Source organism: Cuculus canorus, chromosome 16 (assembly GCF_017976375.1).
Source record: "Cuculus canorus isolate bCucCan1 chromosome 16, bCucCan1.pri, whole genome shotgun sequence".
NCBI lineage: Eukaryota > Metazoa > Chordata > Aves > Cuculiformes > Cuculidae > Cuculus > Cuculus canorus.
In genome coordinates this window covers 4,006,377-4,147,136 of record NC_071416.1, presented here as the reverse complement: position 1 = coordinate 4,147,136, position 140,760 = coordinate 4,006,377, and the positions used below count along the sequence as shown (strand labels likewise).

Sequence of the window (140,760 nt, the reverse complement as noted above, 5' to 3'; positions counted from 1 at the left end):
CTCTGCAGGGCTGTTCTCAATCACATCATCCCCCATCATGTACTGAAATCGGGGATGATGTCTGGTCCTGTGAGGAGATGTTGAGCCCAGCCTGTTGTCACCACCAACCCTGGGCTGCTCCCAGCCAGTGCCACAGGCATTTCCTTGCTCAGCGCCTGCCAAGCCTTGGTTATCAGCTGTTGGAGGCCCCCGCAGGGGCTGCTCCCAGCTTGTCCTTCCAGCAGCGGCTCCCAGTCCGGGCTGTCTGCGCTGGAGCCCCTTGCCAGGGCCAGGAGGCTCCACCAGCTCAGTTCCCCCCTGCCCTACCAGCCAGGGACAGGCAAGCCCCGCAGCCCGGGTGCCCGTCCCACCACAGGACAACTCACCCGCAGCCCAGTTTGCGGTGAAGCATCCCCGGTGAAACGTGGCTGGCACAATTTCCAACAGGGAAGGGCGAGCAGCCCAGGTGAGGATGAGCATTGCCCTCCCTAACAGCCTCTAGCTCCCTGTTTGGATGGCAATTACTTGGTTTCTACATATATCACCAACAAAATAAAGTTTTAACCAAACCGACTGATGTTTCATCTTTCCTGGGAGAGCCACAGAGCTAGCAATAACTTGGCAGCCAAAGTTAGTATGAAGGAAGCTTTATGCTTCCCAAAAAGAAGGGCTGGCAGGCTTGGGCACCCCACAGACAGACAGCAGCACCATTTCGATTCAGTCCCAGCATCAAGACACCCGCATGGCCAAATCTCCCTGCTTCCAGAGGGAGCTGGAGGCTGTGGCTGCGGCCGCGGCCACGTCCACTCCAAGCTGGGAGGAGAAGCCACGTCAGGAGGCGAAAGCCCCTGCTGTCAGGGCTGCTGAGCCTGCCCTTTCTCCACTGCGAGCCCTCTCACCCACGCGACAGCCCTTTGCCTGCCCGTTTAATCCTCCCGTCGTGGAGTTTCCAATACGCTGGGAGCAGCATGAAAAGTAAAGGCAGGCAGAAACGCCATCCCTGCCCCAAGAAGTTTCCAGCCTGAAGTTCAGGCGAGTTGCCAAGGAGCGGGGCAGCTCGGGAGGGAAAATAGGGATTACAACACGCAAGCGTCCTGCTGCTCAGCTCTCCAGGAGCTGACATCTCCAAGCCTGAGAGCCTTGGTTTAACACACCAACTCTCCGTGCCTGGAGATTTCCAAGGGCTTTCCAACTGCTTCCTTCACTTTGTTGGCAGTTCCGAAGGGGCATTTCTCAGCATGGAGGGGACAAGGTCACAGTGGCCAACCCCTCCCTTTGGCTGCAAAAGGGCAGCTTTTGCATAACGGGGTACCCTGCGCGTCCCACCTGCCTCACCTCTGCATTCTTGGGGTGGTGGGAGCCCCTCCAGCTCCCAAGCACGGGGACCCCTGCTCCAGCTGGGGCACAGCAGGCAGGGAGAGGGGGATCGGGGGACCCCAAAGTGCCCCTCTGCCCCAGCACTGGGGATGTTTCAGGTCCTGTTATTGCCACGCATTCCCCCTCCTCATCCTGTACAAGGGGCAAAGACCCCAACCCCGACCCCAGTGCTGCTCCCCCGCTAGGTTTTATCCCAAGCATCGGAGAAAGAGGTTGGAAAGGAGGCAACAGGTCCGGCTGCCTCTCCCTTTCCCTGGGATCCCCTCTCCTGCCCCGGGACCCTCCTCCTCTGCCCTGGAGAACCCCTTTCTGAGCCCCAGGACCCCCTTCCCCTGCCCCAGGACTCCCCTCCTCTGCCCCAGGGAACCCCTTCCCCAGCCCCAGGACCCCCACCCCAGCTCCAGGGTCCCCTCCCCCGTCCAGGGACCCTCTTCTCCCACCTAGGGACCCCTCCTCTGCCCAGGGGACCCCTTCCCCTGCACAGGGACCCTCTTTCCCTGCATAGGGACCCCCCTCCTCTGCCCGGGGACCCCCTTTCCCTGCACAGGGACCCCCCCTCCTCCACCCAGGGACCCCCTCCCTCCTCTGCCCCTGGGATCCCGTGCCCGGGGATCCCTTCCTCTGCCACGGGAACCCCTCCTCAGCCCGGGGATCCCTTCCTCTGCCACGGGAACCCCTCCTCAGCCCGGGAATCCCCCTCCCCTGTCCTGGGACTCCCTCCTCAGCCCAGGAATCCCCCTCCCCTACTACAGGACCCCCTTCCCCTGCCCCGAGACTCCCTTCCCCTGCCCCGAGACTCCCTTCCCCTGCCCGGGGACCCCCTCCCCTGCCCCGAGACAACCCTTATCCCCCCCGGGACCCCCCTCCCCTGCCCCGGGATGACCCCTTCCCCGCCCCTCTCACCTTTGATGCTGATGCCGAGCCCCCCCACGTCCTGCTTGACCACTCGCACCGTACGCCTGACGTTGGCGAGCGCCTCGGGCACGGCGGAGCCCGGCTCGCCGCCGTTGATGTGCGGGGCCGGGGCCTCTCCGGGGCCGGGGCTGTCGGCAGGGCTCACCCCCAGCGCCTCCTCGGCCAGGCTGAGCAGCACCCGCAGCCACTGCCCGCCCGCCCCGCGCAGCTCCAGCAGCCCCGTGCGCGGGGCGCGCCGGCCCGCAGCCATCTCCGGGACCGAGTCCCGAGCACAGCCCCGAGCGCAGCCCCGAGCCTCGAGCACCGGCACTGAGCCCCGCCCCGAGCCCCGGGACCGAGTCCCGAGCCCCGAGCGCCGAGCACCTCCCCACCCCCGAGCAGCGAACCGAGCACCGACCACAGCCTCGAGCCCTGAGTACAGCCCTGAGCCCACAGCACCGGGACGGAGCCCCGCCCCGAGCCCCGAGCACCGCCCCGAGCCCCGAGCACCGCCCCGAGCCCAGCCCTGAGCCCCGAGCACCGGGACTGAATCCCGCCCCGAGCCCCGTGCACCGCCCTGCGCCCCGAACCCCGGGACTGAGCACCGGGACTGAGCACCGCCCCGAGCACCGCCCCGAGCCCCGTGCACAGCCCTGAGCCCCGAACCCCGGGACTGAGTCCCGTCCCGAACCCCGAGCCCCGAACCCCGCCTGGAGCCCCGAGCCCCGTCCTGAGCCCCGAGCACCGGGACTGAATCCCGCCCCGAGCCCCGAGCCTCGTCCTGAGCCCCGAGCACCACCCCGAGCCCCGAGCACCACCCCGAGCACAGCCCCGAGCCCCGGGACTGAGCCCCGCACCGAGCACCGTCCCCCCGAGCACTGGGATCGAACACTGCCCTGGGCACCTCCCCGAGCCCCGAGTACAGCCCTGAGCCCCCGTTCCCCCTATTCCTCCCCTCCGCCTCGAGCAACGAACAGAGCCCCGAGCACAGCCCCGAGCACCGGGACGGAGCACCGGCACGGGAGTCACACCCCGAGCACCGCCTGAGCACCGCCCCGTGCACCTCCCTGAGCACCGAACCGAGCCCCGAGCACCGCGACTGAGCACCCCCCCGAGCACCGGGACTGAGCACCCCCGGGGCACCGGGACTGAGCCCCCCCCGAGCACCGGGACTGAGCACCCCCTGAGCACCGGGACTGAGCACCGGGACTGACCGCCCGCCCAGGGCACCGTGACTGAGCACCCCCCGAGCACCGGCACTGAGCACCCCCGGGGCACCGGGACTGAGCACTCCCCGAGCACCGGGACAGAGCCCCCCGCCCCCCGGGGCACCGGGACGGAGCACCCCCAGAGCACTGGGACTGAGCACCCCCCGCACCCCTCAAACCAGTCCCGGCGCAGCTTGGCAACACAGGCTGGGGGCAGACCCGGGACACCAGGGCTCCGTGTTCCCTCAAGGGATGGGACATGGACCTGGAGAGGGACACAGACCTCGAGCGCTCCCCGCTCCAGCACGGGATGGGGCACGGGGAGAGAGGGGTGTGGAGCTGTTGGAAAGGGTCCATAGGAGGGTATAGAGATGATCCAAAGGCTGGAGCACCTCCCGTATCAGGACAGGCTGAGAGAGTTGGTGTTGTTCAGCCTGGAGAGGAAAAGGCTGTGAGGAGATCTTATAGTGACCTTCCAGTACCTGAAGAGGCTACAAGAAAGCTGGGGAGGGACTGTTCACAAAAGTCTGTAGTGACAGGATGAGGGGTGATGGGTATAAACTGGAGAGGGGCAGATTTAGACCGGACATTAGGAGAAATTTCATCACCATGAGAGTGAAGAGGCCCTGGCCCAGGTTGCCCAGGGAAGCTGTGGCTGCCCCATCCCTGGAGGTGTTCCAGGCCAGGTTGGATGGGCCTTGGGCAGCCTGAGCCAGGGGGATGTATCCCTGCCCATGGCAGGGGGGTGGAACTGGATGATCCTTAAAGTCCTTTCCAACCCCAAATATTCTCTGATTCTATGACTCAGATCCCCGCTCCAGCACAGGATGGGGCACGGCGGTGCAGACACAGACCCCTGGTGGTCCCTTCTGTGGCAGGGGATGGGGCACAGGAGGTGGGGGGGTCTGGATGTCCAGTGCTCCATTGCTTGTGGTGGGCCTGGCCCTGGACACGCTGGGGTCCCTGTACTGGGCTGCGTGCTGGGAGGAGCAGTGGGAGCGAGGCTGGGACAGCTGGCTCAGCCCCTGCCCCCCACCAGCACTCACAGAGCCTCAGCAGCCCCCCTGCCCGCAGCCCACACTGCCACGGGGTGCCCAGAAGCAGCAGGACTGGATGGGGCTCTGAGCAACTGGATCCTGTGGGAGGTGTCCCTGCCCATGGCAGGAACTGGATAGGCTTTGAGGTCCCTTCCAACCCAAACCGTTCTATGATTCTATGATCTGGCCACTCGGCAAGACGGCTGCGCTGGTATGGATCTGTAGATCTGGGTGGGAATGCTCAAGGAGCCCAGGAAGGACCCTGCTTCCACACCCCTGCCCAGCCAGACCCTGTGGGGTGCCTCCGTGTGGGCGCTGTGTTACAGGATTCCCATGCCATATACCAGCTTCCCAAACCACTTTTGGCTCCTTTATAGGGGCCATCAGCAGCAGAGGGACAGGCGGTGGCTCTGGTAGCCCCACAGGACAGGACAGGGGCTGCCTACATCCAGCATTGGACCAAAGAGTTTCTGGGTAACTGCTTTCACCATAGGGACCTCAGGGCAGATGCCTCCTAACAGCCCCGGTGGGTGGAAAAGAGGAGCGAGGCAGAGGGAGATGATGTTCGCAAACATCCAGAACAGTCTGTGTCGCTTTTCCCTTGCTTGTCCTGGAGCTTGAAAACAGGAACGATATTTTGTTTCCTTTGTCAGAATAGCATTTTATTCTGCAGCCAAGAGGCAGTAACTGGGAGCAGAAAATGCCTTCAGGAGTGAAAATACATCTTGGTGCATCCCCCGTACTCTCCTAGTGCTTTCAGCTGCTCCAGAGGCCTCTGGAATGGGTTTACAGAGGTCTCCGAACCTCTGCAAAACACAAGGAAGATGATCTGAGGGCTGCAGCACCTCCCGTACAAGGAAAGGCTGAGGGAGTTGGGGTTGTTCAGCCTGGAGAAGAGAAGGCTCCAGGGAGACCCTAGAGCAGCTTCCAGTACTGAAAGGGGCTCCAGGAAAGCTGGGGAGGTGCTCTGGATCAGGGAGTGCAGGGATAGGATGAGGGAGAATGGTTTTAAACTGTAAGAGAGGAGATTGAGATGAGAGCTTAGGGGTAACTGTTTTGCTGTGAGGGTGGGGAGGCCCTGGCCCAGGTTGCCCAGAGCAGTGGGGGCTGCCCCATCCCTGGAGGGGTTCCGGGCCAGGTTGGATGGGGCTTGGAGCAACTGGATCCAGTGGGAGGTGTCCCTGCCCATGGCAGGGGGTGGAACTGGATGATCTTTAAGGTCCCTTCTGACCCAAACCATTCCATGATTCTAGGATTCTATGACTTGTAAGAATTCACTAACATTTACTGCAGGCTCGGGGGGGACACAGCACGGGGCTCTGGCCGCACAGGGCAGGGAGCTGTGCCGTGTGCTGCTCAGCGCAGTCCTTCCCCAGTGACAGAGCACAGCCAGCCCCAAGCATCAACCACGCACAGAGGGGAAAAATGCTCCCCGGGCTCCCTCCTACACATCAACAGCTGTGGAATTTCTTGAGGTTGCAGCAGAGGAAACCCTGAAGGTTATTTTTTTTTCTTTTTTTTTTTTTTTTACAGAACAGATGCTTCACATATTCCTGATTTTCTTTTTGCTGAAAAGTCTAGGGTTTGGCTTAAATGACTCCTCGCCTTTGTGGGACAGAGCTGCTCGCTGTAGCCAGCACTTCTACCACCCAATCACCCAGCCAAAGGTATTTCCCTATGATCCTGTCCTCTCCACACCCCACAGAGCCGTCCAGGCCTCGTTTTGGCTGCCCAGGCTGCTCGGTTCTTGTACAGCAGAGGGGAGTTTTCTCCTTTCATCCTCAAGTGGAGATAGGGCTCATTTTCCTCATGCCACCCACTCCGGGAGCACTCACTTCACTTGCCAGCCACGCAGCTGCAATCAGCCGTTCGATGGGGTCTTTTTCCTTCCCAGTTCTGCTTTTGGTATTTCCAGCCTTTAAAGTTACATTCCCATCTAAGGTGGCAGTGGGAACTGTAAACAGTGCTTTTAGTGCTGCAGAACAGCATCATTTGAGTTGTTTTTTCTCATTTCTCAGCTCTTGTGCCTGGCAGCAGGGATGCTGAGAAGCACAGCCTGGATCCATGGAAGCCACCCGGATGGCGTCAATGCCAGGCAGAAGGAGAGGCTCTGCCTTTCCCTGTCCCACTGAGGGGGGTGGAGAAAACCCCATGGTCTCTGGAGCCAGGGTACCACGTGCCAACTTCACCTCCCTCAGAGAAACAGCCTTACCCACCCACCCAATGAGGCTGATGTGTGCTGCTTCTGTTCCAGCAGCGGATTCGCCTCAATGAGAGCATCATTTATTTCCCCTGGGTCACCCCAGTCCCTGCCCAAGGGCTGAGGGAGCTCTGAGTTTGCAAAGACATTTGCCTTGCATCCCCACAAGATCTTCCCCCATCCCCCTGTAGACCAGCTTCATTAGCAGACAGGCAGAAGGGCTTTGTTAGCATAAAGGCAATGAGCCTGGAGAAAGTAGGATGCAGGACACAAGGAATTGCCCTCCTGGAGCTACGGGAGCTGCAGATGCAACAGACCTGTTGGCCCAGCCATGCTCGGAAGATACTAAAGCCATTGGGGTCACATTAGAAAGCTCATCCCATGGCCACTGCTTCCATACAGCTGCAGAACTGCCTGCTCTCCCCTTCTTCTGCAATTAATATTCCTTCAGCAACTGCATCAATTATTTGTGTGGGATGGAGACCCAATGCAAAGTATTGCAGGTGTCGGTTTCTTCCCATGCAAATCAGGAATCCAAAGGGCCCTTAAGACCTTGGTCCCAAATTGGGAAGCTCAGCATGAGCAGGGGCCACGTCATCCGGGGAGCAATGGGACTCAGCAGACTGTCAGAGCATTGGAGTCTTGGCTCCAGGCTTCAATCCAAGATAAAAACCATCTGCTGGCTCCTCTGTGCAGCTGGGTCAGGCAAGAGCAGCATTCTGGAGAGTTCAGGCACCCCAGGATCTTACTGGGGGCCCTGATGTCTCCCAGGCAGAGGTGTTGCTGCTCTGCAGACTTTCCTGCAGGATTGGCTCCCCAGCCAGGCTCTCGGACGTGCTTTTGCCCCAGCTCCTGCACTTAACGGATTGCTCAGAGAGATTGGGGATGCCCCATCTCTGGAAACATTCAAGGTCAGGTTGGACGGGGCTCTGAGCAACCTGATGGAGTTGAAGGTGTCCCTGTTTGCTGCAAGGATGTTAGATTGGATGAGCTTCATAGTCCCTTCCAACCCAAACCATTCTATGTTTCTTAGGAGCCCCTTCGTGCCCCGGGGCACACAGTGAGCACCGGGAGACAAGCACATGAGGTGGTTCTGGCTCAATTTGAACCTCTGCAAGGTATCATGAGTGTAATTCCTGTGCTGCGGTGTTCCTGGACAGACTGCAGGATGGGAGGGTGGAAGATGAAGGCTCTGGCCAGGGCTAGCACGCAGGAGCAAGTTGCAGCTTCCAGGCATGCCAGCAGCCTTCGTCAGGGCTCCTGCTGAAGAGAAGCAGGCGAGGGGGGTGTTGCTTGAAAAATCGCTATTCATAGAAATAGAAACTTCCCCCAGAAACACGTGTGTGTTGGTGACAAAAGCCCAGCTGGGAATTTCTCCCTGGCAGCAGGAGCAGTGGGAGTGAAAGGGGCCGAGGAGCGCAGGAGGCTGCGGTGCAGAGCTGGGGGTGCTGCCAGCACCCTGACCCCAGCCCTGGGGGTCATTGCTGCTTTTCAGCTGGAAGGAGCATCACTTGCCTCCAGCTGCCATCCCAACCGTCCCCAGGAGGTGGATGGGGTGGGGTGGGCGGTGGTGGGCTCCATGCCCCCTGCCCAGGGGCTGTGCTGAGCTGTTCCATTCAGTGATGCTTCCTCAGTGACCCGTGCAGATGCTGCTTCCCCAGCTGAGTTCCATTGTGGGGCTCAGCCCATCCTGGCATCTTCTCTCCACAGTCTCTCCAACCCCCTGAACTTCGTCATTAAGCAGCTATTATTAGATTCATTTCTTGGCACACCCAGGAGCTGTGTCAGAGCCCACCAGCCTATTTATAGAGTGCCATGAGATGTTTTGTTACTCAGAGTCATAGAACCATAGAATCATAGAGTGGTTTGCGTTGGAAGGGACCTCAAAGCCCATCCAGTTCCACCCCGTGCCATGGGCAGGGACACCTCCCACTGGATCCAGTTGCTCCAAGCCCCATCCAACCTGGCCTGGAACACCTCTAGGGATGGGGCAGCCACCACTGCTCTGGGCAACCTGAGCCAGGGCCTCCCCACCCTCATCGTGAAGAATTTCTTCTTAATGCCTAATCTAAATCTTCCCCACTCCAATTTAAAGCTGTTTAAAAAGCTACTTAAAGCCATTACTTGAGTTAATTTAATGAATTCCTTATAAAATAATAAAAAAAAAGACCTTAAGAGCTCACACGTAGTCCCTGTAAGAACATTCCCAAACCACAGGGATGCAGATAACAACATCTCAGGCTGCCGATGCTCTGACAGTCCTTAGCCCTCAGCACCTGAGGTGATGCTCTGCTCGGTGTCCCCTGGGACTCAGGCAGGGTTTGGAGGGGACATAGCACCAACCCTGCCCTGGAGGACTGAGCCCTGTGAAAACCCTGCAAGGGATAGAAAGGGAAACAAAATAGATTTATTATGTAGATAGATATTCATATAGATAGATTTTAATACAGATAGATTCTAATATAGTTATTAATAGACATGCAATATGCATTTAACTGATAGGTTCATTCTCTTTTAGGCAGGAAATGTAGCAAAATGGCATTGTCTGACCTTGAAAGCATGGACATCTCTGAGTCCTTTAGCTTCAGAGCTCTCGTTGCTTTGGGACGCATTTCTGCAGTTCCTTCTGTCTCATTCCTGACTCTTCTCTTCCCAGATTCCTGTGAGAAAGTCATGGTCAGCTGGGCTCTCATGGTGTGAAGATACTTTTGCTACCACATGGGCAGTTCTTATGTTATCAGGGCAGGTTCATTTGTATCAAAGAACAAGAAACTGGATGGGAAAAAGCAGCACCCAGGAGCTAAAATAGCTTTGGGAAAGGCTATAGTTGTCTCACATTAAAGCCCAATATTCACTGCCTGTTGTAGATTCTGGCTCTCAGAAGCTCTAAGACCAAGTGGCAACAGTGGCAGAAACTGCAATTAGCCCTTAGGGTAATTTAATGGATATAAATTATTCATAAAATTCAGCACATGAACTGCAGATTGTAAAATATTTGCAGTTCTGAGTGGGCTGATTCAGCTCACTGGCCTCTTCCACAGGGACTGGGGCAAATATCTCGTGTTTTGGCAAATTTGCACCTTGCAAATGCAGATGTTGTTTCCTCCCTGCTGGGCACTGGGAAAAAGGCATCCCTCAAGACTGCAGAGTTGGTGGCACACACCGCTGGAGACACCACCTCTGGTTCTGCATGTCCTCTGGCAGTATTAACAGCAGCAGAGCCAGAGCTCAAGGGGAAACTGAGTCACGGAGTGAAAGTAGGCAGGTCCAAACTCAAACCAAGGAGTGCTGTGTGTGCATCACTGCTATGTTTTCTGGTTGTACGGGTGATGCACGTGGACTCAGAGATGTTATCTGCTGGCCAACACTGGTGATGTGGCCTCACTGATAGGCATGGATAGCGTCTTCCCTCCAGGTAGCACATGCCCAGGCACCACTGCCTGCCAGGGCGTTCAACGCCTAAGTGCTTTATTTAGCGATATCAAACCTTTCCCTGCTCCTCCGCTGTTCCAGCTCCACTCTAATTGCATCTCACATGTTTCTGGGGAGGCTGCTAAAATCCTGGGGCAGGCTGCAAGTTCAGGGGGGGCAACAGACAGATGGACAAACACATTTGCAGGCAACACCCTGCTCCCTGGTAAATAATGTCCCATGCACAGGGACAGCTTCTGGATGCGACCATGCAGACAGGGAGCTCTGCACACCCCTCCCAGTGCCTCTGTGCCCATGCAAACACCGATGTGCCTCGGTAAAGCATGGGCAGAAGACTCCATCCTCTCCTGGCAGCTCCACCACACCAGGATGCTCTTGGAAAATGCCAGGTTCCCTGCTGCAGGGACCTGCCAGCATCCCATAACTTGCAGCTCCCCTGGGCTTTTATAGCTCAGCAAGTAGAGTTTCAATAAATGTCACTTCTTTCCGCTGTCATCATTTCTCTCTGATGGCCCATCAGCACGACAACGCTGAGGTTGTCTGGAGCAGAACTTGATGAATGTTATTCCGTTCTCTGGCTCAAGGAATGCTGCAGAAGAGCCTTCTGTCAAAAGAACAGCGCAGGGGGGCAATAGGTGTGGGAAGAGCTTTGTGTCCTGGGAAAAGGCTGTTTACGAGCCCAGAGGGATGTTCCTCCAGCTCTGGCTGGAAAGCCACCTTCAGCATCAGATTTTTGAGTTCAGCACATCCTTCCACCTTCCTTGCAAGGGCCGCATCCCTCCTGGGCATTTCTCATCTGTGGATGTTGCAGGTGGATGATGGGCCATTCCCAGGGACCATTCCTCCTTCCCAGGACATTGAAGTCCTGGGGCGCATCCAGAGAAAAGCAACGAAGCTGATGAAGGGGCTGGAGAATAAGTCTTACAAGGAACTGCTGAGAGAATTGGGGTTGTTTAGCCTGGAGAAGAGGAGGCTGAGGGGAGACCTTATCACTGTCTACAACTGCCTGAAAGGAGGTTATAGCGAGGTGGGTGTTCATCTCTTCTGCCAAGTGACAGGTGATAGGACGAGAGGGAATGGCCTCAAGCTGCACCAGGGCAGGTTCAGATTGGCCATCAGGAAAAGTTTCTTCACCAAAAGGGTTCTCAGGCACTGGCAGAGGCTGCCCAGAGAGGTGGTTGAGTCCCCATATCTGGAGGGGTTTAAAAGACGGGCAGATGAGGTGCTCAGGGATGTGATTTAGTAGTGGACAGGTATGGTTGGAGTTGATGATCTCAGAGGTCTTTTCCAACCTAGTGATTCTATGTTTCTATGATTCCCACCAATGGGCTGAGGAACAGCTCGTGGCCAGGTTTCTGTATTGCTCCGTGGAAAAAGGCAACTGCAGGATCCCAAACTGACAGCAGATGCCAGCAAAGAGCCGCTTTGCACCCAGCCGGAGCCTGTTGTGGGCTGGGGGGGTCGGAGTCCCTCATCCTGGGCACTGGGGAACCTGCAGCTCAAACCAACCCGGCTGGCTGGGTGCTGCCTGCCGGAGGGCAAACCCCTCCAGGAGAACAGGGGGTCCTTTGTAGGCAGCTGAGAACCATGAAGCTCCTGTCACCCACTGTAGCATCCATCCTGACACCCCTCCCATCCTCGGGGAGCAAGTGGGGACGTGGCTGCTGCTGGACTGGTGGCACCAACAAGAGAAACTGCGGGCGTTGCTGCCTCCGGCTCATCTCAGCAGTCACAGCTTTGTACCTCAGAGCCCCAGAGCAGCACCCAGAAATGCTGTGTCTACAGCCTGTTGGTTATCATAGACTCACGGAGTGATTTAGGTTGGAAGAGACCTCAAAGCCCATCCTGTTCCACCTCCTGCCATGGGCAGGGACACCTCCCACTGGATCAGGGGCTCCAAGTCCCATCCAACCTGACCTGGAACACCTCAAGGGATGGGGCTACGGCTTCTCTGGGCAACATGGTCCAGGGCCTTCCCATCCTCATTGCTATAAAATTCCTTCCTTATCCAGGCTAAGAGGGCACTGGAGAGGGATTCCCACCTCTTCCACTGTCCCGTTAGGCTCTTGACTGCCCCAGCCTGGGTTTTTTTGGGGTGGTGTCCCCTTGCATGCCCTGGCCTTCTGCTCACCATCATGTCCCCACAATCCACCCTCCCCTTCCTCACCAAATTCCTTTCATAAGGACCTAGGGGGCACTTCATGCCCTCTCTTTGCTTGGCAGGCGTCCGTGACACTCCTGTTCTGCAACAAGAGCTATTTTTACCCCTAGCTGTCCGCATGCTCCCCCAGCTTAGCCTCCTGCCCTCCCTGTGCCCCGCACCATCCCCAGTTCCTGGCTGGAAGCCCACTGCAGCTGGGACCAGGCCCTGCTTGCACCCCCCAAGCACCCCACAGACAGTGGGGCCATGCAGGAGGAGCCCCTTCCCTTTGTTTGCAGGCATCTTTTCTGCAGGCCCCGTCCATTGACACGTGCAAAGCTCTTTTCAGCCTGACTGGTAGCTGGAGCTTGTTTATACAAGGACACATAACTCTACACGTATATAAGTATATATATACACACACATATGCATATTTATACGTGGCTATGTGGCCCTTGCTATTTCCTCCTTCCCAATGGTCTCTTCAGGTCCCTGGTCCCTCAAGTGAGCTCAGAGGTCTCCAGGTCCTCAGTGTTGAGAGATTTGCCAGGTCTTTTTGACAGTCAGGGAAGGGGTTTGGACCTGGAAAAGCCTCAGCTGCTCGAGTTCAAGGGCCAGGCAGGGGCTGTGAGCACTCCCCATCCTTCCTGAGGCTGCTGGACCCCAGCTGCCTTTAGAGATCCATCATAGCCCCACACCCCCAGCTGGTGCCAACAGTAGGATGGATGCTGCCCGTCTCAGTGCCACTTTTAATGTCTCACTAAACCTATATGGCTCAGGGAAGGCTAGGCAGTGAGATCCATCTGCATTCTAAGGTGAACGAGTCCTGAGGGGGCTGGAGAGGCATCACAAGGGGATGGGGGCATCACTCATGCTGTAGACCTCATGGCATCTCCAAAGGAGCCCCACAACATAAGAGAGGACTAAGGGAGGGCAGTAGTGGCCTCCAGGAAAGAACTTTCTGAATATCACCCACTGCCCTGGGCTGGCCCCTGCTCACCCCTGATACACCCCTTGCTCCTTTCCAAAGAGAGGTTTTAATTTACACTCTTGGCTGGTGAAATCCTATCCCAAGAAATTCCCTGGCAGTTCCTCCAAATCATAGTAATTATCTCATAATTTTGATATTAATAGGACTTATACAGACTGGAGAGGAGGATGGAAATCAGCCCTGGCCTCTGGTGAGGGGGAGCAGAGTGGGTAGTGGGTCCTGATCCATGTGAGGGGTGCAGGGCTATGCCCTGGCCGGATCCTGGCACTCAGAGCAGGACCTGGGCCCAGCGTTGCCTGATACATCTCCATCTTCTATGATACCGAACTATCATAGAATCAAAGAACCTCCTGGGTCAGAAGGGACCCACAAGGGTCACCGTGTCCAGCTCCTGGAGTTTGCCCGGTGGCACCAGAAATGAGTAGGCAGGATGGATGCTCATCCTGGTCCCCATCCTCATCCGTCTAGGAGGATGCTTGGCTGGTCCCTGCTCCTGCTCTTGCCTTGCTCGCCCCTGTCATTGTCCCTCACCTTGTCCTCTGCTCTGGGCTGGCCATGGGGCTATTCCCAGAAAAAGGAAAAAAAAGATTCATTATCTGGATGAGCAACAAAGGCAGTGCGGTGCTGAACAGCTCTGGCAGGCGATGCCGGGCCTCGCAGCCGGCCACTGCCCAGCACAACCGTGATGGAGCCATCCCACTGCCCCTCCGGCCGTCGTCCCGGGTGGCTCCAACCCCACCTGCTCCCCGTCAGATGGGAGCTGACCCCAACAAAGGCCAGGGCTGCGTCTGCCACCCTTGGGCTTTGCCCTGACACGTGTCTCCTTAACCTCTTCCTTGGGACCAGCTGCTGCCAGGGGACCCTCCTTTGTGGCAGACGAGGCTCCCCATCTGGCCGGCGAGGCCTCGGCTGTTGGAGAACCCCTGCCCCAGCTTATAATGGCATTAACCCTCCCTGCTGTGCTCTGCCCCACTCCCACCTCCCCATCAGCCGTCGCTGAGAGCCCCAGGCCCCTGTGGAGCCATCGGGCTGGGGACAGCCTGTACCCTGTGTTCATCACCCAGCCAGACCCTCGCAGGGGCAAGCATCCCTGCCTGCACCACAAACACCGCCTGCCTGCAGGCTAATCTCATCTCTTCTCTTCTCTTCTCTTCTCTTCTCTTCTCTTCTCTTCTCTTCTCTTCTCTTCTCTTCTCTTCTCTTCTCTTCTCTTCTCTTCTCTTCTCTTCCCTTCTCTTCTCTTCTCTTCTCTTCTCTTCTCTTCTCTTCTCTTCTCTTCTCTTCCCTTCTCTTCTCTTCTCTTCCCTTCTCTTCCCTTCTCTTCCCTTCTCTTCCCTTCTCTTCCCTTCCCTTCTCTTCTCTTCTCTTCCCTTCTCCTCTCTTCTCTTCTCTTCTCTTCTCTTCTCTTCTCTTCTCTTCTCTTCTCTTCTCTTCTCTTCTCTTCTCTTCTCTTCTCTTCTCTTCTCTCCTCTCCTCTCCTCTCCTCTCCTCTCCTCTCCTCTCCTCTCCTCTCCTCTCCTCTCCCCTTCTCTTCCCTTCCCTTCCCTTCCCTTCCCTTCCCTTCCCTTCCCTTCCCTTCCCTTCCCTTCCCTTCCCTTCCCTTCCCTTCCCTTCCCTTCCCTTCCCTTCCCTTCCCTTCCCTTCCCTTCCCTTCCCTTCCCTTCCCTTCCCTTCCCTTCCCTGCAAAGGAGCCAAGGTCGAGGTTGCATCCCCTGCCTGGCAGAGTCCCCGCGGGCTCCTCTGCTCCGTCGGCGGTGTCCCCAAGCTAGGGACAAGAGGCAAGACTCTGCCACCGCCACCTCCCTTGCCAGCCAGCCATCCCCAAGGAAGCCTTATCTGCCACTAATGCTTCACAGCAGCCTCCCCAAAGCTTGCGGGCTTGGCAAGACGCTCTGAGACTGCATTTGCTCCAAATGGATTGTATCAGGGGGAGAACAAAGCACTGGAGAGTTTTCAAAGCAAAGTCATGATCGCAGCCTGCAGGAATGGCAGCAGATCCCCTCTGGCACCTCCTCACTGGGGGCTCGGTGGGGTGCTGGCCCCAAACCTGCTGGGCAGCGAGCTGGTACCTCCTGGCTCTGCCATCCCATGGTGGTGGCCGGGCAGGAGCCATTCAAGCAGGTGCTGGCCAGAAGACAACAACTCCATTTTCACGGAAAAATGTCCTCCTGCAAAATCTGGCCTCTGTCCAGCTGCAAATGAAAAAATAAGGTTGGGGGGGAGGTTTTATCCTCCTCCAAAGTTTCTTGGAAAGCTGGTATGAGCCAGGCTCTGGAGCAAACGCTGACTTTGACATTGTGCCACAGGGCTAGGGGTGTTGCAGCAGTGTTTGCCCACTTCATTCCCCATCTCTGGAGCAGGCGGTGCCAGGCTGCCATCCCAGGGCAGAGCAGCTGGCAGAGTGGACTTTTTTCTCCCAACATCCTCTAGGGGTTTGGAAAAAAAAAGAGAAATATGGTCTCCTCCATCAATCTTAGCATAAATTGTAGTTGTGATGTCAGGAAGGGTGCTAATGTGGAGGCTTTCCCTGCCCAGCTTGTGCTCTGAGGGCTGGGACCATTGGCAGAGACACCAGCAGGTGATGCCAGGGCTCACCCAGAGCGTGAAGGACACATGTTGCATGAAGATGTGCACCACACTCATGGCAAGGTGGTCTCTGAGGAGGCAATGGCACACTCATCAGGAAGTATTGAAGGAGAAAGAGGAATCATTTAGGCAGAGGAAGGAATAAGACCAGAAAGTCAAGTTGGCTCTGCTCCCCGTCCGATATTCAGAGAAGATGGTGTCACCAGTGAGTCAGCTCCGGGAGGTATGTGAATTCATAATTGAAGAATGCTGAAAAAACAGCAAAATCCCACAAAAAAAAAAAAATCATGGGGGAGAAAAAAAAACCAACAACCCGCAAGCAAAAGCAGCAGTGATGGCACAGATCCCAGAGCCTCGGCACTGGGCAGAGATTAAAGAGGATGGGTTTAGCAACTGGTAGATCTTCAGGGGGCGATGGGATAGTGGCAAAATTGCATCAGGGCTGGGGAAAAAGGAGAACAAACCCAAGGGCAGCAGCTTTCTGCTGCTGAACAGTCAAAGGGCATCACATCTGGCCTGGGCTGGAAGGACCCACATGAGATCCCAGAGACTCTCCAGTGCATTCCCAACCCATAAGGATTGCAGTGTTGCAACCGCGAGGTCTCCTTTGAACAACTGTCCTTGAGAATCTGGGGAAACAATAGAGCTGCACAACGCCAGGCTCTGCGAAACGCCTGACTCATGGCACTATCGCCTCCTGAACGACAAACTCATTTGTGCCAGATGAGCACGAGGGAGAGGCGCAGGCACTGCTCCATGGAGCACAGACGTCCCCATGGCCATGGCCAAAGAGATGCAGAGTAACCCAGCAGCCTTCTGCAGACAGTGAGGGGTGGGTCACTGAGAGCCGTTGAGGGAAAGACATGGGAAAATCAATCAAATTGTCACAAATTATGGCCTCAAGTTGTGCCAGGGGAGGTTTAGATTGGATATTAGAAAAAAATTCTTTACTGAAAGAGTGGTGACGCACTGGAACCAGCTGCCCAGGGCAGTGGTGGAGTCTCCACCCCTGGAGAGGTTCATAAAACATATAGAAGTGGCACTTGGGGACATGGCTTATTAGGCACGTTGGGGTTGGGCTGACAATCAGACTGGATGAGCTTAGAGGTCTTTTCCAACCTTTAATGATTTTGTGATTGTGTGAAATCCAGAAACTCCAAGACAAGGGTGTAACCAGTGGGCAAAGCGAGGTCTGTGTGCCTTGCAGGGAGATGTTGTGAGGGGAAGAGCATTGCGGGGGGCTGGGAGCTGCACAGGGGGGCAGTGCTGGAGAAGGTCAGGTCCTGCTCACCACTGCTGCGGACTGCACTCAACCCCAGCCCTCCTGGAAAGTCCCAGACACCCAGCCGAGAAGGAGAGCAGGGGCTGGAAGGACAGGGCACTGCACAGTCCTGGTGTGAACGCAACACAAAGCAGGGAAAATACCAGTGCTAAACTCAGAGCCGCAGCAAAGTGGCAGCCAAGTGAGCTTCAGCTGGGTGTCCATGCCAAACAGGGCTGCGAAACCTTCTCCATCTGCACGCTGGAGATGGCCAGAGGGGTAGGGGAAAGCCAGATTCAGCAGTGCCACAAACGCAGACCCCATAGGATCGCAGAATCACTTAAGCTGGAGGAAGACCCTTAATATCATTGAGTCCAACTGTTGCCACAGGTGCCAGGGAGGGCTTCCGGCTGCTGTCCCAACATCACAACACTGCCACGATGAGTTATAGTGGATGAGATCAGGTCACACATGGCACTCAACCCAGGACAGGAACTCATCCATGGGGGCACAAGCCACCCCTACCCACTGGGAGAGCATCCGTGCCCTGCAGCGTCCCCAGGGATGTGTGAGCTGGGCACCAAATGACAGCCACAGAGTCCCAAGTGGGGACCAGGGCTCAGTGCTGGAAGCCAAACAAGTACAAAACAGAAATGAAAGATGGTCTTTTGTTATGATAAATAAATCAAACGATCCACCCAGTTCAATGTACCCTTTAAAGTGTGTCCACTGGATAAGACAGAAATTATGGTGGCAAGGAATAATTGTGTGAAAGAAGTCCCAGCCCATGCTGAGGAGCAAGCGTACGTAGAAAGGAGCACCATAAACTGCACATTTCATGGGTATAAGCATCACAGCGCTGAATGTTGCACACAGCCATCATTGGAGAGATGCTCCTCGAGGTGACTGACACATTCCCAGTGCTTCCCTGCAGAGGTGGCCATTGGCCGCAGCGCTGGGTGAGCAAAACCGTTAGGCTGTAGCTTGGTGCTGGATCCTTGCTGGGCACCCCAAGCCTGGAATCTGCCTCCAAAGAGCTGAAAAACATATGTGAATTGCCCACAGGGACTGTGGGACAGGCAGGCAAGGGAAGTCCTCCTCTGATGGCTGGAGTCCTGGTGTCACCATCTGTGCGGCTGCAGATCCACCCCTCCAAACTGTCCCAGCCCCACGGAGCTCTTTGCCCTTGACGGGGAGGATGAACAAAGAGATTTTACATAATCCCATACGATCTGCATAACACACAGCCCCTGAAATGTGCCGCTCTGATCTGTCACATCGCACAGAGCTCCTGCATATTCCTCTCTCTCCTCAGCCTGCATCCCATTTCTCTGGCCGTGTATTACAGCCAGGACAGAAACAATGCACCGAGCAGCTCTGTCAGCCCTTTGGGCACGGGTACCCCCAGCCTGGCAATTTCGGGGCCGCTGCTGGAGGCACCCATAGCCCAACAGGCAGTTTTTGCTCTGAGATGTAAACACCACACAGTCAACCTGGAGACTGACCCTGAAAGCACGCCAAGTCATTTTCACAGGGACACTTTGAGGGTGGAATGCTGCCTGTGGTTCATCCAGAAAAGTCCCCTTCTCCACTCCCTGCCATCACCTCCATCCCAACCTTGGGGAAAGGAGCTCTTGCTGGAGCTCAGGTGCTGGCTTTCAGTGGGAGCTGAGCATTCCAGAACCACAAAATCCAGCCCCCTTGAGCTGAGAAAAGAAACTGCCTCTTGGTGATGGCTGGTTTTGCTTCAAGATGCAGAAGCAAAGCAAAAAGTGTGCCTCGCTGAACCCTGCAGCTGACCCCTGTGAACACAGAAGATGCAATGCCCGGTCACTGCGACCTGATTTGTTTGCAGGGCTGGGAGCGGCTGGATCCAGCACCCACACTGGGGCTTGGCACAGCCCTTCCCCTCACTGCTAGGCGTGACAATGCGATAACAGATACACAAGGCAGCCGGCTACAACGGTGCCATGAGGAAGCAGCCCAGCAAAAAAAGTGGTTCTTTCCCCATAAATCACCCCAAAAGGAGGTTCCACCCAACGCTAGCAGCACAGACCCAGTCAGGCAGCACCTGAGGATGCACCTGGACACCCGGTCTCTGCAGGACAAGCATGGGAAGAGCCAGCAGCATCTCAGCATCTGCAACCATCTCCAATAATACTACTTGGAGACTCCAAAATGTTAGGGAAAAAATAAATATAGCTCAAAGGAGACTAAGAGATCGAAGGAAATGGCCATTAGCAACCCTCCATCTGCAGTAAAAAAAGCCAGCCATGTCCGGCACTCTGGATCTAATGGGTTTTTAATATTCTCGTGGCACGCACTGTGGTATATATGGTAAGAGATACTTGGAGGTCTTGCATGTGCACCATTACTCGGGGGGCTGCTCGTGGAGTTCAGGCTCTTCCTTTCCCTGCCAGCTGCCTTGTAGATGTTTCAATTATTCTGTCAAGCTGCATATTCCAAATTAAGGCCAGAGAAGTGTCTCTGTCTTATATAGAAAAGGGGGAAAAAATATATCCCTAAAAGGAAAAGAAATTAACTCAGAAATTAATAAGGCTGATTGACAATGCTGCTTTGGAAACTCTGGTACCATATGGCATCCTTGAATGGCTGCAGTGCTGTTAGGATGGAGCTGACCAGCTGGAGAGTTACTGTGGGTTGTTTGTAATTGTAATAATGGATATCAGATGGCTGGTGTGGAGCAGTTTATAAATGAGAACAGACAATGAGCCGCACTGTTTGTCAGGAAATCATTGGTGATATGGGCTTTGCGCTACCCACTGCTCCTCGTTTGAGCTGGCTGCTCCCAGGGCACCCTGTGCCACCGGCTGGTCCAGCTCCGGCCGGGAGAGGAGCAATCCCAGGGAAGGAACGCATTGATGACCAGGGCAGGTGGGCCAGCCATGAGTAAAGCTGCCAAAAAAAAAACCCCTTTGCCCTCCTGGTACTTTGGGCCAAGTCCCAGATGCTGCTTGGAGATGCCAGCAAGGCGGATGCCCTCATGTGAAAACTGTGATGTGCAGCCGGGTGCCTCTCTAAGGAAGCCAAAGCAAATGAGGTCCATTTGGGGATCCACCAAGGCCTTGGGAGGTGTCCAGGCTCACAAGGCTGAGGGGTGCTAGCATGCTGACACTTCTAGACTGCTTTTTGTGCTGAACACCCAGAGAAATCATAACATTTCAGAATCTGCCATTTAATGGACCTTTTTTTTAAAGTCAGTAACAGTGAAATTCATTATTTCCACTTCTGCTGATCTCCAGTTCTGTGGCTGATCAAATAAAACGAAGCCCGAGTTTGGAACAAAAATGTCATGTCTTTGGTCCCTCATCTTTTCCAAAATGAAATTCCATCCAAATTAAGGCAGGGCATTGCCCAGCTGAAATCTCCCCTCTGCTCCCACAGAAGCCACCATGTGCCGCATTGCCTGGCAGCCGAGGACATGGAGCCTCAGGCTGGTGAGACCAGAGCAGGAGACGGCTGAGACAGAAGGAGTACGTGTTTTGCCTGGTTTTAATTCCCTAGCACTCCTGGATTAGGTCTTAGAATGATAGAACATCTCAAGTTGGAAGGGACCCATAAGGATCATCAAGCCCAACTCCTTGCTCCTCATGGGACGCCTAAAACTAACCCATACTGAAGCACATTTGGGTTTCAATCTCAAGTCTAACGTATATGGCCACGTTGGCTACTGACCATCCAAGAGGTCAATAATCATCATCTTTAAAAATTTCCTTTTATAGAGAGAAAAAAATAAATCTCCCAGCCCAAACTGCTGTAAACCGCTCTATGGGGATCTTCCTGCAGTAAAGAAGGACTTTCCTGCATCTGTAGACATAAAACAACAGAGACAGCTGGAGGACGATCTACTTTTCCCAATAAGAATTGTCAAAGATGTACAAAGAGAGATTCTTAATTTGAAAAAAAGGGTCAGCCCTACATAGACATCTATGATATCAAATTCCTATGAAGAAGGGGGAATCTTCTTTCAGGCTCAGCAGCCCCAGCACAGGGATGGAAGGAGTCCTGGCACTGCTGGATGTTCTCCCTGATTGGCTTCAGGCTGATGGCATCTCCAGTGTGGGAGGCAGGGAGTGGTGGGCACTTCAGGACCAGCCAGTCAGGAGCAGGAAGAGCTTTCTAGGAAAGCAAGCTCTGTAGGAAGGTGGCCAAAACTGGAGCTGGAGCCACGGCACGTGCCGTGCACCAGGCAGAGCATCCACGTGCTGACATGCCCCTCTGAGCTCCTCTGTGTGGCATCTTCATGACCACAAAACACTCTTAACCTTGTGGTATATCATATAATTAAATATTTCTTATATTATATATTTCTGATATAAATATTTCCTATATATTATATATATAACTTATATACATATTCTTATATAAATAATTCTTTCAGATTATTCTTATATATTATGTTAGTATTTCTTAGAAACACCCAGGCATACAAATCCTCAGACCAAATCCTTTGTCAAGCTGGAAATGAGCAGAGCAGAACAATTAAAGTCCATGATCGAAGTCAGCAGGCAGGAAAACTTGTTCTAAACCACCACCCCTCACTAAGCTCAGCAGTTATTTTCCTAAAGAAAGGTTGACTCGTGCTCCCAGCTCTGAAAATGTGCCTGATCTCAGAGGGCATTGCTCTTCCTCAAAACTCCTGAATTTCTCCTTTTTTCCAGCTTGGAGAAGATTGTTTGAGTTTGCTTATTCAGAGCTTCAGTTTCTAGGCTTTCATATTAAATGCAAGTAACCCATTCACTTTAATAGCAGATATTCATTTGGGCTGCATGAAAATAGGTGTGGCCAGCAGTTCGAGGGAAGTAATTCTGCCCCTCTATTCCTCTCTTGTGAGTCCTCATCTGGAGTGTAGTGTCCAGTTCTGGAATCCTCAACATAAGAAGGAGATGGACTGTTGGAACAGGTCCAGAGGAGGCTACAAAGATAATCGAAGGGCTGGAGCGCCTCCCATACGAGGACAGGCTGAGAGAGTTGGGGTTGTTCAGCCTGGAGAAGAGAAGGCTCTGAGAAGATCTTATAGTGACCTTCCAGTACCTGAAGGGGCTACAGGAAAGCTGGAGAGGGTTATTCATAAAGGTTTGTGGTGACAGGATGACAGGGAACAGGTATAAACTGGAGAGGGGCAGATTTAGACTGGACATTACCAAGAAATTCTTCAGCATGCGAGTGGTCAAGTTGCCCAGGGAAGCTGTGGCTGCCCCATCCCTGGAGGTGTTCAAGGCCAGGTTAGATGGGCCTTGGGCAGCCTGATCCAATGCAAGATGTCCCTGCCCATGGCAGGGGGGTTGGATGATCTTTAAAGTCCCTTCCAAGCCAAACTATTCTATGATTCTATGATTCTATGATTCTATGATTCAGGGTTTGTCTTACTTGTATCAATCAAAAATTGGCATTTAATTGCCATGCACCAAACATCACAACCAATTGGCTGGAATTAGCAAGGGGATGCTGAGTTGCAGCACAGACAGGAGATGTGAGTACATTTCGGACACCAGTAGCGGTGTTGGACCTGGCCCAGGAAGTGTCAGGTCTGGCGGCATCCCCAGGACCAGGCTGTCACATCCCTGTCCCCATCCCTACAGACCTACGCGTGCCCCAGTTGTATCCTCTCAGCTTTAGAATGAAGTTGTCACTCCACAGGAAAACTCCCCCACGTTCTCCAGCTTAACTTTGGCTGACCTCATCAGCAAACTCAACTAATTAAAGGAAGGGAAGTCGGAAAATAGCCCAACGGCACTTCCTGACGAGGCAATTGCTGTCAAAGCTTGTTCTTCACATTGCCTCAGCCCTGGTCCTTCACAATGAGCTGGGGGTTCCCCATTTGACTTTGACATCGCAGATGCATTTCTTACCACTCGCTATCACATTTTAAATCACTGTAACTGCAAGCTCCATCGTATATTGTAAGCACTTTAAATACAAAGAGCTTTAGGTTTCAAAAGAAAGAGGTATTCGGCACAAATCCTTACTCAAATACACTGTTTCTCCCAACACAGTCACTCTGGAAACTGGACTCGATGATCCGAGAGGTTGTTTCCAACCTGGTGATTCTATGATTCTATGAAACACTGAGCGCCCCAGGCTGGGTGCAGCCCTTCGCTGGTGCCCTACGCATCCTGGAGCTCGTGTGGTTCGATGCACTCAGCTTGGCTCTGCAGGCAACACTTTTGGGCTGTCATCTGTTTAATCAGTCCCCATCACCTCCCCACTGCCCGCAGAGGGGCCCCACTCGCAGCCGTGACAGCGTCGTTGTTGGTTTTTATTTTACAGGGTAATAGATCCTACCCACATCCTCCCGGCCCCGGTTTGCCCCGGCTCCCACCCACGCACTGCCAGCATTAATGGGTTTACTTTACTGTGTCTGGCAGGTAACGGCCTCTGAAAGAGGGTGTCAGTTTGTCATCCCAAGGTGACAGCTGCTTGGCGGGCAAGAGGCAGGTGGCAGCCCCACATCCCCTCGTGCAGGGCGCGATGCTCTTGGATCAGTGTATCCTGGAGGGCTGGGTTCACAGAATCCCAGAATGCTGGGGTTGGAAGGTCCCTCTGGAGCTCATCCAGCCAAAGCCCAGGGTCACTTCCAGCAGGTTGCACAGGGATGTGTCCAAAGAAGGGTTTAAATCTCTCCAGAGAAGGAGAATCCCCACCCTCCCTGGGCAGCCTGTTCCATTGCTCCATTGCCCACACAGGAAAGAAGTTTTTCCTCATGTTCAGGTAGAACTTCCTATGCTCCAGTTTGTGCCCGTTGCCCCTTGTCCTGTCACTAGGCACCGCTGAAAAGAGTCTGAACCCATCCTCCTGACCCCCACGCTTTAGATACTGATGAGATCCCCTCTCAGTCTTCTCTTTTCCAGGCTAAACAGACTCAGGTCTCTCAGCCTCTCCTTATAACAGAGATGCTTCAGTCCACTCATCATCTCCTTGCCCCTCCATTGGACTCCCTCCAGTCATTCCTTGTATTTCTTGAGCTGAGGAGCACAGAACTGGCCACAGGACTCCAGATGGGGCCTCCCTAGGGCAGAGTAGACGGGCAGGAAAACCTCCCTCGCCCTGCTGGCCACACTCTTCTCCATGCACCCCATGATGCCATCAGCCTTCTTGGTCAGGAGAGAACATTTCTAGGTCATGGTCAGCTTGTTGTCCACCAGGACTCTCAGGTCCTTCTCTGCAGAGCTGCTTTACAGCAGGTCAGCCCCTCACCTGTACTGGTACAGGGTGGTTGTTCCTCCCCAGGTGCAGGACTCCACATTTGCCTTGGCTGAATTTCACGAAGTTCCTCTCCACCCAGCTCTCGAGCCAGTCCAGGTCTCGCTGAATGGCAGAACATCCTTCCAGTGGATCAGCTGCTCCACCCAGATTTGTGTTATCAGCAAACTTGTTGAGGGTACACTGTCATAGAATCATAGAATCACCAGGTTGGAAAGGACCTACTGGATCGTCGAGTCCAACCATTCATTCAGGTAATGGATGAAGATGCTGAACAAGTCTGGGTCCAGCACTGACTCCTGGGGAACACCACTAGCTACAAGCTTACAGCTAGACTTGAGAACCCCGCTTCTGCTGCGAGCCCTGCTGCATCCCCAGCCCTGTCAGCTCCCTGTGCCCCTTCTCTCCTCTTCCAAGGAAGACTGAAAAATGCCCCAAGAATCTGCTGGAGGGAGTTGAAAATCCAGGGTAGGAGCCAGCTGAGCAGTGGGCAGGCACATGGTGGCTGTGAGCATGATCCCCACTCAGCCACACCAGCACGAAACTCTCACTGAGCTGCTGGGTGGGACAAATGCACCACAGCCAGATGTGGGATGGACGAGAGGATGAGCACCATAGCCAACCAGGAAGAGCCATCTGCAGCTGTGAGATGAAAGCACAGTGCCGAGAAGATGCATTAGGAGCAGAGGGATGAAACAAAGTCAAGGACGGGGTGATGGCAGAAGCGGTCAGTTGCAAGATGCACCTAAAGCTCCTTCTGTTTCTTGCAAAAAAAAGATCCTATTGAAACTGAAATCAGCTCCTATCCCTGCATCCACCCACCCCCTATTTACTGAGATCCTGAACACCCCCAGGGCAGGAGCTGGCTTTTGCGTGATGCTTGCATCAGGCACACATGTCCCATTGCTGGAAAATTATAATAAATGATAAAAACACCGTAGCAGAGCCCAGAAGAGGGCTGGGTGCGCACAGGAGGATGGCAATGGCCATGAGAGCTCTGCGTGGAGGAGCAGCAGAAAGCAGAGGCACTCAGAGGGTGTGGAGTGTGCCCCCTCGCCGAGCCTGGCAGTGCTTTGATGGGGCCTTTGGTTGCGATTTGCAAAACGATCACCTCTTAGAAAAATTATGGGATTTACCCCACAGGTGCAGATCCAGCTCAAAACGAAGCACAGCAGCCAGGCTCGAGGCGATGCTGCCACCGAAGCAGTATTTCCCAGCACGGGACAGTCCTTCTGCCTCTCCAGAGCCCCTCAGGACAAGGATCTGCTCTGAGCATCTCCAAACCCTTCATTCTCCAGCCCATCTGTCACTCAAATCCCCGCTCCCCGGCTGCGACGTCAAGGAGGCTCCTGCTCCTCATTAGAGGTCACAGCCCCTGAGCAAAGATTAATCTGGTGCTTGTGTGAATTTATCTGCTTGAAAAGAGAGGGACGGGTTCTGACCCCACAGTCTGGAGACTGGTGGTTAGTTTACTGTCCCCTGAGCTGTCGAGCCAATTCCCTGCAGTACCAAGCTGTTGTTCTTGGCATCTGCTAGGCAGAAAGACTACGAAACACCCCAAATATCTGTTTGCTTTAAAAGGTAAATATTAATTTCAGGATGCTGTTTACATAACCAGACTCTTCGAGCTTGAAGTCATTGCCTTTTGCTACTTGTCACATGGTATTAGTGTGTGTTCAACATTTATTTAACTCTACTTGGTCCTGCTTATGCCAGATGGCAGGCAGCCTGCGCGGTTAGGCACAGGCTTAGCTGAGCACTGCTCTGAAGGGAGAAGAGAAGGTGATTTAAAACTGAAGAGGTAAAAGTTTGAGCCTTTTTGGGGCTGCAGGTCCCTGAATAGCAAGGATGCTACGGTGCTTCCAATTTCCCTGAGGCTGGGCGGTGTCCCTGACCCCAGAGCATGGCAGAAGCCAAAAACAAGGCAACCTGGGAAGCATCATCCTCTGACAAGTCCAAACCAGTGCAGGGGAAGGGCTGTCCTCAGTTCTTGCCGTACATCAGAGCCAGGGCAGGGTCTGACTACTTGCCTTTGACTTGTTGGTTTTGCAACACCTTGGCCTGATCCTGATCCTGAGCTGAAGGCCTGAGCTGCAGAAGTGTGGGTGTCCAGGCAGTCAGTGACCCGGAGGAGCAGATGACATGGGAGAGGACCTTCTTGCCGTCTCCTGAGATCCTCAGCAGTGAGTTTCTTCATCTCAGTGAAGAGCTGAGGGATCTCACAAAGTGATGCACATCCCTTATACACAGCCCTGACTACTGGATGCTCACATATCTCTTTTCCACCCCTCTGGTTATTTAGTCTCCCAAACCAGGGCATTGTGGATAATGCAGCACTGCCAGTGTCACTGCTTTCTCAAGCAATAAAGAAATGCAGCCAGATGGCCTTTGGAAAACAAATATGATATTCAAGACAGTATCACCACCTTTATGGCTGCAGCAGGCTTGAATATACAAGCAAGGAAGATCTGAGATGGTTTCGGGGAGAGGATTACAGTTTTCAAGTTGGGCTGGACACTCTCAGGTTCAAACACTCATGTTTGAAGAAAGGGGCTTGTGCGATAAACTATGTCCCCAGATTTTATAACAGAATTATTGCCTGTTTGGGCTCAAAAGCTGCTGTGCACTCTGCCTCCCACCTGGTGAACAGGTCTCATCCCAATCCTCCTCTCCTCCAGCAAGTTCTTGCTTGGTGAGATCCCATCCTTTTCCCACCAGACACACTTGCCTCTCTGGGTAATGCTTCCTTCATGCACTTGCATTGTGCCAGGAGAAACAGACCAGACACCAGGACTGACCTTGGGAAACTCCACCAAGTTCTAGACCTCCCCTTCCGGCACCATCTGTCCTGCTCTCCTTTCATTCAGTTCTCGCCCATGTTAATGCTGCTTGCACTAAACTTTCCATTTTGCCTTGTTTTGAAAACCAGTTCCCAGTGAAGGAAGCAGGCAGGTTACTTGGCCATGACCTGCCCCATGAGGCAAACCCTTTATCTCATTTCCTACTCATTTTTATGCCAGTAATTCCTCTTTTTTCAGCATTTTTAGAGCCACACATGCCTGAGAGATGAGAGATTTCCAAGTAACATTCCCTCTTGCTCTTGTGTTCGCTGTTCTTTGATCAGATTCATTAATCCTTGCTGTCAGTTTTGCTTCCCCAGCAGAGGGAATGTGAGGATGGAGCAGGTGTGGGACTCGGGAGGGGACAGCAAAGGGGTGAAGAAGAGGCAAGTCAGGGCTGAAGGAGCTGAGCTGTGGAGAGGAAGGGTGGGCATACATCTTTGCCAAAGAGGGCTGGTTCCAGCTCAAGGCCATGGTCACCAGCTGAGACCTCACCCCACCTGGAACCCATCCTGCTCCCTTCTTTTAACACAGCACTGCAGAGAGGAGAACAACTTTTGACTGCTACCTCACCAGCTGCACGGATAGAGTCTAGGAAGGATAGCTAAGTGTCTCAGACCTTTTGGTGATCCGCTTCAGTCTGTACCCTGCTGTACAGGGCCTCCCTTGGGATGAGGACTCACAGAGATCCAGACTTTGGAAGAACAGAAGTAAGGCTGTGAAGTCCCACTCCTGGAGACTGAGCTTCCCACTTGCAGCCACGCTTGTTGTGGTGGTAGACAGGCTTTACTCAGAGAGGGACCTAATGCCATGCAATGAAGGAGGTTTCCTTCAGTAGGACCTTTGGAGAAGCTGGAGCAGAAGCTGGAAGGAGCCCAATGAGTGACAGAAGGTCAAAGCCAGAAGGGTGCTTTACATTGGTGCTTGCATGTGGATGAGAATCATAGAATCATAGAATCATAGAATGGTTTGGGTTGGAAAGGACTTCAAAGCCCACCCGGTTCCACCCCCTGCCATGGGCAGGGACACCTCCCACTGGATCCAGTTGCTCCAAGCCTCATCCAACCTGGCCTGGAACACCTCCAGGGACGGGGCAGCCACCACTGCTCTGGGCAACCCATTCCAGGGCCTTCCCACTCCTCACAGCAAAGTATTTCTTCCAAATTTCATCTTTCAGCTTAAAACTGCTACCCCTCATCCTGTCACTGCACTCCCTGATAAAGAGTGAATAAAGAATGCGGCAGGACAGCAAATAGAAATGAAAAAAACCATCTTCAGGACACAGCTCACTCAGCAGGGCACAAGCCATGGTGCAGGATGCCAGCAAATAAGCAGAACAGACGCCAAGTACCTGCTCACACAGCAGGCACTGCTCCCCCATGCTCCAAATGGAGATGTACATCATGGAAAAACACAGGCCGTGGCTTAACTGTTCGTCTGATATACAATTAAACGTGTTAAAGGTGATGGGGGCATTTCTTGACTTGTGGAGTAGATGTATGGAATTTTTAGGGAGGAGGAGGGTTATTGGTCATATATACATAATGTATACAGTACCTTTTATTTATAGTCCCAAAAATGCTTTGCAGACCTGTGGATGCTCAGTCAGGTGTGATACATGCATAAATATTCAGACGTACATACATGCCTCTCTAGGATGTGTGTGCTCACATATTGCTCTGGGCTGAAAAGTCTTCTTTTTCTTGTCCCAAATACATCACCTTTAAATGACAAAAAGGGTTCCAAATAAAGTCCGTGTGCCTGCAGAGCTCCTTCTCTAATACACAAGCCTCTTTCAAGGACATGTTGAAACAGCAGTGAAGTGAACAGGTGTTGCTCGGTTGGACATAGAACATAAATCTATGCTCATAAAGGCTGGGGTTTTTTTCTCTCCAAGCAAATAAACCCTGCTCTGTGTAGCGATGTACCAACAGAGGAAAAATTGCAACTGACCCCTTTGTTTGATGGCTGTTGGTGTTTCCCAATGCATATTCCAGCTCTAGAGAATCATAGAATCATAGAATCATAGAATCATAGAATCACTTGGCTGGAAAAGACCTTTGAGATCATTGAGACCAACCACACCTGTCCACTGTTCAACCAGATCCCTGAGCACCCTGTCTACCCATGTTTTAAACACCTCCAGGGATGGAGAATCAACCACTGCCCTGGACAGCCGTTCCAGTGCCTGAGAACCCTTTCAGGGAAACAATTTTTCCTGATGTCTAATCTGAACCCGCCCTGACACACCTTGAAGCCATTTCCTCCCATTCTGTCACTTGTTGCTTAGGAGAAGTCATGCTCAGCTTACTGTATGTCTCGAAATCTGGAGGGCTGGCGGCAGGGAAGGGGCACTTCCACAATGCAGGCTAGAGCAGCGTGTGCCCCAGAGCAGTGCAGTCCTCTTGCTTGCAGATTGTCCCTTCTCAGCTCCACCCCAACAGAGCTCACCCTCTCTACAGGACCAAGCCCACGCCCAAGGTCTTGCCCACAACTCTGGCACCACTTGTCTCAGATCTCCTGAGAAAGAGGACAGAGAGCCTGTTCCCTGCTCACACCTCTCCATCCCTGTGGGTGATGCTGGAGGAGTGGCAGGATGGCCACATTTAAAACATGAGCTTGTTTCTGTATGGAAGCCACAGATAACTGTGGAAATTTCTCCAAAGCTGCTGTCCTGACCTCCTGTGTCTTTCATCGGGATTGAGGTCTGTCAGATCAGGCCCTGTACATAACCCTGTCCTGGTACTCTGTGAGTATTATGAGCATTATTTAGCACAATCCTCTCCTCTTTGGAGTTTCCCTCTGCAGCATGTTTCATCTTTAGCAACAAAGCAGCAATGCATGTAATGTGCAACATTACATGTTGGCCAAGACCAAAGCTGTTGAAAGGAAAGGAAGATGAAAATACATTAACTGCTCCTTCAAAGCTTTCCGTAGTACATCTCAGCATCCTGCTTTATGGTCCCATCCCTCCTCACCTCCTCCCCATCCCGAGCAGTGGCATTCGCACCAAGGCATGTCCCCCCAAGGCGGTGGTGCCCAGGATTGATGGGACATGGAATAGGGCAGCAAAAGCCCCACGACACTAGCACAGCAGTTCCCATCTCCTTCTCTGGTCTCAGGCACATGGATGGCTCCACTGTGAGTGAGCCTTGGGGAGAAGCCAGGTTGGAGCTGGGGAACACAACCAGGCAGCTTGAGGACCTGCTCCCATCATATTGGTGAAGCCTTTGAGTGCTGCTCCAAGGATGGAGCCCAGCCTGTGTTTTAACAGGCTTTGGAGACCAGCTAAATTAAAAAGAAGCCCTTATCAGCACACCACGCAACAGCTCTTTCTGCTTCACCAGTGTCGCTTTGGCCATAGCAAGGCTCTAGATGACACTGAAATGAAGCGGTGTTTAACACAGGCCAGAGCCAAGCTGCAGCCAGTGTGGCAGGAGATAAGAGCTGCACAAAGGATGCAGGATGTGGTGGATGGGCTGGTCCAGGGAAGCACTGATGCCTCATAAGGGGAGGAGGCAAAGCCACAAAGATAAAATGAGGACAATGGGACAAGACGGATTCTCCTGTCCTTTTAGCACAGATTTGGATCTGTTCCATCATGGAACATCTGGGTGCAAGAGATGTCTGTTCCTGGCCAGCAAACTCCAAAAGAGCCCGCGGGTCCCTGAGCACCTAGAGCTAACCACTGGCAAGCTGTGGTGTGCCACAGCTCAGCTGGGCTTTCAACAGCCTGGTGATCAGCAACCACCAGCCTAGAACAGGTGAAGTTCACACTCAGTTTGTTGGGAGCATGGTCCTACTGGGAAACAGCAGCCGAGACCTGTGTGCCCTTTTTCACCAAGAGCTAAGCAGGACTCGCAGCTCTCACTGCCTTGATTACACAGGCAGTGACTTGAGGGGATGGATAGTGCCCCAGGGCTGCCAGCTTGGATCTCCTGCTCTATACCAAGAGCTCTCCTTCACTTGAGCTCTGCCAAGGCTGAACCAAGAGACAGCAGGGGATCACTGGTACCAGCATGACTTATAAACTGGTGGTGAGGACATCTACCTAGGGTGGGAGATTGGGTCCTGGTCCTGCTTCCAGGATCACATACATCTTTTATTGCTGGGAACAGAAACCCTGAATTTGCAGACAAATTATCTCCCTCTCACAGCTATTTTCAAGCCTTTGGGGAAATCCCTGACCCAGCTGGCCTACTTGCAGTTTCCCTAGGGAACACCTGAAGAACTGCATCTGGTTCTGGAACCCTCAGTACAGGAAGGACATGGATCTCTTAGAGTGAGGGAATTCACACACAACCCACTCGATGCCTGTCAGAATACGTTCTGGGTCTGGATGCTGCCTATCCCACTGGCCTGCTCCCAGCTTGCGATGAGGGATGCAGGCAGCAGCTCTGCCGCTTCTCACCCACCCTGCGCTGGGACATGAACCCCATCCAGCCTGGGGATCACGAATGAACCCAGTGGGGCCGCTCTGGGTGGGTTCCGCCCACAGCAGCCTTCCAGTTCTACAACAGGGCTACAGGAAGGCTGGGAAGGGACACAGACTTGCTGGAGTGAATCCAGAAGAGGCCATAGAGACGGTCTGAAGGCTGGAGAACCTCCCTTATGAGGATAGGCTGAGACAGTTGGGGTTGTTCAGCCTGGAGAAGAGAAGGCTGCCCAGGGAGGTGGTCGAGTCACCTTCCCTGGATGTGTTTAAGGAATGGGTTGATGAAGTGCTTAGGGACATGGTTTAAGGGACTGTTAGGAATGGTTGGGCTCAATGATCCAGTGGATCCTTTCCAACCTGGTGATTCTATGATTTTATGATTCTCAGGCTCTGGGGAGACCTTAGAGCAGCTTCCAGGACTGAAAGGGGCTCCAAGAAAGTGAGGAGGGATTTTTTATGAGGGCATGGAGTGATAGGACAAGGAGGAATGGCTTTAAAATGTAAGGGGAGAGATTTAGATTAGACATTAGGAAGAAACTCTTGACTATGAGGGTAGGGAGACCCTGGCATGGGTTGCCCAGAGAAATTGTGGAGGTGTTCCAGGCCAGGTTGGATGGGGCTTGGAGCAACCGGATCCAGTGGGAGGTGTCCCTGCCCATGGCAGGGGGGTAGATCTGGATGGGCTTTGAGGTCCCTTGCAAGCAAAACCATTCCATGATTCTAAGTTATCCAATACTTTTGTTACGATACTGGAGGACCGGGTGCTGGGATGCGGACATTGTCCGCATCCCAGCACCCGGTCCTCCAGTATCGTAACCCAAGTGTTACGATGGAGGCTTCAAGGCTGGGTGGGACAATGAGATGCTTTAGGTGCCCATAAACCCCAATTAAACTAAAACTCATACCCACACGGGCACAGAAAGCTCTGCCTCTATCCCCACCCCTCGGGGCGGTCCCCTCTGGCCTCTCCCCCGCTGTCGTCACGGCGCTGGGGCGGTGGGAGGAGGCTCCGAGGACCATGGTGGGGATCCCGAGCGGCTGCCAGGGTGAGAAACCCTCGGGGTGCGGTGAAGGGGGAGGAGATGAAGGGATGAAGGGGGGGACCCGTCTGGCGCCGCTCGCCCCGGAGCGAAGGGACTGGAGGGGGGGGGGGGGCGTTGCATCTCGCCGGGTTGGGACACCTCCCACTGGATCCAGTTGCTCCAAGCCCCATCCAACATGGCCTGGAACACCTCCAGGGATGGGGCAGCCACAACTCTCCCGGGTAACCCGTGCCAGCGTCTCGCCATCCTCACAGCAAAACATTTCTTCTTAAGATCTCACCTAAATCTCGCCTCGTTCAGCCTAAACCCGTTCCCCTCCAGCTATCCCTGCACCAGAGCCCCTTCTCGGCTTTCCTGGAGCCCCTTTCAGCCTCTAAGGTCTCCCCGCAGCCTTCTCCAGGCTGAACAACCCCAACTCTCTCAGCCTGTCCTCATACGGGAGTTTCTTCAGCCCTGGGATCATCTTTGTGGTCTCCTCCAGACTTGCTCCAACAAATCCACATCCCTTCCCAGCTTTCCTATAGCCCCCATTCAGTACTGGAAGGCTGCTTTCTTCAGAACCTGCACAGTTTGTTCCTAATGTCTATTCTAAATCTTCCCCTTTCCAATTTAAAGCCGTTCCCCCTCATCCTATCACTCCATACCCTTATAAAAAGCCCCTCCCCAGCTTTCCTGGAGCCCCTTTCCAATACTGGAAGCTGCTCTAAGGTCTCCCCAGAGCCTTCCCTTCTCCAGGCTGAACAACCCCAAGTTTCTCAGCCTGTCCTCATATGGGAGGTGCTCCAACCCTTGGATCATCTTTGTGGTCTCCTCTGGACTCGCTCCAACAGATCCATGTCCCCTCCCAGCTTTTCTGTAGCCCCCTTTAAATACTGGAAGGCTGCTGTCAGCAGAACCCACTGGGTTCATTCATGGTCCCCAGGCTTGATGGGGTTCATGTCCCAGTGCAGGGTGGGTGAGAAGCAGCAGAGCTGCTGCCTGCATCCCTCATCATTCCATCACAAGCTGGGAGCAGGCCAGTGGAATCAGCAGCATCCGAACTCAAAAGATATGCCCAGATAGGTAGCGAGTGTGCCGTACGTGAATTCTCTCTGTTGCAGCATCCTCTGCCACAGGGTGGTTGGGAAGGTGATTGACTGGGAGCTTTGTTTTCATTAATTTCTCAAAGCAGGAGATTTGTTTCTGGAAGAGTTGCGCTCTCTCTGAAAGCCATGAGGTCAGCTGGAGAGCAGGGAAGAACGTTGCAGCTGCCCAGGAGCAGGGTAGATGGTTGTTAGCCTGTGCCTCTCGCCATGTTAACGTCCTGGTCATTTTTCTCATCAGTGCTTCTCTGTTGGGCTGAGGAGCATGGTGCCTGAGGGCACTGTGATGGCCATGGATAATGGATATCCATGCTGAGAGAGCCACGATGTCCATGGGTAACGGATGTCCAGGCTGAGGGAGCCACAATGGCCGTGGGTAATTGATTTCCAGGCTGAGGGAAACACGATGGCCATGGGTAATGGATGTCCAGGCTGAGGGAAACATGATGGCTGTGGGTAATGGATGTCCATGCTGAGGGAGACACGATGGCCATGGGTAATGGATGTCCAGGCTGAGGGAGACACAATGGCCATGGGTAATGGATGTCCAGGCTGAGGGAGACACAATGGCCATGGGTAATGGATGTCCAGGCTGAGGGAGACACAATGGCCATGGGTAATGGATGTCCAGGCTGAGGGAGACACGGTGGCCGTGGGTAGTCGATGTCCAGGCTGAGGGAGACACAATGGCCATGGGTAATGGATGTCCAGGCTGAGGGAGACACAATGGCCATGGGTAGTCGATGTCCAGGCTGAGGGAGACATAATGGCCGTGGATAATGGATGTCCAGGCTGAGGGAACCACGATAGCCGTGGGTAATGGATGTCCAGGCTGACCGCCTGGATGGGCCATTTACACACAGGCTGGATCACAGTCCCAAGGCAACTCTTTTGATAACTCATAGTCCAGTGGATGGAAAAAAGTGATTCGGAGCACATCCCGAAGCTGAGGACATGAGGGAATTTTAAAATGTAGTGTGATTGCACATAGTGAAGCAGTGTAAAGATAGATGCCGATGCTAATGTGGAAACTATGGCTGGAGGAGGGCACAGCAGCAAGCAAGTTGTGTTAACATCAACGTGGGTGTGCAGAGCCTTGGTACCTGACTGATGGGCTGCTGGGGGGACTCTTTCTTTTGTCAGCTTTGGGGAAAAGACCCTGTGAAGCTGGAATGAGATATCTGCTTTAACCTCACTGTCCAGAAATCAGCCCTCTGTGCCTGAACTCCTCTCTCCAAGCTCCCTTTACAGTCACAGTAGAGGAACAGGCGCTTCTGAGAGTGATTCATCCCAGCAGTCTTGGACACCTCTCTCCGGATGAGATAAATTAGGCACTGGAGGTGCCTGGGCTTTTTCATTGACTGCAAGGGCAGTCTGGGATAGCTGGCTCAGGCTTTGGCAACAAGGAATTAGATGAAACAAATCCCACTCAGTGTGTCTGCTCATGGTGCAGCTCAACAATTTATGCAGAGACTGGTCAAATTCCCTGTTTGCCTTAGACTGTGCGCTGGGAGGAGAGACAGGCCTTTGAAATCCTGCTCAGAAATAATTGGAGCTAAAGGAGAAGCCATAGCTTTTGGGTAGATATATGAAACCAGCTCCCATCTCAGCTGTGGCACTTTCTGCAATCTTGGGCAAGTTGTTTGAATGTTTTCCTGGATTGGGACTGGGATGTGCATAAATGTGCCTGTAGCTACTCAGCTTTGCATTATTAAGCCGTTTCTGAGAGTAGGGCTGCTCATCTGGGTCCTGCGGACAGGACCGGGGTCAGGAAGTGACTGCACCGAACTTATTCCATCAGGTACATCAGGGCCATAGCCCTTATCAAAGGAGGGTGACAAGCACCTGGGGTGCTTTGAGGGGCTCAGTGGCAGCGAAAGCATCGTTTCTTACAAAGCTTTAATATGCACGTGGCTCCGCATCCATTGGTGAATAATCAATTCTCACTGGTGAGAAGGGGAATAATCAACTGTAGACTCATAATTTTTATAAGCACAAATGATATGCATTGCCTTGATTATCAGCTCGGTGATTTATGCTGTATTAAAAATGCAGTTACTGGCGATGCCAGGAGGTTGCTTGATTTCTTTGGGTGTGTATTACAGAGAAGTGGTTCACTGTGAACACAATGATCCAGAAAGAAAGGAGAAATTTGGGACTGCTTTGGAACTCTGGGATGTTCTATATGAATTTAAGGCACATGCTGGGTCTCATGAACATGCCTTTCTTACTTTGATGTTTCCCATGGGAGGAACCTTTCAGGGACTTCGACTTGATTTTCATATGCTGTAAAGTAAATGGTTTAAGGTGTTAGTCTTCCCGTGCACCAGTGTTCAGGAGAGTGAAATACACTGACTTTTTAGAGCAGTCAGAGAAAAGAGCGAGCTTTTTTTTGCAGCTTCTTGGAGGACAGCAAAGAGCTTGTGCTTCAGGTAGGGCTCATGTAGTTAACTCTTAAAAGCAGGACTGGACTAGTGAGCTGAGTATGGTTTCCATGGGCTGAGCTACCAAGACTTTGCAGCTACCTTGAGACGCTGCCATCAGGCACTGGAGTGGGGAGAAGGACTGCTCAGGTTTCCCTTTTGCTGGCAGGAATCAGAGGTAAACTGCTTGACTGGAGGAGGAGGAGGTGGCTGTAAAATTCATAGCGGTGAGAAGTGAATCCATCTCTTCCACTCTGATGTAGAAAGTCCCATAAGGAGGGCTTCCACCCAGGCAGGAATTTTCCTTGCAGCTCTTCCAGCCTGAAAGCCAACTTCCTAAAGGTGCTTGTCCAGCCAGTGGCTGGGGCAGAAAGCTTTTCCTGTGTCCCTCTCACCTTCCCATCCGTCCTTGGCATCCCACCTGAGTGCACACCCATGTTTGATTCAGCTATGAAGGTGCCACTGGACATTGTTTTGGCTGTGTTTGTGCAGTCCAGATTCTTCAACCCTGACCTTAGGGCTCAGCTGAAACATTCTTCACTCCATTTCATGTTCTTCTAAAGAGAAAAGTGCTAGCTTCTACAGGCAGTAACTTATCTGGTGATTGGACTTTGAGGTCGAAATCTGCACATTTTCCTCAAAGATGTGCCTTGTAGTCTTAGTATAATTCAAAGCATCAGACTCTTCAGGCAGGGATTTTCTCCAGCGTAGATTTATGTTGGTATTTAAGATAGTAGTTGATAACGATCCTCATCCTTGGGCTGCAGGGGTATTTTCAGAAGATAAATGGTGTGCTGAAGTCTTGATTTCGTGTCTATAGGTGAAGCTTTTTGCACTATTATGGAATTCTCACATTACAGGTGTGGTTTTGAATGGAAAGGGTAGTTTGAGCCATTTTTTTCCTATGGATGCCTTAAAATAATTGGGCAAATACTTTGTGAACACATGCAGAATTACTGCTGCCTTTCTCTAGGAGACACGATAGACACATCAGTTTGCTAGCATCAATACTAGCTTCTCCCTGAACTCAATAAATCCATATTTTTTTCATCCTTGTGATCTCTTGGGAGTTGGTCTGTCACTTCCTAATAGCGCACCTAGTTGCTGTGGCAGCACGTTCCTCCAAAGATATCACCTGGGACGCTCCGCACGGCTTTTGTCTGCATTTTATCACGCCCTTTCAGACAGGAAGCAAGAGGAGGAGGAAAAGAAGATATAAAACTGCTGAAGGAAAGAGAGCAGGGAGGCTGGGTGTGGTTGGTGTAGGTGGCAGTAGGTTGGTCTGGCGAGGGTCGAGCAGTTGCTGGCACTGGTGGGACTGGGCTGGTGGCAGATAGAGCTGGAGAGCTGATCCAGAGAGGCGCCTTATCAGCAGTGGTGAGCACACAAGCTTAGCCTAATAACTCACTACATCCCGACTGTCTTTTGTGTGTAAGCCAACAAATATTTGCTTTATTCTTCTCAATTGTTGTGCATCCTGCCTGCGGAGTCTCCTTGCATCTGGCTGGAGGGGCTTGACCAAATGCAGATGGAATTGGGGCTGGAGTGTGGGCTACATCTGTTTGGTCCTCCTGGTTGTCTGCTTGGAGCACGGTCAGCTTTCTTTTCTTACATGAGCATTGTGGGATGCGATATTTCGTGGCTGTATTCTTGGGAGCAAACATTTCCCTGGGTCCTGGGTAAGCAGAAACTTAATTCAACATCTTTTTAAAGGGGGGGATATTTTAGCCTGGGGCATTTCCAGGTGTAGATGAGATTAGTTTGCTTATCTTAGGTGGTGGTAGGTAATTGCATCTGGAGGGGAGGTACTGTAGTCAGGATGTTCAAACAAAGAAGTCAAAGGGCTCCCATCTTCCTCCTCCTGCTGTGCAAGCTCTTTTGCATTAAAACACCCTATCTAGAAGATCTGTGGCAGGAGCCTTCCCTCCTCCCGGATTAGATTTGGTGAGGCCCGAGAAGCCAGTGATGAATTGTGACCGTAAAGTGCTGAACTTTGAGGAGAGATTAAAAAAAAACCCTTTGAAACATTCGTGTATGTGGGTCCATGATGGGGTTTATCTTCTGACATCATCAGCATCTCTGACATTTCTAGCTTAGAAACAATAACTCGCCTTATCCGTTGTCATGTTTTTCTAATTAAAGACAAAGCTTGGTAAATATTTTTTAAATGATTGAATTTCCCAAGTATGGAAAACATATGTCAGGAGTCAGGCTGGCTGCGTCCAATGCGCCTTTTCCCACAGCGTCCCTCGGAGCACGCAAGTGCAAATACAGATTTAGGGCTGTGGGTGACAGGTTTATCTGGGATGATTGGCAAGGATTATAAACCAGGAGGGGATTTACATCGTTCCCCCTCCTTCCTCTCCCCGCTTCTCTCCCCTCTTCCCCAACCCCCGTCTCAGAAATAGGAAATTGGGATCACATTAAACCCTAATTGGTTTGGCTCCAGCACTGGGTCGGTGGCTGCCAAATAGTTAATTTATTGCGTGAGAGTTTGGCCATGTGTTGAGAGGCAAATTTGCTTCAAGCAAGAGATCTTTGTGAACTGTACATCCATTCCCGTGCCAGGTCCTGTTTACAGCAGCACCGGAGTGGGGTGCGGGATGTGCTATCCATACCCACCCCAGCAGGATGGTGAGGAGGGAGACCTTGTTATGGGGCTGTCCTTCTGCCTCCTTTTTGTGGAGAGGAGGGAGCTGGGCTCTTCTCCCAAGTGACAGGGGACAGGACAAGGGGGAATGGCCTGAAGCTCCACCAGGGGAGGTTCAGGTTGGATATCAGAAAAAAATTCTTCACAGTAAGAGTCATCGGGCACTGGCAGAGGCTGCCCAGGGAGGTGGTCGAGTTGCCTTCCCTGGAGGTGTTAAAGGAACGGGTGGATGAAGTGCTGAGGGACATGGTTTAGGGAGTGTTAGGAACGGTTGGACTCGATGATCCAATGGGTCCTTTCCAACCTGGTGATTCTGTGATTCCCTCACCAAGCAAAATGCTTTGGGGAATAGTGGCCTAAAAGAGCTTAAAGTGGTTTTAGCTGGACTTGACGATGGAGGTTTGGGAACTGCCAGCGAGATAAGACGTGGGAGGCTCTGAAGAGATTCAATGCATCTGTTTGGGAGACAGCAGCAGCCTGGGCTGTCACCACAGAGCGGGGCCAGGTGGGGAGTCCCCAGGGGTGGCAAGATGGCTTTTCCTGGATGATGTGAGGAGAGGCAAATGGGAAGCAGGCGGATCTGGCTGGCTTCCCATGGCCCTGTGGAAACTTTCCGTGTTTCTGCTCTTCTCCAGGAGGTTGGTGCTGTCAGATGTCCCGGATTTGTCATTGCTTGCGATTGGATCCCAGGCATCTGTCTGGGTTTGGCAGTTGTGAATGATAGAATCATGGAATGGTTTGGGTTGGAAGGGACCTTAAAGCCCATCCAGTTACAGCTGAGCAAGGACACCTCACACTGGATCAGGCTGCTCAAAGCCCCACCCAACCAGGTCTTGAACACCTCCAGGGGTGGAGCAGCCATGACTTTCCCAGATAACCTGTGCCAGTGCCTCACCACCCTCATCATGAAGAATTTCTTCTAATGTCTAATCTAAATCTTCCCACCTCCAACTGAAAGCCATTCCCCCACATCCTATCACTACCTCCCCTTGCTAAAAAGCCCCTCCACACCTTTCCTGGAGCCCTTTTCATTGCTGGAAGGTCGCTCTAAGGTCTTCCTGGAGCCTTCTCTTCTCCAGGCTGAACAACCCCAACTCTCAGCCTGTCCTCATAGTGAAGGTTTCTGGAGGTTAGGCTCCAGCAGAAGAGTTTAATGGGCATGAAGGACGACCAGCCCTTATTTAGGCTGTCACTGACACTGCGTTGAGGGACGCTTGACAAGGGAATTATTTGGAGTACAGAGGCTGCTGCAGCCACGCACTGCTAGCGTTGCTCCAGTTTTGGAGTATAACTTGAAAGAGGCTGTGTAAGGAATAAATCCATGGCTGTGGCGTTTTCTTTCATTTCTCGCTGAGTTAAATAACAAACTTTGTGTAAGGGAGTTGCTTCCAGCTCCGAGGCAACAGAATTATTACTGCCGTGCTCAGCAGTGCCCTTTCTGTGTCAGCTGCTATTTCCATTGTGAACTTGATACCTGAAGGCTCAATATTGTGACCCTTTAATTTTCAGCTGCTGAAACGTAGCATGCGAGTTGGCTGAAAGGGAAGAGCTCGGAGGGGAATTTGAAATAGCTATGCCATGGGAGCAGTGTGATTCTTTGGGTATTTCTTAAGTGCTGAGTGTTTAGGAGAAATTGATAGGTAGCAGCAATGCACTCTTAGCAATACTTTTCCTTCTGTAGCTCTTGCTTTCTGGGATGTAATAAAATCCATTAAGTTCTATTTATGATCTAAGGCCCAATATAGTAATAGTTTTATTTGGATAATTGTGGCTGTTTTACCGATAATCAGAATAGTTAGTGCTTCCAGGCGTACTGCAAAACTGTATATTTAGGGGGATGCGGGGTTGGCACAGCCAGATTTTTTTTCAGAGTCAGAGAGACATCAGTTCAACAGAAAAAAGCCGAGCATCTTTGTGGGAAGGCAGCTCCTGCTGTGCTGGGGCTGGGCTGCCCTGAATTTGCCAGCCATCGCGTGGAGGTGCTAGCAGCGTTCATAGAATGGAATTATAGAATGGTTTGGGTTGGAAGGGACTTTAAAGATCATCCAGTTCCATCCCCCTGCCACGGGCAGGGACACGTCTCACTGGATCCAGTTGATCAAAGCCCCATCCAACCTGGTCTGGAACACCTTCAGGGATGGGGCAGCCACCACTTCCCTGGGCAACGTGGGCCAGGGCCACACTAGCCTCATTGTGAAGAGTTTCTTCCTAATTTCTAGTCTAAATCTTCCCCCTTCCAATTTAAAGACATTGCCCCTCGTCCTATCACTCCATGCCCTTGTCAAAAGTCCCTCCCCAGCTTTCCTGGAGCCCCTTTCAGTGCTGGAAGCTGCTCTGAGGTCTCCCTGGAGCCTTCCCTTCTCCAGGCTGAACAATCCTAACTCTCTCAGCCTGTCCTCATATGGGAGGAGCTCCAACCCTCAGATCATCTCTGTGGCCTCCTCTGGTACCTGTTCCAACAGGTCCATCTCCTTCTTATGTTGGGGATTCCAGAAGTGGACAGAGGACTCCAGGTGTGGTCTCACAAGAGAGGATTAGATGGGGAGAATCACCTCCCTCGACCTGCTGGCCACAGCACGTTTAACAGGCAAGAGAGAGACGAAACGGGCAGGTATTGAGACCAAACTGCATGGTTTGTTTCGCAGAGCATCTTTTCATTCTGAGGTCTGGAGGCAGGTTAAACATTCATCCGGGAGCTGCTCCATGCTTGTGCATCTCCTGCTTCGTTTGAAACGCAGCCATTTCTGGGATGAGCGCCCATAATTACTTTAAAGTACATCGTACTTCCACCGCTGTTGGCAGGAAGGAAGGAGGAATACTGCGCTCCATCGCCAGACAAAATAGAAATCAACAATTGGGGTTTTTCTCAGCGAGCGGATCTATCTTCTCTGCCATTAAATCCTAGTTGGATGGAAGCCTTGTGCCCATTTTGCTTTTGCGCTGCGAGCCTGGCATTCTGCGGCCCACAGCCTGTGTTCACGCAAAGATCTGAAGCAGCAAATTCCAGCCAGAAATTCTTTCTAGCGCTTTGCTTTCCTTCTGCTGTTTCCTTCCCTCTTCGCACTGCAGATGCTAATGGATCACCTTCTCGTGGTGAGTAACGATACAGATTGTACTTTATGTTGTGCTGAGAAACTCTGTCGTCTTCAGGAACATTCCTTCAGAGATGCATTCCTGCTCCTAAACCATCGTAGGTCAGGCAGCACTGAAAAACCTTCAAGCACAGCTTGAGATCCTTCACATCAGCCTGGTTGAGCCTGGGCGCATACTTGAGAGGGTGTATCAGTGCTTGTGCCATGTTGGGTGCATGTACACGCTGGTGCATCCAGGTTTCTGTATATTCTCTACTCTCCTCTTCCTTCCCCCTCTTAGATGGAAGTTATATGAAACTTGATGCCCTCATCAAAGAGTCATCTGCTTCCCAGGACCAAATTTTTTTGCCAGGAAACCTGCTTAGAGGTGGAGAGAAAAGGCAACTATCTGGAGGATGGTTTCTAGGAGGAAAAAATATAGCAAATTTGTGGCGACTGCGAAGGGAACGAGTTTAGCAGATGTGAGAAAGCATTCCCGGGACCTTCATGGAGATGAAACCATTCAGGTCTGTGAGGTGGAGAAGTGTAGACGCAGGAACAGATCCTGTACCTGGTTTCTGCTGTCATCCATGCACCCATTTCCTCAGCCGAGCCACCCCTCCCCTGTAAAGATGCACGTGGAAAGGAGGGGTGGGAATTCAGAGATGCAGGCAGTGGTTTGTTCATGGCATCAGGGACTGCAGATCAACATCGCACGAAGCTGAAGTTGTGGTGGGTTGTCTGCATCCATTTACTACTGTTCCTTTACTCCTTTGCTCTGACATCCCTGGCTCCGCATGGTGGTACACTGGTCAGTGCCATTTTTCCCCCAAGAGGATGGTTTTCCCTGTGAAGGTGAGGTCTGCGCTCTGTAGTGAGATATGTTGAGCACCTTGAAGTTCATTTGATGGAATCTTCTAAAGGGAGAATCTTGGACTGCAGCAGGTACTCCTCTTTGGGAAAGCCTATGGATGAAGACCTTGCAAAAGGAGCGGCAGAGGCGACGTGCGCCCATTTTGATTTAGCATTGCCACCCCTGCCACTCGTATCTCACAGCACCCGCTTGGCCTTGCACTTGTTTTGCACACCTGAAGTGTTCACAGGCACTCGTCCATCCTTTTTCTGCTTGGATAGACTTGTCCCATTGAACAAACCTTGATTTTCCCTAGTGTGGTATTGATTTTAGCAAGAGGAAAAATAAAACCTCTTCGTGTACCTGAATGGGTAAACAACCACCAGAGCACACAAATGAGGCAGGTTTTTAGATGTTTCTTGATTTGCCTACTACCAGTTTTATTTAAATGTTAAGCCTTCAGTCACTGCAGCTGCTGTGTTCATCAGGTTTTATTTCTCATTTAATAATCACAGCGATTTCCCGTGAGCCCTGTACCTCTAATTAAGAACGCTAAGTTTGATATAAAGTTAATGGAATGAAATTTGTTATATTTTTATAGTAAAATATGCTTGCAAAAATAACATTTGTAGGCTTAGTCCCTACTCCTGAATATTGTTTACCACGTCTCCTTGATCCTCCATCAGCGCTGGTGACTTTTCTGAGGTATGGACAGGTGAACAAACCATCAGAGACCAGGAAGTCTTGCCTTCAGTCTCACAGGTACCACGCAAAATAGTTTGATTGCCATGGGATTGCCACCTTCCCTTCCTATGTGTCAGAAAGGATTGCCTTACTTCACACCAGCACTGCACCTTTGCCATCCTGCTGGTGCTCTTGATGGTGTCACATGGCCCAGGAAGTCGTGGAGAACCTGGTTTCACCACATGGAGCTGGTTCTTCTGTAGGTGGACTCTGGGCAGATGTGACTCAGCCACCATCCAGGCTCCGAGAGCCCCATTCGGTGCAATCCTGTTGTTACTTCAGGAATATTTTGTGTGCTCATTGATGTGAGCAAGCCCTGTTAGGAACAAGTGCTGGAGGAACACGTCCCTGTGCTGTGCCACTGGGTTCCAGCGGTGCCCCGGTGCCTCCTCGAATGTACCAACCACCCCACGTTGCCCTACACAAAGCCTCTCTCAGCAAGGTTTTGCAGGAACTTGCTTTTCCCACTCCTTTGTGCGGATTTCTACAGCGTTGATGGTCCTAGTCTGAAGGCTGGGACGATGACAGTTCTCCAAGAGAATTCCAAAGAAAAAGAAAAAATCTAGATGGGACCACAGCCTGACTCTGCTTCTCCAGCATAGGGTGAGTGTGTAGATCAGCAGGATCAACCAGAGTGAGGAGAAGCCAATTGAAATCCATCACCAATGGTATCATCCGAATGGCTGTGCTTGCCCGAACGGTGGCTCCATGAACGGAGTTGCACCTCTTCGCACCTGTTTTATAACACAGAAGCAAAATATTCGGGGCATCCAAAGAGTTTATACCCTGACAAACAATTTCTGGCAGTGGGAGCATGAGTTTCCGTCTCATTAAGCTGTTGGCAAAGCTCTGGTAATTCCAATCACTGATACAGTGCAGGAATTGTCCCTCAACACAACTGTTTGTGTCAGGTCAGTGCATCACTGTTTTTTCTCTGCAGTTGGGTGTTTATCTTTGAGGGTAAAAGAAGGTGTTGAAATGTCAGTTCTTTGGGTTCTGCTCTGGTGCCGGAGCAAGGTCTCATGAGGTCAGACAGCAAGTGCTGAAGATTTGAGCAGAAAGTGGATTTTTACGTCTAAGTTGTAGTGAGGAATTGTTTTCAAATCTGAAGATTCAGCTTGGGGCCACCAGCTCAACTGCAGCCCAGGTTGAAGTTCCTGCCGTCTCACAGCTGTTTGTCGCTCTGTATGAAATCAGCTGGTGGATTTGGTCCACTTCCATGGGGACATACCGGCTGTACCTCTGCTGGTCCCATTTTTGGCAGGCAGGAGGTGTGCCATGAGTTGGAGAGGTGGAGTTGGATGACCTGGAGACACTGGTGTCTTCTGGCTGCTCCAGCAGGCAGAGGATGAGGCGTTTTGTTGAAGGGGTGGCACGCAGATGTCGCATGGGAAAGTTCCCTCCAGCGCTGCTACAGATTTTACGGTGCCTTGCAAACAAGAAAGAGAAGTCTGCTCTCCCTCCTCGCGTTCTGTTACACTGCTTGAGACAGGCGCATGCAAAATTCATTTTAGAGGTCCATCAACCAGTCCTGAGACTGAGGAATGTTTTAGTAGGGCTTTTATAAAATTTATATGCTTTATCAAAGGTCCTATTGTTTCCTCATTAAAGTAGGATTATCCCTCTGGGATGAGCTGTTCTGCATGGGTCAAGAAGACAGCCACACTCCTTTTTCATGGTGAACTTCTGGCTGTGCTGTGAAGTCGCTGAGGCAAGTGGGAGGCTGAGCACCCAGGAGACACCGAGTATTTGGAAACAGAACCCAAGAGGAGCATTTACAAATGTTGGGTTGATTTGAGACAACTCTTGAACACATGGAAGAGTTTTAGTGGGCTGCACCTCCAGCGCTACTTCTTATCATCTGAACATCCTATCTCAGAGGGTCCTCCTGGTGTTAAACAGCCTCTGGCGTTGGTGCAGACCTTAGAGGGTGAACGTGGAGCTTTTCTATATGCCAAAATTAGGAAAGCTGTTTAGTTTGCACAAGGATCTTCTATAGTCAATACAAGTTGACCCTGCAGGCTTTCTTGAACTAATTCCTGCTAGTTTGTCCTCGCAAGATCTAATTTTTGCCCTCAAATTATCTCCTTTCTTCCAAAAGATTATTACTTCTCATGAATTTTTTCCCCAAATGACTACAATTCTGAATTAGGTTCAATTCATCTTAAAATCAGTGCTGAGTAACAGATAGCTTCTTTTACTGATGCTCTCATGTCCAGACATTTGGAGCCTGTTGGGAAGTGGTTTATTCTGGGGTTTCTTTAAGTGCAGTGGCTGTCTCTACAGTTTGTAGCTGCATAGTTGCATATTCTTGTGTTCCTAATATAAATATTATCATCACTGAACGAGGACTTGAAGGAAAATGGTGAAAAGATAAGCTGAAGAAGCGCTGCTAACCAGGTAGATGTATCACACTGCTGTTTAGTTATAAGAGGTCTCTAAGAAGAAGAATGAACTCTTAGACTGGAAACCTGCTCAGACTGCAATATTAACTCGAAGAGAGGTGTTATTTGAAATGACTGCTGTAAAAATTGCTCAGAAAATGGTTTTATTACTTCTCTTGCTCTGCTCATAATGACGTTCCCTAGAGGATATGAATTTGTCATCATTTGTCACTGCAGAGAAGTAAAATTCAAAGTACCCACGCTATAGCATGGCGCCTCAGGTCACAGATGAGCAACACGCATGGTCCGCCTTCGCCTGTGCCAAGAAGAGCATCCCACAAGCCTGGCTGCCAGGAACATGCCATGGTGGAAGACGTCAGCTGTGAGGATGCTGGAGGAGCTGCAGTGTGCTGTGCTCACAGCCATCTGGGCAGGGCGGACTCCCACCAACAGACCTGGGTTGGTGCAACCCAAAGGCGTTGTGTGAGGGGTATATCTGATCATAAGTATTTGATTGTTGGGGTGTCCATGGTGTCTACAACCATGAGTAGGAAAGGTGGTGTATCTGTGGCTTATACCTTTCACTCCACTGCAGGGTGGGTTTGATGGCTGGGGAAGGGAAAACTGGCCATGGTCGTTAAATGTACATAAATGAGTCGTGCTGTTTCATGTTATTAACCATAAGCACAGTAGGTGAGGTCTCCACTCTGGTGAGATCTCACCTGGAGTCCTGCATTCAGTTCTGGAGTCCTCAGCACAGGAAGGACATGGATCTGTTGGAGCGAGTCCAGAGGCCACGGAGATGATCCGAGGGTTGGAGCACGTCCCATATGAGAACTGGCTGAGAGAGTTGGGGTTGCTCAGCCTGGAAAAGAGAAGGCTCTGGGGAGACCTTAGAGCAGCTTCTAGTGCTGAAAGAAGCTCCAGGAAAGCTGGGGAGGGGCTCTGGATCAGGGAGTGCAGGGATAGGACAAAGGGGAAAGGTTTTCAGCTGAAAGAGGGGAGATTGAGACGAGATCTTGGGAAGAAATGTTTTCCTGTGATACCCTGGCTCAGGTTGCCCAGAGCAGTGGTGGCTGCCCCATCCCTGGAGATGTTCCGGGCCAGGCTTGATGGGGCTTGGAGCAACCAGGGATCCGGTGGGAGGTGTCCCTGCGCATGGCAGGGGGCAGAACTGGATAGGCTTTGAGGTCCCTTCCAACCCAAAGCATTTGGTGATTCTATGATTTCTTGTCCAAAAACAGATAGAGCCTTAAGTAGGGCAGGAGCTGCCGTAGCTCTCGTCCCTCTGCAAGGTGGGCAGGGCTGTGGCAGCCCTGGTGTTTGACACTCACTGCAGCTGCTCCATCTGCAGAAACAGGTGGAGGCGTTCCAGACCCTCAGCAAAACACAGCTGGGAGAAGTTAAGAGCATCCCCCCATCCTGGTATTTCAGCTGGGCAGAGTGCCCTGAAGCAGAATTGCCGGCATAAACACAGCTTCACCTGAGCAGCAGCTTTGGGTTGGATTAATGCAATGAAGAGGAACTAAAGGTATGCTGGAGCTGGGTTTTTTTGCTCTTTTCTCAGTAGCAACGCAGCCCTATCAAACCAGGTAATCCCAGAATGTTGCCTTTTAACACTCTGTGCCGTCAAATCCAACCCCCTTTTGAAGAAACTTTGCTGATGAAAATCTTTTTCTCATCTCCTGCTCCAGGTTTTTATTGTCATTTTGTTAAATTAAGGTGTTTCTTATTCTTTCACCCCAAGTGGTTTGGTTTTTTTTTTAATAACTCCTGGTTTAGAAAATCAAGGCTTTTGGCAGTTGTTGAAGTTTCAAGTTCAGTAAATTTGAGGTTTGGATTGAAGGTGGGATTTTGATCTCTTCCTTTTTCCCCCCGTGTGCATGTTCATTAACTCAGCATACAGGCGTTTGACTTCTTGCTCCTGACAGTTGTCTGTGTCCGGTGTGTGGAGCAGAAGACTTCTTTGATGTGATGCTCTTGCCAACCTACTGAAAAACCTTCTCTTTGTATGGTCTCAAGTGTTTTCCAGCATATTCCCTACCAGGATTGTGGGAGCAGGCAGAGCCTGGGGGTGCTGGGCATGCACCAAGCAGAGCGGGGTGCTGGGTGCTCCCTTTGCTCACCCTGTTGCTGCAGGGCTTTGTCAGGAGAGCACAAAGCACAAGCAGGTCCACCTTTCTCCTGCTTGGAAATGATAAGAGATCTAGTGTCTCCTGTCCCTTGTGTAGGGATGGTGTCACCTGGACATCAACTGCTCATATCAGGGGCTTCCTCCAGAGCACTTGGGGTGGAAAAATAAGTCTGGAGAACTTTGCATGACGATCTCCTCCCATCTCTCTGACTCCATTGGGAATTTTGTTGTTAGTGCTGCTGGGCTGACATGGAGACAGCTTGAATGTCCAGGTAATGAGATGCGCTCCTCGGAGCGAGGTGGGTCTCACTGGATCTGTGCTTTGGGCAGCCACAGCTGAAGGTAGTGGGTACAGATGTGATGGTGCCAGAGGAGCTGGGTCTCTGCTTTGGCTTTTGTGTGTTAAATACTGGGATTTTCTAAGGGTGGGTGGGTTGCGTGCTTTGTCAGCCTGGTTTCCTTCATCTGTTTCTTTTAGTTTTGAGATTTAATTTTCCATACCTGTTGGGTTTTGTTCCATGAGTTTGTTTCAGAAGAGACTTCTGATTGAGTCATTCTTCTGTTGGAAAGTGTCCATTTGTCAAGACAGAAGCTTTGCCTGGGACCAGTGTGTGATTAGGACACCAGAAACCACCCTAGACAATCCACAGTTGTGTTGACTGAACTGTACAATAGGGCCTAACTAAATATTTACCGATTTGAGTATGGCTCTGTGGCATCCTGGTAGAGCGCTGGTTGTCCTGTTGTCGCCTTGTTTTGTGTGAGTTTTGAAGAGGGTCGGGTTTTTTGTTTGGTTTGGGTTTGTTTGGTTTTTTTTTAATAACCATATGGAAGGAGAAGATTTTAAGCCCGGGTTTTGCAGGCTGGGGGTGTCTCTGCCCAGGCCTCCTCCTTGCTGAAGGCAGTGGTGTCCTTTTACCTGAGCCCTTCTGCTGGCATGGCCTTGCTTCATGCTTAAAGCAAGCCACCGCTGCCTTTGTATCTGGTTAGGAACTGTGGTTTCACAGCTTGAACCTCTCCGGTGGGAGGAGGGGGCTTGGTCTGAGGTCGAGCTTGGACAGGAGGATGGATGGATCCTGGCAGATTCTCATGGATTCAGCTGCACCACCAGAAACCGTCATGGTTCCATGGGAGGGAAGGGGACAACCTCGTGTGGCAGAGCAACGAAGTGGAAGAGTCTGGAGCCCAGTGGTTGTGGGGAGCAGCGGAGGGCCCTGGGGCTGTTTAACCTGGAGAAGAAGAGGCTGAGGGGAGACCTCATCGCTCTCTGCAGCTCCTGAAAGGAGGTTGTGGGGAGGTGGGTGCTGGGCTCTGCTCCCAAGTAAGAAGTGATAAGATGAGAGGAAATGGCCTCAAGTTTGCACCGGTGAGGTTTAGCTTGGATATCGGGAAAAATTTCTTTTCTGACAGAGTGGTGAAGCACTGGAACTGACTGCGCAGGGAAGTGGTGGAGTCTCCATCCCTGGCGGGGTTCAAAAACCGCCTGGACATGGCACTTTGGGACGTGATTTAGTAGGCACAGCGGGGTTGGGCTGACAGTTGGACTGGATAAGCTTAGAGGTCTTTTCCAACCTTAACAATTCTAACTGACTGTGGGTTGAGCTTGGCTGCTGACCCTGGGAGGGAGAGTGTGATGGGAATGACAAGGGGTTTGGATCAGAGGAAAAAAATTCATCTTAGTGCCTGAATATAGTTTTTCATTCTCTTAAAATTCTTCTGTTTCTTTGAAGTGTGAATCCCAGATGCTAAAAAAGTATTTTTCCAGACATGGCTATGCTGTCTTGCTGTGTATTTTCCACCAAACTGCTGAATTATGGTTTTCCTTCTGGCCTTCAATTTTTGTTTCATAGCTTTATCTTTTCTGTCTGGATATTTTACATGGCTAAACCTCATTCCTGCTCAGCATCCCGATCTGAGAACTCCCACGTGAGCCGGCGTCCCCTCTGAGTTATCACATAGGATAGGAATGCTGCCATTTTTTCCTGGAAACTTGTAAACATGAACTTCCTGTTGATGAGAGCTGTAAATCTGCAAATAGCTTCTCCTTCCCTCAAAAGATGAAGGTGATAAAAATCTCAGGTCCTCCTTCACTTTGCCTGGTCCTCCCCGAGCCCCAGAGGCAGTGGAAGCACAGAGGCGCAGGAGGGAACCTGCTGGTTGCTCCGCACCTCGGGAAATGAATCATTCCCTTTATTTTTCCCCCATTCCTGTAGGCACCCAAATATGAGTGCAATCCTAATAGAAGCCACTTGGAGAACCTCAAAGCCCTAAAGACTCTAAAATGAAGTTTCAGCGTTTGTTTTCACCTTTGCCTCTCTCACCACAGAATTAATCTGCAGTTTTGGGGAGTTAACTCTGCCCTGCATCCAAACCAGGCCTTTTTGGATAACGAAGTCTCCAAATTCTGGCAGCTGCTAGAAGGCTTTGCGTATGATCTTTAAGGTCCCTTCCAATCCAAACCATTCTGTGAGTCTATCAATAACTCAAAGCAGATGGTAGAGATGGATATTTAGAATAGAGCCGTAGCCTCTGCCATCCTAAACGGGGAATTATCTTAATGGAGAGAGATGTTTTCTTTGAGTTTTTGGGCAATCAATAGCAGATGTCGCTGTGCAAAACTTTTAGGGCTGTGCCAATGGCATAAAAATATCAGGATGGTTATAAGTTATAAATGAGACATTTCCTTGAACAACTAGAGATGATTTCCTAATGAGGTTCACATCTCTTGTTTTATTTTTTAATATATTTTAATAATCTCAAGATCCATGGTTGGACTCTAAGATCCAGGAGGTCTTTTCCAACCCGATGATTCTGTGATTACCACCCATGTCGCTTAATCTTGCTGTTATTTCTGCCTCTACGAGGAGGTCTGGTGGGACACAACCCACGCTAGGTTGGGTTTTCCTATTCTATGCTTTAACACTTTTCTTTCCTGTGGCAATGGTCGAGCCTTGTCCCACATGGGGCTGGGGTCCTAATCCAGGGCTCTGGCTTCTAATGTCAGTCCCACGTGGAGCTGGGGCCAGCAAGCCGTATGCTTTACCTTCCTTCTCCTGACACCAAGACGAACATGCCCACAGCTCGATGGAGAAGAGGCAGCACATGGAGAACAGCCACCTGGTTCCCTGTGCTGGCTGGTTTTTTGGAGGCTACCAAGAGCTTTGTTTCTGGGTAGAGCACAGGGACCTGGGTAGGTGGCTGAGCTCAGTGGGGCTTATGGTGGTTGGGGACTACCACACTGATCTTCAGGATCACCTGTTGGGGATGCTGGGGCTTCTCCGTGCCTTTGGGAATGGCATGAAGTCAGGCAAAGGGCTGGGAGGTGGTGGAAGCTGAGAGTGGAGCAGGGAAACAGAAATCACAGAATCACCAGGTTGGAAAGGACCCACTGGATCATTGAGTCCAACCATTCCTAACACTCCCTAAACCATGTCCCTAAGCACTTCATCCACCCGTTCCTTAAACACCTCCAGGGAAGGCGACTCGACCCCCTCCCTGGGCAGCTGTTCCAGTGCCCAATTCACTCTTTCTGTGAAGAATTTTTTTCTGATATCCAACCTGAACCTCCCCTGGCGGAGCTTCAGGCCATTCCCCCTTGTCCTGTCCCCTGTCACTTGGGAGAAGAGGCCAGCACCCTCCTCTCCACAACCTCCTTTCAGGTAGTTGTAGAGAGCAATAAGGTCTCCCCTCAGCCTCCTCTTCTCCAGGCTGAACAACCCCAGCTCTCTCAGTCACTCCTCATCAGACTTGTTCTCCAGCCCCTCACCAGCTTCGTTGCTCTTCTCTGGACACACTCCAGAGCCTCAACATCCTTCTTGTGGTGAGAGGCCCAGAACTGAACACAGTATTCGAGGTACGGTCTCACCAGTGCCGAGTACAGAGGGAGAATCACCTCCCTGGACCTGCTGGTGACCCCATTTCTGATACAAGCCAAGATGCCGTTGGCCTTCTTGGCCACCTGGGCACACTGCTGGCTCATATTCAGAAATAAGGCAAAAAAAAATGCATATTAAAAGGATGGGAGTGCAAAGGGAAAAAGGATATAGAAAGGAAGGAGGAGTGGTTACAGGACATGGAAATGAGGAGCAACACGTGAAACAGAAGGAAGAGCTGAGTGAAGGCTGAACTCTCTTAATAAGCATCCCATTAATTAATACTTTCTCATACAGCAGCACTGGGGTGTGGATGAAATCCAGCCCTTCCCAGCCTGACCTCTGCGCTCTCCTCGCTTGCAGCGTGCTGGTTTCTCTTTGGCTTCCCTCCCTAAGCGAAACCACAACCTTTCCGACTTCTTCGGGGCCGAATGAAAGGCACATGGCAGCGGTGTAAGAGGAGCCTCTCGCAGTCGGCTGTGCTTGGGTGGGCGTGCTGGTTCTTTCGTAAACTAATAGCTCCCAGCAGTGCTACTAAATCAGACTTGGTGGAGCCGGAGCAGAGAGTTGGAATGCCGGGCCAGGCGCAAAGGGCTATGCTGGGTTGTTCCTTTTATTTGCCCCCTGTGTTTCCCCAAATCCGCCGTTTGTTAGGTCCAAAGGGCCAACTGACTGCAGGGATGGAGTCAGCAAAAAAAAAAAGAGATGTTTAAAAAATAAAAATAACCCCCCAAAATAGAAATACCCCCCTATAAACCCTGTTTAAAACATAATTGTTGTTTGGCAAGGTAGAAAGAGAGGGAACCCCTCTCTTTCCTGCAAAGCCAACAAACTTGGATGATACTGCTTAAAAGCCTGAACTGGGGGTTTTACTCGGTAAAATGAAGAAAACAAGGGGGGATTGATTTCTTTTTTTCAGCCTCTTAAAGGCAGGCTGTGGTTTGGGTTGTTTGTTTGTTTGAAATTAAGGTTACCAGGTTAGTGATAACCAATTATCGGGGGGGGAAATGAACCTCCTTTGGTGCCTGTCTGATGGCTCCGCAATGCGATGGGGAGCAAGCATCTCCTCTGAAGGGCCAGGCAAGGACCAGAGCCCCAGCAACACCATCCCAGGGACTGGAGGGGAGGGAAACGCAGCAGGAAGGGGAGAAAGGATTCTGTTAAAGGAGCCCAAGATAGAGAAAAGCTGTTATCAGGAGGAAAAGCCACAGCCTGTGGGAAAGAAGTCGCCAGGGGAGGGAGGCGCAGGAAGCGATCTGTGGTGTGATGACCCTGTTGTAGGAAGGGGCTTGCAATCCATTACCTGCATTTTATTGTTCATATTTTTGGTTGTAAATGCCGCCCTTTCTAGCATGACACCAAGACCACAAGTCCTGTTAACAGCTCCTGCTTTCTTTCTTGTTAAATATCTTCCTTTGGGAAGGTAGTGGGGAGCACCCAGAGCCCAGACTTCAAAGTGACGCATCTACTCCAGGGGACAGCTCTCAAAGCCATCATCTTACCTACAAAAGGGAGGATTTCCACTTCCAAAGCTCATCTGCAATATAAACAAATGCTAAAGGGATTGTTCCTCTAAGGACTTGGGTGAAAATGTCAGCTCTTGGCAGGTAACTGGGTTTGCTGGGTGGTGCCGAGCTCGGCTGCAGCAGAGAGCTCTGTCAGCACAGGTTCTGAAATCAGAAATGCTCCTCATCCCCCACCTGGGGCTTTGGCCGATTGAAGGTGAAGGCCACCAGAATTACAATTGGAGAGGAGTGGATGTCTGTATTCTAACAAACCTCTGTAATCGAAGGGAGCTGCTATCGATCTGGAAAATATTGTGAAGCTGCAGAGCTGTTGGACTGGACTTAATCCTCTGCAGGCTGGGTTTTGCTCTCTCCAAATAGGATTACTCATTTTTTCCATATTTCTGTGTTTGGTTTAAATACCCATGACGGCTATAGAAGCTTGGATTTCTAATCAGAGCAAGGGCGTTAGGATTAGAAATTGGTGCGTTGGTTCTAGGGGGGATTTTTTGCATGGGACATCAGTTACTGGGTGTTTTTTCTTTACATGTGCCGTCGTATAGCAGGAACAAGGTCACTTGCTTAGGTGCCCACAGCCCTAAGTCAGTGGCCAGGAGGTAAGTTTTATTATTCTTTAGGTTGTGCTTAATTCCTTGTTGCATCATTGTTCCCACTGGGTTTTTGTTTTGGTTTGATTTTTTGCATCGTCTGATGTAAGTTCTGCCAAACTTTTACTGCATTCTTTTTTTTCCCTCTCTCTGGGCAGTATTGAAATGGCACAAAAGCCAAACACTGCTCGCGTTCCCTCCTGAAGGAGGCAATCTGATGAGATTTGCTTGACGAATTAAGCTTGTTAACGTTATCTGCCATGTGCTTATTTAAGTAATGGATGTATTGAAAAGAGGAGGTTTGTTAAAAGTGATAAATATGCTAGGAATGGAGAGGTCCAGCCCTGGATTGAGGGTGTGGGGGGTCCATGGCTCTGTCTGCAGAGCCTGAACTCAAGTCCATGAGCCTCCCATGCAGCCCCACCAGCAGTGCTTCAAGCAGTCCCTTCTTGGCTCCGCTGACTGGTAAGGCAGGCAGAAAGAAGGCAATAAAACGTTTGACTTTCCTGCCAGACCTGAGCCTGGAGGAGAAGGAGGAGGATCCCAATTGGTTTCCATCAGATTCCAGTTAGCATGAATTTACGGTTTCCACTTAGCCTGATAAATGGCTTTGGCTGCCGTGGTGCGTTTGGATTTATTATTGGATGGAAAGTGGTCAACTTAAAAAGGCAAAGGCTTTCCAGGGCTGCCATGAATACCAGAGAAACTTCTTTCCGAGGTAAGAACACAGCAGGCAAAAAAATAAAGCCACGGCACATCATGAAATATGGGTGGAATGGAAGAGAAATCAGATGTAGTTCAGGTCTCTGTGGCAATGGGCTGTGATAGGCATAAAAATTCCACTGGAAACTGGAAAAATTCTTTAGATTTCCTCGCTTTCCTCAGAAACCACACTTAGCAGCAGGTATCAATAGCTTCCAGTGTTCAAACTTTGTTTGCATCGTTCTTTCCGTGGAACATTCCCATGAGAAGAAAGCAGAAGCAGATTAATGCAGCAAGCCAGGGAAAGCAGCTTCCCCCGTCCTGCCTGCGCTCCTCCTTCCTTCCACTGGGATGGTGACGTCTGGGCTACAAAATCTACTTTAATGCCTATTTGAGGAGCAGGCTGGCCTCTTGGTCTCCTGCAGGTGCTGCTTGAAGGCAGTAGGTAATGTTTCTCCATGTCTTCTAGTAACGCATTGCCTCTGTTTCCCTGGCTCTGTTTGCAAAGATGATGGCTGAGCAGGGCATGGCTTGCTTTGCAGTAACAGAAGTTGTTGATGGAGAGACCAGCTGGTGGTGGCATGCTTGCCTGTGGCTCCACAGACCTGCCTCTGCTGGTGGTGAGCTTGGGGAGCGAGTCATGATGTGGGTGAGCTTAGGCACATGGGTCATATTTTGGATACAATCCATATGTCGTTCAAAGGAGGCTTTGCAACTGCTTCTACTGAGGGCACCCAGGTGTCCCCACCTTTAGGTTTTATGCTTTGAGACTTCAAAACGCTGTCTGCATCTTCCTTACTCCACGGCTGAGCCATGAGACCTGGCATATTCCTGCCCCAGCCAGGAGTGGGGACATCTGTCCTGAGGGTGCTGGGGTTTTGGTAGAAGTTGGCCTGTGGACACCGTGGAAAAGGTTCTACGTTTTTGTAGAGGTTCATGAAGTCAAATCATTGTAGCTGTACTTAAAATACTTGGACTAAGTTTTTGATGTTACAACCTGCTTTAGGTTGCAAAAATAACAATCAAACCTGTTTGGCTGTGAGGTCACAGATGGTCATCACAACCCTGTTGTCATAGTTGGGACTGCCTTTGTTTACGTCCAGTGAAATACATAATCTGTTCAGCTCCTTGAATTAAAGTGTGATTACAAGAGAAGGTGGGGGAACAACTAGTGTTAGTTAACCTTTTTCTACCCCAGGCCATCCCATGTGCATTCCAAGAGGGCTTTCTCAGATGGCTTTGACCCAGAGACCTTGCAACTCCCAGGCTGCATCTCTTGAGCATCTTCTTTGTCATACAGCATCCCCTGTCGCTTTTGTGCTCAGACCCAAGTCAGCTTTTGAATTTGCTGGCTGTTTTCAGGCTGGTTTGGTGAGGTCAGGGCAGGGAAGAGTGGTATCTGATGCTAAATGCTTAATGCCTTAGGCATGGATGGGCTGCATCCATCTGCCTGGTGCCTTCTCTGCTGGGGGCAAAGCTGCAGCACGGGCTCCTTATAAGACATCAGAGGATCCACATGAGAGCCACTGCTGTTGGGACAACCCCAGCTGGGAAGGGCTCCTGTTGGGGACCTCACAGTGCGAGGCGCCGGGGAGCAAATGTGAGATGCAAGTCCATCGGAAAAATAACTTTATAAATTCTGGTACTGCTTGGGTTTTGTCGCCCTTCATTGTCTGTATAATTTAGAGATGATTTTTCCATCTCAGCTTATGAAATATTGAGAGCGTCAGTATTTTACGCAACCTTCAACAAAAGTGTCAGAAGCCCCAGTGAGCTGAACTTTCTGAAATGAAATGTTTTCTTGACGTGCCTCGCCAGCAATGGGGACTGGGGCAGAAAGAAGAAGGTGCTGGTGGATCTGCCTGCACCTTCTGCTGGTTCCCATCTTGCTTTGCTGCCCGAGCATCACTTTGCAGGCTGCTCCAGGTGTCTCTGTACTGACACTGGATTGTGATTCCTTTTATTTTAATCCAAGCATGTGAAATCTCTGCTCTTTGCTGAGGTTTGGAGGTGGCAGGGTTGCTGTAAATCTGTGCTCCCTTTGCCTGCAGCCAGGCTGCCCTGCTCAGAGGGATGTGCTCCCTCCCCAGCCACAACTGCAGCAGCTTTGTGTGCTCCTACAACAGCCGAACATCTCTTTCCCAAATGCCTCCCCTCAGTTCTCGCCCAGCATCCTGCCTGTCCTCCCTCTGTAGGAGGAAAACATGCCCCATATCTTCATGAATGCAAACCATGCCTGCTCGCAGAGGACTTTTTAATATTTCCTTTAAAGCACTTTTTTTTTCCTCTCTTTATAGCCTTTTCCCCTCCCAAAGAGAAGCAGAGGTACCTTAAACTAATTAGGAGTAAGAGGTGGAGAAGCTGGGGGTGAAGGGTTAGATGGGATGCCGGGGGGCAGTACTTGTAGAAGGTTTACGGGCATGGTGTGGCAGTTAGCAGTAGCCTACCAAAGTGTTGGAAGTTCCATAAAAACGAGAATTTTGCTGTCTGTGAGTGAGTAAATATCCTGTCATGCTTACACCAACTATGGACAATTCTGCTGGTGGGATTTCTGGGCTTTTGGGAAACCAGTATCCCTCAGCTTGGGCGATGGCAGGCTTTTAGTTTGCTCTCCTGGCAAAGTGTGTAGGTCTCTGGTCCTCAAAAAAGGAGCTGGAGGGAGAGGTGGTGTTGCCTGGATAGATTTGGGAAGGATTGGATTGAGACCTGGACCCACTCAGCTCAGAGAAATATGGACTGGAGTGGTGAATCCTTCCTGAGATCTTAAACTGTGCCTGTGCGTGATCTGCTGGCAACCATCGCTTCTCCTCGTTGTTCTGTGGGAGCTGGGATGGAGGAGAATGGTTTGGGCAGTACCTGGGGGGGGTGGTTGCCTCTCCTCCGGGGTAGTGCCACAGGCAGCGAGGGACAGCCCGTCTGCGTGGCAAGGAATGCTGTGTGTAAATCCATGTTTCCCCAGCACCGGGTGAATGGTGCTGGGCTGATGGGATTAGTCAGGGGCCCCCAGTTAATATCTGTTGTTCACACCCGTGCGTTGGGAGCAGCTATTCAACAGGACCGGGGCGGTTTGTAGGTGTCATAGCTGCCTTGTCTGTGTATTAATGGGAGGGGGGGAAATGATCAAATATAGTTGTGTCCCATGGGTTTGTGCTTTGAGCCTCCTTTGCTGCTGTGAGATCCCGGGTTGACTTCTCTCCCCGATAAAACGTTTCGGATTTACATTTTCCTTTAACACTTCCTCTTCCATCTGAGTAATCTGTTACACATTTAATTGCTCGTCCTTTGAATTTCCCAGCCCTGCTTTGGTACCCTCGCAGCATCAGTATCTTGTTATCTTGTTGTTGCTTCTAATTGCTAACACATGCCAGCTTTCCAGCGCTGCAAACTCTGGCGCTGGGGCTTGGAAGGGGAGTTTACAGGGAAGATTGACGCGCATGGGGAAACCTTCAGAAAATTAATTTGCTGCTTTACCCAACAGCTTCTCCAGATTTCAAAATTGAGGGCTAAGATGAAGGCTGCCTTACACCCAGCGCTGCATCGGGGAAGGGACCCGCAGCGGCTGTGTTGGTGAAGCCCTCCTTTCCTCTCGCTGTTATCGCTGGCCATAAACAAATTCCATGTATTTATCAAGTGAGGGTCAGCCGGGCGGCGAGGCGCTGGTAGGTGTGTGCTTGGTGACATCAGCTGGCGAGCAGCCTGGCAGCAGCGCGGCGCAGGCAGGCAGCAGGCGGGGAGCCGAGGCGCTCTGCCTCTAAGCTGGGTATTCTGGCAAGGTGGAGAGCTGGTCTGTTTGGCAGGACCTTCCCATCTGGGATCCATCTGTGTTTCTCTGGAATCGGACAGGCGGCTCCAGGCAGTGAGAAATCGCAGATGTGCGGGACCTGACACATGTCCAGCTAATGAAAGGAGAAGGCAGGCTGGGCTCCGGCTGCGCTCGAAGATCACGAGTAGAGGAGGAGGAAGAGCGCTTTTATTTATATTTCAAAGAAACTAGGTGTTTTCAACAGCAGCTGGATCCTCGCAACCTTGCTGTTTAGGGTAAGCAATAGATGGGTCTACTTTTAAACAGGATTAGGTCAGACGCAGCATATCTGGGAGCGGTGGGAGATGCTGGGGGGGATGCTCATGGGGGGATGCTGGGTTTTTGTGCTGCCAAGCAGGTTTGAGGAGCAACGTGGGCTTTGCCGACGATCTGGGGAGAGCCTCAACCTTGAGCACAGGTAGAGGGAGAGGGTGGGAGCAGCAGCGGCCGCAGCGTTTCGCCACCCAGCCTGCTGCCGGTCGACTGCAGTGGCTCTGCCAGGGGAAAACTTCAATAGAGGAGCCGGCTGCGTGCGTGGATGCTGCAGCTGAAAAAATACTGAGCTCTCCCCGAGGAGAGCTGTGTTACAGCTTTCCCTATGTTGCTATGGAATGGTTTATTATTGTTTTTTGTATTTTTATTCCCCCCGCCACTACCCTGGTGAGCAGGAGGCTGGGATTTGGTGTTTTCTGGGGAAATGGAAAAGCAGGAAGGGTTTTGTGTGTTTTAGCAGACTGGTTTTTTTTGCTGGGCCAAGCCTTACTCTCATTTGTGCATGCTGATATTGGAGCTGGGGGGGGGATGAATCTGCAGAGGCTGATTTCTTCCATCGGCTCCCAGATTTCCTTAATTCCCCGTGTGTTTTCAGTGCTGCTCTGCATTGTGGCAGAGGCTGCTCCCTTTTTGTCTTTGCGCTTCTCGAGCAGCAACTGATGCTCCCAGCATCTCAATCTCTCAGATCAATTCTGTAAGACTGGAACAGACCTCTTTGCCCTGTATAATTTTGCTGTCAGGCTGCGGACTGCTGTATTTTCTTTTATGCCATTGTAGTGTCCCGATCCTGCATATGTATTTGAAACCTGCCCTTTCCCCCCTCTCCCTGTTTACTGGGAAGGTTCAGCTGTTGAAATTGCTCCTCCGACCCTCCAGAGTAGCTCGTTGTGAGGATCCTCTGTTGCACGTCTGCTGCGCCGCTGCCCCGGGTGTGTGCTCTGCAAAATATTCCCAGCTTTTTCTCTCCCTCCTGCAGCATTTGGCTTCTGAACAATGGTACTCACAGTCTTTTTTTCTGTGCTGAAGAAATCCTGCCCAGTACAGGAGATGCACCAGAATCAGCACTTAAAGTTTGAGGAGCTAAAATGTGGCTGAGGACCACTTGCTATGGAGCTGTAAAAAGAGCGAGGAATATTTGCCAGGCTATGTGGTGCAGGATGATTCCCTTTGAAGCACTTGGTTGTTGCTTTGTCCAGGTTAGATGTAAGCGTGCCAAATGGTGGGGTATCCCTGGGGAGGGTGCGGTGCAGCCTGGCGGGGCGCCCTGGCAGGGTGCTGCACTGCTGCATGGGCTGCAGCTCCACACTCGCCCGCTTCCGCCGCTGCGTGGGCCACTGTGAGGCTTTTCCTTTTCTTGCAGCGTGCAAGCATTTGGTTATAGCCTTTTAAATAGATATATATTGTAAGTCTGCTTCTCCAGACACACCAAACACCTCCTAAGTGTCCCTTGCTGTCCCCGGAGAGAAGGCAGGAGGAGTGCATGCTTCCTGATGCTCTGACTTCAATGCCTCTCACCCAGGCACAAAGGAGGAATGAAAACCAAAATATCTCCAGCAAAGAGTGTGGCAACACCCAAAAGCACAGAGCCATGTTCCTCTGCTGCGTCTTTCCCAAAGGCTTCCCAAATTAGTGAACGCAGCGCGTTGGAGCATCTGCTTCTGCGGTCTCCCTGCAGGTTGGGCTCTGATAAAGCAAACTGAAGTTTTGCAAGCATCGGGGCAGCATGATTTGGCCATTAAACAACCAATTTGCCAGTGTCTTACTCAAGCCCTGCCAGAAACTTCTTTTCTTCTCATGTTCCTCTATTTTTTTCTAAAGAATTTGGGGTTCCTGATGAGCTGAGGGCTTAGGTGAGAGAAGTGGTCGTGTTTTGGGGAAGGAGTTGGCTTGAAACTTGGTGGCCAGTCGTAATAATTTTATAGAAATCGGGTAACGCATCTGATTTTTTTCGGAATTGTCTGCCGGACAATGTGGTTTTCACTATTAATATGGAGAAGATGCTTAGTCTGATTTTTGGGAACTAACCAGGCTTCACCTTGGGTCCTCCCCAGCCAGGTACCCAGCACATCCACTGGTTAGAAAGACCGATAAATAATGCAAAGTGAGACACCCCGGTGCAAGAAACAAGGGAAAAAGGGATAAAGCAGAGGCAGTTTGAGCAAACATTGCCAACAGGGAAGTACAGTGAGCCAAGGGAGGGATTGAGAGGGTCTGAGGAAGAAGCAGAATTGCTAAAGGCAAGGAGAAGAAATCGTTAATCTGAGAAGTCTATTACACAGGGAATGCCCCGAGGAAAAGAGCAGAAACTCCATTTAATAGTGAAAAGGCCAAACCAGTGCTGCCAAGTCGGATTCTGCTCTGCCCAGGGACTGGAGCCACGGCCCCTGCTTCCTTCCAAGATGCTGCTATTTTTGCTGGTCGCATCTGCTGGTTTTCGCAGAGGCTTGTTCAAACCTGCTGACGCCAAAAGCAAAGGGAGCTTCTCACGAGGACCATGGGTCAGGCTCATGGGGTTTTTTTTTTCTTTCAGTTTTATTCCTCATAGTTGCACCAGAACAGCGTCCACGAGAGTGTGGGGTTTCACTTCCTAATGCCGCCTTGTCTGTCAGATCGAGTACGAGTCTCAGATTATTATAGTGTTGCGTTGCAGGGCTTTGTCACGCTTCGCTTGCGGTGAGTTTTGGTTTGTAGAGGTTATCACCGGGGGACGAGAGAGAAGAGAGCATGGTTTGCCTTCAGGAGCTGAGTTTTCAACGCAACCAGCATTTCGATCCCTAAACGGACCCATAGACGCAGTAGCCGTTGGCTGTGTTTTGCAGGAGGCAGTGCTCTCCCTCGGTTATGGGATGGGCGAGCCAGGTGGCCTCTTGTTTCTTCCAGCTCTGTTTTCTTAGGATTTGGACAAAAACCAGGATTTGTTTGACGTGCGTTTGCGATGTTTGTAGTATGGCTGGGTAGCTGAATAAAGTCATTTGAGGATTTGGGCATATGTGGCAGATTTAAGGCGACGTTGGCTGTTTCTGCAATCTGAACAGGAGAGGGGTGTAAGCTGTTGTCTGTTGGGTTTTTTGCCGTAATAAGAGCTGATTTATCAATACTTGTTCTGGGCTAGATTATAAACTTGCCTTTATCCTAGCATCAAGTGACTATTTCCATATCCGATTGCTTGTTAAAAGCTAGGTATGAAATGTGTTTCGACAGACACTCCAGAGTGGTCCCTGGGGGTAGCATCAATGCAGGTCACTGGGAGCCTATTCAACTTTTATTTTTATGATGGACATGGTCTTAATTCATGCAGCGTTCAGGGAACGGCTGGAAAAACCTTTGTTTAGAGCGAGAGCAGAAGCTGAGAAGAACTGCTGAATGATGGTCCTGCAGTTGAAGTGCAGCATGGAGAGGCCTAGGTTCAGTTCTTGGGTTTGCAAGCAATTTTCTGAGGCAAGACCTTGACCTTAAAACTGCTTGGTGTGTCAGCAGCTTATGTCCAAAAGGACAATAGCGATTTCAGAGGTTTCAAATCATTTTAAAGTGTAACTGTCATGCCTTTTATTGGACTGGGCAGTGGCATGCCTATAAGCCAAGCTTAAGATTTTAGAATAACATCTATTGAATTTCCTTGGTGCACTTCTGGCAGCAGGAATGTTAAAGGATGAGAGTCACAAGTGGGCAGAAGACCATGTAGAAGAACCAGGACGGTTGGTTACTCTCTGGTCCCATGGAAACTACAAAGCCAAGGGTCCGTTTTCCTTCCGGCAATGGAACACCACAGCCTGATGGTGGGATGCTGTATAGCCATCTTTTTCAACGGCATCTCCTTCACCAAAAAAACCAACAAGAAAGCCCCAGAAGTGTTGATAACCATCACTGAGCTCACCCCAAATGAGAAGAAGAGGAGGAGGAGCAGCACACTATGGCCCTGACACAGCTCGAACCTGTTGCTCCACAGCAAGCTGTGAATGTTTAAAGACCCGGTATTACTTAGGATGCTGGCGGAGCACTGGGGGAGTGGGTTATTGTGCGAGGAACAGATGTGCCGTGCGCTGTTGCCGTGTGCCGGCTCTGTGCCGCTGCTCCCGGCACCAGGTGCAGCCATTGTTCCGGCTGGTCCCTATTCATCCGCCCTCGGCTGCCGCTCCGCGCCCGCTCCCTCATTGTTTCTCCAGGAAATTAGCATTAAAAACCCATCCAAAACCCCCACGTCCCTCAACTGCAGGTGACTGTTATTGGCCCCAGCTGCCACCCTTGTGCTTGATTACTTCCATATGGGGTTGTGGCGAGAAGTAGGATCCACTTATTGATTTTTTTTTTTCTTTAATATATTTTTTCCCCTATTTTTATCTCCCCAGCCCACACAGACACTTCAGCGCCCACTAGGAACAAAACCCTGAAATCTATTAAGCCCCTGATAGTCTCCAGTTGCCATTACAACTGGGATGAACGTTTTACAAGCAAAGCTAATTACACCCTCTCATTCCTTTCTTCCTTTTTCAGCCCCTGCCCCATAAATGTAAAATAACCTGAGGGCAACTGGTAGTAAATTAAATCTTTGCGGTGTCCTGAGAGGAGGATTTCTGGCTCGCAGGAAGAAGCGTGCTGGGCTTTAGCTGTTTGGTTATGGGGGTGGGTTTTGCACTAGGACGTGGGAAGCTATTGACCAGACGTGCTGCTCACTACCTGTGTCTGGATGGAAAGGGGAAAAATAATTGAGCAAGTTGGTTGTTGATTTGTGGGCGTTCTCAGCTGCTAAGAGGAGACGAGGACACTACATGCCAAACGGCATCACCACATAGAATCATAGAATCACCAGGTTGGAAAAGACCTCTTGGATCATTGAGTCCAACCATTCCTACCTGCCACTAAACCACATCCCTGAGCACCTCATCTACCTGTGTTTTAAATCCCTCCAGGGAAACTGACTCCACGCCCTCCCTGGGCAGCCTCTGCCAGTGCCCAATGACCCTTGCTGTGCAAATGTTTTCCTGATATCCAGTCTGACCCTCCCCTGGCACAGCTTGAGACCATTCCCCCTTGTCCTGTCCCCTGTCACTGGGGAGAAGAGCCCAGCACCCTCCTCTCTGCACCCTCCTGTCAGGTAGTTGTAGAGAGCAATAAGGTCTCCCCTCAGCCTCCTCTTCTCCAGGCTAAACAACCCCAGCTCTCTCAGCCACTCCTTGTAAGTCTTGTTCTCCAGCCCCTTCCTCAGCTTCGTTGCTCTTCTCTGGACTCGCTCCAGGACCTCAACATCCTTCTTGTAGCGAGGGGCCCAGAATTCTAGGAACAATGAGATTTGGGTTTTTTTCCTGGTACGATTCATCCGCAGGACAGTAGGTTGCATGAAACCCCAAACTCTCAGTAATGTCTTCAGGGTTTCCCAGTGGCAGAGTGGTGTGGAGCAGCCTGGGTTTGCCTTGAGGTGAGATGTGCTGTAGTCAATAACAGTAGAGCTAGGGGAGCATCTCTTGATACCCTTCCTAAGGCTGGAAAATGGACCTGTTCCTGTGGGTGTACAGAGCATCTCCAGTGAGGAGTACCAGTGGGTCATGTCCCATGAGGAGGGGACCAGCCCATGCAGTCCTGACGTACTTCGTGCTAGACAGGAATAGAAGAGAGTGGCAGCTTGTCTCTGTGGTAGAGGCATCAGGCATAGCTTTCCTCTGCTTCTGTCCCAGCAACTTGGGTGACAACGCCCTGACTGAGTCTGGAGGTCAGTTGGTTGGAATATATACCTCTATGGAGAAGCGTTGGGTTTCACTTAAGACATGCTGGGTCCTCCAGAAGGATTTGGTTATGCTGTACTATTGGAGCTGACAAGGTTTGTGCTGATGGCTCCTCAACAGAGCAGCTTGCTGGGCAGTGATGGTCCTCAAAGTACCACAGCTGAGGTGTTGCATGCTGCTGCCTGGGCCTGAGCAGGCTGCTTGAAGATGAAAACCCGTCAAGGTCCTGTAAGCCTCAGCCGTTATGGCTTATGAGGTGATTTCATGGGTAAACAGTAGGGTTTGTGTCTTTGTGTTCTTGATGGTGCCACAGCCACTTCCACGGGGTTTGTCTTGTTCCCTACTGGAGAGGTACTGCACAGCCCCAGGCAGGTCATGCTGAGACCTGTCAGGGTGCTCCAGTGTGGTGGTGGTTCTGTAGTCTCTGGTTGCAGTACAGACACAGTTATGTAAACCTCTGGTCCTCGCTGTGCTCCTCTACTCAGAGCACGGGATGGAAGACATGTTCAAACCAGAATGACTTTTTATTTGGATAACACAACCCCTTTGGGCAGAGTCCCTTTTGCCAGTCTGGCAGTAGATGCGGCAGTGAGTCTTTGCCCGGGTATGCAAGTCCTTGGGAATGACTGAGGCTCAGCTGGTTGACCTCAAGAATGCAAACTGACTTTCAGGTGGGAAGCGGACTTGCCTTGAGACTTTGTCTCAGCCTTCATTCTTTGGCAGTTGTCAGGTTGATCTCCACCTTGAGGTCTTAGAATCATTAAGACTGGAAAAGATCATAAAGTCCAACCATCAACCCAACACCACTATGCCTACTAAACCGTGTCCCCAAGTGCCACATCTACGCGTTTTTCTAAACACCTCCAGGTTTTGAGACTCCACCATTTCCCTGGATGGCCTCTGCCAGTGCTTCACCAGTCTTTCAGTAAAGAAATATTTCCTAACATCTAATCTAAGCCTTCCTTGGTGCAACTTGAGGCCGTTTCCTCTCATCTTATCACTTGTTACTTGGGAGAAGAGCCCAGCACCCACCTTGCTACACCTTCCTTTCAGGGAGCTGCAGAGAGCGATGAGATCTCCCCTTAGCCTCCTCCAGACTAAACTGCCCCTGGTCCCTCAGCTGCTCCTCAGAGGTTTAAAATGAAAATTATGGTTTAAATTATGGTTTAAAATGAAAATTACCTCTGAGAAGATGGGTTTGGCTGAAGTCCTCAGGTTATTTACTGCGCGGCCCTCCTTCCTGATACCAATCCATCCGGGTGTGGAGCACCCATGTCTTCTTGGGAAGCAGACATGCAGGGCTGTAGGTTGTACACGTTTGGTAGCAGACTTCTATAAAACCCAGCCCCACAGAGGTGCTGCGCAGCGTGGGGAGAGGCACCAGCTAAATCAGGTCAGAGGGGTGGGAGATGCTGGCACAGCAACCTGAGAGAGAATCTTAAGCGATTGTCCTCATCCTTGTTTCAAACCCTTCAAAGTCAAATCTCAAACTTAGGGGGTTTCTTCTCCCTAATTAAATTAACAGACCATATGGTGTTTACTGTGAGCGCCTGCAATATGGAAGGCGCTACCTCCTGGATCACTTTCTTTTTTTCCAAAGAAGCTGCTTTACCTGATGTCGCTGCGCTGAAATGTTCTTTTCAGCAGCGGGTGCGAGGGGCTATTTCAGCCACCTCGCTGCTGGTGGTGGCATCTTCTGATCCTGGGGATGAGCTGTGGCTGCCTCTACAGCCTCGTTTGTCGTCTTCTGGCTTTGGGAAAGCAGTTTTCCTTCTTTGTTGGAGTCTATACAGGTCAGGGGTTTTTCCACGTGCAGGTAACGATTCTTGGAGCTGAGGAGCACAGAAACCAGCTCAGGGTGGTGGGGATTTTGAGGAGGTGGTGTTATTTTTAACTACTAAGATTAACTTTTTGTTGAGGGTAATATTGCAGTCTCGGAAATGTGTGAAACTGAAAGTTTTGTAGAGTTTTGTTCGTTATTAATTGGCTGCTTAAAAAAAAAAAGAAAGAGGTGCATGTGCTGCTTTTATCTTTACGTGAAATCTGGAGGAGGAAATGAAGACTTTGAGGAAGAAAACATTGGTTTATTATCAGCCGCTTGCATTTAAGTGAACAGGAAAGGAGAGTACGAATCTCTAAACCTGTTGGAGAAATGAAGGAATGAAAGCTCTCAGATCTTGTTGTATGTTTGCAACTACTCTAACTCGTTTAATAGGGGTTTTGGGAGACGTAATTCCTGTTTGTGACTAGACTTGGCCATGGGCTTGTCTGGTGTCTCTCCTGTGGTGTACATCCACTTTTCTCTCCCTTTTCTGTAGCAGCCTGGTGTTAAAGGGGAGCTGGGTGACCCTCTGCCTTCAGCCAGGCTCAGCTTGTTCTGGGGTATCTGAGCTCCAGAAACAGAGGCATTTGTGTCCGCTGAAAACACCCTGACATATTAGCATATTCCCTGTAACGTATGCTCCAAGGGTGTTTCTTTGCAGAGAAGCCTCTCTAAAGATAGCATCGTGAAGTTCTGTGTTGTCAACCAGGGACACTTGATCTAAAAAACAACATTTGATACACAGACAAGGTTTGCAAGTGCCATCTGGATTCTGGGAGATGAGTTAGGTTGTCTCTGTTTTGCATACACTTGCCGAGGAGAGGAAAAAAAAAAGGATGTGTGGACAGATTAATTCTTCAGGATCACCTGAGCAGGACTCTTCCATCCACAAGAATGCCCTCAGTGACACTGGACACCACTGTAATCCCACACCACAGGGCAGCATCCGCCAGGGCACCTTCTTGGGGTGCTGGGAATAATTCTGTAGGTCAGTGGGTCCTACACCCAGGTGGGTCTCAATTTAGATTCTCTGGGCCAGTAATATTTTAATCCACTCTCAAGCATACGGCAAATCAGAACCTGAAGCTGATGCACGATCCTGTGAAAACGGACATATTTTTAGGGAGGTAGGGCTGTAGGGTAGGCAGATGTCTTTGTCTGGCTTCAGTTCTGTGTGGTGAAGACTGTCCTCAAAACCACACTGGCAAGAAGAGCAGAAGCCTAAAGAGCATGGACATCTAACATAGCCCTAAGCAAACTTACTGCCCACATCTTCCCAGGGACGTGTAGGTTGTAAAACGTATTTTACTTCAGGGCCTATTTCTTGACTTTCTAGTTATCTTCTCGTATGCAAATCTAATTTGCCTAATGGGCTGGTGAGTGTAATTGAAAGGCAGCCTGCACTTACATGATAGTGGGAAATCTCACCTGTGCCCGGGCACAGATGGGTCTCTGCCTGGCTGCAGCATCATTAGAGGAAATTTATAGGCACTGTGTCCCAGGCTTTGCTGTGTCCAGGGCAGGAAAAGAGCAGTTTAAAACAAACTTGGGGTTGGGCTGGGTTTTTTTTTTTGTTTGCAGGGTGGGCTCTCTGTTTCCTGGTCTCACAGTTTTGGTGGTTGCACTTGTTGGTTAACCTAGTCTTTGTCCTTTGCCTTGGGCTCTGGCTGATGGTGAGCAGGCTAATGCAGGTTACTGGTGACCAGTTTAGGGCAACCCTGAGAAGGATGTGTTTGGAAGTCTTTTCTGTGCCGTCTTGCAGCATGATGCTTTGAAAGCAAGTGCATCAGCAGCTGAGCCAACACCTTCACCCTGTGGGCCCTGCGCATCACTGCATCTCCAGAGGTTCTCCATGGAAAATCTCCATCTCTACTGCCTATGAGAGAGAGAGAGGAAGGAGGCACAGCAGACACAGTCCCTGCTGTGCATCCATCTCTGCTGGGTTCTTTCCCTGAAGAGACCAAGAAGTAGTAAGCTTTAATGGCTCTTTGTCCATTCCATCTCTCCATGCCTGGGGTCTGCAGGAGAAACTGGCTTGTGGTGCTCCAGCATCACACCAGTGGCCCTGCTCCTGGAGGTGTGTGGGCACCCATCTACATCATCAGGCTCCCAAACGCCTCTAAACGCCATCCCTGAGGTCATTGTTCTTGTGCTTCCAGCTTGCAATGTGCTGATCAGGTTTGGGGAGAAGAAGAGCTATTTGTGTAGTGATGTGAGGAGTGTTCTTAAGAGGCAGAATTGTCATCTTGGCAGGGCTCCTGTGTGCACCATCGATCGGGAGTGGATATTAGCTGGGCAGCAGTCATTGTACTTAGCGCCCAAGTGATTGAGACTCTAAAGAGAGCCAGTGTGAGTTATGGCACGATTAGCAAGTCTTGGCTACCTTAGGTACACTGATGGGATGGCAGGATAGGTGTTGGCATGTGCAGCACTGCCAGCATCGGTGCAAGGGCTGCAGTAGAGAAGCCACAGCAGGCTGTGAGGTGACGACCGCTTGTGGTCCTCCGTTTGGACTTTGGCACTTGTAGGGTGTTATAAATAACAAGGATGGAAAAGACTTCTCAAGTTCCTCCTAGGTTTCAAGGACATCTTGCCCAGTTCTGGTTACAGCTTGGTGGAACTTCAGCCCTCGTCAGCCTCCATCCAGAGAAGGGAAACTCTGTTGGACTCTATGCTTGGAAAAGAGAGCAAATGATGTGATTTCAGGAACCCAAGGTGGGATTATTTTACTGTGTCCTTCCTGGATTGCTTCATTTTGGGTTTGTGGTAGAGCTGTCTGTGAGCTTCTGGACTGCTTCCTTCTCCAAGTGATCAGGACTTGTATCTGTTTTGTGCTTAACAAAGTGTTCTGTCTTTTTCTAGTTTAATTTAGGCTTTTGGGTGAAGCTTAGGGTGTCCTTGGTATTCATTGTGTCTTGCTCTGTGCTCTAATTGATTGTAATGGATTAAATGTGGTGCTCTGCCTTGAGATCATCTCACTTCTTTAAGAAATGGCTTTGGTTAGTTTTAACTGGCATTTTCTGGTAGTGGTGCTTGAGCTGCTGCTGCCGCCACTTTGGGTCTGTCTTGTATGCACAGGCTTTTTTATCTTGGTTTCTGTATTACTCAGTTTAAGCACCTTCTCCTCACTGGATGCCCTCACCCCTTGGACACCAGATCTGCTGGACCATTTCTCCTTTGCTTCAGATCCTCTGCTCAGCAGTGTTCATGGTGCTGTAAGAAATCCAGATTTGCTCAGTACTGACTATTTATTTTGAGGTTGATGTTGGCGGGTTTTTTAGGTTGATGTCTAATGGTGAGAACCAAATTGTCAAGCAGCAGGGCTTGGGAGAAGCAGGGCTGGGACAGAGGTGCATTCTTAAATTGTTGTTTTGAAGCTTCTGATTTAAACCTCCTCCTGTACATCTTTAGCAACCAGGTTTCAAGTTCTTAAATCTTCAGTTACTACATGATTTTAAGGAGAATTTGTGGTGGTTTTGAATCCGGCAGAAAATCTGCAGGTTTGATCCCCAAAGCTTCCTCGTTAAGAAGTTCACCCATGTCATGCTGGAGAGCAGACCTATTGGTCAAAAAAATCTTCTTAATCTGTGGGAAGATTCTGTCCACACCAAAGGATCAGTACACATCCCGGTAGGAGCTGGTGCTGGATGTGATCACACTGCTGCCCAGAAGCTAACAGGGAGCAGAGGTGCAGAGATGAGCAGGACTCGAAGCCGCCGGAGCCATGGTGTTGAGATCTGAGCTCTGTGACACTAGATGGCTTCAGACCATCATTTAGCTACTTGGAGGCAGGGGTTAAAAATGCACGAGCAAGTGAAATGGCCCCTGCTTGATGTGATGCTTTTCTCAAAGAAAACTTTCTTCACTGAAAGGGTTATGAAGCACTGGAACTCAGGTAGAAGTGGTGGAGTCCCCATCCCTGGACATGCTGAAAAGACATGTTGATGTGGGCACCTAGGGACATGGTTTAGAGGTGGAGTTGGCAGTTGGAAGTTAAGAGTTGGACTCGATGATCTTAAAGATCTTTTCCAACCTAAAAGATTCTGTGATTCTAAATGATTGCTTCTAAACAAGCAGGGATTCCTTCTGCAGGGAGCAGAGAGGAGCCACTGCTGGGAAGCCTTTAAGCCAAGGGGCGCATTGTGCTGACCCAGAAACTGTGTCTTTCTCAACATCTGCTAAATTTCTTGCGGAATTGGCTAGAAAATCCTCTTCCACATCTTTTATTTTTCCTATTGAAACTAATAGCTGGGATATAAAACACCAGGTGGTGAAAAGGAAGGTCGCTAGCCACGTTTGTCAGAATAGACCATCACTTTTTCTTTCCCAGCTGCCAGGAATGAATGAGGCTTGCAGCATGGAAGCTGCAGGACCCGGAGAAAATCACCTGAGAAGGAGCTTAGGTGGGAAATACATTTTCCCTGGGGAAGCCATGGGAAAGCCAGACTCGCAGCTCTCACCTGAGCTTTTTGCAGGCAAGGAGAAGGGGGGTCTGTTGGCCGTGAATGCTGCTGTAGCATCATAGCTGTGGCCTTGCTGTGCAGCACTGGGGGCTCCGGTGCTGCAAAATTACAGCTCTGCTGCTGCTGCTTGAAGTGCTTTTTGCGTTTCTGAACTGGTTTTTTAAAGAATAAAGTAGGGCAGGCGAGGAAGCGTGGGGTCCCAGGCTTTTAAATGGAATTTGTTGAGTGGTAATGATTGAATCTGTGACCTAAACCTTTTCTGTTGAGGTCTCTCTAATGGATTTTAAGCAGCAAGCATAGCTGATGTGTCTGCTCGGACACCTTGAGTTGCAGTGTCTGTGTGAGAGGCTCTTGTGCAGGTTGTGCTGTAGAGAAGATGCACGGCGGCCAAACCCATCCATGAATGCTTCCCTTGGGTGAGTCAACCTTGCAGCCTCCCCAAGGCTCCTCCAAACCCATGCCTGTGACCAGAGCAGCCCAGCAAGGGCTGGAACAGTGGTGGCCCCTCGTTGGCTTCTCCATGGGGAGCTGTGACGGTGGCCTGGGCTCCTCCAGCTGAGGTGGAGACATTCCTTGGAGTCTGCTGCAGTATCTCCACTTCTCCAAAGCCCTTTAAATCGGTGGATTCATTGTCTATTGATCCTTACTAGCTGTGGAGAGCCCCTCTGACCTAATTAGTAATAAGAGGATGCCAATTGGACATCGCTCCCTGGGCTCTACCACTGCTTTTCCAATACTGCTGGGTTGGAGAGGATGGTAACAAAATGGAGCTTAGTATGTATGTGTTTCATCTGGAGAGCAGGAGAAGGGTGGAGCTGCTTGTTAGACAGCCAGCAATCCAAGTTTTAAAAGGATTTATGAGGAGTAGATAAAATCATATCCTAAAGGCTGTCTCAAAGCCTCTGTTTAAGGTGGAAAAGGCTTTCAAAAGTTAGAGTTTGTGTCACTGTGTTTTCCCCCTTTTGAGTTGTCCAAAATTTTACAGGTGCAGATTTATTTCCTCTCCAGCATTTGGCCTAAGCAGTAAGAAAAGAATGTTTCCACTCCCAAAATTAAAGTGCTCCGTTGTTCTTCTAGACAACCTATGGGATTGGGGGTAACAAATTGTTTTCTTTATACCTTAGACTTTAGCACAACTTTGGTTTAAAACCAGTGCTTGCCAAATTCTAAAGTTTTAAAGGCTCTGGGGAGACCTTAGAGCCGCTTCCAGTACTGAAAGGGGCTCCAGGAAAGCTGGGGAGGGGCTCTGGATCAGGAAGTACAGGGATAGGATGAGGAGGGACAGTTTGAAACTGAAAGAGGGGAAATTGAGATAAGATCTTAGGAAGAAATATTTTCCTGTGAGGGTGGGGAGGCCCTGGCCCAGGCTGCCCAGAGCAGTGGTGGCTGCCCCATCCCTGGAGGTGTTCCAGGCCAGGTTGGATGGGGCTTGGAGCAACTGGATCCAGTGGGGGGTGTCCCAGCCCATGGCAGAGGGGTTGGAACTGGATGGGCTTTAGGGTCACCTCCAACCCAAACCATTCTGGGATTCTATGAAAGACTGTTGTGTCCATTCTGAAGTTTTCTTCTTTTCAACACTTGGGTCCTCTTTCAGCATTACCTGCATTTAGTGCTGCCGTTGCCCTGTGCCACAGGCTGGTGCTCTTCAGAGAGCGCTTACACCAGCTGAAACCAGTGGGTATTGAACAGACATCAAGAACTCATTTCTTATTAGAAATAAGTTCTTCTTATCAAGAACTTATTAGAAATAAGAAGAATTTGAATTACTTTAATGGGTACCTCTACAATCCAATAGCGCTGCCAAGGAATGCTGGAAATGGGGAGGAACGCTGTGATGTGGCAGTGCTGGGTGTGGAGCGGTGACAGAGCTTTGGTGTTGAAGCGCAGAGGATGGAGCCCGGCCGGGAGCGCCTGCCTGCCTTGCTAAGCGCAATCCCTGACCTGCGGCAGAGGTTAGAAGATACTGATAAGAGGCATGGACTTTGTGGTTGAGCCTTGCTGGGGATGCTGGGTTAGCATGTCCCGCAGTGCGGATTTCTGATGGGTCTGGTTTCTTTGTACTCTCTGGACAGTAGAGGGGCGATTCAGCCCAACTGTGCCATTGCTGCTGTTGCGATTTCAGACCTTGGCGGGGTAACGACTTAAAGCCAACATTTTTAGTACCTTTTCATGTCTCAAAGTAGCCGAAATACTGTATATCATTTATATGAGCGTGGTTAACTCAACTCTTGCTTTTCATGTAGACATCTACATACATTTATAGACATTACATAGGCATTTACTATCAGTGAAACTCAGGTTCCTTTTTTCCCTGCCATAACACCTCTCTGTATGTATAAATCCCACAAAATAATCCTGAATAAACCCATCTTTGATAGCGAGCTGTTGCTCTGAGTCTCTTTCTAAAGGCTGTCCCTTTTGTACGTGTTGTGTCTGGGCTTCACCGGCCTTGGGAACTATTAATCTTCCAAGTGTTTTCTTCCCTGCGGCAAATGAGAGACAGATGTTCCCATCTGGAAAGTTTGCTCCCGCCACCGTTGTTTCACTCGGAGTCAGAGGATTTGGAGAGCGGTGCAGCAGGCTGAGACTTTTAAGAACTAATTTTTCCATGATTGTGATAATTGCCTGTTTGATATCCGGAACTGCTTTCATTTCTCATTCGGAGCGCTTTAGCCTGATAAGTAAATAGTGCGGAGGAGTAAATATTGCTTAATATTGTAACAGTGGTGGGTGATTGAAAAAAAAACAAAAAAAGAAGTCTTGGTTCTGTAACTTTGAATGGAACACTGTAATAGTGAGAACATTACCGAAATGGTTTAGCAGCAGCTGATCAAAGGAATGAGTGAGCATCCCTGGCTTTGCTCGGACACAGCTGCCCAGTCTCCTGGGTTATAATCCCGGCCAAAGAGGTCTGAGCAACCGGGGGCGGGGGGTGGTTTGGGGAGGGAGGAGCGCTCTTACTGATTCCCAGAGGACTTCCCATCATAAAAACCGAAATACCGGCTGCTCTGTAGGCTTGGAGTTGGGGTTGCTCAACCTGGAGAAGAGACGGCTGTGGGGAGACCTTAGAGCAGCTTCCAGTGCTGAAATGGGCTCCAGGAGAGCTGGGGAGGGGCTCTGGATCAGGGAGGGCAGGGAGAGGACAATAGGGAATGGTTTTAGGCTGAAAGAGGGGTGATTGAGATGCGATCTTAAGAAGAAATGTGAGGATTGGAAGGCACTGGCACAGATTACCCAGAGCAGTGGTGGCTGCGCCATCCCTGGAGGTGTTCCAGGCCAGGTTGGATGGGGCTTGGAGCAACTGGATCCAGTGGGAGGTGTCCCTGCCCATGGCAGGGGGTGGGACTGAATGGACTTTGAGGTCCCTTCCAACCCAAACCATTCAGTCTGAGTAACTGTTCCCTAATTTCTTCATGGAAAAGAGAGCAGGAGGGTGGGGATACCACACCAAAGTGGTTTCTGTTCTTGAAGAAGCAAGACAACCAGAATTTTAGTGGGTTTGATTTATACCCTGCTCCGGGGGCTGTTGGATGTGATAGTTCGTGGGATGGATCCTGCATCCATGGTTTTGCGCTGCTGGCCCTGGTGCGAGTCCGTGGACCAAGAGGAATCTAGACGTAAGGAAGGAGGCCAGGATGCCGTGGGGGTGGGTTTTTGCTGATGGGTCTGACACAGCCAAGGCTGGGGCAGAGCCGGTCTGGGTAAGAGCAAGAGAACTGTTGTGAAGTCCAACCTGTGCTACTGATGAGTTTGTACAGCCAGGCACGTTAATAGGTTTTTATAAAACTCACTGAAGGGCAAGGCAGATAAAGATCTGCAGTCTGCCTTCAGGAATAAATTATTAATCTTATTTCTCTTATTAACTGCTTTCTGGACTGGTTGCGAGCGATAACATACTTTGCTCTTTCAAGTTCTCCTATCTGAGTTTCACATTGAATTGAGATTTAAAGTGAAACAGCTGTGTGTGGGAGAGGAATAGATGGCAATGGAGATACACGCATTTATTTTTGATTTATAAAATGCCTATCCCAGGCTCAGCAGCTCCCTCCTGTGTGATGCGAGGCTCTCCTGCGAGATGCCGAGTCCTCTCCACTCCCACAGCATTTTACAGCTCAGGAGCCCAGATAGGAGGAGGGGGGATGGCTCTAAATTGGAAGGGGAAGATTTAGATTAGAAATTAGGAAGAAATTCTTCATGATGAGGGTGGAGAGGCCCTGGCCCAGGTTGCCCAGAGCAGTGGTGGCTGACTCATCTCTGGAGGTGTTCATGGCCAGGATGGATGCGTCTTTGAGCAACCAGATCTAGTGGGAGGTGTCCCTGCCCATGGCACAGGGTTGAATCTGGATGGGCTTTGAGATCCCTTCCAACCCAAACCATGCTATGATTCTATGTGCAATAAAACCAAGCTAAACAGGGTAAAAGTAGGCTGGTCACATTAAGTGGAGGAAGGATCCATACAGTAACCAGAGTTACCCACTGCAATGGGTGTCATAGTGTCGCCTTAGCCAACTCCATGCTTTGGCGTGGAAGGAGGAGCATAGAGAAGCACCTCCGCTGACCAACATTTGGGGCTGATCTGTTGATGTGACATACTTGTATCTCTCAGTTCAGGTTGTAATTATCATTTATTGACTTAAGCAAAGAGAGAACCCTGGAAACCACCCTACAAGCAAATAAATGTCAATATTTGTAAAGAACCATAAACTTGACTGCAAACCTTTTAATATCTCCCTCTCCACCAAACTGCAACTAAGCCAATCATACTTTTTTTTTTTTTTTTCCTAAGGCTGCCTTGTTTCCAATGCTTATCTTCAGTCTTCCTCTTCCATCGCTTTTTGATGCAGTGATGCTGCAAAAAGATAAAAGATTGGCTCTTTCCTTGATAATGGGATTTCAGTTTGAGCTTATGGGAAGCTTGGGAGCAGGTGATGGAGGGATTGCAGTGAAGTCACAATAAACAGCGTCTTCAGGAAGTCTGAGTAATGATGTTCTTGCTTTGCATGTAGATAACCTCTCATCTGCATGCCTTGGAGAGCTGCAGAGGTGCTCTACAGATGGCTCAGAGCCATCAAGGGGAGGGAAAGGCAACCTTAGAGCGCAAGAAAGATGTTAATAAAATTTAAATGTAATTCTTCCCATTTCTCAGTTCCTAAATGTGAAAAATATTAGCTTGGTGGAGACTGAAAACAGATGGTGAGCAGTTGGAGCAGATAAGCATGTTATTCAAAATAAACATTCGCCAAAGCTGGGGAGGTGGCGAACCATATTTCGTTTCACCCTATTTACATTATCAGGTCAGGTTACACTGATGCTGCCTTTCGTTTGCATTCAGACTATCAACAGGGAACCCTGTGACGCAAGCCAACTGCGGCATGTCCTTTGCATCATAGGCACATTCAGGCTGGAACGGATGGGTTTGGGCCATTTCCCTGGCTTTCTCTCCAGGATGTTCCATTGAGGACCCTATAGCAGGGTCCTGCCAGCCACTGGAGAGGGCACCGAGGCGTGTCCTTCTTTCATTTCCGTCCTTCAAATGGTCTCTTTATCCATTTAGACAAGCTTTGCAATGCTTTGTCTTAAACCAGAGGCTCTTAACCGTGTAAACAGTGGGGAAACAAGTCTCTGGCTCGAAGGACTGTTTCTAGGAAGGGTTTGTCTTGCTGACTTGTAGGTGATCTACAATTCATGCCCGTAGTTTGAGTGGTCATAGAGTCATAGTTGGAAAGGAGCTTACAGCCCATCCAGTTCCAGCCCCGTGCCATGGGCAGGGACACCTCCCACTGGATCAGGTTGCTCAAAGCTTCATCCAGGTGGTCATTTGAGGTGATAGGGCTAATGGAAAGCTATCTGGAGTGTGGGTTATTTCTTTTGCTTTGATGGATGTCTTGAGATGTTCTGAATCCTTTTTTGGGGTGTCTTGTCTGTCCAGTGGCTCCAGAACAAGCTCAGACCAGCTCCTGATTGACCAAAGAATTTCTCCTGCTAGGCCTACCCTTGGTGGCTGCTACTGGGATGATTTTTCTGTCCTTTGCTCTCAAGAGGCAAGTATGAATTTTGGAGGTGAGGAGTGGCTTTTAGGTTATGAGCATATTCTGCGTGCTGTAGGTGAAAGTCGAAAACATCTCTGATTGAACCTCTCCTTTCTGTATGACCCCATTATGTGCTTTCACTGCTGAAACTCTAAACCACTGAGCCAACCCTTGTACAGAGTCTTTGGGTTTAGTTGTTGTCTGTTGAAAAAAACTTATTAATTTACAGACTTTCAATCTAAGCACTGAGTGGTCAAAGCCTTGTTGACTAAGTCTGATTTTGAGTTCGCCCTCTCCATCCCGCAAACTACAAACCCATACCTGTGCGTACCTGCTGGTTCTGCTGTGCTGTCTCATGTTTAATGTGGGTTTCTCTTAGTTTTTCCAATATGCTTCACGTTTTGACTTCTACAGAAAGCTGGAGAGCTTGAGTTTGGCAAATGGTTTAGGAGAAGCAGTTCTGACTCCAGGCAGCTTATTGATAAATGAGATCTACAAAATCGTTCCCAGGGCAGGCAGGTTCCTCCTTCCTCTTCGGTCTCATGACAGTGAATCAAGGGGAATTCTACACCTGTGTCAGGAATGGCTTGAAGGTATCAATGTTGATGTTGTACGTGCCCTCCAAACACCCAGGCACAGACTTTAAGAGGCCGCACGTACTCCGTGTGCTCTCTCATAAAGGTTGCTGGACGGTGTTAAATTGTGCCCCTGCTATGGTGTAAGTTCAGATAAAGTATCCACGTTTTCTGCACCATAGCAGCGTCTCCGTCCCTCTTCCCTTGCTGTTGGCAAGCTCGTGGCTCTGCCATCACAGCTGGATCAAGGCTTTCTTTTGAGCATCCTTCTAAAGAGCAGAGCCTCTCCAGCCTTGGGTGCTTGATAACTGCCGGTCACCCCTTTGAAATGCCACCGTGACTCTGGGAGAAGCAGCCCAGGAGTCGTGGCCCCAGCAAGCATGCGAGACAGGTTCACACTCTGCTTTTTGTTGATAAATATAAATCTCCCATCCTGATATTATTCTGCCATCTCTCAGAACTGTGTTTTGAACTTTGGAAAGTGGATGGGGAGGAGACCATTTGTGTCTGTCTGCCCTTTGGGGTTATTTCTGGCGCTCTTCTCCAGTTCCTTATCTTGTTGTTCAGGAAAAAGAAACATCCAGGTTTCCTCATGCAGTGTTTTGATTTCTTTTTCATCGCTTAGTTTATTCTCTAATTGCCAAGGGCATTTAAGGATTAATTTAAATTCCAGAGTGCTTGAGATACTCCCTAACTTGTCACTATTTTTATTTTCTTGTGCCTTTTCCTTTTTATCAAACCCACAGGCATGGAGAGATTAATTGAGCGGCTTCTTTAAATGGTTTACAACACAAGTAAATGCTGGCTGCTCTTCGGAGGGTACCTGTCACAGCAACAATCTTTGTACTAAACACTATGGGTGGAAGACTTCATAAAGTCATAGAATCCCAGAATGGTTTGGATTGGAAGGCACCTTAAAGCCCATCCAGTTCCAACCCCGGCCATGGGCAGGGATACCTCCCATTGGATCCGGTTTCTCCAAGCCCCATCCAACCTGGCCTGGAACACCTCCAGGGATGGGGCAGCCACCACTGCTGTGGGAAACCTGGGCCAGGGCCTCCCCACCCTCACAGGGAAAAAAAATCTTCCTAAGATCTCATCTCAATCTCCCTTCTTGCAGCTTCAAACTGTCCCCCCTCATCCTATCCCTGCGCTTCCTGATCCAGAGCCCCTCCCCATTTTTTCTGGAGCCCCTTTCAGTACTGGAAGCTGCTCTAAGGTCTCCCTGGAGCCTTCTCCTTTCCAGGCTGAAAAACCCAAACTCTCTCAGCCTGCCTTCATATGGGAGGTGCTCCAGCTTTCAAATCATCTCCATAGCCTCCTCTGGACTTGCTCCATCAGCTCTATGTCCTTCCTGTGCTGAGGACTCCAGAACTGAACACAAGGCTCCAGCTGAGGTCTCCTGAGAGTGGAATAGAGAGGGAGAACCCCCTCCCTGGCCCTGCTGATCCCACTGCTTTGGATGCAGCCCAGGACACGGTTTGGCTTTCTGGGCTGTGGGCACTCTTTGCCAGCTTCTTTTGAACTACTCATCCCCCCGCACCCCAAGTTCTTCTCTGCAGGGCTGCTTTCAATCCATTCTCCACCCAGCCAGTATTTCTGCTTGGGATTGCCCTGACCCAGATGAAGGACCTTGTGCTTGGCCTTGTTGAACTTCAGGAGGCTCTTTTTTATGCACATTTAATGAGGTTCTTCATGAGGACTTCTGTGAAGAAAATGCATAGGATGAATCTGTCGTGAGTGGTGGTGAAACTGCCCCTTCTGAAATGTGCTGCTGTGTGGGAGAGCTGGAGCCTTGATCCTCTTGGAATGCAGGAGTAGGTCTTCTATGAGGAGCAGTCGAGACCTCAGTTTTTCTGCTGGGGTATTCTCCTTAGCTCCTTCTCCTATCCAAAATGAAAAATCATCAGCTGTACTTAATCTTAACATATGCTCCTTTTTAATTAGTTACACTAGGATGAGAACTGGAACAGCAGAGAAAACACTGTGCACATCGACAGTCGGTGTGAAGAGGCAAATAAAACCAGGACCTTCACCACATTGCTGGAGAGCAGGGGGATGAAGGGTTTCAGGTGTGTTCAAAGCTCTGGGGCTTTGTAATCTCTTGCACACCTGGGCTCCTTAAATGGGACACAGGATATGTAGGACAGAAACTGCTCTGCACCTACAGCTGTCCCAACCCAGGCAGCAGCTTTGTGGCATCTGAAATCTGCGCTCCGATCACTGTGAAAGCTGGTCTTCAGGCTTCATCAGCTTTTGGAGAAGATATGATTTGTATCAAGCCAAGACTAAAACAGCATCTATGTAATTATGTTTTGTTTTACTCTGAGTGAATTGTCTTCCCGTGCACCGCAGTGCGTTCAGGGCTGGGAAGGCAGCCAGGTGGCCACTTCACTGCTGCCTCTTTCCTTGGGCAGCCTTTGCAGGACCTGGGTGCAGAGTAGAGCGTGTGGCACTGCAAAGTTGTGACATTTGGCAGCTTGACAGCGAAAGTGTTGGCCAGAAATACGTGCAATCTGCGTCCTGTAGGCACCACTTTAAACATAGCGACATACAAAGCACTTGTGAATGTTTCTAAGTCCAGGTAGGGTTTGAAAGGAGGAATTTTGGATTGGAAGTGATCTCAAAGGCCATCCAGTTCCACTCTCTGCCATGGGCAGGGATGCCTCCCACTGGATCAGGGGCTCCAAGCCCCATCCAACCTGGCCTTGAACACCTCCAGGGATGGGGCAGCCACCACTGCTCTGGGCAACCTGGGCCAGGGCCTCCCCACCCTCCTAGGAAAACATTCCCTCCTAAGATCTCATCTCGTTCTCCCCTCTTTCAGCTGAAAACCATTCACTCTCATCCTGTCTCTGCACTCCATGATCAAGAGCCCCTCTCCAGCTTTCCTGGAGCCCCTTTCAGTCCTGGAAGCCGCTCTAAGGTCTCCCCAGAGCCTTCTCTTCTCCAGGCTGAACAACCCCAACTCTCTCAGCCTTCCTTTTTTGAAGGAAAACAACTCAATGTTTCCAGTTTGGGCAGTTGCCCTGCTTTGACCCTTGGAGCATTCAGTCTTTGACAAGAATTACTCCTCTTAGAAGGTCATCCAAAAATCTATTACAGCATTTGACTCTTTAGCAGGTAACTCTGTCAGTGGAGTGACTTGCCATTGTTTCAAGGAGCATCTCAGCATCCTCTCCGCTCCTGGAGGCAGCGCCAAACTGTTGCTATTGGTGAGCCAATAAATAAGAAGGAGATGGGGAAGGTGGTGGTCCTCCAGGGACCATCTCACTGGCTCATTTTTGGACCCAGGTCAACTCATGGCTGACTCAAGTCTTCATTCTCTGTCTGGTCTGCTCACATGATTCTCATTAAATACATGAGTTTAGGCTAAAACTGAAGAGCTTTAGAAATGCGCTTTTATCTGTGATTACGGATGCCCTCGGGCATTAAGAGGAAGCTTTTAAATTTAACAATCCTGTTTGCTGCTTGTCGTTGGAGTCAGTTGGGTAAAAAAAAGGTGTTTGTTTCTCCTGGGCTTTGGTTTTGGTGTCTTGTGCAGCAGCCCAGCAGTAGCTAGTTTTATTTTGGGGTTATAAATTCCACGTGACTCTTTCTCTCCCCCTTGTAAATTAACCAAATTAGTTTTGCTTTCTTAATACACCTTAAGAGCATTTTAGGAGGAGAGAGGAGAAACCTTAAGGATTGCTTTCATGCTCTGTTTCTCTCCAGAGCATGGCAAAACCAGGCTGCCCGTATACTCCTGGGGAGGAGAGTCTCATAGGAAGGAGGTGAAGGAGATAAATGGGGCAGGCGGTGGCAGCACGTTGCTGTTTGGGCTGTGCGGTAGGAAAGAGCTTGCTGTGATGCTCTTTGGCACTCCTGCAGGCATAGAGGTGAGCAGAGAGCTCATTAAGAAGAGCATGAACCACATCTCGCCTCTACATCCCTGGATGGGTGTGCAAACAGGTTGTGGCTCTTGCGTGTGAGCTTACGGGTTTGCAATTATCCCAGATTCTGAGCAAAGAGGTTCCATCCCTAGACAACCATCAGGCAGCTGGCACCGAGCAGCAGAGGAGCACAATTAGTGCTAGTTGGATTGAAAACTTTGGGTCACGTAGCAATGCTCCCTTTCACTGCCTGGGTGAGTGAACTCAGATGTTTTGTGGTAGAAAAACCTCTAAGTGAATGCACAACCTCTGTTCTCTGTTTTGCTGCATTTATTTTGAGTGGGAGGAAAGGCGGGGGTTTGTCTCCTCCTGCTCTCGTGATCAACTCACCTGCTGCAGTAGGTACCTACAGCACGAATGATGTCCTGTTCCTGCATCCAGGTATTGTCATTCATTGGATTATCATATTCCTGCATGGATACGGCAGGGAGAGTCGGCACATTGGTGTTAAACCATATGAGAGCTGGGCCACATGTATGTGAAGAGTGGTTGCAACGTTCTGTTGATATGGTTATGAGATGTTAAAATCAACAGCAGTTTTGCACAACTTGAGTATCTCCCTCTTGCGTTCATGGAAACAAAGCCTTGTTTTGTTTTATTTCTGAAAGTAGGGCGTTGCTTCTCCCAAATAACCAGTGGTAGGACAAGAGGAGATGGCCTCAAGTTCTACCAGGGGAGGTTTAGATTGGATATTGGGGACAGAGTGGTGAAGCACTGGCAGAGGCTGCCTAGGGCAGTGGTGGAGTCTCCATCCCTGAAGGGGCTTAAAAAGTGCGTGGTTGTGGCACTTTGGTTTAGTGGGCATGGTGGTGTTGAGCTGACAGTTGGACTGGGTGATCCTAGAGGTCTTAATGATTCCATGATTCCAACTAAATAAAGACAGAATCTTGCTGTCATGGAACTATCGTGGATGCAGGTTTTATAGTGATTCCAGCCCCACCACCCCAATTATTCCAGCTGCACTGAAAGCATGGATTTTCAGCCTATATTCATTTCTGTTCCCCCTTCCACGGATCATCCTGCAAGCAGGAAAAAATGCTAGGAATAAAGAACTGCATTTGCTACCTTGCTGACATTAATGATGCCTTGCCATGAGGAAAATAAATGAGGCAGCTCGTGCCGGGTGTGTGGGGGCAAACCAGGTGCTGGTGGCTCACGGAGCAGATTCCAGGCTCGCGGCACGAAGGGCTTGGGTGCTGGTTTGTATCTTCACTGCTCACAAAAGCAGCACTTTTGTTGTCAGGAGTTGCAGACTTTTGTGGTTGGATTTCAGTGAAAACAATTGCTATCCATTCCGCGCTTCCCTGCTTTGTGGGGATTTAATCAGTTGGTCAGGACTTGAGAGCTGAATTCCTTATTGCTGATAGATGTTTGTAAAAACTGTGGACTACCAATTGGATTGTAATCTAATTTGATTAGAGTATAGCGTTGCTTTAATGCCTTTTCTCTGTGGCTTAAAGAGCCATCAGGGCTCTTAATAGAGACACCTAAAGCCCCTGTACACGTGTGGTTTCTCAGCCGTGCCCCTTCGGCCGCCTCGCCAAGAGGCAGTGCTTGCTTGATGTGACTCCTTTGGCTGAAGCTCCAGGAGACTTTCCTGCTCACCAAAAGCCGCAAAGATTCCATGGTCCAAAGCACCAGAGGGGTGAAAGATGTGTTGAGGTGCATCTGGGCACCCTGGGAACCCACGGGAACACGCTGGAGCGTGGTCGCGACTCGTTAGTGAGCTAATGGAATGAGGCAAGGGGTGGCTTGAGGAGTAGGGGGTGGTGACGGTGTTCTCGGAGGGGCAGTTTTGCTTTGCATCATCCAGAGTTGTGAGCTCTGCAGCAGGTGGGCACCAGAGCCACCAGCAGCACCACAGGCAGAATTCTTAAGAGTGTGCTGCTGGCTTCCATGGGAGCTGTGTTTTTGGGAATGCTTGGGCTTTATCTACTAAGCTGTCTGGTTTTAACAAAACACCCCCCCCAAAAAAAAACCAAAGGCTCGCATAAGGACATGTTTCCTCCTTTTCTCTCGTTTCCCTTGAGGCTCATTTCAGCCACACTGGAGCCAGGAGCGCAGCTGCACTATTGAGCTGGGACTGGGATGTCCCACCAGAGCTGGGGTCCACAGCAGGGACCCTCAGATGCTGCAAAAGATCCTGCGGTGCAAACTCGTGCTGTATTAGATCCTAGAGACTCCACGCAGGAGAGAGGGAGGGAATAACCCATGTCTGCTTGCTTTTACAATGCTGTGACCCTTTTGGTTGCTTGCTGGCACAGCTGCTGCCCACCTCGCACCGATGCTGCCTGCACACTGGTCCAGCGCCCATCCAAAAACCAGGTTGCCTGTTGCATGGCTCTGAGCTTGTAATTCCTCCAGAGAAGCCGTCTCAGGGCTGGGCAGTGTGAACACAGGGGGTGCGCAAGGCTGTGTGCATGCAGCTACGGGGAGACTGGGCGAGAACCACTCCGGCGCAAGGGAGAGAGGGGCAGGAACGTGTAATTTGTGAGCTTTTTAAAAAGCAAACATGCAAGACTGGTCAGAGAGCTGTTTGCCAAAGTGGCTGCTTTGGAGCATGGTTTTGCTGCTTGGGGAGCCGGGCTGGGGGTAAAACCTCAGCAGCCCTCAGCACTGCCGCGCTGTGCACACCAGCAAGGTGCGGGTGGGCACCCTGGGAGGCAGTGAGGGCATCTTACACAGGGGGAAAAAGAAAGCAAACAGGCAGAAATACTTTGAGGAAGAGTTTTGGGGCAAGATTTTAATGGTTTTCAGCTGAAAGAGGGGAGATTGAGATGAGATCTTAGGAAGGAATGTTTTTCTGTGGGAGCAGGGAGGCCCTGGCCCAGGTTGCCCAGGGAAGTTGTGGCTGCCCCATCCCCAAAGATGTTCAAGGCTAGGTTGGATGGGGCTTTGAGGTATCCCTGCCCATGGCAGGGGAGTTGGAACTGGATGGGCTTTGTGGTCCCTTCCAACCCAAACCATTCTATGATTCTATGCTCAGATGCAGTTGAGAGACTTTTCACAGTGATAGGATGAGGGACAATGGCTGTAAACTGGAGAGGGGCAGATTTAGATTGGGCATTAGGAAGAATTTCTTCACTATGAGAGTGGAGAGACACTGGCCCAGGTTGCCCAGGGCAGTTGTGGCTGCCCTATCCCTGGAGGTGTTCCAGGCCAGGTTGGATGGGCCTTGGGCAGCCTGAGCCAGTGGGATGTCACTGCCCATGGCAGGGGGTTGGAACTGGATGATCTTTAAGGTCCCTTCCAATCCAAACTATTCTATGATTCTATGACTGGGATGGTGAATACGGGTGCCCTGAGCCTGCCCTGTGATGACTCAGGACACCTCCTGCAGCCTGGGTGCTGCTGCCTGGATTGGGCCATATCCTGCTGCTTCCCTGCGGTAGCTCGGGGCTGTGCAGAGCAGCGTGGGAGCCTTGCATGACTCCCCTCTGCTTCTCAGCTTCACTCATGCAATCGTACTTTGCCTGCTGGGTGGGGAAATGCTTGTCCGTGACTGTCACTAAGTGCAACTGCCTTCTCTTCCTACAGTTGCTGGTGAGAAGAGGGTGCCAGTGATGCCCGGATCGCCCGTGGAAGTGAAGATACAGTCCAGGTCCTCTCCTCCCAACATGCCACCACTGCCTCCTGGGAACCCCGGCGGCCCCCGGCCCGTGTCCTTCACCCCGACTGCACGTAAGCCCCCAGTAGCACTGCTTTTCCCCAGGAAAGCTGTCAGGAAGGGGTGATTGGGGCTTTCCTGCGGTTCTACTACATACCCAGGACATATAGCAGGGTCTGTAACCTCTCCTACTCACCCTGCTTCTACCGTGCCCCCAGCACTGCCTTGAGTCCCTCTCCTTGCAGGTGCAACCTTGATTTCCACCATAAACTCCTTAAGAAACTAAACTCCTTTATCAGGTCGGCTTCAAACAAGCCAAGAGCTTTTCACCGTATCTCTTGGAGGAGTTAATTCCTACTCTGCTGTATCTCGCTTTGCAGACCGCAATGCTGCAGCTGAGATTAAAAAGTTTCCCTTTTTTTTTTTAACTTCCCAGCCACAGAAATCCCTCGCTGTCCATCCAGCTTCTCCTTTCTCCATCCCCTCTTTACAATCTTTGGTGTTAAGCTGCAGTCAATCCTGGCTCTGCCCGGCCATTGCCCCTAGCAGAGTTTTGCTCAGAGATGACTCCACAGACAGGACAGATGCTCAGCTTTTTCTTATAGCCTAGAAACACTCTTTCTTTTTTTTTTTTTCTCCCTTAGCCAACATTTTAGCCATTTAATGTCTTTTTGAAAGCATTATCCTGGAGCAAAGCTGCTTTACTTTGTTAGGCATGGAGTTATCTGACCCCTGCACATGGCACATATGCATTTTCCCATTTCTCCTCACCCTTTTTCCCTGAGTTGAGCGTCTCCCTGACTGGTTCTGCATTGCTTTGCTATCGACGATGGTGTCTGGGATATCTCACAGCTTCACTCTGGCAGTGGACTACGGAGATTTACAACTCAGCCTCGTTCAGGACACGCGCTGATGTATTGCGTGGTGCTGGCAGTAGCGCTAATCGCTGGGTTCTCCCGCCAGACACATTGTCCCTGGCTTTATGCGCTGAGGGGTTTTTAATGACTCTCCTTTTGCTCAGGCAGAAAAAGACCATTAGCAAAGTGACAGAAATTAATTTTTCCAATGAGGTTGCTTGGCACGCTGCTAAGGGCCAAGAGCCTGGATCTGCTGATTACAGATGACTTAATTGCTTCTTTCCAAGGCAGATGAGAGATGCAACCCCTGGTGAAGTTTGAAGCTTTTCACTTCTCAGTTGCTCCACGGGGTCTTGGTCAGTCAGTGGGTGTGTGTGATGCTTCTGTGAAAGCCCGTGGCTTGAATAGGCGAGAAGAAGAGGAACATGCTGGAGGAAGGCCTTATCGAAGGCTGGTAACAAAATGATCAGAGAAACAGGGAAAGCCTTCAAGTATTGAGGACCTAAGGCAGAATTTAGTAGAGTAGCCCTAGACAATGACTTCTGCGTTCCCAGGAATTTAGCATCCTCCTCGTCCCACAGCTGTAATCCCACTGGTCTTTGTATGCCAGCTCACTTGCTTCATCACCGTCTTCTCACCTGGAAAGAGAGGTGCCAGCCTGGCTCTGTGGTCTGTGGCGATGTGCAGGATCAGATAACTGCCAGCCGCCCCGCGGTAACGCCGTTGGCAGGAGGGTCAGGCAGGATAAGCCTGAAAACGCAGAGAGCGGTTACAGGAGCTGCGTCTAACGGCAGCCCTGACCTGACCCAGCTCGCTTCACTTCCGTGGCATCACTCAGGGCTATCAAATCCCCCACTCCCATCCCTCGCAGCCTCTCCCAAGGGTCCCATGCAGCCCTTCAGCCCCTGGGTGCGTCGTTCAGCCACTACTTCTCCCGGGGTATAAATAGAGCCCATTGCTCTCTTGAGTCTTTCACTTGAAAGAATAAGAGGAAGCAAAATAGAGAAGGAGGTAAAGCACCTGGGTCACAGCTGCTGGAGGACGCAAAGCTGCGCAGTCCTCTGCTGTCTGAGCAGAGCTTCTCTGGACAGCTTTTTCCCTATTTATAACATTTGTATTGTGAAATAAATGCTCTTCATGAGTAATTGCCAGCAGCCTTGCCTTTCACGCAGCTCTGTGTTCACTGGTACTCCACATCAGCTAACCCTGCAAGTACGTGCCGTGTCCCCAGGACATCTCTGTTCCTCTGCTGCTTTAGGGAAGCCAAACTCCCCAGGTTCCTGTGGGCTGGAGTTTCTCAGGTTGCTTTGCTCTGTAACAAAAGGCATAAGCCCACTTTGCCCTTGCACCTCCATCCTCTCAATCCTTTGCCTTCATTTCATCATCTCTCTGTCTGCAAAATGACACATCTTTGTTCTGCCCCAGAAAAGCCCCTGGTTATCAGGAACCACCTTTGATGAGCTCTTTAGCCTTATCTTTCCCTTGCATCTTAACTGACTCTGGTTAATCTCCTGGGGTTCCCTCCTGTTCTCACCACAGCAGGTCCAGGTGTGTGGAGCCTTTCCAGCCTCTGACCCTGGTGTGCCCCAGAGTGGTTTAACTGTTCAAGTACCTCCTGCCTTCTTCTCCGAAAACCCCCACTGGGGTTTGGGATGGATTTGGTGTACTGCTTGCAAAGCTGCAGTGGATATTTTGGCATCAGTTTTTGCAAGTTGCTGCTCCATCACAGTACCTTCCCCTGCTCCGCGTGCGAGAGGCAGCTCTGTGGGTGGCTTCAGTGCTTCTTCCTTGAATACCATGATTTGAAATGGGTTCTATAGCTTGTGGCCTTCTCTTCACCGCTTGCATCCATAAAGGATTCATAGACTCACAGAATCATAGAATGGTTTGGGTTAGAAGGGACCTTAAATGTCATCCTGTTCCAACCCCCCTGCCATGGGCAGGGACACCTCTCAGTGGATCAGGCTGCTCAAAGCCCCATCCCACCTGGCCTGGAACACCTCCAGGGATGGGGCAGCCACAGCTTCCCTGGGCAACCTGGGCCAGGGTCTCACTACCCTCATCGTGAAGAATTTCTTTGTAATGTCTAACCTAAATCTTCCCCCTTCCAATTTAAAGCCATTCCCCCTCATCCCATCACTCCCTGCCCTTCTAAAATGTCCCTCTCCAGCTTTCTTGTAGCCCCTTCAGGTACTGGAAGGCCACTATAAGGTCTTCTTGGAGCCTTCTCTTCTCCAGGTTGAACAACTGCACCTCTCTCAGCCTGTCTTCCCAGTGGATCAGCTAAAATGAGATTTACAGTGATGTGCTTTTTACCTCTGAAATTCTGGGTTTATCCTGAGTTGGGGCCCCAGCACACAGCTGCTCTTCAGACAGGCTCTAGATTGCACAACGGCCATGCAGAGATGCCAACAATTTCTTCTAATCCCTTGCTGAGTTCCCAAACTTCCCAGTCTGTTTCAACATGCTCACTGCTTACAGGAGGCAAAGTTGCAGATGGGACCAGGTTGGAAAAAACAACTGTTTGTAAAACTCCCTGTAAATCCCAAGGGATTTACATCCATGGGGCAGGATGCTGTCAGCCCTCCTTGGGGTGAGGTTGAAGCACCTGAGCTGCAGTGTCTGCTGCTGGGACCCCGGCTGTAGAGTGAGCACTGGTGGTTTCTTGCAAACGATGGGGCTGGGAAGGATTGTGGGATTGTCTAGTGGAATTTTCTGCCTGACGCAGGCCAGAAAACGCTGATGGGTAATTCTTGCTGAGGGCTGTAAACTTTGAGCTAAGGCACGTTTAATTCTTCGGGCTGAGAGTATGGCATGGCTCAATCTGCCGCTGCGGCAGCTTTTTTTGGCATGAGCCCATGTGCCCCCCAGGGCTACATCAAATGTGACTAGAGGTGTGCCTGCTCCACTGAACCCCAATTCTGTTGTCGTTTGGTCGTCCTGGATATGAAGTTCACTGAGTGGAGGAGAGAAATGCTGGGGAAGTCACTGGCTGAGTTGTAAATCACACCTGAGCCCCCCATAAGGAGAACTCCTGCAGGTGGCTTGGCTGGGCTTGTGGGTCTCGCGTGCTGGGAGCTGCACAGCATCCCCGTGAGCTCGGGGGAAAGTGGAGGAGAAGGCACACGTGTTGCCGGTGACCTGCTCCATCACTGAGTGCCCTCCAGCATGCAATGAGGGCTCTGCTCTGGCTATAGCCCCGTTTTCTGGTCCTGGCCAGTTAAACAGCAGCAGCACAATCTTGGGTGGTAGCTGGGACCTCTTAAACACCAGACCTCAGGGATGTTCCTGTCTGATGCTCAGTATCACTTCTGTCTCCCCTTTGCAGTGCCCAACGGAATAAACCACTCTCCCCCAACACTGAACGGGGCACCATCCCCACCCCAGAGATTTAGCAACGGTCCTTCTTCCTCCTCTTCTTCCTCGCTGACGAACCAGCAGCTCCCGGCCACGTGCGGTGCCCGGCAGCTCAGCAAACTGAAACGCTTCCTCACCACCCTGCAGCAGTTCGGCAACGACATTTCTCCAGAGATTGGGGAGAAGGTCCGGACCCTCGTTCTGGCATTAGTGGTAAGAACCGCTTTGGCGATGCCACCCCGGCATCCAGCACGTGCCCACATGGCACAATATTATCTCTTTGTGTCCTGAGCTGTTGGCAGAGCAAGACTCTCTAATGTTTATGCTCTCTGGCAAATTTACTGGCTTCTTTTTTGCTTCCCTTTGGTGGGTTTCAAAAAGCTATTTGTCCAATGCCTTTGACGTGAGCTTGTGTGCAGTTAAACTTAAGGAAATCTGGAAGAATTTGGACAAAGCTTTTCTACAAAGGCCACAGGTTTGGTGCTCTGGGCTCGCTGGAAGCCATAGACTCTGCTGGATTTCTCCATTTCCTCTTGTAAATGAAACTTTTCACACAATTCAGTTACACGCAGTTCACAATTCCACACAGGTTGGGGTTGTAGTTTTGTACTCGGGAAGTGTTTTCTGGCTTGTGTAGATTTATGATTGCCTGACACGGCTGTGGATCAGGGTACCTCTGATCAGCTTCCTTACAAAGAAATGTGAGAAATCCGAAGAAAATCAGCACAGGAGGGACAGGGATCAGTTACAGCGAGTCCAGAGGAGGCCACAAAGGCAATCTGAAGGCTGGAGCACCTCCTATACAAGGACAGGCTGAAAGAGTTGGGATTGTTCAGCCTGCAGAAGAGAAGGCTCCTGAGAGACCTCGATCAGCTTCCAGGACTGAAAGGGGCTCCAGGAAAGCTGTAAGGGACTCTTGATCGGGGAGTGCAGGGATAGGACAAAAGGGAATGCTTTTAAGCTGAATGAGGGAAGATTGAGATGAGGTCTTAGGGAGAAATGTTTTGCTGTGAGGGTGGGGAGGCCCTCACCCAGGTTGCCCAGAGAAGTCAAGGATGCCCCATCCCTGGAGGTGTTCCAGGCTAGGTTGGATGGGGCTTGGAGCAATCTGATCCAGTGGGAGGTGTCCCTGCCCATGGCAGGGGCTTGGAACTGGATGGGCTTTAAGGTCCCTTCCAACCCAAACTATTCTATGATCTTCTGCCCTTCTGCATTCCTACACTGGGACTCACCAGAGCCAGGGCTGGTGGCAGCGCGTGCGTTTGCAAGCAGTGGATGTGTGCCCTCGTGCGCTCAGCCGTTACAGACAGCTGAAAACACCCTTCAAAGCCCACACAGACAGGTCTTATTATGGTATTGTATCTACTGCCTGCAAGTGTACAGAGTAACTGGTAGGAATGCAGTGCAAGCCCAGACATTGGACTGAGACCCTGGGGCACAGCTCCACGCTGCCTGCCCCGCTATGGTCCTAAGTGGTGCTCAGCCCCATTCTTGAGCTGATCTTTGTTTTCTGGCACGATTCTTTTGAGGCTCAGCACACAAGACTGCAGCAGCCTGGAGTATTTCTGCTTCCAAGGTTGGTGTGGGCAGAGCGAACGTGAGTCTGTCCATGGCCTCAGGGGCTTCACAGCGCTGGATGCAAAATGCTGCTCCTGCTGAAGAAGGCAGAAACATCTCTTTCCTTAGATTGTAGCTTAATTTACCCTTTGGAGAAGGAAATGATAAGCTGTCTGGGTTCCTCTGACTGTCATTCTCACCACTGCAGTAATTGCTGCAGGGAAAAACTTTTATATGTAGGTTATCAAATGCTGCTTGTCCAGCCTGAGCAGCCACAGGGATGCAAGGGAGAAGCACTGTGCTGGTGAGGGGAGCAGCAGGCTGACAGAGACTTTGTGTACGATTAGATGAGATGAGCTGAAAGGGAGGGAGAAGGAGAGGAAAGTGTGCAAGCTGGAATCGCTACCTGGCTCCTCACAGCCTGTTCCAGGCCACCTGGAAAGGGTGCAGGAAATGCCAGCTGGGTCCTGCTGCCTCCTAGAGCCAATTTGTGCCTCCCGGCCCCAGAGCTGAGAGGATGCTGGGCCAGGCAGTGCCCAGCTGTGTGCAGCGTTCACCACTCGCCTAGTGCAGCATTTCTTCTCCATTGGCCTGAGTCTTTTTGGCTACTTTAGGCAGGATGCGATGCAAACATTGTCAGCCCTGTCATGGCAGATGCAGTCTCCCTTCCAGTTCTGTTTGTTTGGAGCTTTTTGTCGCACATCTAAAAATGAGAACATATTGTTTCATGTCTTCATTTCTTTTCTCAGAACTCAACAGTGACAATTGAGGAATTTCACTGCAAGCTGCAAGAGGCAACAAACTTCCCTCTCCGGCCGTTCGTGATCCCCTTTCTGAAGGTGACAGGGTTTTGCTGATGCTCCGTGTGCCGGGCTGTGCTGCTTGGCAGCGCCTCGTTGCTGGGAAAGCTTGCGTTTCAAGCGCCACAGCAATTTTGTTAAAGTCCAAAACAGACTGCACAGACTGTGGCAGTGGCCGCGTGGGACTGGCTTGTGCAAAGCTTAACATTCTAACGAGTGCCGTGTGTGTTAGGGATAAAGGAGACAAACCAAGCTTCAGTCGGCAGCTTCTGATCCTATAATCTTGTTTCCAAATGTTCAGAGCTAGAATATTTGAAGTATTGGCATACGGAGCGTGTCTGGGGCGGTTACAGGCTGGAAATGTGGAGCACTTTCCGTTGCACTCAGTTTTTGGGTGCACCAATGCCAGACTGTCCTCTGCTCTTGAGAAAACCCGGGTAAATCTAACACTGGGAGCCAGAGGATGCTGAGGAGGGGCCACAGGCTCAAGTTGTTATTGCTCTGAGGTATTCCATGTGCAGAGCAAACCCTCTGGGAATGTCTGGAACCACCTGCCACAGCCTGTGTAAACCAGAGCCGTGTTTGTTTTCCAGGCCAACCTCCCGCTGCTGCAGAGAGAGCTGCTGCACTGCGCCCGAGCGGCCAAGCAGACGCCTTCCCAGTACCTGGCCCAGCACGAGCACATCCTCCTGAACACCAACACCACCTCCCCTGCTGACTCCTCTGAGCTGCTGATCGAGGTCAATGGGAATGGGAAGAGGCACAGTCCAGACAGGTAAAACCAGCTTTTATTGCTCTCCTAAGTTCATAGAATCGTTAAGGTGGAAAAAGACCTCCGAGCACAACCACTCCAACCATCAGCCCAACACCGCCGTGCCCACTAAACCGTGCCCCAAAGTGCCACATCCACACATGTTTTTAACACCTTCAGGGGTGGAGACTCCACAAATTCCCTGAACAACGGGTTCCAGTGCTTCACCACTCTGCCAGTAAAGAAATTTTTCCTAATATCCAGTCTAAACCTCCCCTGGCACAACTTGAGGCGATTTCCTTTCATCCTATCGCTTCTTACTTGGGAGAAGAGACCAACACCCACCCTACTACAACCTCCTTTCTAGAACCCGTGTCTCAAGTTCCTGTGGCTTTTGTTTCAACTTTGCTGCTATGAAAGTTTCAAGCAGCATCCAGGGCTAAACCATAGGATCTTAAGCTCCTGATTCTGGCTCTTAATAAGACATCGCTGACTGCTCTTCCTGCCCTGCAAATTCAGGCTGGGCTGCTCTTCCAGGCAGGTTCTATCCCAGAGGGACTGTTGGCGCAGCTCGGAAAAGCCAGAGCTGGAGAGCTGAGCGGTTCTCCACCTCCCTGGGCAGCGAGCAGAGACGCTGTCAGGGCTGGGAGTGATGCGGTTCATTTTCACCACTTTTGATTCCAAGTAAAAAGTTGTTGTGTGATCACACGGAGCCTGCCTTAAATGTATAAAAACTGTGAAATGTTAATTTGGTCACGCTTGGAAAGATGAATCACAACACTTGGGGCAGCATGAACTTTTTCTTCAACAGGGTCAATGTGTGGATTTGCTCACAAGCTGAGCAGGTTTGTTTTGGCTTTCTGCCTTTACTCCCCTGGAAAATCTTTGCAGCCCAAACTCTGCTGATTCAAAATCTGCATCTTTCTGAGTACATTTATGCGGTGCTAACGAATACCTTTCTCTGTGGTGTGGTTGCAGAAGGGAAGACAGCAGCTTTGAGAGGGAGACGCTGCTGACGGAGCCTCCGGCCAAGAGGGTGTGCACCATCAGCCCTGCGCCCCGACACAGCCCTGCCCTGACAATCCCCCTGATGAACCCCAGTGGGCAGTTCCACCCCACTCCGCCGCCCCTCCAGCACTACACTTTGGAAGATATCGCCACCTCCCATCTCTACAGGGACCCCAGCAAGATGTTGGAACACAGGGAGATTCGGGACAGGCACAGCAGTCTTGGTGAGAAAGAGTCATAGAATCGTAGAATCATGGAATGGTTTGGGTTTGAAGGGACCTTAAAGATCATCTAGTTCCAGCCCTTCTGCCATGGGCAGGGATATCCCACTGGCTCCGGCTGCCCAAGGCCCCATCCAACCTGGCCTTGAACACCTCCAAGAATGGAGCAGACACAGCTTCCCTGGGCAACCTGGGCCAGGGCCTCGCCACTCTCACGGTGAAGAAATTCTTCCTTATGTCCCGTCTAAATCTGCCCCTCTCCAGTTTACAGCCATTGCCCCTTGTCCTATCACCACAAGCCTTTGTGAACAGTCCCTCCCCAGCTTTCTTGTAGCCCCTTCAGGTACTGGAAGGTCACTCTAAGATCACCTCTGAGCCTTCTCTTCTCCAGACTGAACAACCCCAACTCTCTCAGCCTGTCCTCATATGGAAGGTGCTCCAGCCCTCTGATCATATTTGTAGCCTCCTATGGACCCATTCCAACAGCTCCGTGTCCTTCTTATGTTGAGGATTTCAGAACTGGATACAATACTCCAGATGAGATCTCACAAGAGAGGAACAGAGAGGCAGAATCCCCTCCCTCGCCCTGCTGGCCACGCTGCTTTGGATGCAGCCCAGGACATGGTTGGCCTTCTGGGCTGCGAGAGCACTTTGTCAGCTCATGTTGAGCTTCTCATCGACCAGCACCCCAAGTCCTTCTCTGCAGGGCAGCTCTCAATCCTGTCATCCCCCATCATGTACTGAAAACAGAGATTGCTGCGACCCAGGTGTAGGACCTTGCACTCAGCCTTGTTGAACCTCATGAGGTTCTCACAGGCTCACTTCTAAGCCTGGAAGGCTTTTAATTGTAGAAGCTGGGAAATCCACCAGTTGAACTTCAGCGTTGGTCCCTGCTTGACCACTGGCACCCATGCTGGTCATGTCCTTTGAGTTTTTGCAGGGAATTCAGAGAAAACAACTGACTGTGGGAGGTTAAAACCAGAAAGATTTAGAGTTTGTATTTCCCTATGAGCGTGTAAAGGCTGGAGCCATCGAGGATGAGGAGGAAGGACCCAGTGTGTGAGTTGAGTCCAGCCAACCCAGCAGGCAAGAACAGGGAAATAGAAGTTAACTTTTCCAAGATCACTAAAGCAGGAGAGCAGAGCTCGACTCCCTGCTCCGTTTCTTCCCCAGGCTGTGTGGGAAGTGCACGAGATGTTTCCACCAGGGCAGGTGATTCACAAGCTCTGAGCTCCTGTGGGTTTTTAATAAGGGCACCAGCTCCCCAGGCAGGTCAGATCCAGACCCATGAGTGGATTGTAGCTCTTCCAAGACAGTGACACCAACAAGATAAAAGCACTGATGAGGAATTGCTCCTGTAGAGCCATCTCCTTGAGACAAGTTTTTAAGTCCCAGTTGTACGTTGCTGGAAATACTTCTATTATTGCTTTGGGATCACCTTCCCTCGCCAGCACTGGAAGCACTCAGTCCATCTAATCACTCCTCTGGCTGTGGTTTGTGGCAGGGTTGAATGGAGGATACCAGGATGAGCTGGTGGACCACCGCTTAACGGAGAGAGAGTGGGCCGACGAGTGGAAGCATCTCGATCACGTAAGGAATGGCAGGAGGTGGGGGAAGCTCTGTGGGATGCAGTAACCCAGTACTCTGCATGCTCCTGATTTGTTATTTTCGTAGAATCACAGAATCTTAGAATGGTTTGGGTTGGAAGGGACCTCAAAGCCCATCTAGTTCCAACCCCCCTGCCGTGGGCAGGGACACGTCTCTCTAGCTAAGGCTGCCCAAGGTCCCATCCAACCTGGCCTTGAACACTTCCATGGAGGGGGCAGCCATGACCTCGCTGGGCATCCTATTCCAGTGCCTCGTTTTCTTGTTGTTGATGCCACATCCGGACTTTCCTACCAGCTTGTAGAAGAACAGGCCATCACAAGAAGGAGGAGGGTGGCTGGGAAGGGTGGATAGGAGCAGTAGTGCTTTCCTGACAAGTTTTCTCTGACCATGGTCAATGGAAGCCAAAACCACTCTGGGTGATGTGTCTGGAGCTGAGGAGCTTCTGCAGAGCAGGACCATGTGTCGCCCTGGCTGCCCAAGTGGCCAGGTCCATCCTCGGCCCCGCACGCGTCTTTTCTGCAGCAGCCCAGGCCAGCGCTGTACCACCAAGAGTTTACAGAATAAGTAAAGCCGGCATTATTTCTTAAAAGACTTTTTGAACTGCCAGCCTCATCTAGGTACCAACACAGCACCTGGTACTTCTGGCAGACCCTGCGGTTTGGTTTTTCCCTCTGCGCTTATCCAGGCAGTGTTTCTCCCAAAGGGATGGGATTGAAATTCGACTTTGATCACAAATGCAGAGACATTCCATGCTTGGTTAGGCTTTAAAGCTGATTTTTGGCAGGGGTTTTGTGTGGAGTAGAGGCTCGGTAGCTGAATATTTGCGAGCTGGGATGTGACTACAGAGAGCGGGATCACAGGGCTGTTGTGTGGGCATCTCGTTCCCATAGGAAAGTGGGGTTTTTCACCTGCCCCATTAGAAGCCTGGCCCTAAAAACCTCCTATGGTGACTATGGTGTGTGTGTGACCCCAGCTGGTACTGCTCAGCATCGCTGCTGTGTGCTTGGGTATGGGACGCAGTCTTACCCACCTGTTTGAGTACTGCATCATCCAAAATACCATGCTCATGTTTCATCTCCCTGGGATGGACCTTGTGGTAGTTCCATGAGAAGTTCAGGAGATGACCTCATGAGCGGGCAGCAAGACTTAAACCATGTTCCTCCCTGCAGGCGCTGAACTGCATCATGGAGATGGTGGAGAAAACCCGGCGCTCGATGGCTGTGCTGCGGCGCTGTCAGGAGGCCGACCGGGAAGAGCTTAACTATTGGAAGAGGAGGTGCAGCGAGACAGCCGAGCCGCGGAAGGCAGGCAGCGAGCTCATCTCCAGGCAGCACAGCCCCAGCAGCTCCGACTCCATCGGCAGCGGTAAGCGAGGGGCGGGTGGGCTCCACCAGGAGGACCTTTCTAAGTAGGTGTCTAATTATGACAAAGTGATGATAATGTATGCAAATTATAATAGAAATGAAATACTTAAGCAGTGCGTAACTGTTCTCAAAGCATTGAAGAGAGCAGAGTCCTTGGAGACATGGGTGTTCCTGGATGAGCTCCTGGAAGCAGCAGCTGCTGGCATTGGAAGGGCGGCAGCAGCCCCTTCAGCTGCTGCTGGAGAAAGAGAGCATTTTAGAATCACTAGGTTGGAAAAGACCTTTGAGATCGTCGAGTCCAACTGTACCTGTCCACTGCTAAACCTCAGCAAGCCATGCGTGCTGACCAAACCGAGCCAAGTTCATTCAGACCTGAAAAACCAGAGGGTGAAAAGGCAGGAGAGGTGGCTGGTTCCACTCCTCGTCCCCTCCCAGTCCGTGTCACCTAAAGGATTTCAAATGACGAGGTCTTCTATTTCTAAAAATACCGAAGACTGCTGTAGGAGCTGCTACCTGAGTTATTAATTCTATTTTTGTATCGTGAGTCACTTTTACTTTATTAAAACTGACTACTTTTCCCCTCCACTATGCAAGGATTTTGAGCTTGTACAAGAAAACAACTCTAAAATGCTGGTTTTATGCATTTGGGTGTAATTCTTATTTCTACCCAAACAAATATACTGGAAATCAAATGTTGAAAAAAACCCTGATTATTTGATAATAAAAAATTTATATTTTCTAACAATAAGAATATAGATGTCAAAAGTCTCAATTTGGTACATATTTTTGTCTTTATTTGGTACATATTTGGCACATACTTTGTTTGTATACCAAGTAAAGAGTGAGTCCTCCTGCATGTCAAAAAAAAACACCAGACCAGAGCCCAGCCCACGTTTAGCTGCAATTCAACAAGTTTTGATAGTTCACGGACAGCAAGAATGAGTATTTCCTGGGGGAACAATAACAAGCACACAAGCAGAAGGAATTAAAAGAGAATGTATTAATCCAGGTTTCTCAGAAACCAGGTGCCCATGGCACCAGCTATAGCCGCAGAGTAGCATGTGGTGAGCCCACAGGGCATGTGGGAACTCCTGGTGAGCACTGCCAGCATTTAGACCTCTGTATTTTATATTATGACAACTAATATACTTACAGCCCTGTGTTAAAGGTGATGTAATTTAATATTTTATTTATAAATTGGGAGAGTTGATGCTTTCTGCCCTCGTGGGACCTAGGGTGAGGTTTCAAGCTCCATCACTGTTGTGAGAAGGTGCAGTTAAACGTCAGGAAGTATCCCCAGGTGTGCAAGCTAAAGAACCTCAGCGCCCTCCTGGACTGCTCCCAGCAGCCTTTGACATCAGTTTTTGGGTTGACCCTTCAGAAAGTTACTCTGAAGCCTTAAAAAAAGAAGGATGCAGAAAGCACAGGAGAAGGCTTCTGAAAGGCTTTCCTCTGTGACCATGGTGTGTGTTTAGGTCCTGGGGTGACCATCTTGTTTGGTCTCATCAGGTTTTCATAGGCTGATGGGTGCTGAGGAGCGTATAAACCTTGCCGTACGGGGTCTTGCAGGAATTACAGAATCATAGAATCCTGAAGGTTGGAAAAGACCTCTAGGATCATCTAGTCCAACCGTCAGCCCAACCCCACCATGCCTGCTAAACCATGTTCTGAAGTGCCATGGCTAGATGTTCTTTGAACACCTACAGGGAAGGAAACTCCACCACAGCCTGTCCATCAGTTCAAGTCTTCAAATTGACCCTTAAAGTGGAAAGTGCTGGGTTTAATGTAGACTGCTGGGCCTGTAGATAGGTGTTCAAAGTGGCTGGACAATGTGAATTTTGGCTGGCACGTATTTGTAAGCATTGCCTGTTGTTGTAGAGTACCAGGAGATGGAAATGGGTTACACAGTGTCATAAATTATGCAAGGCACTAATTAAACTTTGTAATTTATCATCTTGAGTGTTTGATGAATGGCTTTAATTGTAAGAATCCTCTGCTTTGAGTTTTAGCTGGTTAATTCTACCCTGCCCCACCATGTACAGAGGTACCGCTGGGTATTTAAGCAGCAGTTGGGTGAGAAAGAGGCTTTGCCAACCCTTCCTTGTGTCCTTTATTCCAACAGATTCATTGCGGGAGTTCAGCAGCAGGTCAGGAACGGGCTACGTCACGGAAGAGATATGGAAAAAAGCTGGTAAGTATTTGCTAGTGACCTCAGCAAGGGATTCTGTCGGATCGGCTGAAGTAAACACAGATGCTGCAGACTTGCTCTGCGGAAGTAGGAGAAGCCCAGCTGCAGGAATGGCCAGGGATGTCCACATCTGGCTACCGATGCCCCCATCTTGGGTTTTCTGAAGGGCTCTGTTCGTTCTGTACGATGCCAGTGAGGATTTTGTAGGGCTGAGCCTGGGTTTGTTCTGGTTATGATGCTGGCGCTGAGCAGGAACCTGCAGGCATCCCAGCTGCAGGGAGCACACTACTGCATCCCAGCATGTCCCAGAGGCTGTCTCTGCTTCTCGGGTGGGTGAGTGAAGCTGTTCTTTTTTTCCAGAAGAAGCTGTGAACGAGGTGAAGCGCCAGGCCATGTCGGAGGTGCAGAAAGCAGTGGCAGAGGCCGAGCAGAAAGCGTTTGAGATGATTGCCTCTGAGAGGGCTCGGATGGAGCAGACCATCGCGGATGCCAAGCGCCAGGCCACCGAGGATGCTTTCTTAGTGATAAACGAACAGGAGGAGTCTACAGAGGTAAGATGGCAGGGGACATCCTAGGAAGATACTTCCAAAGACTCACGAAGTCCTGGTGCTGCCCAGCAGTGACCCAGAGCCTGCACATTCCTCTCCCTTCTCCTTTTAGATGTCTCCTTGCAATCAATAACTAAAGACACGCACTGGGTCCATTAAAACCCCTTTTGCTTTTGGTTTGGCTGACAGGGGAATCTGCCTAAATGGTGTCTGTGGCCCCCGTGTGGGTGTAGCAGCCATGTGAAGGCACCACTGGGCACCATGAGCTGGACTCAGCGTAACAACCAGGGATTTCTTGGGATTCAGGGCGGTGTGGAAGTAAAGGGACATGGATACAGGTAGATGCAGCCCTCAGTTTAGCTCAGAAATTTGCTGTTGTGACATTTTTGATAAGGAATTGCTGTTTGTGGGCTTTGAAATAGTGCAGGGTAGCTGCTGGTGAAGCTACATATAGGTCGTGGTCTCTGCCCCACCCTGTGTTGGTGCAGACTAGCCTGGTGCGTATCCATTGCTTTGGATGTTGCTGTTTCACTGGCTCCCGAACCAGGGACTGGAGCAGCATGTGGTCGCCTCACCTCCAGAAACTGGGTATCATGGGAATCATGATATAGGGATCGTGGGAAGCACCTGTGTGAGGTGGCTGTCCCTCATAGCACCTCATGAGATGTTTGTAGGTTGGAAAAGAAGGGTTGGCTCTTCATCTGTCATAGCCAGCACCACCCCCTGAAAGGGTCCCTCTTCCTACTCTTCATTCATTACCTTCCCTGTTGTTTCACTGGAAGCTTGTTCCATTGAGTGTTGGAGATCTCAGCTGGACTAGACAAGGAGAATTGCATGGCCAGTTCCTGCCCTGCTACATAGCATCCACTTGTGCGCTTCTTACTTGAATTCCTCTCCGTGGATGCAAGAGTAGAGATTTTGTTTCTGCCGAGCACAAATCTGAGTTAACGTCTGCTGGAACTGAGCAGGCAGCAAATCCATTCCGCTCCTCCCTAGGGGGTTTCCATCCACGCTGCTGGCCAGGATTTGGGCAGGTGTGGTGCTGGGGTCCCCGAGCACGGTAGGAACTACATAAATATTGGGTGCTCTTCCAGAAAAGGATGCCTGTGCTGTTTCCTGATGGAATCACTGAAGGGCGAGTGCACCAGTCAGTGAGAACATGATGAGAGTGGGTGGAACTGCTCAGGAAGCCAGGGGAGAAATGAGACAAGTGATGATTTCTCCACAGGGGAATAGAGGAGCCAGTCCTCCTCCTCTGGCTGTCCTGGGGAGCGGCCGAGCATCCCTGGCCGGTCAGGCCTTGTTTCTTCAGCACGCAGAGCTCTTCTCTAAAGGCCACATTGAAAAGCCACCACGTATTGTGGCACAGTGTGTAACCTTTGAAACAGTTTGAAAGCACCCCTTGAAGTGTAAACAGCTGTAAAGCAGTGACCCAGTTTTCCAAGAGTAAATGTAGGCTTCACTGGGGGTGTTTTTTGGTCATGAGTTCTGCTTCTGTCCTTTGGGGACATGGCCTGGTGGTAGGCTTAGCAGGACTGGATCGATGCTTGGACTCAATGGTCTTAAATGATCTTAGAGAGGGACTGTTCACACGGGCTTGTAGTGACAGGACTAGAGGCAATGGGTATAAACTGGAGAGGGGCAAATTTAGACTGGACATTAGGAAGAATTTCTTCATGATGAGAGTGGTGAGGCCCTGGCCCAGGTTGCCCAGGGAAGCTGTGGCTGCCCCATCCCTGGAGGTGTTCCAGGCCAGGTTGGATGAGGCTTTTAGCAACCAAACCCAGTGGGAGGTGTCCCTGCCGTGGCAGGGGTGTTGGAACTGGATGATCTTTAAGGTCCGTTACAACCCAAACTGTTCTATGATTCTAAAGGTCTTTTCCAACCAAAACCATTCTGGGATTCTATGATTCTCTCTTGAGACAGAGCAGCCTCGAGGACCTGCTGGCTCTGGAGCAGCTCGCTCCCCACCAGCTTGCTATGGCGCTTCACCGCCAGCCCATAAATCATGGCTGGGAACTGGTGGCTCTGGTATGGACCCTGGGAGTGGGGAATCTCACTGCCTTTCCCTGCACCAGGGCTGTCTGATACAGGTCAGCATCTCCCACCAGACTATTTTCCTGCTCTGACAGCTTTTTGCTTATGGCCACAGAAGCGAAAGGTGCCCTATGGGGCAGGATTTGAGGCAGACACACTCAGGCAGAGGCTGTTTTTCTGCAGCTGAACTTGCCTTCCCCAGCACGCCATTGCTAACGCGTGAGTCCAGCTGCAGGGAAGCTAATCCACCCGCTCCCCATCTCGGAGCAGCTGCAGCCGCAGCTCCCGGCGCTGGCCCCTTGCCCCCGCGCTCGTACGGAAGCGGTGGCACGCCGTAAGGCCACCAGCTGACGCCTCTCCGAGCGGCCAGAGGGGCTTTGCTCTGCTTCCAGATTGAAGTTCGGGCTCTGGCAGTGCTTCCACCTGGCTGGGAGGCTTTCAAATGAGCTTTTTTCTCATCCAAATTAGCCTGCTCCGACCTCTTGTGCAGCGAGGCAGGGTGCAAAGCAAATGGTGCCTGTGCAGCACGCGGTAATCCCTGCAGAGAGCACTTGGCTGGAAGCGATACCAAAACAGAGCCGCTTAAAACAGGAAATAAAAAGACGGAATGGCAGCATCTGCAGCGTGTTTTTCAGCCCTTGCCTGCTGCTTCCTCTGTGCATTTGGGTGGATCTAGGGGAGCGGTGCAGTCTGGCAGGCGGGTTTGGGCAGAGCAGCAGTGTAGGGGTCAGCACCCCCAACAAAAGGCTGTGAAAGAGCGGGAATTAATGGATTGCTCATTTTATTACCACTAAATCTAGGCCAGAGGGCAGTGCACGGTCCCCTCAGAGCTGTTGACTCAGTACAGTCCTACAGCTCTTGGAAGCTAACCTCGTGTTCAAGTGTGGCATTTTGGTCTTGCAGAGTTGCTGGAACTGCGGTCGCAAAGCCAGCGAGACGTGCAGCGGCTGCAACATCGCCCGGTACTGCGGCTCCTTCTGCCAGCACAAGGACTGGGAGAGGCACCACCGAATCTGCGGCCAAAGCCTGCACGGCCAGAGCAAGCCACTGGCTCTGCCCATGGGCCGCTCAGCAGCCACCAAGAGCCTCGACGGTGTCCCCAGCCCAGCCCTTGAGAAGACTTCAGCAACCACCTCGCGCTCCTCCACACCGGCATCCGTGACAGCAATAGATACGAATGGGCTCTAAAGGGGAAGTTTCAGTTCAGTCCGTTTGATTGGGTTCCCTGGGTTTTTTTTAAGCCAAAAAACCCCCACGGCATTTTATCACTTGACACATGGACACTTGGCACCAGCTCCTCGCAGCGCCGACACTCGGGCTTTGCTATCTCATCCTGCCTTGTTTCTTTTGTGGCTCAGGAAGAACTGGGGCCATGCCTGTCTCTGCACGGGGAACCAGAGCATCGTTCGGGACCTGGAGGAAGCTGGACGCTCGCTCGGGAGGACCTGGACTCAGTGGAGAGCGCAGGCAGCACACACAGGAGATGCTGAGACCCATCCTCGTGGGTCAAATATGCTCCAGCTCCTTTCCTGGTGTGTCTGAGCTGCCACCTCCCTCAGCTCCCTTTCTTCCATGATATGCATCTATTTTTTTCCTTGCTCCCAGGCAGTGATGTCTCAGACGGCTGTGCTGGCTGGTTGTTGCTGTGAACAGACCAGAGCCAATTTCCCAGCAGGAGCACCTCATCCTCCAGTGCAATGGCAAAAGCTGAGCCCTCTTCTTTCTTGCTGCCTGCAGGTCGGCAGCTGACAACTGCAGAGAGGGAGGAGGGAATTTGTCTGCTCTAAACCAAATGTCAGTACCGGGGAAGCCCGGTCACTGCTGGGGGGTCTGGATTTAATCCCATTCTGTGACCAGTCGCGAGTTGCCCGTTACCCTCGGTGAGATCTTTCCCAGGGGAAGCATGGAGCAGATCCAGATTGGGTGCGGGTGGTTCTTGCCCTTTGCACTTGGCTACCATTACATTGCTATACAGAAAGTGAGTTTTTCACTGCATGGCAGTGGTTGGTTTGGGAGTTGCTGCCGTTGATTTTGCCCACAAAGATCTTCATGCAATGCCGTGGGTCCCAGTCCGTGCTCTCCACTGTTAAAATGAACACAGGACCCTGTGGCTGATGTCGGTTCTCGCCCTCTCCCCCAGCCCCGGGGTGCTCCGGTGGTGCTGCTCCGATGCTGGCTGCGCTCCTTTGCCCAGAGCTGCCCAGGGATGCTCAGCCACCAGCATCCAGCCCTTGGAGACCATCCCAAAGGGCAGGCTGAGAGGAGAGCAAGGTCTTGCGGGGCTGCCTTGGTCAGCCTGGGGAGATCATCGCTTGGAGAGGCCCTGCTGTGGCCTTCACAGAAGGATGTAGGGCAGTGCAAACCCCACAGAAGAGCTGTTCCAGATGCAGCAGGGCTCATCCTTGGCTGCTTCATGGATCGTCGGAAGCGCAGCCCCTGGGAGAGGTGGGCACAGGCCCTCTGGGGAGCCCCACCGCTTTCCCACGCTGCAAACAGGCTGTAGGAACCCATCCATTCAGAAAAGCCGTGTTTCCATGACGGGTTTTGTGTGATTGCTGGGCTGGAGCCCAATGAGGCGAGTAATTCCCAAATTATGTTTGATCACTTTTCCAATTGGAGGCGAATAATAGAGATGTAATGGATCCTCACTGGGCTGGCAGCAGTGAGCCGGCTGCCCTGGGATAAACGAGCGGTGCGCTGAACCAGCTTTTCCTTAGGGAAGGCTCATTTGGAAGCTGCTGTGGTGGGATAGGATGGATGGTTCCCATTTTATTTTGCAAGAAAAGCCACCTGGTGTTGAGGACAACTCGCTGTGGCACCTGGGACCACCCCAGCGCTGCTGGCTGTACAGAGTCTGAGTTGCAGCCACGGCTCCCAGGAGCCAGCAGGACGGTGCTGTGCGGCTGCAACCCAGGAATAGCATCCCCCAGCTCAGGGATTTGTACCCCAAGAGTGCTGGAGGCAGCAGGGTGAGCCTCAAACTGCAGCAGCCCTGGGAAGCAGCTCTCAGCACCTCTGCAGCAAAGCCAAAGCTCTTGCTCTGCACCCAGGGCTGCAGCACGGAGGAGTTTGGAGCATCAGCCAACGCTCAGGGCTGCCCTGGCATCCCCACTCCTCTCCTGGGAGCTGAAGGGCTTCCCTGCTATATGGGGACATGTGCGCAGTCGGAGCTGCCTCAGGTAAATAAAGTCAGGTTGTGACATCCCAATCCTGACCAAACACTGTGGGTCAGCGGGCGGGGAAAGAGGAGGCTGGAAAGGAATTGCTTGTAAATAGGTTGTCTTCCATAATTCTCATGCAACTTTGATGGCTGTGTACTAAAATTAACCCCAGTGTAAATGACCGAAATACTAACAATCATGATTAGAACAAGATTGCTTCTTTTTGTTTTCCTACCATGGAATGATAAATGTGAAACTCGGACATGGGACGCCGTTGGGGTAAGGTTTCTATATTTTTTTGGTTGACATTTAATTCTGTAATAGAAATTTGTTACTTCATTCCTGTGCATAACTTATTTAATGTACTGTATAAAGGAACCCCAGCTGTTACAGATGTATTTAGTTTGTTCTACTCAAAAGTAGTCAATAAAAGACTATATTCATCATGCAGCTCCCACACCTCTTGCAGAAGGAACCGGGGTTGCAGCAGTGGCGCTGCCAGGCCAAAAACTGCATCCTCTGTGGTGCTGGGGGCAAAGCGAAGCCTGAGAGCAAGTGCGGGTGGAGCCGGCGTTCAGCCCCTTGCTTGGTAATTTGGGATTTGGGGAGCTTCATGTTTAAGTATGTTCTTTTTTGAGCATAGAACAGCCTGCAAGGGGCTTGTGGTGCCAACCCTGTGCCCCCCCAGCTGCTCAAGGGTGCCCACTGCGCAGTCTTCAGCCATTTGAGAATACTAATTCAGTGATTAAAAATCCAAAATCGGGGGTCAAACCCCACATCAGACCAGGGTGGCTGTTTGTGTCCACCAGAGCCAGCTGAGCCCAAACCTCGTGCCTGCGGCAGCTCTGGCGTTAGTGGATGCCTACCGTGGTGCAGCTCAGCCCTTTCTGGTGGCCCCGGCACCTCCCTGGTCCCCTCACCTGTGGCTCTTATGGGGCAACACAGCGTTTGGCTGACAGAGCCGGGGTTTCACTGCTGCCTGAGCCGTGGGCTCAGCCACCTCTGCTGCCCCAGGACTGTGGCTTTTTGGTTTGGAAAAGGAGCAGTTACCAATAATCAGGTAAATAATTGGGTGTTCAAAAGAGGGGTCCCACATGGGAACGGGGCCAGGCTCTGTCCTTGCCCCATCCCCAGGAGGGAGCATTTGTGATTCAGTTGCCTGAGCCGGGAGAGGGGTTGGCAGTGCCCACCAGAGCTGGGCAGGGGCTGCTATTCCCTACTCCTCCAACAAGTTGTTTTCCACATCCCCTCTCCTGGCATCAGCCAGGTCACCCTCCCTCTACCCCCAAACCCATCCCCTTTTGCCCACTGTGGCCCCACAGCACCAGGACAGGGGTGACACCGTGCCCAATGTAGCCTATACGCAGTGTCCCCAGGACAGAGCTTTACCCACTGCCCCTTCACAACAGATTAATTGCATTTTAATTACTGCACCCAGCAACTGGGGAAGAACAGGGTAATGCTTTCTGGAGGTGCTGCTGGAGACCAGCACCCACAGGGTGTGGGAAAAGGCAGGATAGGGCCAGGTACTCAGGTGAGGGGGTTGGGGTGCGGGCACCCATGGTGAGCCAGGGGAACAACACAGGGTGGTGGGGACAGGCAGGGGGCGAGGACAGTGGCATTTCAGTGCCAGGAGGCACTTGCCCGTGGGTGTTCACTGCCTTGCCCATCCGACACATATATCCACAGCACACAACCACAGAGCAGGCGGGCTTTGCTCTGCTCCAGCCAAGGGACTTCCCTGCAATTCTCGTGCCCCTGTCACCATTAATTCAGCAACAGCCTCCTCTGCGAGCACAGACTGGTGCTAATGCCGGTTTATATCCATTGAGCCGCAGGATGAAGCAACAGAGCTGTTAATTGTCCATGTTCGCCTTTCTGGGAGGTGGGCAGTAGGTTATTGGGGATGCACACAAGCTGGAGGAGCATGAATCCATTCCCAAAACCACAGCCAGGGCTGCTGGCGTGGCCGGGGCCGGATCCAGCACACCTTATAGGAACACTTCACTACAATTTTTCCTATAAAACACCATTGCCTATCTGTACAAAACCGCATGGCTCCAGGGCAGAGCCACTGCTGGCCAGAGTGGCCCTTGTGGGGCAAGTGCGGGGATGCCATGGCTAGTGAGAGCCATGGCCCAAGCCCATCCCAGCACCCTGTGGAGCTCTGGCCCATCCTCAGCATCAGGAGGAGAGGAGCCAGTGTGGGAAAGGGGCTGAGGGCTGCCAGGATGCAGCAACCAGAGTAGTGCCACCTCCCACCAGCGCTGCTGGGAGGGTCCCGCTCCCCCCAGGAAGCAGGGAAGGTGTCCTGCTGAGGGGCAGAAATAAATTAACAGGAAAAGAGCAAAAGGGGTAAAACACTGCCAAGGATAACAGGCAGGCAGGCCCTGCCAGACCACACCAGGGGACAAAAGACGAGGAGGTGACAAATGCAAGGGCTGTGCCGAGGGCTCCGCATCCTTCCGCATGCTGATGGCATCCTGGAAGCGGGTGCCTGGGGTCAGTTGTTGTTCATGATCCACCAGGAAGCTGGAGAGAGAGAGGAGAAAGGGTCAGAGATGTGCAGTTAAACAGGGGAGCAGGATTAGAGGTGATAGAGATGGGGGATCGGGGGCAGCAAAGGCTTTTTTGCAGGTCCCCGGCATTTGGCTGCAAAGCACCCACCGCTCCGGGGTGGGGAGCATAGCCTTGGCGTGGCCTACAGAGGGTGAAACCGCCTGAGCTGTGCGACTGCTCCAGGGGAGCATGGGGAACGTGGTCAGTGGGAGTACTGCCAGCATGGGATTTAGCCCAAATTAATCCATATTCCCCATTATTTACACAAGACCCGAAAGTGATAGCAAACTGGGGCTTCATTTGCTCTTAGCTGTCATCAGGCTCTCTCCCAGTTCCTCACATCTTGGTCAGATTCCTACTGGTACCTCTCTCTGAGCTGTTCTCTCCTCTGCCTCAGCACCACAGAGGCATAAAATGAAACTCGGATGCAGCCCCCAGGAGGCTCAGCACTTTGGAAAGAGTGTAGAGGAAATAAAATGAAACATAAGGCATCTTCAGGACAGGGTTATCTGCTTCCTGGGATCTGCTCCCAGCTGCACGGCTGCCCAGGCTGGAGCACATCCCGCAGCGCTGCCCACACACAACCAAACCTGCTGGGGAAATAGGTCTCACTCTGGCGTGAGAAACACAATTCAGGTGACCCCCGAGCTGATCTTGTGCACAGGTGTGAGATCCCGGCACTGCTTCCGCCCTCTGCGGAACACCCAGAGCAGGAGCGTAGGACTGGGGAGGTCCTGCAGCCCCCCAGGCTGCCCCCACAGCCCCCTCACCTGGGAAGAGCATGGTGGTCAGCAGCTCTGGGGACTCCAGCAAGCTGATGATGGACCGCTGGAAAGTCTTGCTGCAGCTGGACTGCAAGTGGCTGTAAAAGAGTGTGTAGGGTTAGAAGAGCGCAGGCCTTGCAGCTGCAGGAGAGCGGCTGTGCACCAGTCCTGCTCAAAATCAATGACCTGGATGAAGGCATTGAGTGCACCCTCAGCAAGATCGCAGACAACACTAAGCTGGGTGGAAGTGTCGATCTGCTGGAGGGTAGGGAGGCTCCAAAGGGATCTGATTGAGCTTGACCAATGGGCTGAGACTGATGGCATGAGGTTTAACAAGGCCAAACACCGGGTCCTGCACTTGGGGTACAACAACCCTGTGCAGCTACAGACGAGGGGAAGAGTGGCTGGAGAGCTGCCTGGAGGAGAAGGACCTGGGGGTGTTGGTTGACAGATGACTGACCATGAGCCAGCAGCAGCCCAGGTGGCCAAGAAGGCCAATGGCATCTTGGCTTGGACCAGAAACGGCGTGCCCAGCAGGTCCAGGGAGGTGATTCTGCCCCTGGACTCAGCACTGGTGACACCGCACCTCAAATACTGTGTTGAGTTCTGGCCCCTCGCTCCAAGAAGGATGTTGAGGCTCTGGAGAGTGTCCAGAGAAGAGCAACGAAGCTGGTGAGGGGCTGGAGAACAAGTCTTATGAGGAGCGGCTGAGAGAGCTGGGGTTGTTTAGCCTGGAGAAGAGGAGGCTGAGGGGAGACCTTATTGCTCTCTACAACTGCCTGAAAGGAGGTTGTGGAGAGGAGGGTGCTGGGCTCTTCTCCCCAGTGACAGGGGACAGGACAAGGGGGAATGGCCTCAAGCTGCGCCAGGGGAGGGTCAGGCTGGATAGCAGGAAAAAATTTTTCACAGCAAGGGTCATTGGGCGCTGTCAGAGGCTGCCCAGGGAGGGGGTGGAGGCACCATCGCTGGAGGGGTTTAAAAGATAGGTAGGTGAGGTGCTCAGGGACATGGTTTGCTGGCAGGTAGGAACAGTTGGACTCGATGATCCAAGAGGTCTTTTCCAAGCTGGTGATTCTATGATCCCTGCTCCCACATCCTTTATCAGGGTGTTCACCCCCTTCTGCTGCCCCGCACTGGGCTGAGCAGGTCAGGGAGGGGAGCAGTAGGGTCCCAGCGGAGCCTTGAGGGGAAACCTCTTTCATCCATCCCAAGCATCCAGCCCCAGCCCCACACAAGGAAAGCCTCCAACCTTCTCCACGAAGTCACGTCCTGCCAGAACTCATAGAGGATGAAGCAGGCCTCGTCCGTCAGCTTGCAGGCAGACACGCTGCAGGGACAGAAACAACCCTGAGGTGGGGTCTGGCAAGCCGTGGCCATGCTAGCACACTGTGGGCATATTGGTCCCACCAAGCCCAGGAGCAAGGGCACAGCTCTGCAAGAGCCTCACCACTAGGCTTTTTTTTTTGGATGTGTCCACAATTTGTGGCTCCTGGAGCCAGCACCAGGGGATCCCAAATCCAAGCCCTTCATGCTTTGCTGTTCCTGCAGCCAGGCAGCAGCAGAACTTCACAGCTATTAAACCACTCCTTGCTGCTGCCTAGAAACTAGCGTGTTAAGTGTTTTATTAGGTATTTCTTAGTGGGCTCCTAGCATGCAACCTGGGAAAGGAGCACGATCTTCCAGACCTTTGGAATATGTGTGTCTTGCCTCACTCTTCACGTGGAAAGAAACTGAGGCATAAGTGCAAGGAGCTGAGCTAACAGCATAAAACTACATCTCACTGCCTCCCAGAAGTGATGGTGTTTCACCAGGTGACATTTTTCATGCTCCTTCCTACCGGAGGAACAGGCATGGGAAGATGGAAGGGAAGCAGGAGGGAGGCACGAGAGCAAGACTTAGGGTGCGGGGCCTAGGGACCATCTGCACTTGGCTGCAGCATCAGGAATTCCAGCTGAGGCTGAAGGTTTCCTCCAGCTGCTGCTAAGGAAGGGCCCAAGCCCTGGAGGGAGAGCAAAGCAACTCAACCGGCAGCTCAGAGGCTGCGTCCCCATGTGTGGGGGCTGCAGTGGGCTTTGCAATTCCCTAGTATAAACCAAGACAGTAGAGGCTCCTGGGGCTTTGCTCCAGCTTTCCATTCACGTGGAGAGTCTGCCTGTGCAGTGCTATGCAGTTGTCTACACTACTGTTTCTCATGGCAGAAAAGCCCATCAACTCCAAAGGAAAAATATACCATTCTCTCTGCTATGCGTGTTTAAACAAGCATCTTCCTTTGGTTTGGATTGAAGACACAATTTTGGCCTGCTGGAACTGAAGAGCTGAAAAATGACACTTTAAATGGGAATAGCAGGAATGCTTCCCGGCTTTGAAATCTCCCATGGGAGAAGGAAAGCTCCTCTCAAAGCGCAGCTGTGCCATCTCCAGGGACAGGCTGGCAGAGGCGCGTCACCCAAGTCGGACCTGGGCTCCATCCCCAGCTCTGTCTGGAGCTCCGGAGAGGCACTGGGGAGCAGAACCTTGGTCTAACACAGGGATTCAGACCTGGGCTTCATTCCCAGCTCTATCTGGAACTCCAGCACGCTGCTAGGGAGAAGAGCCTTAGCCTCCTGTCAAGGTTTAGACCTGGGCTCTGTCCCAAGCTCTGCCTGGAGCTCCAGAGCAGTGCTGGGGAGCACAGCCTTGGTCTCACAAGGGGGTTCATGCTGTGACATGAGCTCTCCCCTTGACTCAACCAGCACACACAGTACCCTGAAAAAGATCCTTCTGTCCCCCAAGGATGCCGTGTTAAAAGCCACTACCCCTGGACGAGCCATGCCACAAACAGCCCCATGCCTGCCCCACTTACTGCAGGCAGCTGCTCTGCCCAGCGGTGACCTCCGTGTAGGACCTGAACGCCTGGCGAAACTCCTCGATGCCACTCGTCGCCACCGAGATCTGCCTCTTCGCCACCAAGATGTGCTGTGAAGGGACAGCAGATGAGTGGCATCAAGGACTAATCTGCCCCTCCTGCCCCCACCCAGCCGTGGGACAAGGCAGTGCTGAGCAAGCACAGCACTGCAGGGAAAGCTGTGCAAGAAGGGGCTGGCACCACGATGGTGGGGACAAAGCCAGCATAAAGTGGCTTCTTCCTACTTGGACAGGTTACCTTTCCAATGGGGACAGCACTAGCAGGAGATGCTCTATCCCATAGTGGTGGGGTCCTGCTTCGGGGGTGCTGCGTCCCCCGTGTGCTTCTCCCAGCAGAAAGGGACCCCAGGGTATCTCCACTGGGGCTCTGCATGGTCTGTGGGAACTCAGAGCAAACCTGGCTGATTTGGGCACTCGGAAGAGCAGAAAGGGGCCCCGGGGTATCTCCACTGGGGCTCCACATGGTCTGTGGGAGCTCAGAGCAAACCTGGCTGATTTGGGCACTCGGAAGCGGAGCGTTGGTTTCCTCTGGGCTGGCCATGGGCACTGCCTGGGGCTTTCACGGACCTGATGGAGCTGTGCTGCCCTGGAGATGGTCCCCTGCCCACTCAAACCTCTGAGTCCCACCCTGCTGCATCACCAGGCAGCAGAACCCAAAGCCAGCAGCTCCCCCAGGCGACTCCACTCTCCGAGCACAGGGGCTACACGAGCACACGTGTGTGCGAGAGAGGGGATCTGCACACACTCAGGGGTTACCTGCAAACAACAAGCAGCAAGACAGGGACTTACTGCATCTCTTCCTTTGCACATCGCTTCCTCCTTCAGCGGCTCCAAGCGTGGGCTCTGCATTCCGCACCCCAGGAAAAATCATTGTTACTGCAAGAACTTTGCAACAAGATGCGGCAGCAACCCACAACCCAGCCCAGCTCAGCGTGACAGGCTGGGACTGCTCTGGGGATATGCCTGCAGGAACCCAGGGGAGAGAATGGACATGACCTGCATGTCTGAGGGGCTTGGCGGGTCGAGATGGACTTGTCAGATCCACGGGGACCACAGAGGGGAGGGTCAGCAGAGCTGAGGGGAGAAGGGGGCTTTGGATGAGCAGCCTGGGTCTGGGGAATGCCTGCAGCTCTGTAACGATGCCAGGACCAATTACCGGGGCTGCTGCACTGGGAGAGGTCCCAGACTAATCTGGCCTATGCCAAGATGATTCTTGATGATCCGGTGGGTCCTTTCCAACCTGGTGATTCTATGATTCTAAGATGTGGAGCAGCCCCTGCCCACCTCCGCTCGGCCACACACCTTGCACTCCAGCTTCTCGATGAGCTGCTGGAGCCTGTTGATCTGTGCCATCCACTGGCTGTTGTCTTCGACACAAACACCTGCACAGGGAAGGGCAGAGAGTCGTCACTGAAAAAGCTTGCTTAAGACTCAGAAAAAACTGTAAAAGCTTCAAAACTTATGATTTAAACAGAAGAAAAAAAAAATTTTTATTTTCTCCTAAAACCTTTCCCACTACTCAGGAGACACAAAATCCCACAGAAGCTCCAGCTGGCACCTGGGTGCAATGGTCCAGGCTGTCCCAGACAAGGCCCCACTGTGCCGTGCTGCTGCTCCCACACCCACTCCAGGCTCCAGTGGGGCAGGGACACCAACCCAAGGGTCAGACAGGCTGCAGGTACCTACTTAGAGCAGCCTTCCAGGAGCTCCAGGAAAGCTGGGGAGGGGCTCTTGATCAGGGAGTTCAGGGACAGGATGAGGGGGAACGGTTTTTAAGCTGAAAGAGGGGAGATTGAAATGACATCTTAGGAAGAAATGCTTTCCTGTGGGAGTGGGAAGGCCCTGGCCCAGGTTGCCCAGAGCAGTGGTAGCTGCCCCATCCCTGGAGGTGTTCCAGGCCAGGTTGGATGAGGCTTTGAGCAATCAGATCCACTGCAAGGTATTCATGGCAGCAGGGTTGGAACCAGAGGAGCTCTAAGATCCCCTCCAAACCAAAACATTCTACCTGTTGTCAGCATCCCGGAATAGGGATCTGTCGGAGACAGACAGACATTCTTATGTCCCCTGCGCCCGCATCGCCTTCCTGATTTCAGCCCAACTGACGTCTCAGATTTCTTGATGTCCTTCCTGAAAGAATAAAACACAAAAGGGAGGGCTGCAGTCAATCACTCTATGGGTCAGCTTCACAGCAGGCTTAGAAAGCGCAGATCCTACTCCCAGATATCCCTCCCAGGGAGACCCACAGATTCTCCCAAGTGATGCTAGGGAGAAGGTGAGCACCAGTACATCCCACTCTGTTACCTCTCCCGTCCTGCCTGCTCCTCCACAGTGTCCACGGCACACTCGAGCGAGGTCTGCAGGGACTGCAGTTGGTGCATGGTTTCGCGCAGCAGGAAGCGGGTCAGGAACTGCTCCATCTTCGAGGAGGTCTCATACCTCTGCGGAGAAGGACAAAGGACCAATCAGATACTCCCAGCTCTGCACATAGGAAGCAAAGGTGAATCTGGAAGGGGCTGGCTCTTCAATAAACCCACACGGAGGGCACTTCCTGCAGTGAGCAGGTGCAGACCTGCTTAATGAGGCATGTTCCCATCCCCGACACATCCTCCCCAGGCCCCCACCAGGGCCGGCTGTGGCCTCCACAGCCTTGGCATATGGATGCTTCCCCTTGCACAGCAGCTGGATGCTGCTCCCCAACAGCGTCGCTCCCCTTCAAAGGGCCAGGCACCGGGAGAAGCCCCGGCATCACGCCAGCCTCCCAGCACTCCCCATCCTCTTGGCTTTCCAGGGTCCATCCTGAGAATGGCCTAATCCAGACATCTTCTGCAGATGATGTCAGTGGACAGAGTTTTATCGCAGAAGCAAGCAGCTGCTCCCATGGACACAACGTCGTGGCTGCAGGAGGAACGCTCAGCCCACCCTGTGCCCCACAGCTCATCCCAGCGCAGTCTTTACACCCCGAGCACGCAGGCACGGACACCAGCCTGTGCTGTGTCCCCCTCAAAAATCCAGTTAACAGCCCAGGGCACGCTGTGCTTGGAAGGGATTTGGTTTTGAAGCTCATCGTGTTCACACTCCTGGTCCCAGCACGCCCCAGCTCACCTTGCAAGGGCAAAGCAGGATCCCATGTGGATGCATCAGTATTTTGGGTGAGTATGGCATGGGACGAGCCAGCTGCTGCCTGTCTCTCGCCTCGTCAAACACAGCATACCCAGGGGAACGTGCAGGAGAGAAGGATGGAAATAACCATCCTCAAGAGAGCCTGAAGGCTGTTTCACCCTGCTGCATCGACTCAGAAAAGTTCACGCTAGTGGAGCGAACTGACTGAAAAATGGACCTTCCCTTCAGTCCATCTGCCTTGCCCCCTTCACATGCCTCACCTGGAGACAAACAAGCAAAACCTTCTTCTCAGGTACCACTGAGAAGGTCAGATCATGCAGTTCAGACCTCTCAATAAACACAAGTTCAAAATGAAATCTGTCTCACTGAGCGCTGAGTTTTTGGCTCACAGCAGAGACTCACGCAAAAGAGTCACAGAGGAAATAACTCAGCAAGCATAAGATAAGACTTTTTGGTCAGGGATTGGTATTTCAGCTCTATGGACCCAGGTGAAAATCTCAAAGTTGCCAAGAGCTGCTCTAATTCTGCTTTTGAAAGGTTTTATTAGTTTCCTATGATGGTAGTTAAGCTCAGGACAGAGTGGAATAGGTGATCGCATGATTCCTGCCGAAGGAGAAATAGGAGCACCTGACTTGGAGAGGTCTTTATGAACTGGTTTGCAGTGTCTGCAAACTGGAGAAAGGAAAGATTTTAGCACACAGGTCCCCTGTGCAAAACATCAGACCATTTCCCAAAGTATTTCCACAACTCACCTCTTGCTCTGACACTATTGTATTGCGAACGCAAAGCACAGCCACAAGCTCAGCTGTATTTAGTACATGCAGCACAGTCACCAGGTTCTGCTTCACAAATGTAAGTGGAAATGACAGAATCTGGAGAAAAACTCTCTCTTCTCAAAAAAGCATCTTCTCTTTCCCATGTTTCTAGCACCCCAGTGAAGAAGGATGGGAGGGCATGAAATCCTAACGATCTGGTTTCCTCCTGCCAACCTGTGGATCCATCCCAAAAACCGGGAGCAGGTTTGCTGCCCACACAGACACTATTTCCTACAGTCACTGCAGTCACTTACACAGCAAGAAGGATGAATTTGGCTCACGTTTCTGATGCTTTATCACAGTGTTTATCCTCCACATGACAACATGCATGGCAGGCAGCAGCTCGAGACACACAATTGATCCAGCCCGAGTATCCTGGCCAGCAGCGACTGCAATGGCACGCACAGAGGAGGAAATCCTCCTTACCAAAAAGACTTTCAGTGGCACTGCTACAAACCACAGCTCCCAAACACAGAACCACAGTGTATTTCCTTCAAGCTTCAGTTTCTTTATCTTCCTGTCTGTCTCCTTGGAGCTCATTGCCTTGGTATGGTCTGAGCAAGCCAAGGGCATCTCCCAGGCTCTGCTTTTGCTGTGCTAAAGAAGCAGTCCATGCTCTCCATTTTCCTGCTTGTAAAGTGGGCTCCTTACACCAGCCTACTTACGGCTGCAGGGCAAGCAAGTACCTGGAGGATGCAGGGATGAACAGCCCCATGGGGATAGAAGTAAGGAACTACATCAGATGGACCATGCCCTACCTAAGAGATGCTGTGGTTTAGCTGGTGAAACCCAGCTCAAGTCAGAGATCCCCTCCTTCTTCCACAGAATCATAGAATAGTTGGGGTTGGAAGGGACCTTAAAGCCCATCTATTTCCACCCCCTAGTGAGGGGCAGACATCCCACTGGCTCAGGCTGCCCAAGGCCCATCCAACCTGGCCTTGAACACCTCCAGGGATGGGGCAGCCACAGCTTCCCTGAGCAAGCAGCTAGTTGCTGCTAGTTCCAGCTAGTCTGCACATTGCTGCTTCCTCAGGAGTCACACGAAGCTCTCTTAAACAGTCTGGGGAAAAATGGGCAGGGACTGGAGATCCTTCAGCATCTGTTGACCCAGCAGCCCTGCTCTGGAAGAGGAGCTTCACAGTGAGGGCCATTCGAGCAGACAGGTCTCTTCCCATTTGCTCAGCAGCTCTCCGGGATGAAGCCTGATTTGGCTCTTCCAGGTGGGTGGGCTCTCTGCCAAGAGAGGGTCCTCAGCCACGGTGGCATTATTGCTGTGTGAATCAACTGAACTGAGGGGCAGACACTTAATATGGGAAATCTCTGTTCTGTGGCCCTTCCCTGGCTCAGACAGGGCTGAGCTTTCGCCAAAACCCAACATAATAAACCCACTCATCGTGTAATAACCCAAGATCGATTCCCATTCTGGAAATACAAACATAGGAATATATTCAAGTCACAGAAGGTAAGATTGGAGCATTTATCATCTCTGCCAGCCTCCAGCAGCGGCAGATTTCCCACAGCTCGGCAAAAGCTCTTACCACAGGGCTGGAGTATTGCCTTCTCCATGATGCAGAGACCCATGGACCAGGGAAGCGCAGGGAGATGCCTCCCTGGAGGGTCAGTATCTGCAATGGGGCACCCAGGAGCTCCAGGCTGGGATCAAAGCACCCGATCAGCACAGATCTCAGCCGGGTGAGAGCAGTGCTGCGAACATCAGGCTGCCTCAGCTCCCTCACTGCAGGTACATCCAAACACAGGTGTAAAAAAGAGTCCACAAAAATCTGCTTCAAAACCTGCTCCTCTTTTCCAGGGAAAACCTGTGGCATCAGAAACTATTAAATGAAGGAATACATCATGCCAATACTGTGAAGCAGACAGTAATTGCGCTGTCCTTTGGAGAAATACATGAATAAACAAATTCATTACAAAGCAAACAACAGAAAAGAACTGAAATTAAGCACAGCTCTCTGAAGAGGAATCATTCTCTCCTTCTAGACTTGTATTTTACAACTGTGAAGGAGGCCGGGCAGCTGAGCCAAAGAGAAAGTGCATTTTCACATGATTCCCTCTCCTGGCATGGAATTTCCTGATGTACAGGAGATGCTGCTGAGGCTGGGTCTGGCCAGAGGGAAAACTGAAGAGAAGGCAAGGCTGTGACCAACACTATAGAGGCAGAAACACTTCAGTGACTGCAGAGCTGGCAGCGGAACTGTTCCCCTTCACTTCTCTGCTTGATTGATGGCTCAGTGGATGGTGCGCACACGGGCGATGCCCTTCGTCTGCTTCTTACTAAGCATTGAATAGCGAAGAGAAAGAAAGGTTCAGCCCTTCCTATGGCTGCAGAAGACCAGCAGCCTGAAGCACAAGGCTAAACCATTCAGTACATTTTGGATGCAAAAATGCTTTTCCATGACTGTATTTGGCCAACAATGCTTGTTCAGCCTGGAGAAGAGAAGGCTCCGAGGAGATCTTATAGCAACCTTCCAGTACCTGAAGGGGCTACAAGAAAGCTGGAGAGGGGCTGTTCATAAAGGCTTGTGGTGATAGGATGAGGGCGAACGGGTATAAACCAGAGAGGGGCAGATTTAGACTGGACATTAGGAAGAATTTCTTCACTATCAGGGTGGTGAGACACTGGCCCAGGTTGCCCAGGGAAGTTGTGGCTGCCCCATTCCTGGAGGTGTTCAAGGCCAGGTTGGATGGGCCTTGGGCAGCCTGAGCCATACTGCTCTGTGGAAAAGAACTTGGCTTTGTCTCAGAGACACAACACAGGTCATCAGTGACGCTCCCAGAAACAGTGTCCCCAGGCAAGACCCTGCAAAGTGGTCTGCAAGGAGCTGTTGGAACAAAAATGCTGCCAGATCGTACGAAGAAGGAGAACCCAAAGACATCTCCAGAGCACAAAAGCACTACCCTACCCTTCTCTTCCTCCAGCATGGCTCCCACTCCTCCAGGCACGCTGCTGGCTGTGCTGCTGCCTCACTCTCTGCACACGGAGCCAACCAAGCATGCAGAGGCAAACCACTGATCTGGAAGGCACCACGTTTACTGCCTTGGACACTGAAGTTCAACGCTAAGCAAGAAAAGATCACCACGGCTTCTGTTACGCACCTGTCTGCCAACCACCCTCCCACGGTCCCATCCTTACCAGCTTGGTTTTGTCCATGGCTGTAAGGACTGCAGAGTTGAGGGTTTCCAGGGCAGAAAGCACATTCCTGTATTCTCCGAGATATGCCGAGAAATAATCTGAGGCAGGAGAGAAGACAACAGTGAGCCTCCCAGGCACCTCCAACCCTGCCTCCCTTGTGCCTGCTGCTTTCCACCCACAGCCCAGTGCTGCGGTGGGGGCATTCGGATCTCTCTCGGGAGTCACGCTTTCCACCTGGACTGAAATGAAAAGTCCTTTCCTATCCCCAGGGATAAAATGTCCCAACCCCTTGGGAACAGCACAGATGTTCTCAGTGCTGGGATTCAGGCACTGGGATTGTCAATGCCACTTGACTGCCCAGTCCTGCCCAGGTTGGGCAGGAACAGACCCCCACTGCAGATCGTCAAGAGAGAGCCCTTCCGAGGCAGGAATATCATCCTACTTACCACACAATTTCTCCGTGTCCACGTTACTGCAAGAAACAGAAAAACAAGCTCTTGTTAGATGGTGGGACTGCTTCGGAAGAACCAGTGGTAGTGAACAGGGGCTTCAGGGCTTGGCTTGAGCCCTCAGTGGATTTACTGCTCCTCTCACGTACTTTCTAAAGCTGTATTAGAAAAATAAAAAGCTGCTCAAGTTTAGAGCCATCAGCTCAGGAGTCAGGCCCAGCGCCTGTAGCACCCCTGCTTTGAGGGCTGAAGCAGCGAGCAAAGCTGGTCCACCATCTCCTGGAGCTGGAACGTGCTGGGAAAGAGCAGAGTGGGGCCAGGACAGAGGTCAAGGGAGGCTGGCAGCCCCATTTCTGAGCCCTGGAGCTGATGAGCCCCAAAAGCTGCAGCTTCAACCCAACCTCTTTTCCCTAAGATGCCAAGCATTCAGCCGGCGCTCTCTCCTCATGTCTCCCTTGACATCAGCCCAGGTGCTCCCTTGTGCCCCACGGCACCAGGCCCTCTCCTCTCCCATCTGGCCCAGGGTTAACCCAGCTGCTCCTCCTCCTCCCTGCCCTCAGAGCCCCACTGATGTGGGGCTGAGTGCCTTCATAGCTCACAAGAGGGGTTTTTCCTGCCATAAAGGTCATTCAAGGAGGGATCCGGGTCCAAAAACATGGGGGTGTTCTGCCCGTCCTCAGTAACAGAGGACCCACACTGGAGAACTGATGCTAGCATCCCCCCAGGGCTTGGACCTGTCCCTCTTGTTGCTAATAAAGGCCCTGCTGGGGTGAAAAAGGAGGAGGAAACATCTAGAAACAGCCACACGTTTCCAGGATGGGATGTCAAGCAGAACCGTGGGCTCACACGAAGCTGTGAGATCCACCCAATTGGCCAAAGCCATAGAAGGCAGAGCTACTTGAGAAGCCCGACATCACCTGCAGAGCCCACGGAGAAATGCCCCAGGATATCAGATATCAGCCTCTGCTCAAGAAATTCTACCACCTCAAAATCCCTTAAATGATTTCATTTTAAGCCTGATTGGGAAAATGGAAGAGAGCATGAAAGAGAGTTTTTGAAGTGTTTAGGTGCTGTCACATGTGGAGGAACCAGTGCTACCCAGAGTTTGCTGGGCTCCAGGCACAAGGACAGCTGCAGTGCCACTGCCCAAGGGAAGGCAAACCAGGGCCGTGTCACCCAGCCCTGCCACTGAGAATGCTGACAAAACACTGAGATAAAACTAGAGGAGAATGTAGGAAAATTCCACAATGTCATGCCGAGAACAGCTGTAACAGCTGGTGCAAAATCTTCCTGCAGCTTTTCCTCTAAAATATGAATGGCTGGGATTTGCGCCTCTCTTTCTGCAGGGCTTTCATTGAGAGTGTTTTAATAGCAGGCAGTGCTTCGAGTCCTGTTTTGGTGCGAGACGCCACAGCGGACCCGCGGCAGTGGGAGCTCAGACCCCTCCGTTCAGCTCATTGCATCAGGTACCGTTCCCAGGCGATGGAGATGGGCAGGTTTCGGATGTGACTCGGCTCATCTATTTTAAACACCTACCGCAGGAGGTGATTAAGGCAGGGCTCTGGCGCACTGTCCTGGCACTGCAGGCAGCTTTTAAAGCAAATAAAATTAAAAAAAAACCAGTTTTTCCCCTGAGACGCAATACTGATCGTCAGCAAAACCACAGCTCCTTCTTCTGCCAACTCCACTCCATCAAAGTTTGCTGATCCCACCCCTGAGCAGCTCCACGTATCCAACCACAGCAATACTGGAGAGTGACTAGGGTTGGAAGCACAAATTTCAATTGGACAAATGTCTGATTCCTTTGTAATTCTTATTTCTGAGAGCTGCCTGGAGCCTGGGAAGCCGCTGCTGCCGCACTGCCACAAAATACCTGGCACCGCAGCAGACCTGCACCCGAGGAATCACTGCAGCCGCTGGGCTTCATCCAAGAGACGGGTAAAAATCACAAAAGCAGGGATACAGATGTCAGGTAACAAAATGCACAGAGAAATACCTAATGTGTGTGTCACCCAGGCACTTGCATCTGTTCCCAGTGAGAGCCTGAGGCTGGGACTGGTTTCACCAGGAGGAAGAAGGGGCCACCAGCCCACCCTGCTGCCCAGTTCCCACCTTGGCTCTAGCGAGCAGGCATCCACGTGACAAAGAACTGCTATCAACACCAACCCTCCGGCTTCCAAGGAGAAGCCAGAGATTAACAACTCTTTCTATCTTGTCTGTTTGATGCTTAAAAACACGTGTTGACTCATCAATCACTAAAACACTGAACAGTTAAACATTGAACCCATCGCCATGATCTTGTAGCAGAAATCAGCCCTCTGGGATTGGCCTGCGGAAGTTCTGCTCCCTTCCCTACACAGCCTGCTCCGTCAGCGACCCTGCACAGCCACCTCTTCCCACGTTGCACATCCTGCAGCAAATTACACGACTGATGTGCTATTTTCATGCTACCAGAAGCTACTTCTTACCAGGAGCTCACGTAAAGAACAGGCACATCAAATCCTGACCCATTTTGCAGGGCTGCAACAGGGCAGACGACTTCACTCTGCTCCTCTCTCTGCCATCCCCTCTCGCATTCCAAGAGAACAGCTACCCTCTGCCTCCAAAGCACTCATCCTGAGAGTCTCCACATTTCCCCATAGCTGTATTTTGACTGTGCTCAAACCACTGATTAACTGTAATTAAGCTTGAACGGATGGTGAAGGATCTTGTCATCATTATGTTGTTGGGATTTTGTCAGAATGCGCCTGGAATTTATGCAAGAAAACAGCAATCAGCTTCAGCAAAGCAGATGGGATTTCTTTTATTTTTATCATCTACCACATTGGGAAACCTCTGCTGCCATCATGGATCTGGATTCCAAACTTTTCCGGCGTGACCCAGAGCATTTCAGTCACTCGCTGGCATTCAGAGACTGGCAGACGCTGTGGCTCAGAGTCCCTGACTAACGAGAGGGGAGGAAAGCTCACACAGAACCAGAGACTTGATGTTATTTCCACTGAGAGTTCTCAAAACCCACCAGGTCAGGGCTATAAGAGATTGAGTCTTTTTTGCTACCTTAAACACTGTCGAGATCGCTGCGCTTGCTGCCCAGGGAGGCCAAGCTGTGATCCTGCCAGTAAGGAGAGCAGGGGCAGAACGTTACCTTGGACCCCAGAGCCCCCCTAAGCTCCCTCTAACTCGGTTCCAGAACTTTCCTAGAAGCAGCACTTCACAGACCCATCAAAAACCATAAATAATACTCTGCAAGACAGGTATTTGCAGCACGCCCACCATCCTGGGAGAGAGAAGAGGACCACAGCCCAGGTGGTGTCCTTGAACTTTCCTCTTTCTCTTTCCTCCTTTTCTTTCTTTTCCCCTACAAGTTTAGCAGCCAATGCCAATCTTATCCCTAAGAATGCCTGTACAGATAAATTCCTTTTAGACTAATCGTTAGGCATCATTTTGCCTTCATTAAAGCCCAGTGCATACTGAACCCATACATTTTATGGGGAGAACCAAGGTCTCACCCTTAACTGTCCAGATTGGTTCTAGACAAGGGCTCCCATCTCTTTCACTTGTAGCTTCAGGACAAAGACACAGACTCTAGGCAGTCCACACCCGATTCCTGCCACCATCTGACCACTCTCATGCAAAGGAGGACTTCCCAGACCTTATCTTTTTTTAATTTTCCCAACAGATGCAGGACAGAAAGATACGCAAGGTCCATACAACACTTCACAGGACAGTTTCATAGTCCCCTGCAAAGAGCAATAGGTGCGCAACCTATGCAACGTTCAGTCCAAAGCCCTTTGTGATCAATTCCCCATTAAGTTGTTCTCGTGAGATCCTAGGATCTACTGCCATCCCACCTGGCTGGGCTGCAGCTGGACACGCAGCTTCTCAGAGAGCAAACTACACTCCACAACTCTCAGGATGCTTCTGCAGCAGTGGAGCTTCTTAATCCCTTCAACAACATTTGTCTCTTCCCACCCAAACTTCGCAGTGGGTGAAAATACACTCTTCCAGGAAGAAGAAACTGCTCTGCACCATTGTCAGAGCTGTTGTGGAGATTTCTGACAAGCTAAATGAAATGCTGAACCTTGCTGTTGTACCAAATCACAGCCTCAAGATGTGCCAGGGGAGATTTAGGTTGGATATTAGGAGGAATTTCCTTACCGAAAGGGTTTTCAAGCATTGGGACCGGCTGCCCAGGCAGGTGGTTGAGTCCCCGTCCCAAGAGGTGTTAAGACGAGTAGATGTTGTATTTTGGGACACTCTCTAGTGGTGGACTTAGTGGGGCTGGATTGAGGGTTGGACTTCATGATCTTAAAGGTCTTTTCCAACTGAAACCATTCTGTGATTCTACAATTCTATTCTATGATTAAATTGCAACAAAAAGTTGAATTTGGTTTCAACATAATCATCTCCCACTGGATCAGGTTCCTCAAAGCCTCATCCACCTCCAGGGACGGGGCAGCCACCACCGCTCTGGGCAACCTGGGCCAGGGACTCACCACCCTCACAGGAAAACAGGATCTTGCTTCCTAAGATCTCATCTCAATCTTGCTTCTTTCAGCTCAAAACTGTTCCCCCTTGTCCTGTCCCTGCACTCCCTGATCCAGAGCCCCTCCTCAGCTTTCCTGGAGCCCCTTTCAATATTAGAAGCTGCTCTAAGGTCTCCCCAGAGCCTTCTCTTCTCCAGGCTGAACAACCCCAACTCTCTCAGCCTGTCAATGCCTCCTACCAGACAATACACTGAGCACCAGGCTCCCTGTCTGGGAGGTCCCACCTTCTCTTCCACAAGGTGGAGATGAAGCTTAAGAAATCATATACAGTTCCATGCTGCCACCTCCCACATCCTGTCCCGCTCACACGAAGCTGTCCTGTGTGCATGGACCATGTCCCAGCTAGGGACAGAAACAAGAACTACCCCTGCAGTGGCCTCAGGGCTGGAATTTCCCTTCTGCTCTTGGAGGAACGAGGCCATCCTCACAGGGCTGGAGGCACAGTGTCTCCTACGCTTGCTTGAAGTCACTGAACATAGGAATTTGGAAACCAGCTCTGTCCACAACATCCCTTCAACTCTTCATGGCAGAAAGAGATCAAAGACCCAATGGTCACGCCTTGCTAATAGATGTCACCAGCTCAGTAACGCAACTGTCATGTTGTCATAGCTACCGCACTGCCATTACCGGTAACGAATTACAGAGAGCACCGCTACAGCCAGGGCCAAGCACCGCTCTCGGAGATGCCCGATCCTTCAATCAGTCCAGTTTATCTGCTCTGGGCAGACAGAAAAAAAATGACCTGAAAGCAACAGAAAACCAGGAAATCTTCGCCATTTAGTTACGGTTAGAACTCTTTGCTTTGCTGCAATCTATGTTTTTGTAGGATCATAGAATAGTTTGGGTTGGAAGGGACCTCAAAGCCCATCCAGTCCCACCCCCTGCCATGGGCAGGGACACCTCCCACTGGATCAGGCTGCTCAAGGCCCCATCCAACATGGCCTTGAACACCTCCAGGGATGGGGCAGCCGCAACCTTCCTGGGCAACTTGGACTATTCCAGTAGTATTGTGTTGAGGATGACTCCAAGGCCACAATGGAGGGAGAGGAGAGGAGCACTTTGCAGAGGAGCACTTTGCAGAGGAGCGGGAACAGCTCACTGCTAACTCCTAGAGATCACAGCTCTAAAAGGCAGAGGTAGTATTTGCAGGAGGCGCCTCTTGCTGTCCACACCCAACAAGCCCACCTGGCTGGACAAGCAGGAGTTGGGAATCGGGGTTCAAAGGAAGCGGCACTGGGGGCCGCACACACCAGCCCCCATCTCTGCTCCATCCCTGGAGCAGGAGCGCCAGCTAAAGCCACTACCCCGACACTTGGTGGGAGCCAATCACCCCTCCCGGGTGGACGATGGGGAACTTGCAGCCAGGGCCCACAGGGGATGCGCTGGCAGTGGCTCAGTGGCATTCAGTGGCTGTCAGTATCTCAGCGAGACACAGGCCCTCCGTGCCGCTGCCCTGGCTCCTTGCAAAGCCACAGGCTGCTCTGAGTCACCTCTCCCTGGAAGAGCCCTGCTCGGATGCTGCCCTGGCCGAGGGCATCAGAGAGGTCCAGATGATGCTTCCTGGGATGCCAGGGAAGTGGCAGGAGCCAGAGCCCAGCTTGAGACCGGGAGGAAGCTGGAGCCACCTTCTCACCCCTCTGTTTGAACAGGCAGCCTCAAGCACTGAATTTATAAACTGCTGCTTTCTCCCAGTGCCAAAACACACTTGTTTACAGCAGCCGACACGGTAGAGAGATCCCAGCCACGCTCCGTTGATATCCGAAAGACTGGGATGAGAAACGTAGCTGAGCCCAAGAGACTCCTCTAGATAGCAGCAGTCAAGACGAGACAAGGGCTAAGTGCAATTACTTCTCCTGTTCTTTGGGGGGTTTCTTTTTTTAAAAGTAGCTGGCCTAAATTCACAGTCACACTCATAAGGCCCATTTCTGGCAGAAAACAGCCCTTACGTAAGCGAAAAGCGGTTCCCTGTGTCAGCAGTGGCAAAGTCTGCGACTTTGCATGCTCTGTGCACCGTCCTCACCCCACCACATGCTCCTCCAGCAGACACGCAAGGAGCTCTATATTTCTGGAATACATTTTTCAAAGTAACATAATGCAATTTTAAATGGACCCTTTTGCTTTTACAGAACTACAGCAAATCTGATAACAACTGTTCTCAAAATGTCTGGCTTCTCTCATCACCAGTGCTCGTAGCCGGTGTTCAATGGGCTTTAACATCTGCGTGTTACAAGAGGTAGGTTTATCTCACCCTGACTATTTATCACACCCGCCTCCAAATGTCCTCCATCTACAGTCAAGCAGTTTTATCTCCTCCTTCATCTCCTCTCCTCCGTGTCACCACGGTACTTACTCTGAATGACGCCTGTCAATGCCACTGAACAACTCCCACAGCTCCTCCGAGCTCAGGATCCCATCAGCGAAATAGTTCTTGAACTCCTCAAATGATAGCTTCCCATCATCTGCATTTAAATAAAAGGGAAGAATAATTATATATCTGCAGAAAGCAGCGCACAGGCCCCAGCAATCCTCCCAGCAGCCTCTCCACCGGGAGCGTGGGACGGTTGGGCGTGTTGTGCATTGTAATTAGAGCAGCTATCTCATTGAATGCACGTCCAACCTGTCCCCATCAAACACCCGGCAGCACTGGCAAGCTCCTGCTGGAACTTCAGGTGGGAGTTTCAGCTCCTTCCAAAAGACCCCACTGCAACATTTACAGAATGCAGACACTCTACTTGCATAGAGCCCGTTATCAACAGCACAGTGAGGACAGTATAAGGCTTTCTTGGAAAGAAAATCTCTCCACTGACTCAGGAGCTTTTTCCGACCTCCTCGTGGAGGATTTCAGCTCCTGGACTGCATTTTGATCTGCAACAAAAGCGGCTCCTGGAGTGTGCAATCTACCACGAAGGAGAAGCATCCAAGATGGGGTGAGAAGGCTCAGAGAAATGGTTTATGATTTTGGACTTCTTGGTTTCTGGATGCTAAATTAAAAAGCAGGCAGCAGAGTGTAACCCTCAAACACCAGGGCTCCAGCAGGCACACAGCAACAGGACCATCCAACCAAAGGGCTACATGTAAAATCCAGACTGAATTGATCTTGCAAGGGACAGAGAGTCTGATGGCCACTGGACTGTCTCCTGCATGGCTTTATTTGCTTTCCCTTCTCACTGCTAATGGTGCAGCAGAGCCCCTGCATGTCCTGGCTGAAGGGCTCAGAAGAGGCTCTGTGAGGCATCTGGATGGTGAATTGGGAGACCCCACCTCCCCGGCCCCTGGCCAAGCTCTTTGCTCTGGTGCCTCTTCCTCCAACAGAAGCAAAAAAGCGCTTTTCCTGCAGAACAGAGTGCTGCTTGCCCATATCCTCCTTCCCTCTTTCAGCAAAACCTTCAGCAGGGACAGGCTGAGCTGCTTTGCCCAAACCCAGACAAGGAGGGGGAGGCAGCAGCAGGGAAAAAGCACTCACCGTTCTTGTCGGCTCGACGGAAAATCTGCAAGAGAAAATATGACAGGGTTTAGTGAAGCAGCAGGGAGAGCAGCACAGCCGAGCCAGGTAGCATCCAGCACTGCCACTGCAGGAAAACCACCTTCTGGAGTCCAGGGAGCTGTGGAGAAGCCTCCACTGTGAGGGCTGCACGGGCTGCTCTGGGGAAATAACCCTTTGCAAATGATTAAAACCATTTCTCGCCTCTAACACAAGAAGCTCTCGGCAACAGCCACCACCACCCAAGCGAGCCCAGAGCTCACACTGAGCATCTTTTAGAGAACAGAGGGAGATGAAACAGAAAGGGCTTTGCTACACCCTTGTGATGGAAAGTGTTTAATTTTTCAGGCCCTTTAAATGAAAGAACATTAAGCACAAACCCACTCCATAAGGGGAGCGTTTTGTGCATCATCACTGACACTTCAAGCACCTGCACCGAGAAGCAGCTCTTGTCCTGCACTTTGTAATCACAACAATCTTTCCTCTGACATCTCGACATGCACACACACTGTACTTAATAATTAATGAATTAATTAGTCTGTAACTAATTCTGCCACAGAGCACAGCTGGAGAGCTGCTCCAATTCAGTTTTTCAACCCAAGTTCCCAACCACGAGGCTTCTGCCCGTGGCCGAGGTGAAAGCTGGGGCTCCTTATCCCTGCTTGGCTCCTCTCTCACCAATAACTGTCAGAAGGTACAGGGCAGACTCCGGTGAGGAGCAGCAGCATTTCAGAAGCCTACAAACATCTCACCAGACCAAACAGTACCAGGTTTGGGCCAGCTCATCCTAACGAAAGTGATGACAGAAAGCTGTGAGTGGAGCAACCTTCTTTTTAATTAGCCTTTTAATCACCCTGGCTGATGAAGAAATCTGAAAGTCTGAAGAAAGGAAGTGCGGAAAAAGGACTTTTTTGATATATTCTTTTCCATACACCTGCAAAGCAGAGCCCACTGACAAAGGCAACCCTGGACCAGCCCTACTCCCTACTGCAGGAAGATGAAGTGCAGAATGGAACTGGGGGTGGAGGGGCAGCTGGCAGCCCTGCTGCGTGTTCTGAGTGTACGAGCCCATACCCTGCCACTGGAATGTCTCTGGAAAATTGCTTTGAGGTGAAGAAACAACTGCCCAGAGAAACCCCTGCTGCTCACTCCAAAGGAATCTGCTGGCTTGCAACTGGTCAGAGGCTTTTCTGATGCTGAGTCCAGAAAGGAGCTCCCTGGTCCTTCCCCGCGCCGAAGCGGGGAGCAGGGACACCTCCTCCTTGGATGCTCTTCCAAGAAAGGTGAGCTCCTCCTGAGCTGTTGTAGGGAATGGAGGCTGCCCTGAAAAGACCAGCATTAGGTAACCATCCCTCTGGGCTGTGGGCTTCCCAGGCTGCTTCCCTTGCAGGAAAGGAGGGCAGGTGCTCTCAGAACACCCTGCAGGACTCACTTGATGAGCTTTGGAGCTTTACTGCTCCCAGCTGAGATGGGAACTCACAGATCCCACATGCTGGGTTTTAAAGGAAAGCTTTCTCCAAGCTGAAGGGTTCACTTGTGCCTCAGGGCTCCCTGACACTGACAGGTCCCTGCCTCAGGCACCTCACCTTCCAAGGGAAAAGCTTAACCCTGCAGAGCTCTCTGTCACCAGAGGCACATGTGGCTCATGTACTCACATCTCTACAACTCTAAATCGCACCGAGGCCAGCCAGCTCATCCCAAAGGTATCACACAAGTACTTAAGAAATGCAGATTTAAGTGAGGTCTAACACTACCCATTCCCAGTCTGGCCTTGCTCAGCAGGGTCTGTCTGCAGGCTGAGAGAGAGGGCACAATTTCAAGGGGGGTCCCATAGGGCTGAGAAGGTCTCTAATCTGGGGTGGAGCGCGTCTCGGGTTCAACACAAACCTCAGCAAACAGAGCTGATGCTTCTCGCTTGCACCTGGGATCGTCTCCTCCAGTGGTGCGTTAGGAAAGCCCTGCCAGTGCACACAGAACAGCTGCCTGAAGCCTAAAATAAATATACGTGGTGCAAGAAAGGGAGCAGCGAGAGCAACGCAAGGCAGGGCCACATCTGTTCCATGTTCCCCAGGGACGGCGGGGCTCCTTGCTGTCTCCAGCGAGCCTGTCCTCAGCCAACCCCAACTGCAGAGGGGTTCCTCGGTGAGCACTGCACACGGCGGAAAACACCCATGGCTCCTGCGCACGAGGCAGGATCCAACTCCAGCCAAGGAAAAATAGCACAGAGCCACTTCTATGCTCCACAGGGCAACCCCTGGGGTGCAAGCACAGCAACAGCAGGGAAGCGTTGCTCTGGGGCAGGAAAAAGCGATGCAAAGTCATGCTAGGAATGGGATGAGGTCTGTGTTGGCTGCCAGAGAGGCCCTATGGACAATCCCTTGCCTGCACTCCGTGGGGCTGGCAGTCTCAGAAACACGTGAACACTGCCTCAAGCCCGAGAGATGCTTTTCCCTTAGCTCCTGGCTCTTAGGCTTGTGTCCAAGTGGCCACAGCCCCACTCAGTGACCACAGCAGTGGCCACACCAAGACCCACGGAGGAAGCGTTGCATTTCTGCAGGGATGAATCCCCCAGCCCTAGGAAAGAGGGATATCACAGGGCTTCTGGCTGGAAGCAGAAGGCAGCCAGGGCTGTTGGGGTGGGGACAGCTGCCCTGGGGACACGGTGCTCCGCAGGTGAACATGGGCTTGGCCACACACTAGTGATAAATGGCAAACTGTCCCAGCAGCTTCTCCAAACCAAGAGGGGAGCACGCAAGCCCCAAGCACCATCCTCCAGAATGAATCTCCCTGAGGTTTGAGATGTCTGCACAGAGAAACAACCGTGATGGCAGCACTGCAGTTCATACCACGCCTGCAGCGAAGCATCGCAAGCAAAGTCCTCCTCCTCCTCCTCACCTCCCCTGAAGGCAGGCAATCTGCGGGCAGGGAGATGATGGTGATGGTTCCAGGGGAAGCACTGGCTGCCACCTCGGATCTGGTTTGGGCAGCTCTGCCTTCCTGCTGCACGAGGGGCAGGCTGGGATCTTGTCCTGCTGTGACAGGGAGGGAGGTCGCCCTGCCAAACCGGGCAGGGGGCAGGTGGGGACCAGCCAACTGCCCAGAACCAAAAGCAGAGATAAACTCACCCTGCCCAGCTCTGGAGCTGAAGCGGGAGCAAAGGGAGCTGCAGGGAAGAGGAAGGGAAGCCGCCAGAACCTGGAAAGCTGCTGCTAGCGCCGTTTACATTTCCCATTTTAATTGCCTTAATGACACCCTGAGGGATAGATGTGGGGCTCAGCGAGTGCCAGAGGAGCTGGAACACAGCTGTCATCGCCAACCCCCCTCCTGCCCATCTTCCATCAGCCAAGTAATTAGTGCAGTTAATGATGCTGGCTGGAGAGCCCTGCAGTCTGAAATCCCCCCACGGCAGGAGGGAGACCCTTGCCCTCCTCTGGAAGCTGAGAGCACCATCACAATTGATAGAGCAATGCTTTCCAGCTGCTCCCTGGAGATGCCAGGAAGTCTCCCAGATGGAGGACTGGACCAGGCATGATATTGAACTTCCCAAAGTCCTGCCCTAGATTTCCTATTCCCCTGCTCTGGGATGAACTGGGACACAGGGGTTGGCACTACCCAGACCGGGACAGGATGCGGATGACAACTGGCACCGTCCCAGGCTGCCCAGGTGCTGAGGCACCACATCAACTCTCACCCTGAACCCTCGCTCTCTTTCTCCTGCTCGCACAGCTCCATGGCTCCTCAGGGTGACTTAGACCCCAGCGGTGCTGGACACAGGGGAACGCAAGGGCTGGTGGCTACCAGGGAGATTTGGGTACTGCCCCCCTGACCCAGGCACCCTGCAGCTCCCACAAGGCCACCAGGAGCACGGAGGCCGAATGTCTCTGATGTGCTCCAGCAGCAGAGCTGGGCTCTGACCTAGGCTGTACCACTTGCCCTGAGAGACGGCCAGGCACACAGCCCACCGGCTGCCACAGGGGGAACGGCACTGCCTCCCCCAGTGCCCTGGCACATAGCTTCCCCTGCCCAACAGAAGCATTCTCGCCACGAGGCTTGAGGGGATGTGGCATAGCAGGAGGCATAGAATCATGGAATCATTTGGTTGGAAATGATCAAGTCCAACCGTACCTGTCCACTACTAAAACCATATCCCTGAGCACCTTCGCCTACCAGCCTTTTAAACACCTCTGGGGATGGGAACTCAGCCACCTCTCTGGGTAGCCATTCCAGCACCTACGAACCCTTTTGGTGAAGAAATTTTTCCTAATATCCAATCCGAACCTCCCCAGCACAAACTTGAGGCCATTCCCTCTCATCCTATCACTTGTTACTTGGGAGAAGAGACCAGCACTCACCTCGCCCCAGCCTCCTTTCAGGCAGTTGTAGTCAGTGATAAAGGTCTCCCCTCAGCCTCCTTTTCTCCAGGCTAAACAACCCCAGGTCCCTCAGGTGCCTCTCCAGACCCTTCCCCAGCTCCGTTCCCCTTCTCTAGATGCACTCCAGCCCATCAGTGTCTTTCCTGAAATGAGGGTCCCAAAACTGAGCACAGGATTCCAGGTGCAACCTCACCAGCACCGAGTACAGGGGCAAAATCATCACTTCCCAGCTCCTGCTGGCCACACTGTTTCTGATACAGGCCAAGACGCCATTGGCCTTCTTGGCCACTTGGACACATTGCCAGGTAAAAATGAAGACAGCCACCGTCTGCATTTTCATCTCCCCCAAGCCACCCACAGGCACTGCGACACCCAGGGGACCTCCGACCTGCACCAACAGCACCTTCCTCCACAACTGCTGGCACATTCACTGTGGGACTGCAGCTCTGCCCGCAGGATCCCACAGCTTTTGGCAGCTCAGCAGTCCCTGCTGCAGCTTCCCTGCCAGCCACACGCCGCAGTCACGACACCACTTCAGGAGGAGCGGGCTATTCCAAGCCACCTGGAGGCTCAGAGCTCAGGAACAGGACATGGAGTATTTCAGAGAATCATAGAATGGCTTAGGTTGGAAAGGACCTCAAACCCCACCCAGTTCCACCCCTCTGCCATGGGTAGAGACACCTCCCACTGGATCAGGGTACTCCAAGCCCCATCCAACCTGGCCTGGAACACCTCCAGGGATGGGGCAGCCACAATTTCTCAGGCAACCTGGGCCAGGGTCTCCTCACCCTCACAGCAAAACATTTCCTCCCAAGATGTCATCTCAGTCACCCCTCTTTCAGCTGAAAACCGTTCCCCCATCATCCTCTCCCTGCGCTCTCTGATCAAGAGCCCCTCCCCAGCTTTCCTGGAGCCCCTTTCAGAGCTGGAAGCTGCTGTAAGGTCTCCCTGGCACCTTCTCCAGGCTGAACAACCCCAACTCGCTCAGCCTGGGCAACCCCACCCTGTTGTGAAGAATTTCTTCTCATTATATCATCTACATCTCCCCCCCTTCAAAGTTGAAGCCATTACCCCTCTTCCTATCACCTCATGCCTTTGTAAAAAGTCCCTCCCCGTTTTCTGCTCTGTTTTTCTAAGCTCTTTCAGCCATTTTTCGCCAAGAGATCGTGCCCCATGCCTGGGCAGGATGCAATTGCGGAGCAATTCCATCCGTGCGAGCAGTACGGTTGGCCCCACAGTACTCACGTCGTGGAAGATGGGGAGCGGCTGGCAGCGGGGCGCAGGGCGGCGATCGGTGGAGAGCAGGCACACGGCCAGCAGCTCCGCACATGCCATCATTGCCCCACCAAGGAGGGGCGCTGCTGCCAAGGGGGGCGGCGAGGGCGGAGGAGCGGTGCTGCAGGGCTCAATGAGGTCCCGTAGGATGCGATGCTGCAGGGCTTAATATGGTCCCGTAGGATACGATGCTCTAGGGCTCAACACGGTGCGATGCTCTACAGCACAATACAGGGCCGTAGGGCTCAATATGGTCCTGTAGCGCTCAATATGGTCCCGTAGGGTATGATGCTAAGGCTCAATATAGTATGTAGGGTGCGATGCTGTAGGGCACAATACAGTGCCGTAGGGCTCAATACAGTGCTCTATGGCTTAATATGGTCCTGTAGGATGTGATGCTGTAGAGCTCAATGAGGTCCCGTAGGATGCGATGCTGTAGGGCTCAGTATAGTCCTGTAAGGTACGATGCTTTAGGGCTCAATATGGTGCTGTAGGGCTCAATACAGTGCTGTATGGCTTAGTATGGTCCTATAGGATGCAATGCTGCAGGGCACAATACAGTCCTGTAGGTCACAGTAAGGTCCCGTAGGATGTGATACTCTAGGGCTCAATGAGGTCCTGTAGGATGGGATGCTGTAGGGCTCAGTACAGTCCTGTAAGGTATGATGCTTTAGGGCTCAATACGGCTTAATATGGTCCATTAGAATACAATGCTCTAGGGCTCAATATGGTACATAGGGTGGGATGCTGCAGAGCTCAATATGGTGCTGTAGGGCTCAATACAGTCCGGTAGAACACAATGCTCTAGGGCTCAATACAGCGCTGTAGGACTCAATAGGGTCCAGTAGCGTGCGATGCTGCAGGGCACAATACGGTCCCGTAGGTTATGGTAAGGTCCCATAGGATGAGATGCTCTAGGGCTCAATGATGTCCCATAGGGTGCGACGCTGTAGGGCTCAGTATAGTCTTGTAAGGTATGATGCTGCAGGGCTCAATACGGTGCTGTAGGGCTTAATATGGTCCAGTAGAATACAATGCTCTAGGGCTCAACACGGTCCTGTAGAACGAGATGCTGCAGGGCTCAATATGGTCTTGTAGGATACGACGCTCTCGGGCTCAATATGGTACGCAGGGCTCAATATAGTCTCACACGGTGCGATGCTCTAGGGCTCAATACGGTGCTGTAGGGTGCAATGCCGCAGGGCACAATACGGTCCGTAGGTCACTGTTCGGTGCCGTAGAACGCCACGCCGCAGGGCTCTATGAGGTCCCGTAGGGCTCAATATGGTCCTGTCGAATGTGATGCAGCAGGGCTCAATATGGTCTTGTAGGATACGATGCTCTAGGGCTCAATACGGTGCTGTAGGGTGCGATGCTGCAGGGCACCATACGGTCCGTAGGTCACTGTTCGGTGCCGTAGAACGCCACGCCGCAGGGCTCTATGAGGTCCCGTAGGGCTCAATACGGTCCCGTAGGTCACGGTGCGGTCCCGCAGCATGCGATGCCGCAGGGCTCGGTGCGGTCCCGTAGGGCACAATACAGACCCGCAGGGCTCGGTGCGGTCCCGTAGGGTACGATGAGGTCCTGTAGGGCACGATGAGGTCCCGTAGGGCACAATACAGACCCGCAGGGCTCGGTGCGGTCCCGTAGGGCACAATACAGACCCGCAGGGCTCGGTGCGGTCCCGTAGGGCACAATGGGGTCCCGTAGGGCACGATGAGGTCCCGTAGGGCACAATACGGACCCGCAGAGCTCGGCGCGGAGCCGCAGGTAGCGCAGCGCTCAGCCGGACTCGCCCCGCAGCCGCCCGGCAAGTTGGGCTGCGCTGCTCCCCGCCCCCGCCGCGAGGCGATTGGCTCAGGGCGGCGATGGGCGGGGCGGGGCGCGGCTGCCCCTTGCGCAGCCCCGGTGGGGCCGAGGGGTGGGGGTGGGGACACCTGCATGGCCCGGTTTGGCCACGAGTGGGGGCAGCGTGGTCCTTGTTAGCCCAAGGACAGCCCTGGGTTGCCCTAGAGTGGCCCAAATTGGTGCCAGTGTGGCTATGGGTGATCTCAGTGTGGTCACTGTTGGCCCCAGGGTAGCCCTTGTTGCCCCAGTTGATCCCAGTTTGGCCATGGGTGCTCTGGGTGTGGTCCCTGTTGGCCTCAGGGAAACCCTGGTTGCCCCAGTGTGGTCCAAATTGGTCCCAGTGTGATCGTGGGTGGTTGCAGCATGGTCACTCCTGGCCCAAGGACAGCTCTGGGTTGCCCCAGTGTGACCGGAATTGGTCCCAGTTTGGCCATGGGTGGTCTCAATGTGGTCACTCTTGGACCAAGGACAGCTCAGGTTGCCCCAATGTAGCACCAGTTTGTCCCAGTTTGACCACAGGTGTTCTCAGTGTGGTCCATCTTGGGCCCAGGGTAGCCCTTGTTGCCCCAGTTGATCCCACTTTGGACACAGGTAGTCCCAGTGTGGTCCCCGTTGGCCCAGGGTAACTCTGGTTGCCACAGTTGATCCCAGTTTGGCCATGGATAGTCCAAGTGTGGTCACTGTTGGCCCAAGGACAGCCCTGGTTGTCCCAGTGTGACCCCTTTTGGTCCTAGTTTGGCCATGGGTACTCTCAGTGTGATCCCTGTTGGCCCCAGGGTAGCCCTGGTTGCCCCAGTGTGGCCCAAATTGGTCCCAGTGTGACCGTGGGTGGTCTCAGTGTGGTCACTGTTGGCCCCAGGGTAGCCCTGGTTGCCCCAAATTGGCCCAAATTGGTTCCAGTTTGACCACAGGTGCTCTCTGTGTGGTCCCCATTGCCTCCAGGGTATCCTTGGTGCCACATTTGATCCCAGTTTGACCACAGGTGCTCTCAGTGTGGTCACTGTTGGCCCCAGGGTAGCCCTGGTTGCCCCAGTTGATCCAGTTTGACCACAAGTGGTCTCTCTTGGCTTCTGGGTAGCCCTTGTTGCCCCAGTGTGGCCCGAATTGGTCCCAGTTTGGCCATGGGTGCTCTCAGTGTGGTCACTGTTGGCCCCAGGGTGGCCCTGGTTCCCCCAGTTGATCCCAGTTTGGACATAGGTAGTCCCAGTGTGGACCCTGTTGGCCCCAGCATAACCCTGGTTGCCCCAGTTGATTGCAGTTTGACCATAGGTGCCCTCAGTGTGGTCCCTGTTTGCCCAAACAAGCCCTGGGTTACCCCAGAGTGGCCCAAATTGGACCCAGTGTGACCGTGGGTGGTCTCAGTGTGGTCACTGTTGGCCCCAGGGTAATCCTGGTTGCCCCAGTGTGGCCCAAGTTGGTCTGAGTTTGGTCATGGGTGCTTCCAGTGTGGTCACTGTTGGCCCCAGGGTAGCCCTGGTTGCCCCACTGTGGCCTCATTGGTCCCAGTTTGGCCATGGGTGCTCTCAGTGTGGTTGCAGTTAGCCCCAGGGTAGCCCTGGTTGCCCTAATTGGCCCCAAGTAGGCCCTAGCTTGCCCATGGGTGGTTCCACTGTGATTGTGGCTGACCCTGGGGTGGTTCCCCTGCCACCCCGAGTGGTTTCAAATGACTTTCTGGTGGTGCCAGCTCCTCCTTTGTTCAGCACTGCTTCCCTCCGGTGTGGCATGCTGGGCATGAGGGGGTTTTATCGATGTCACTGAGTCTCAAGTGGGTCTAAAACTCCCTTCCCACCCCTGGTTCCAACCCCCGGCTACAGGCAGGGACACCTCTCAGTAGACGAGGCCACTCAAAGGTTTTCATAAACAAGAAACAGATAATTAGAGAGAAAAACCACATGAAGTCATGCCTGGGCAGATCTTTGCACCATTCCTGGGGGCACACAGTGTGGGGACTTCTCAGGTTGGTGGGCTTCTTCAGAGTAGAAGAAGGGGTAGTAGGTTCCTCTCAGAGTATCCTGGATTTTACTTAGAAATAGAGGCGTGCAACCACTTCATCTGGATGCAAAATCCCACATAAGCTTTGCCTCCGTCTGCACCACCTCTCCCTTCACATGGACCTCTCGAGGTCAACCCGTTTTGCTGAGCTTGGCTTCTCCTAACCTAGCTCCAGAAACACAGACACATCCTTCTCCCAACGTGACTGAGCCACGGCGTGTGTCACTCGCTCTCCTCCTCCTCCCCCGGGGAGCCCGGAGCAGTTGCATGGATGCATCACAGCTATTTTTACCATCTCCCAGCTGCTCCGAGTGTGCTCAAGGGAAAAGAGGCAGAAAAAGTGCACCTGGGACCTGGCGGGCATCTCCGAGGGCTCTGGGGAACATGTGCACCCAGCCCACGTGGCACGAGGCTGTCCTCTGCCCCCAGGGAGGCAGAAAGAGCTCCTTGATTCAACAAGGCCAAGTGCCAGGTCCTTCACTTGAGTCACAACAACCCCATGCAGCTCCAGGCTTGGGGAAGAGCGGTTGGAAAGCTGCCCAGCAGAAAAGGACCATGGTCAACACTGTTGGTGGACCGTGGCTGAACACAAGGCAGCAGTGGCCCAGGTGGGCAAGGAAGCCATCAGTCTCCTGGCTGGGATCAGCCATGGGGTGGGCAGCAGGAGCAGGAAAGGGGTCGTCCCCCTGTGCTCGGTGCTAGTGAGGCCGCACCTTGAATCCTGGGTTCAGGTTTTGGCCCCCTCACTCCAGGAAAGACAACGAGGGGCTGGAACATGTTAGGAGAAGGGAACGGAGCTGGGGAAGGGTCTGGAGAACAGGGGTTGTGGGAGCGGCTGAGGGCCCTGGGGCTGTTAACCTGGAGAAGAGGAGGCTGAGGGGAGACCTCATGGCTCTCTGCAGCTCCTGGAAGGAGGTGGTGGGGATGGGGGTGCTGGGCTCTGCTCCCGAGGGATGAGAGGAAATGGCCTCAAGTTGCACCAGAGGAGTGTTAGATTGGATATTAGGAAAAAATTCTTTACTCACAGAGAGGTGAAGCCCTGGCAGAAGCTGCCCAGGGCAGTGGTGGAGTCTCCATCCCTGGAGGGGCTCAGAAAGGGTGTGGATGTGGCACCTGGGGACATGGTTTAGCAGGGTGATGGTTGGATTGGATGAGCTTAGAGGTCTTTTCCAACCATATTGATTCTATGACTTTATAAGACCTGGTGCTGTCGAGTGTGGCCATCATCAAATCAAACCAAAATGGAGGCAGATACCAGAGAAACAGGCAGCAGAGGCCCCGTGGCAGTGGAGACAGAGGATCCCCCTGCCAGGGATCACGGCAACAGGCTTGGGTGGTGGTGGGATTCTGCTGTGAATCAAAGCAAAGCTTTGGGGGGAGTCTTTCTGCACTCTTGTGTTGCTAAAATCTGTGCTTGGTCCCCATCAGGCCTCCTTGAGGTCAACAGGAGTTTCAGTGTGGGGAGGAACAGCTGGGACGCCAAGACAGTGAAGTCCAGGGTCAAACTTCTGCTGGCGGGAGGAGGCAGTGAGTACCTCCAGCTCCTTCCAAAGCCTGCTCTGGGAGGCACCAGCAGGGAAGGGAGATGCAGGGGAGAGCCAGGACTCTGCTCTTCTCCCTGGGGACACAGGACCACAATAGGGCAGGAATTAAACAAAGCACCCACTTACTGGCGCGTTGTGGATCAATGATGCTGCTCTTCCACTTTTGAAAAGGACGTGAGCGGTTCTCACAAGTGGAAGTATGGAAGGGTGGCATGGGATGGAGAAACGAGGCAGGCAGCAGGCAGTGCTGATGGGGGCACAGCACCCCAGGAGATGTCCCAGAGATCCCATCCTTCCCAGACCCTCCGAGGGGCATTCGAATAAAAGGTGTAAATTCTGGCCAACTATGCAGCGTCAGCATCTAATGCTGCTCCCTGGCCACTGCCAACCTGTCCCATTGGGCTCCTCTGGCTTCTCCAAGTCCCAGCCTTGCAGCACAGAGACAGGAGACCCCATCACCGCCTGGGCTCAGCGCCGTGCCCGCATCCGGCACAGCTCAGCATGTGCAGCTGCAGCTTTTTCTGGTGCCGATGGAGCCACCACCACAGCCCCACAGCACTGGGCACTCCCAGAGCTCGATGGTCCCTGCAGGGTTACTGCTGGGGACAGGGAAATGGGAGCAAACAAGAGCCGAGGACCCACAGGATGTGTGCTGGATGCCCATCTCCCGCACTGCATCCACTTTGCGCCATGAAGAAAAGTATCCATGGCACAGACAGGTCATAAAACTGGGCAGCGCCCAGGATCGCTTCCCAAAGCCCCTTCCCAAAGCTGTTGCCTGCTCTTCTGAAGCAAAAGCCCCTGCACGAGCTACCAGCTCTTTCTCCAGTGATTCAAAATAGCAGGAGGGAAGCCCTTCAGCTGCATCATGAATCATCCCCGAGAGGCAGAGCAGTTATTTTTATGGTGCTCTGGCTGGCGTGGAGCCTCCAACGCATTCCCCCAGAGATGGGCTGCACTGCCGCAGCGGGGGATGCGGTTCTCCAGGACCAGGAGCCCCAACGGCTCATCATCTCTTGAGGCTCCCTATTAGGGGAACGGGATGGCGCGTGCCATCAGAGAGGCTTCTTTCCTCAGAGGAAAAGCTTTTTCAGCTGTGCTGCTGCTAGGGGTTGGCTCGTTCAGGAGAAGAGCCTTGCAGAGCTCAGGGTGCTGGTGTTGGTCCTTTCCCCGCACCCACTGGCTCCCATGGAAGCCAGGGGCTACTTTTCCCTTGCTGGGGTCTCACTCTTCAAGCAGCGTTGCAGATCATGAGGACATTCAATGAAAACGGAATTAAAAGGGAGAAGAAATTCTTCACGGTGAGAGTGAGGAGGCCCTGGCCCAGGTTGCCCAGGGAAGCTGCAGCTGCCCCATCCCTGGAGGTGTTCAAGGCCAGGTTGGACGGGGCTTTGGGTGGTGAGATACTGTCGTAGGTTGCCCAGAGCAGTGGTGGCTGCCCCATCCTTGGAGTTGTTCAGGGACAGGTTGGATGGGGCTTGGAGCAACCGGATCCAGTGGGAGGTGTCCCTGCCCAGGCAGGCAGGTGGAAGTGGGTGGGCTTCAAGATCATAGAATCATAGAACAGTCTGGGTTGGAAGGGACCTTAAAGATCATCCAGTTCCAACCTCTCTGCCTTGGGCAGGGACATCCCACTGGCTCAGGCTGCCCAAGGCCCATCCAACCTGGCCTGGAACACCTCCAGGGATGGGGCAGCCACAGCTTCCCTGGGCAACCTGGGCCAGTGCCTCACCACTCTCATTGTGAGGCACTAATATCCAGTCTAAATCTGCCCCTCTCTAGTTTATACCCGTTCCCCCTCGTCCTATCCTCACAAGCCTTTACGCATAGCCCCTCTCCAGCTTTCCTGTAGCCCCTTCAGGTACTGGAAGGTCGCTATAAGATCTCCTCGGAGCCTTCTCTTCTCCAGGCTGAACAACCTCAACTCTCTCAGTCTGTTCTCGTATGGAAGGTGCTCCAGCCCTCTGACCATCTTTGTAGCCTCCTATGGACCCGTTCCAACACCTCCACCTCCTTCTTACATTGACGATTCCAGAACTGGACACAGTATTCCAGATGAGGTCTCAAAGGTCCATTCCAACCCAAACCATTGTATGATTCTATAAATAAAAGAGAAAAGAAAGGAGAGGAGAAGGGCCAGATCTTGCTAACTGCAGGGATGAGGATGCGTTGGCATATGGCTGGGCTGGACATCCCGCAGTAAATCATGCAAGCTTCAGCACCTCTGTCTCCTCAGCTGACAAATATCAACCTTGCAAAGCAGGATGCAGCAGGCAGGGGAGTGGGGGCCGTGCCCACCCACCCTGGCTCCCTCTGGAAGGCAGGAGCCAAGCAGGACAGGGCAGCAGGAGAGTTCCTTCAGTTTAACTGCCTGAAAAAGCCCTATCTGATGTGGTGATGCTGTGACAGCAACCGCCGGCTCATCTCACTCAGGCAGAGGGGACTGTGTGCCATCGCCCTCCTGGATGCTGGGTTTCGGAAGGGCATGGCACGCTCTCCGGCTCCACTCCTGAGCTCTGCCCAGTGCCTGGAGGCTGCAGGGAAGAGGGCTTTTGTTCAGCCACCATCACTGCTCTGCACCTCCAGCCAAAGCCACCGGCATGGTGCCCACTCCTGCTCTGGCACTGGAAGATTTAGATTAGACATCAGGAAGAAATTCTTCACAATAAGGGTGAGGAGACCCTGGAACAGATTCCCTGGAGATGTGGTGGCTGCCCCATCCCTGGAGGTGTTCCAGGCCAGGTTGGATGGGGCTTGGAGCAACCAGATCCAGTAGGAGGTGTCCCTGCCCATGGCAGGGGGTGGAACTGGATGGGCTTTGATGTCTCTTCCAATCCAGACCACTCTATGATTGCACAAGCCTTGGGATCTGGGATCTTGGGATCTCTCTACGCTGCCTGGCTTCACTTCTCACAGCGCATGGCTCCTCTGTCCTCATTCCTTAGCTTTTTTCCCTTCAAAAAAAGTGAGCATGGCAAGGGTCTATGCAGGGTGGCGAGGGGGCTGCAAGGGGAGACAGGGCAGGGAGCTGGCAGCGGGAACGGGGCTCAGCCGTGCCCGTCTGCAACCCCACACCAGGGACACCAGCACTCTGCTGGCCACCTGCCTCCTGCAGCAAGAGCTACCCTGGGGCAGCACCGTGAGCCAGGATTGTGCCCAGGGATGGAGACAGAGGGATGGAGGCAGGATAGAAGCACGAGGATGGAAGCAGGGGGATGGAGACAGGAGAATGGAAGGAGGATGGAAGCAGGATGGAGACAGGATGATGGAGGCAGAGGGGTGGAGGATGGAGACAGGATGGAAGCAGGAGGATGGAGGCAAAAAGGGAGGCTGCGCAGCTTTGATGGGTTTGTTGTGCCACCCCAGCCCAAACCTGGGTTCCCACTCCCTGCAATGGGAGTGATGGAAGCAGGGTGAGCTTATGCAACACAGGCCAGGGTGAAATATTTATCAGGCTGCCTAAAGGAGAAACAGAAAGAGGAGGGAGTGAGCACAGGAAGACAGGAAGGAAGTGGCACATCCCTCCCTGCTACCACAGCAGGGCCCATGGCCCCTCCTGGGCCTGCTCTAGGCTGTTAGGGGGTCCTGG

At 51.7% G+C, this 140,760-nt stretch overlaps 3 protein-coding genes across 7 annotated transcripts in view; 1 reads left to right on the top strand and 2 right to left on the bottom strand.

Annotated features, from left to right (window-relative positions):
* SNTA1 (syntrophin alpha 1) overlaps window positions 1-2,618 on the bottom strand; it is a 16,745-nt gene extending 14,127 nt beyond the window's left edge. The window contains exon 1 of the mRNA XM_054081790.1: window positions 2,260-2,618. Within this exon, the coding sequence (XP_053937765.1) occupies window positions 2,260-2,521 (262 nt within the window). The 5' untranslated portion in view covers window positions 2,522-2,618. The remainder of the gene's footprint in view (window positions 1-2,259) is intronic.
* Window positions 2,619-32,589: 29,971 nt separating this feature from the next.
* Window positions 32,590-105,693, top strand: CBFA2T2 (CBFA2/RUNX1 partner transcriptional co-repressor 2). Of its 5 annotated transcripts, none has more exons than XM_054081573.1 (12): window positions 32,597-32,650; window positions 47,209-47,385; window positions 84,826-84,969; window positions 89,081-89,322; window positions 91,416-91,505; window positions 92,060-92,241; window positions 93,196-93,449; window positions 94,951-95,036; window positions 96,224-96,419; window positions 98,541-98,609; window positions 98,967-99,157; window positions 102,095-105,693. In XM_054081573.1, the coding sequence occupies exons 3-12, from the start codon at window positions 84,852-84,854 to the stop codon at window positions 102,377-102,379; spliced, it is 1,713 nt and encodes a 570-aa protein (XP_053937548.1). In that variant the 5' UTR covers window positions 32,597-32,650; window positions 47,209-47,385; window positions 84,826-84,851; the 3' UTR covers window positions 102,380-105,693. The 5 variants fall into 5 exon arrangements, with proteins under 5 accessions (XP_053937546.1, XP_053937545.1, XP_053937548.1 ...); XM_054081574.1 differs by having other exon boundaries at window positions 32,616-32,650; window positions 47,215-47,385; XM_054081571.1 differs by lacking the exon at window positions 47,209-47,385 and having other exon boundaries at window positions 32,590-32,650; window positions 98,970-99,157.
* A 231-nt stretch (window positions 105,694-105,924) lies between these two features.
* Window positions 105,925-133,027, bottom strand: NECAB3 (N-terminal EF-hand calcium binding protein 3). The gene is made up of 13 exons (XM_009565386.2): window positions 131,758-133,027; window positions 126,122-126,146; window positions 125,009-125,117; window positions 118,109-118,134; window positions 117,663-117,760; window positions 112,881-113,017; window positions 112,585-112,706; window positions 111,882-111,961; window positions 111,369-111,422; window positions 110,518-110,630; window positions 108,925-109,002; window positions 107,682-107,773; window positions 105,925-106,884 (listed from the first exon to the last, which is right to left on the bottom strand). Exons 1-13 carry the CDS (start codon window positions 131,848-131,850, stop codon window positions 106,856-106,858), a joined length of 1,056 nt encoding a protein of 351 aa, XP_009563681.1. The 5' UTR covers window positions 131,851-133,027; the 3' UTR covers window positions 105,925-106,855.
* Between the last annotated feature and the right edge of the window lie 7,733 nt (window positions 133,028-140,760).

Excerpts from the sequence above, each read along its gene's own strand:
- CBFA2T2 (XM_054081570.1), top strand. The coding sequence starts at position 32,623 with ATGGTGGGGATCCCGAGCGGCTGCCAGG. Across the intron at positions 89,323-91,415 it reads CCCTCGTTCTGGCATTAGTG|AACTCAACAGTGACAATTGA; the intron begins GTAAGAACCGCT and ends TTCTTTTCTCAG. Across the intron at positions 93,450-94,950 it reads GGACAGGCACAGCAGTCTTG|GGTTGAATGGAGGATACCAG; the intron begins GTGAGAAAGAGT and ends GGTTTGTGGCAG.
- NECAB3 (XM_009565386.2), bottom strand. The coding sequence starts at position 131,850 with ATGATGGCATGTGCGGAGCTGCTGGCCGTGTGCCTGCTCTCCACCGAT. Across the intron at positions 126,147-131,757 it reads CGCTCCCCATCTTCCACGAC|ATTTTCCGTCGAGCCGACAA; the intron begins GTGAGTACTGTG and ends TTTCTCTTGCAG. Across the intron at positions 118,135-125,008 it reads ATTGACAGGCGTCATTCAGA|TAACGTGGACACGGAGAAAT; the intron begins GTAAGTACCGTG and ends TGTTTCTTGCAG.